This window comes from Pithys albifrons, chromosome 2 (assembly GCF_047495875.1).
Source record: "Pithys albifrons albifrons isolate INPA30051 chromosome 2, PitAlb_v1, whole genome shotgun sequence".
NCBI classification, from domain to species: domain Eukaryota; kingdom Metazoa; phylum Chordata; class Aves; order Passeriformes; family Thamnophilidae; genus Pithys; species Pithys albifrons.
In genome coordinates, this window is record NC_092459.1 from 79186698 (window position 1) to 79330876 (window position 144179).

Sequence of the window (144179 nt, forward strand, 5' to 3'; positions counted from 1 at the left end):
TCTCATGTTTGCTAGGACAGTAGGAGTAAAACCATATTTTAGCATATTTAATCCATTTTGCAGTCCTAACATTGTTGCTCATTCTAGCAACTGCCACTGAGAGGCAGTGACCTGGGAAATTTATAGTTAGCATTTTGTGACCTTTATTTTAACAGCTTTTAAAAATGAAGATTAAAAAATAATTAGACACTGAAATTAAATGTAACTTTCAAATGTTCTTGAATCCTAAAATAGCTGCTAAGGAAAGCAGTGTTGACGTTTTGGATTGCCAGTTATTTAATGAAAGACAATTACTTTTGCCATCAGAAAAATCTACCTCCTGTGGTTCTCTGAGCAAGAACTGCTTTCTTTTCCTTCCTTGTTAACAACAGTAAATATATCTTCTTGCCTGGTAAGCAGAGTGGTTCAAATTTTTGTTGGAGAGGTTGTCTTTTCAAGAGCAGGAGGGTTCACAGAGCACTAAGCTACAGAGAAACATTCCCTCTCCTGTCACAGACATTCCTGTGGGGCCTGTCTTCAGCTTGGTTACTTTTATGAGATACGGTACTGTCCTGCTGTAGGAAAATCTGAGGATAATTTGGGGCGATCAAGCAGTACAGTGATGGAGAAGCCAGGAGGAGATACTCACTGTTTCAGGATTCAAAGTAGATTAAACTAGAGAAGCTTTATGTTGGGAATCCCTTTTGCCTTGTATCTCATGCAGTTAGTCTTCCCAGAATTCTAAATGCATGCAAATCCCTGCAATCTTGATTTGGCAGGATTTTGCACCTCCTTTTCACTGCTTGCCAACAAACTGATAAAAAACAAGTTGAAAACTGTTTTACATTCAGAACACTACCACAAGTATGAAGGAACAAACAGAACTGGACTTGAAAGATAGTCAGGAACAATAAATTTGTCAATTAACAGTACTTTTCTCTTTGTGGGGAAATCAAAATTGTCTTTTTCCAGCTAATTAGATGTCCCTAAGGAAAGCTATTTCAGTTGGAACACGGTTTTCAGGAGTAATATTCTCAAGTTTCCCTCCATCTCTTCAGCTACTTTTATGCTAGCACTAACTACTCTCTGTTGAAGCCCATTGTAGGCTTTCATTGTAGTCAGTGAAAATCTAAATTTTCATACTTTTTCACACATGTAGGTACCTCTTGACACCAGAGATGCTCTAGGATATTCAAGACATCCACAGATATAATAAATTTTATACAGGACCTACATATCATACAAGTATGATAAATTTGATATAGGACCTACAGAGGACCTGCACCCTTGTGGAGCAGCAACTTGAGGTCATGCACTTGGGATGAGCATCACCATCAATAGTTTTCAGTCAATACAAGCAGAGCAATCCTCAGAATCTGGCATATAATCACACATATGTATTTGCTTCAAGGCAAGTTGAACAACTCTAGAGTTGTTTTTGTTTGGTTGGTTTTTGAAGAATGACATTGCAGCAACAAAGTGAGCCAATACTTCTGTTTAATAATCTTTCTACTTTACAAGAATACTGCATAGATGGTCAATAGCTTAGCCTCCATGTGGGAACTAAGTGACACCAGAGCTTTGCAGATTCTAGCTGCCAGCCCACTTGGGCAACAAAGGGTTGAGTAAAATCACTGCCTGTACCGCACAGGTTTGACTGAACAACAGTGTAACACCACTCAAAACAGGGTGGGCAACTGTTTCTATCTATCCAGCAGATCTCTCCGAAAAACATCCTTTTCAGGATTTCCAGACAAGCAGTGGAAAGGAGCATCATTATGAACTCATCTTGAAGACAAGAGATTTCGCTTGCATGGTCATATTTTTCCAAGGCCAGTTGCAGTAGCAATGAGATGACTGACCTATAAAGACATTTGTGGCCTGGGGAAAAAGTAAAGCCCAAACCTAAGTACTAGAACAGAGTTTTGCAGCAATGTGAAATTTCTGTGAAAGATTTCCATGTTTACACAGCAAATTGAAGTACAGTCCATGAAGCATGTGGGAAAAAAGTTTACTCTGCCTTTATGAATTTTTAATTATAACTGGGACAGAAAGTGACCCAGTGGAAAACAGGAACCAGGAGAGCCTGTGCTTCTCTGAGTGGGAAGAGAATAGGAAGAACAGTTTGCAGCAGTGATATTGCTTCCTGGCCTCCCCATCCGACTGGTATTTTTTTCCTTCCTCAGCATATTTTTTCAGATCTTTGATATAAATTCTTACATAAGAAAATATTAACAATCTGCATCCTTAACTTTAGCAAGTTAGATTTGGAAAAGTATCACTGGGAAAGATTTAAGTCAGTAAGTCTCATTATGACTTGATCAAAATTTAGCCACATTTCAGAACTCTGGACTGAAAAATACAACCTGCTAGGGAAAAACAATCAGGTTTCAAAATTAAAGTATGCTCCTCTCTTCTTTAGAAGGGAGACCATTTCAAAAAGGTTGCAAAGACAACTTTAGGAGGATTGGAAAAGAAAAAGAATAAGCCAGAAAATATAGGAAAACTATTTCAAGGCAATAAAAACTTACAGTTTATTAAAGGAAATGTTTGTGAAAGAATTGCAGCTCTCTTTGGACACTGACTGACTCCAAGAAAGACACTTCTGTCATAACACAGAAAGTCCTGCAGATCATGGATGCATCTTTGCTCGTAAGGGCTAAATGGCTCCAAAATCAAGGGAACAGTGTCACAAACAGTAGGAAATGAACTGACATGGGGAAAATTACTTGCTGTGTTCTTCAGACATGTACTGTTCTGAAATGGGTGAAGTTCCTAATTTGATAGCATATTTACTTACAAAGAAAGCAAAATAACTGCTTTAGGAGGAAAGACCTGACAGTAAGAAGTAGGATGTTAACTTACAAGTGGTATGATGCTATAGCATAAAACATCTTTTAAATTCAAAATCTCTTAGCTCTGTGTCTTCCAGTTGAGTCCACATATAATACAAATTGAAGTTTCCCCAGAGGAACTGTCACTCTGACATCATCATAATTCAATATGTGTCTACTGCCAACATCGGAGGCACTGCCAGACAGTCACCTTAGCAGACTGGCAAAGAACAACCAGGAGCGCAGCTTTCTGGTGTGGGGAAAAGACTAGCAATAGTGGGGTACAGTATAATTAAAACTAGAAACAGGAACAAATAACATTCTGATAATTAAAGACCATCCCTTCCCTGCACATGTTACATTAGACAGCTCCTGATGGTAAGTATTTTTTACCCTGAAAATAATTCTCCTTTGCCCAGTCACAGCAGAATTCTACTTCCATATGCACAAAGCACTCTAAACTCAGATATGACGTTTGGACAGTTTGTACCCTTGTGAGATCTGCTGCATTTCACACAAATTAAGCATTGTCCTTGGTACTCTGGAACAGGATGGACCTCTTTTCCTCTCTAGTTTCCTTTGCAGAGAAAGTATTAAGCATATAATTGTCACCTCTAGGAAGGGCAAATGAGATGAGTTCCTGCAAAATGTAGCAAAGCCTGAAGACAACTATATCTGCAAACATTCAGGAAAGCTCAATATAAAACAAACAAACAAATAATAATAAACCCCCCATAAAACTAATGACACAATAGGAACACATACAAAAAAAGTCTAATTCCAGCAATAAAAATAAAACAATCATGTTTGGCTTGATAACCCAATGGCTCCCTCTGCAGGGTGATGTACCTTATTTGGACATAACATGATTTTACTACGTAATTCATGTACATCTCAAGCTGTTTCCAATGGAAGCTGACATATTTTTAGGATAGTGAAATCCCTATGTCCACATACAAGTGTGTGTTATTTATGTGCAAAATATATGCACTGATGTATCAGATTTCAAGTAGTTGCTGCCTCACCTGATTATCATTGTCTCAAAAATTTCCGTATGTACTGATTCAGTCCCTTTCCCCACTGCGAAACTAATGATATCTTCACAAATCTTCCTGCAATTAGGTAGAGACCTTAAATATATTGTGTTTCCCTCTTTACTTATCACAGTCCACACATCTGGGAAGAAAAGAATACACATGTTAGAAAAGAACAGTTTTGATGAAAGAATGTTAAAACTAGTTTAAAAAATACCTAGAGAAAAGTAAGAACATGGAAAAGCCTTTACTCAGAGAAAGCAATGCCTTGTTAGTCTAAAAATTCTATTTCAAAGAACAATAAATGCTAAGATATAAAAATGAAAACATGATTACCAAACTTTCCAATATTTGACATTTTCAATATAATTTTTGTTGCTGTTCATTAAGTTTTAGAGAAAGACATGATCATTTATATGCCTCTTTATAGTGTTTCAAGGACCAGTTAATAGGAGTTGATGTTCAAAAGCAAAGGCTTGGGACACACTGTTCCTGGGAAACGTTCTGTGCACTTTAGGTAGCAACATGTCCATTTCTAATCACTAATTTCTAATTCACCTTGGAAACTGGCAGCATATGGTCTCCCATATTTCTTTTAAAAGCTGAGCATCTTTTACAACAATACCCTGATCTGGATGTATAAACTGTAGTTAGAGAAAATTCAAAGTAAATATGATTATTATTCTATCTCACATTATTAAAGCAATAGGTACCAATAAGCCATTTCAATACAGCTGTCGAAGCAAATGCTCTCCACTGTCAGTACATTTCACTGCAATTCTCTGGAAAACAAATACACTATTAACAGAAGTAGCTTTGGGGAAGGAGACATTCTTCTATCCGAAGCTTTTGCTTAAATATGTCTAATATTCATGAGTTGGACTATTTTGTGTAGCCACAAATGGCTATGTCACTTGAAGACATTTATGTACTGAACATCTCTAGATGCTGTTATGTGTTCTTAAACATCCTAAGCATGTACTAGTCATATGGCTACTATCATCTCACACCAGAAGAAACACCAGGCATTGTTCCACTGTTTTTGAAAAGAAAAGCATGTCTTCCTACACAGTTGATTTTTACCCCCTATCCTTCCTACTAATTCCTCATTTAGAAGCTTTCAGGCAACTGAGAAACTGAAACCATCTGTAGTTCTGTGATTTGTAAAGTTTCGTTGTTTTCTGATGGGTTCAAACAAACGCTTAGGTTACAACTATCCAAAAGCTGCAAGTCGTGAATAATAGGGGCAATCATATGACATTGAGGTGCAGATTGGATATTGTGTGATGTACATACATGCCGTACTATCCACCCAAAAGATCTTCTAAGCTCAATGCTGCAGGATTCAAAAGTGGAAAAAATCCCCTTCTGTATTTTACCTTCAGGGGATAACTGGAATTCATGTTCAACAGTCCACAAGCATAGTTTAAGCTCTCCTCAGACCCAATGTGCAGACATATTACTGAAAGGGTACTAAAATAAATGCATACTTGGTATAAGGAAAGAAACTGCAAGATTGTGTGTCTCTCTCTGCAGGCTTCAGCATGTCTTAGAAATGGGGAATTGCAGATGGAATTTGCACTGGCACTGTTGTAGATATCAGCCAAGGCCCATCCCATGTACTCAATACTCTCATGACCATGACACCAGCACAGCAAATCAAATCAAAGGCACAGTGTATCGAGGGCATATCATTTCAAGTCAGTTAGATAAACCGTAAAGACAATGCAATACGTGAAGAGTATTTTCTCAATAATGTCTCAAACAAAATCCCATTTTAGCTACACCTGGAAGCTCACTAAAATAATAGTAATTCAGTTAATATAAATAAATAAGAGGGTGGCAGCAAGTCTATTAAGTACATTTAATAATTCTACACTGAATCCTGGCCTCAGACTCAATTATTTATCTGTGAAAGACAGATTGGAGAAAACTAGCATGGCTAATCAATATACATACACTTTAGTCTCCCTCAGAGCAGACCTCAGGCTGCTTTGAGAAGTAACAGATGGAATTTTATCTTAACTTGGAGAAAATTTCAGCAAGGCAAAAAATTGATTTAGAAGCGCTTTAATATGTTGCTCCAGCACCATCCTACACAATCTATATAACCAGCCTATCTGGCTGGATGCTTCAGAATGTGCAAAGACAAAAGCTCCTCAAATTAACACTCTGACAGGCCAGATTTCCTATTATTTACAGATATCTATTTCCCATAACTTTTCAAAGACAGAAGTATACGCAATACAAAAAAATAGAACAAAAATGAAACAGTGAATCTTCCCATAAGCAAGGGAAATGTGCAATCAAAACACGTTTTTAGGAGGCCAGGTCCATTCATCTCTCAGCAGGCACCAGGCTGAGCAAGCCACAAGAGGGAGCGCAAACACTGTTGGAAAATGCAAGGAAAACTGGAGGAAAAAGGGCCAGGGCCAGATAGCGTTTGATGCCAAGACAATAACTAATAACAAGCATTATAATTTGTACTAAAAATCAATTTCTCTTCAGCTTTAATGCGTTACAAGCTTTTCTTCGATACTAATCCGGTAAGGAGAAAGGGAGGAAAAAGCATTCATAGTGTTCAGCTTGAGCAGGATAAATGGAATGCAGAGAGAGGTCAGAACAGCAGGCAAAGCAGTCTTGGGTGTCAGGCAAGTGGAACTAAATGGCTGCAGTGCTTGCCTGCGGCAGAAAGAACAGGAGATCAGCTGCGCACTTCGCCCTCCCACTTTTCATCCCGCTCTTGCTGCCACCAAGGGTGGGACTGGGGCATGTGCAAGTACTAGTCCAGCTCAAAAGGGGCACCTACTGCCAACCTTTAATAGCACCACGAACAGGCATATGCACCCTCTGTGACTGTTCCGGACTCACTCCCCTCCTCCTTTTTTTCCTTCAGGAGGACAAAAATAATGCTCCTTAACTGTGGTGAAATAGACTGACAAAAGAAATACCTGACAACAGGTATTTTCAAACTGAGATGTTTATATGTGGGCCAAATGAGGGTTCGTCAAATCTCCCAACCTCATAGTGAGATTTTTCTTATCTCTTACCTCTGGATATTAAACAGTCAAATTCTGTTCTTGAGCTGAAGGTTGTTTATGTAAGCCAAGGATAAATGTAGTCTTAAAGCCTGTTCTTTCTGGGTGGTTTAGCACAGTATAGTGGTTGAGTATCCATTTCATTCAGCTGTTGCAGTATTCCAGCAAGAAATAACAGCAGGAGACTGATGTTATGCAAGGGACAGGGGCAAAAAAGATATGCTTGTGACTACTGATCTCCTGACTGATGTAATAATTGTGATAAAAAGTAAGGTCTGATACTACTAAGACCCAAGTCTTCTGAATGAAGTTAGATACATTCTGCACAAATCTGGTTTCTTCTGGTAGCTGAAAAAGGAGGAAGGCCACAAGGCTGTGGAGTAATTTGTACCACGCAACCCCCAGTTTATTGCCTCCATGGGATCCAGGGCAGCAGCAGCAGAAGCCCTAGCACTGGAAGGTTGGTGGATGCAGCTTCACGATTCATAATTGCCTCAACACACAGGGTGACAGGAGGTCCCTTCCCCAGGGTGAAAGTGATGCTGAAATGCCTTCCAACAGAGTCCTGGCACACCAGCTGCTGGGAGGCAACAAGTCAACTGCATTTACAGGTTACAAACAGCATTCTAACTACATCATCATATGTATTTTTCCAGTAATGCATGAAATCATTAAGAGAAATTAGTTGGCTCTAAGGCTATCATGGTACTCACCACATCTGTCACTTCCCTTTGCATGACAGCATCATGATCATGAAAGTTCTTAACAACTAGTTTATTTAAAATCTTCATAAATTATGTACCCTGCTCGTCTCTTCTTATCCTTCTGCCCTTCGCACTTTCTCCTTTTCCTCCTTCTTAGTCTGCATTTCTGCTACTTTATGAACAGCTAATAGTCCAAATGTTAATGTAAACCATCTTCCATTCCCTGTAATGGCAGAGAAAGGTCCAGCATAAGTCTCCGCATCTGCACTGTAATAAACTATCCAGCTGCAACAACTCCAGAAGAGACCAAAGATAGACTTGAAACTTTTAAAAACCAAAATTGAATAACCTGGTGCTACTCAAAGACTGACTGTTACAATACTGAAATTCTGTAGCAGGGTGTGAATTTTGCATCAGTGCTGCAGTAAGCACATAAAACAGTCACACTTAAAAGATGAGCAAATAAGACTGCAGCATGCTAACTTCATACAGCCACACTTACAGAGCTAATGACAGCCTCTAAGAACAAGGTACCTCAGTTTACAAAAGTTATAATTACAGGCCACTAATTCACACCAAGTAGCCAAGAAAACAAATTTACAACAACTTTTAGTTTTTAGTTTTCATATATTGTTACATAACTGTTAGTGTGGTAAATATTGTAGTGGTAAACAAGTTGTACATCAATTATTAAAAAATCATACACTGTTTTTGATAATTACTCAAATTTTATCTTAATATATCTGAACAGAGGATAATTTCTCTTTACAAACCCTATACTTGTTCTTTTCATAGGCAACTGAAATACAGAAACACTTGTTTTCTCAGGACCTAGTGCTACCCTTCCTGCTGCATCCAACAAGAAACGATATCCATACCTTCTCCCACTTGATGGGGACAAAATATTTCACTGAGAACAAAATTATATAAATAAGGTATATTTAATCATTCACTGAAGGGTCAACATACAGACAACATTAAAATAACAAAGTTTTGTTACAAAGATGGAATAATTACATGGAATGCTGATGTACATATTTCTTCCTTCGTAGATATAAATGTGCATAGATGCAGTGATCACTGGCTGAAAACAGTTCTTGACCTTGCAATGAACATGTTTTACTGAGGGTGGATCTTTGACATACCAAACCCACTTGTCTATGCATTTGTAGCAAAATAAGAAATACAAATATGAAAAGAAACAAAGACAAACATTTATCACCTGTTTTCTCTCAGATTATATGATTTAATCTAGAAACCAGAATAGACTGCAGATGCACTTTTAAACATGACACAGAGCCAGTTTACCAGTGCCAAAGCTCTAGAGGGGTGGACATACACAGATTTACCCCTTCAAAAGTACAGGCAGAAGCATGACAAGTCAGTCACTTGTTCTGAGTTGTGGTCACTTCCAGCACTCAGGCACTAGCTGAATGCATCTAGATTTTGAAGTTTTATTCTTGACTCAGGACCAGTGGCTCCAGTGCCAATAGTTATTCAGCATGTTCCCTTTATAACTCTCAGAAGATTTGCTCTCAGAGGATGCAAGTAGTTTCTTAATTGCTTTTTTTTTGCGTTTTTCACAGAGATGGAAAAGCTGCATGGTGCAGATCCACGATGCCCATTTAGCCGGCCGAGGCAGAAATTACACCCTTTCAATGGATGTGGTAAAGAACTCGCTTCCATAATTCAAAATTAGTTCTCTAATTTATCCAACACTAACAGGAAACCGTGTTTGGGGCACAATCCCGTTGCCATTTTGTACCAGCAACACTTAAAAAGGCGAGGATAGAAAAAACAAAATTCTGTCCTTTTCACTAAGCTCCAAGCAAGACAACAATTACTCGCACTGTAACTTAGGCAAAAGTCACCCTGTTCTTCCCTACCATTTCTAGTGCCAGAGCAGGTTCAGGATCAATACCAGATGATGCTCATGGGTCCATGTACAAAACGAATGGACGCAAGATAAAAATGCATAAAGTGTATATTGTAACAACAACAAAAATAAATAAATAAATACAACTTTCCCTTTACACTAACTGTTTTCCATCAGTGCTTTAATTTGCATGATTTTCTTCACTATGTAACTCAGGGATCCTACCAGGTGGCACCATGAGAATGGCTTACTCTATAAAGATGGACCACTTTCTGGGAGCTTCTGGTTTACCCATAACACCAGTCATTGTCGACTTGACTTTCCCACTCCTCAACCTGCAAAGCACCAATTCAGACCAACTAAAGTGCAGTCAATTTCAAACATTCCTTATTCTTCCCGGATAACTCTATGCAATGGTAGTTCAGGGACCACAGGATAACTGAAGCTAAAAGGAACCTCAGGAGATTTCTAGTCTGATTTGTTCCACTCCTTGACTTTCCTTGGGGTGAAAAAGCTTTTCCTTACATCCCATCCAATTCTCTTGTCTCAGTTCATGCTTGTTGTCTGTGATATTTCCACTGTGAGTGACCTTGACCTGGCTCCATCTTGTTGAAAAACTCCCCATCTCTATTGGAAGACTGCTGTTGGGGTCCCCAGAAAATGTTTCACCTCCAGGCTGCTCAAGAGCATCTCCCTCAGCCTCCCCTTGGAGGTCAACTACTACAACCCCGGACAATCTTGGAGGATTCCACTGAACTCACCCCACTTTACAGATGCCTTTCTGATATTGGGGTCCCAAAACTGGATGCAGTATCTAGATGTGGTCTGATGAGGGCTGAGCCAAGGTCATAATCACTTCTGACTACTGGCCCCAGTCCTGTCGGTACAGCCTGGGATGCTGGTACCCTTCTTTGCTACCAGGGCACACTGCAAGCTCATGCCCTACTCATTATCAACAAGACTCCACATCCTTTTCCTACAGAGCTTCATCCCAGGTAGCCAGGGCCTGACCTTCTGTGCAAGAGCATTGTTCTTCCTTCCGAAGTGCAGGACTTTGCACTTGTCCTTGCTGAATTTTTAACATTTCTGTCAGAGCATTTCTCCACTGACCAGGTTCTGAAAGGCAATCCTACAACATGCTTTAAGAAAATTCAGAGTAAAGACATCCATCAACAATTTTGGCAGAGATTTCAGTACTGTGACCAAAAATGAACTGCTGGCAGAGCTTCAGATGCAGAATCCCTTCAGTATTTCATGGCTTAAGAATGTGGGGAAACCCACATTTGGCAGACCACAGACACTGCCACTGAAACCAGTCTCCAACCTAAATAGTCTACTGGCTGAAATCCACCTCTCTCATTTGTCTTCAGCTCATCCCTATAGTGGTTTTACTTGGATGACATTTACTTTTGTCTCATTGTGTTTATTGGTATCATCCATTTGCTGAGTGTCATCACTGGTGATAATAAAAATGATAGAGGAAGAGCTGAAAGTCACTTTCTTCTTTGGCCTGTCCCCTGTTTTCTGAGACATAACTATTGGTCGTATTGGTTTGTCGTTCCCTGTTGCTGGTGTCTCTTTCATGGTCCTCTGGAATCTCATCAGGCGAAAGCAGAGGAGTTGCAAAAGGCATCGTCGAAACTGCAAGAGAAAACAAACCTCATGAAGTTACAACTTCCTAAGTATTCGCTGTCATGTACAATCCAGTGAAGGGCACAATGACTCAAAATAACAGATTTCTGCATGTTAATTTTGGTGCTGTAACAAGCATGGTGGTTTTGTAGCAGCTACTTTTTTCTCTGCAGCAGAACCAAAGGATCACTGAGCCAGTAGAGGGCACTGAAATGCAATTTAATATTTTACCAGCCACAGAATCTACAATCCTCAATCTGCAAAGGACAAGAGGACTAGGCTCCAAAATGTGCTATAGGTACTGTTTCCATATTCAAAAATCACACATTTTATCTAGCAAGGAAAGAATATTCTCAGAAACACTTCCTAGGAGCATGCAGAGGAAAGGAACAAGGGGAGGAAGGGCATACAAAGGGATGTTTTCTTTCTTTTAAAATAAAAATATCATCATTTTGGTTCTAATTTGGAATTAGAGGTGAGTAAGAAATACTTCACAATGCATCTCCAATAACCATGTTCAGATGATTGATTCTTATTCTGGCTATATCTTTACTGGCATTGTGGCTGGCACTGGTTTAAGTCTGGGTATCACAACTTACAAATTGTTTTTCAGATAAACCACTCAGCCTGACATCTAGGTACAAAGTCAGTGCCAGTGTATTAAAGAAATCCACTCCACTGAAAAACAGTCTTTTTGAACATGACTGCTGTTAGCTCCTCGTGTCCAGGCCAGCTCTGGTATTGTGCAGCTGTATAACTGCGATCAGCCTGCTGTGAAATGAGCTGTGGGGGAAGAACTACAAGATGCCACACTGGGCACCTCCTGCCTTTGCTCAGGAAAGCATTTAAGCTCGCTCTTGCCCTTGGTCCTGGCCTGAGCTGCACTGCAGCTTCTGCTTGGCTGCCCACCCAGCTGATTGGGCCCACTGACTTCCCTGGCTCATCCCTACAGACTGCCTGGCAACTGCAAACTAGTGTAGGAAAACACAGAAAATTCCATCTCTGTGATGAGTTAAAAGGTAAGGAAAATCCTTTTCATGGGGTTTCCCTTTGCCAAGTGATTCTATTTAACTCCAGGTATCTTTAACTTTATGCAATCTTGGTTTCAGAAGTTTACTGTGTGCATGTTTCACTTAGTGCTAATAACACTAAGCTAGCTAGAATACTAACATCAAGTTAGTGTTCTTGGTTATGGTGAAGTACTTCAATGTCTGAATAAATTCACCAACACCACTTAGCTACAGTCAGTGGTTATCTTCACAGTTATGACGATTTACAGAAGGATGTATAGTTTTCTAGTTTCCATGTATCTGACCTGCCACTGATAACTCCAAATACTTCCATGCACTCTTTACTCTGTAAAGTACTGAAATGAGGTACTTATCACCATTAAATCAGCAGTCTACTTCTCATAATGAAGACTACAGAAGCACACAAAAATAAAAACTTGTTTCACATAGATAAGTATCTCTTCTTAATGGTACATAATTTGTCTCCAAAAAACATCCACATGAGATTCTGATTTGAATACCATGAAGCTCTGAGAAAGGTTACTGGTGTAATATTTGAAATACTATGCTGAGTTGTTCAGGCCTTGTGTTGCCATAACATGAAAGTCAGAGGGATGATTGAGACAAGGGCTTCTAGCTGTATTCCATTTCATGGATAAACTGTCAAAACAAGACACTTAAATTCTGACACTCTTTCCCATGCCTTCCATGTAGGTTAAATGTCTGAATTCATTGCTCATAAGTTTGCTCAACCTATGAGCAAATCCAATTTCTAATCAGATGGTACTTTGAGCACCATCAGGGATTTTAATTCAGCTAGATTGCCACCATTTATCCTAGCTGTTCAAATTTTTTAAAAGTTTAAGATTTTCAGATTAAAATACATCAGCTCCACAACTATGACACTGGCCATTTAGCATTCAAATAAGAAAATCTTTAATTTACCTACCTTTCTACTCATGAAGATATAGATGACTGGATTATAAGCAGTGCTTGACTTGGCAAAGAAAGATGGGATGATAGCTACTGTTGGTGTTACAAGATTGCTATATCCATATGTTATCAGGAGGGAGACCACTGCATAGGGCATCCAACAAATAAGGAAGGTGGATATCATCAAGAAACACATTTTAGCCACCTTCTTTTCGTATTTCAGAAGTTTGATCACTTGAACAGTCTGGAAATCTTCTACACTGCGAAGCTGTAGAAGAAAAAGATAAAATGGTAAAGTAAAATATCTGTTTTACTTGAAACTAAATAGTTCTACATTCACTAGCATAGTTATACATTCACTAGCATAGTTTTAGTCACAGACGCTATCTGAGACTATCACCTTATCTGGTGAACCACAATTCTTCTGGAAGTTTATGTTATGTATCACAAACTTATTGTCTATATTCAGCATAAAAATACAATCTGAGGAAAAACAGAATAACAAATCTACTAGAAAACAAATCCAGTCACATAACAAAACATGCTGCAGTTATGACTGTAAGTATTTTAGAAAAATAACTTTCCCTCATCCACTGGTATGAGCAAGTTCAGTTTACATTTAGTGGCCCTTTGTCTGACTAGTTAGACAATCCTGTAGATTTGTGTCATCAGAAGTCTTTGGAGAGAAGAAAATTTCATAAATAGATTTCTTTGTACTGCTCTGCCCCTTTGTTATACTAAAATTATGAAATTGCTAAAGCAGAATACTAGGCAGCAGGTTCCCAGCGTTATCTGAGTGAGTCATAAAATGAGGAAAAGATGGGACATGTATGCGAGCATTCTCCGTAAGTTGTGCCAATTCTGTTTACTTGAATGTCTTCAGACTAATTACCCACAGAATATGAATCAATAACCCTTTCTGATACTAAGGATCTGGACTGAATTAAAAGCAGTTACCTTAACGTGGGAAACAAAACTGTTTTAACAGGGCTCTATCTCCACTTAGAAAAGTTTCACAGAGTTATCTTCTCAAGAGTGATGAGGAGGAGAGAGAGTTCATGGATCAGGAGAACTGCAGAGTTTTCTTTTTTTCAAGTGAGGATCTGATGTAGATTACTGAGCATAAGCAGTTCCCTAACCTTCCTCCCAGGAAAACAACACAGCAAATAGACCTTGTTAGGTCTAGGTTAGCTCTCCTCCAACCATGCATCCCTTCTAGTGGTGCCTGACATAGGTGAACATGAAACATTCAAAAGTTTGAATAGCTAATTTGGCTCAGATCCAATCTTAACATACAGCTTCAATTTTTTTTCGCTGAAAGTATTACATTGAGAGAAGTCTTATTTGAATTAACTTACCATTCTCACTGCATATAGAATATGGCCATAGCAATATGCCATGATCCCAACAGGTGCTACTAGACAGCCAAGAAAAAAAAGGAGTACAAAGGAGGTATCATTGGGGTCTTTTGACTTCCAGTCCACTGAGCAACCTAGTCCATGAATTTCCAGTGTGTATCTGTTCCAGCCCAAAAGAGGTGCTCCAGTCCAGGCTAATGAGTACAACCAGATGTATGTGATAGCTCGCCAAGACCAAGAGAAGTCAATCACTTTTGCATGGACTACTCGAATGTAGCGTTCATAGGCAAGAACAGTGAGAGTCATAATTGAAACAATTCCTGTAAAAAAAATAACGAAAATCAATTACATGATTCACAAATACTGCAAATGAAGTCCTCTTGATCGATGTTTCCTTTGCTAGGAGGTTAACTCAAAATTAGCTACCTCATATTCTGAGTCTAGCACCAGTAAGACTTTGTGTGACACCTCATTGCTCACTAACTACCAGGTCAAATAGAATCACTAACTTCAAAACTACTCAGAGTAGAAAGATACATCTGATCCTGATGCATAGCAGGCAAGAAGTAGGACCAGAAAAAAACAGCTAATACTTCTTCCTAAACATTACTTGATCAAGTGAGGTTTCATGATCCAAGGTTTGGCATTTTTTCCTGCTTGCAGTTGTTGTAGGGTTTGTTGCTCTTGTGTGTTTCTTTTGGGTTTTTGGTTTCTTTATTTTTCTTTTTTTTTCTTGCTGTTCAGAGCTTTTTTTAAAAAAAAGTTACTATATAAAATTGAGATAATCAGCAATAACAAAATATGTTAGAAACAATGAATTCAGAGTTGTGACTTAAATTAAAGAAAACCTTCAACAACTGAAAGTATAGATGTGCACCTTTAATAAGAATTCAAACGTCTTTCAAGATATCCTGGAAGTCTTTGCATTTCAAAAAACAACCAGGAAAGCAAAGTGTTACACTGCTGAAGGTGTCCCATCTGAAAGACATTTGGTTATTTTGAGTATCCTTGTCTATCTTGCTGCTTTCATAAAAGTATCAGTCTTCATTTACTTATGCACTTTCTTTCTTTCCACTTCAAACCCACTACACAACTATTAATATGCTATGACAGAAATCACACGTAATTTTCAGCTCTCAGCATTACCCTCTCCCAATACTGTTATAATTTAATGAAGTCAAGGCAATGCTCTCTTGGTTAGGATATAAGGATTTGTTTCAAGGTTCTGTGACATCTGATGATCAAAAACCAAACTGCCCATCATGCACCTGTCAGACACCTGAAATCTGTTACAATGCAGTCATCAAGCTCATATACACAGCTTCTTCAACAACAAAAGGGTGTATTTCACAGCATTCTGTGAGGTTACAAATATCTATGTCTAAAACTGTATACATTTTATCTAATATGAAGCACAAGTATTTTGTCATGCATATTGACAGCATTTAACTTCTTCAAGTACATTCATATTTGCCATAACATGCATGTATACAGCTGTAAGTAGAGAAACTTCAGATTTCACTACCAAAAGGAGAATAACAATTTCTTACTGACTGAGAAGAAACCTTCAAAGGATATCACGGATACCTGATCTCACTTTGAAAAAGGATAAGCATTAATTGAGCACAATTTAACAATAGGACAGAAGGACCAGCAACGTGGATTTTGGAAGGCAACCAAGAGTAACAAAATCTAGAGAAACACATCACCTCTGTATCAAGGTATTCAACAGCAAAACCAGTGTATTATTAATCAGGTATATCACTTCACAGCAGGATATGCTTCAAAACCTCTAAAAAGGTTACTTAATCCTACACTATTAAAGGATTCCTTTTTAAAAGTAATGAGTTTGGAAAGCTTTCTCGATTAACACGAAGAATTTCTCACTTTGAAAGACAAAGTGCCACAGTCTTGTCATAAATCTCTTCAAAATGAAACTTTCTTTTTAATACGTACTTTTCTGCTAGTTATCTTTAAACCTTAATCACAAAAAGTAGATACTGTTGGGCATGCAGTAGCCTTTCACAGTTAGTTTTGTGTGTTTTTTCCTTGTACAAATCACGGCTGTAGAAAGAGAAATTGGACTAGTAATTGTGGTCTAAAAGGCTTCCAAAAGACATAAGGCTTGGTTGGTTTGTGTTTATACATGAAGTTGAAAAATAGTCCTTCATGACATTTTTTGGGACCCAACATGCTCAAAATACATGGAAGAATGTGGAACTAAGCAAAATATTTGCAGCCATTAGAAAACAACTACAGAATTTTATAGATACTATTCTACTCTTATAGTGGCTAAATAAATGCTTTATACAATCAAATGCAGTTTGCTTCCTGAAGACAAGGTAAGGCAAGGAGTTCCTCTCCTATTTCTCTCATCAAAGATCAGGAATTACAAAACTTTACCTGACAGTTATGAAAATCATCCACAGATATATTTTTGGGGAAAACCCCATGTCACTCAATTATAGGCTCAGTTTGCTTACACAGTGCACTGAGGCTTCATCTGTGATCAGTGGAGAGAAAGAACAGCTCCTCAGGATGGTGAGTCAGAATTCCAAAACGAACCTCTTGTTCTTTACCACCTTCCTTTTCCCTACAATGACATTCAATGACTAACGTCCCTGTGTACTTTTACTACTTCCCCATCCATTTTTATCTGAGTACTGAATTCTAGCCATGACAAAGTAATCAAAAGCACACACGCTTGGCTGAAAGTACAGGTGTTCAGAAACAATAAGTTACTCAGTCCTTGACATTCTCGAGGAAGGCACTAGATGCTCATTATCTCTAAAACTCAGTACGCGCACACAGATCTTCGAACAGTTTTATACCAAACCCCTTTCAGTCTGAAACCACTGCTCTTCAAAGACATACTTGAATTTGCCCCCCTGAGCTCTAAATGGGACCTTAGAAAGCCTGTTGGACAGTATGCACCAAAATGCAAATCCCTGTTCTGCTGGTATTCAAGAAGTGTCTGGTAGAATGCAGACATGAGGCAAGAAATGCAGGTCACGGAATATTACAGTAAATGCCTCTTGGATGCAGGTTCTCTGCTCTAACAAGGTCAAAACAGTAAGAGTAGAGGTTGAAGTAGTTAACCATAAAAACAGAAACTGCAAACAAAATCTTACAGAACAAGCAAAAAAGGTAGGGAATTTCATTCAGAAAGAAAGCTCCTTGTGTGCTGTGGAGCCATGGCTGCCCCTTTAATTGTGCTATATAACATGCAGAAATATCTGTAAGCACAAGAATACTGAAATCTGCCCTGAGGACATGAGCTTTAAAACATGAATTACAAAGACAAAGTCCACAACTAGGAGGAAAAACACATTAATTCTGGTGAGGAGTGCTGTAGATAATGAGGTTTAAGAGTTAGTTGGGTCTTCCTGTTCTTGTTACTGCTGCAGGGGCTATACAGCAGATGAATTCCTAAGAAAATACAATTTCAGTGCATTCAATAGACAGAATAGCTCTTATGAGTGTGCATCACACCTAAGCAAATATGGTTTTAAATGGATAGAAGATTTTTTTCTGGGGACCAAAAAAAATCCTGGTCAGATTCTGATCAAAGAGAAGAGAAGAATTTTCCACAATGAGAAGAATAAGCCACTGCAATAATCTCCCCAGGGAAATGGTACATTCTCCAGCACTGGACTTCTAAAATTCAGCTGGACAGGGTGCTGGGCCATCCTGTCTAGACCATGCTTTTGTCAGGAAATGTTGAACCAGACAATCCTTGAAGCCTCATCCAGCTGAGATTCTATGATTCTATTTATATCTTTATTAATGTACCATATGATTTGACACCTTTTTTTTCAAAAATAAAGCTTGCAAAACTCTGTACATGATAAAACTTATTTTGGTTTTACTGTATAAAGTCTGTGCAATTCAAAGGTTAAGCCTGTGATTTCAAGGTTTCAAATGTTACTATCACAAGTTATTTAAGCCCTCAAAGCACAAGCAGCTGTATTTTTTGATAGAAATAATTACTATAATTCTTGACAACAGCTTTCCAGTTTGTAAAAGTTTCAGCTGCTTCTTTACTTTCAATATCTAGAATCATCAAAAACTGTCAAAATTACTTAGGAGTTTATGTTCCACTAAAATTCAGTGGATAATAAGGTCCAGTTTTGCACGTGAGGGCAGGGGAGGTTCTTGGGTTTTAATAGGACTTTAATACAGGCAAAGGCAAGACTGGAACAGAAAACAATTTGAATTTTCCCCCATCATGCATCTTTCACACTATGCATCAATATGCAACCAAAGCCCATTTGATCTTTCTAACAAAAACTTTGAGAAAGAAGTGGCACAGCTTAGCTCATGTAACCAGAATAGCCTCATGTATAAACCACGCAAGCATTAACTGACTGTCATATATGTGAATGATCCACAGCAATGAGTGAATACCTTGTGTGATATTTGAGTTTCACAACTACTGGGAATTTGGGCTACTCTGTGTGTGCATTTCGTGGCAACGAAATCCAGTATGAAGCTGCAAAATGTCCAAGGGTGTTTTAGCACTATAAGCAGCAGGAGTTTGTCACCTCCACATGTAAATGATACGAACCAGTAACAGTCACAGTGGCAAAAATCTTGAAAAGGTCTATTCAAGCTCAGTGTGACACAGGCTGTGTGCAACATGCATGCTAAAAGTCTGCAGGGTTTTTTCTATATGCTAATAGCACTGTCAGGTTCCAACCAAATTTCTGCATAAGGAATAAATATAAATATATATATATTTGACCAGTTACTACATAATATGTTATTTGAGTAATCACCTGTACCTCTGCTGCACTTGATCTCAAAAATAGAAAATTTCTTCTCAAATGAGGAAGGATGAATTTATATATTTTGGTAGATGAATTTAATGCAATTGGAGATTAGCTCTGATGTTAAGGGATAGTTTATGATTTATTCAACATGCTAGATACTACTGCTAGAAGTTTGTAATTCTGATTAACAAATGAAAGAGTTTCAGTTCCTTTTGAGATTATTTTAACTTATTCATTTCCCCATAGTAATTTATGATTCTATTAAATCTGCTCTTTTAACCTATTAATGACAATAACAAAACAGCCAACAAACACAACAAGTAGAGATGCAGCTATAGAGTAATTGTTAAATCTGCAAATACAGTCACAGCTTTCATCAAGTAAGGCAGAGCTTCCCACAAGACCTACCCAGACGCATAGTTCAGTAAGACATTGTTCATTCTGAAGTCACCCACAAATGGATTTAGGAGCTTATTTCTTAAAGGTCTAGAATCAGTTTTTAATTGGACTTTTCATCTTTAAAGAAAAGTTTCTGAATCAGTAATAGCTATCAAATAAGCTTGCAATGTGCATGTTTATCAGTTTGCCCTTGAAGCCAAAGCTGTTCTATCAAAATAATTTCTATTTTTTCTAATTTTCTTTTAAAGCTAATCCTCTAGATTGATGTGTTCTGTTCTACCAGATAACTAATAGAAGTGTAAGGGTTGTTTCAGAGACACAGTTAAAGCTTGAAACAAATAGATAAAAATTCATCTTTGCATCATAATTTCATTAGATGTAGTGCATATTTTCTTGTTGTCCAGAATTCTCACAGTGAATATAAATGAATCTACAAAGAAGGCTGAAGTTTATTATAGTTCACTGCAAAGAGTGAATCCTGAAGCTTTCATTCAAGCAAAATTCATATTAAACATTAGTGGACCCTCTGTACCTAAGGACTTCATTCATTATTAGTTTTGGATTTTCCCCAATGCTTGTCAGAAAAGGTGGAGGGAATGGTTAAATGGTCACAGTTAAGGGGCTTAAACGCAGGATCATGTCCAAGGCAATCAAAAGCACTGGTCATCTGTGGTATGGATAAATCTATTAACCCACCATATCCATCAAATGCATCATATTTCAAATGTACATCTTATTGAGATGAAGTTATCCATGCTGGACATTAAAAGATTCTTTGCTTTTTCAATGGTCATTAAGCCTTCTTGGCATAACCTATATTTAAAAACACCTAGGGATATCATACACCTGTAGACACCTTGATCTTCAAACACTATGCAGGTCCCATAAATATGCTAACTTAGTTTGGATGACACTCATACTTTCATTAGAGGAAAAATGGTCTTATTTGCTATACTTTTGTCTACTCATTGAACTTTTAGGCAAATTTGAGCAGTATTGAGTAGTATGGTATTCATTTATCTACTTCCAGTCATAGCTGCATGTTCAGATGAAGAAATAGGAAAGAAATTTGAAAATTTACTTCCAGTGTAACAAAATTATACACTTCCAATGCTAATCTGAGTTAGCTAATTCAGGTTAAAACAGAAGTAAACACAAGGTTTGGATTTGTATTAGCAACTGGAATTCCACACCACAAACAAGTGCTAAAAACAACTCAACAAAAAGAGTGAAAAATATAACCTTCTTGTTATGGATTTCACGGAGGAAAATAAATACTTGTAATTTTTTTTTTCCCAGTATGGATTAATTCTTAACATTAATTTCTCCATGCCAACTCTAGCTGTGATGTCAAGCGTCAAAACAATCTCAGAACTTTAAAGAACATGTTCAAGTGTCCTTAAACTAGTCCTATGCTAAAGCAGAGAGGCTGGTAAGCATGTACCTGGCAATGCTATGGTAGCTATCCCTAACATTCATGCTATAAAAGGAAGGGATTTATGAGACTCCATATCCTATGGAGGATTGAGGGTTGAGGGTCTCTGATGCAGGGCAGGAAGGGGAAGCTGGTGGTTGTGTGCTATCCTCAACATTATCTCATGATGAATTGTTGCATGCATCTAGTATTTAGCTTTACGGTGGCTAACTCAGCAGACTTCAGGGTCTCTTTTACACGTGGCACTCTAGTGTGGATCAGCTCTTTGCAAGGCTTGGTCCTGGGTGTTTCACATGATAAGCAGATGGAATATTTTTCAAGTATGTAACACGTCTTGCCAGATGCCACAATTCCCCACAGCACTGATCTGACACTTTTCAAGTAAAGCAATAGGAGCTGACTCCCCAGTGTTTTATCTGATATGGCAGGAGCACTACACAATGTTACCTAGAACATACACACACTAAACAAATGTTGTGTAAGTACAGTATTTGTCACTCTCTCAAAGATTCTCTGAAGGTTTTTTTCCACAGCCATTCCCATCCTATCTCCCCACTTATAAAACTGTCTCTATATTCCCCCATCTTTGGTGCTGTGGGTTTTTTCCAATCCTGCTGCCTATGAACACACTCTTTCATATCAAACATTTTGGTGGGAAAGGATGGGAATATATGGCACTAGCAAGTATAAATACACGGCAGTAGCAAGTACAACTAATGGTTTTTGACTTTGCATGCTCAGAAATCAAATCAAAAGGCAAATCTCTGACCACAACAGTTTCAAGCTACCATAAAACAAATGAGAATACAGCCCGCTCATCCAAAAATAATGGAAGTGTCTAATACATCTATCTATTGAGATACCTGTTACTACTCCTACATGCATTTCTGACACCAGTCCTTTCAAAAATTGACCTATTACCCACCCCTGTGAAGCAGCCATCAATCTGTTTCAAGCCACTATAAGCCACTTCCATCCTCTCTATCCTCTACCCCATGCCCCCTTCAATACAGTGATTTTGAGTCAACTTGGGTTGGCTGGCAAATGGCAGGTAACAATGCCCATTGTAACCACACAACATAATGCATTACCTAAATCAGATTTGGCAGAGATTTCCCCAGGGCACACAGGTGCAAGGCTTCTGGTGCTGTCCCCACAGAAATGCAGTGCTTTGCATAATCCCATACACTTGGGTGGCAGTTCTCACCTGCAAGAACCTTGTCATTTTTAGCCCACTACATACTCACATTCATGCATGTTCTCATGCTGCTCCACCTACATCATATATGATTTATGAAAGTGTATGTTTCCATTTTCCATGTATGATTCAGCTTCTGTGATCTATTGTGGAGGAAAGCACTGACTTTTACTTCCCTCCCTGCCCCTGCCCACCCCCGGCCTTCCTTTAGCAGCTTTTTCAGAAATTATTTAGATTTCATTCTGAGTTGCATATTTTAATATGATGAAATATATGCTGATTAAAAAATTGTTACAGAAAGCCATTACAGTGATTGTTTGGATATTAGCCCCCCTCAGCAAAAACATGCATTTCAAACCAATTTTTAGCTTTTAGCTAAAAGAAATTTTGTTATGCTTAAAGCTTCTTGAGGTATTGGAGATCTATGTGTTTTGATTCAAGGCTGAGGCCCAAGATTCTGAGGGCTGATTTACTTTACTAGTAGATCAGTCTTCCTAACTCTTTCTCAAAGACTTGCCTGCTCAGTCTTTACAGATGGTGCTTGTCTGACATACCGCTTTTCATCTCAGAAAATACTTTTATCTGTTAAGTGTCAGTTATAAACATAAGCATTCTCTGGGTTTAGGAACTGATGTTAGTTTTAGCTCTGATTTAAGCCCAGGCAATTACCCTAGCACAAATGGAGTCACTCTCATTTAAATTGCAGTTAAATGTAGCAAAACTGAAGCGTGTCCTTGTTTAAACCACCAGGATGCAATTTCCACGTTGCAACTCTTCCACTTCTCCAGTAGCCAGCCACTCCAAATCAGGGAGGAGTGATAAGCTACTTTTTCTTGTTTGGATTTTTTTGAAAGAAAATTGTTGTTTTTGCCATTTTTATTGTTTTCCTATCAAAATTCTGCATTATATGTAGATTTGAATATTTATCATATGTGACAATTCTTTCTTCTGTATCCTAGGTTTCTTCAGGAGTGATATTAGTCTGGATACATCATTAAATACTTCAAGCTGGACAGTGTAGGTCATCATGGAGAAGACTGCATTGTTCCACACAATTTGTATATTCTGACTTTATAATCCTCAATGAGAACAAAATATATTGCAGTGCCTTCAGAACTGTTAGTTTCAGTGAGTTCTAAAAACCACAACAGTTTTTCCCCCCTCTCCATGCAATACACAACTTATTGTCATGGTTTGCCATACTGCCCCCTCCTGCCCTCAAATATGACTTATAATTTGAACAGAGGTGGTACTGGATACATACTCCTGAAGACTGAGCATGTCCACAGAACAACTGCAGCATAATGTAGCAAATAAAATCCAGTTCTAAAACAGATGACAACTTCTGTCAAAAGACATATTATTTTCTCTATCAATTAACCCTTGACCTACACCCAAGTGCTGAATTACTATTTTGCATAACTAATCCAAAAGCCACTCTTCTGCAGTGCATCCTCACCTTCTGCACATTTAAACAGCTAGACAGCAGCAACTTAGCAGAAGCAACTTTCAGTCTATGGCAAGACAAGTTGCTATTTCACTCTAATTCTGCACTACAAAATATATAACCAGTCCATCTGAATTCAGCAATTAGGTGTTTCAATATGTTTTAGGAGCCAGCTATGTATCACTTCTGATTCTTCTACCAATTTTAACATCTGCATTAAAATCTAAGTAGGGGAAAAATCATTTCTCCTAGACATAACAGACTTCAAGTATATTTTATATGCACCTGTCCAGTAAAACTACAACGAAATAAATCACCTCTTCCAGATTCAATCCCACAAGTGATTAACTCACTTTTAAAAAAAGAAAAAACCGCTAAAGCTGAAAGCCTGCTGATTGAATCTTCAGCTATCTGCAATACAAGATCCTAAAACCATCTGCTGAGTAACCATAGAAAATGCTTTTAGTGAGATTAAATCACTGCATATAACATACATTGGTAATGCACGAGGGTGGCACAGGACATCATTCTGTCACCGTGCAGAGAGAGACTTCGATGAAGTCCCTAACAACTATACACAGATAAACTTTTGTTTTGTTTTTAAAAAAGGCTGTAACTGAAGGCAGGTCCATGGGACACATTCTGGCGATTAATCCTTATTTCAGTACTTTTCCCCAGTGCAGGGGGGTGTGGAGGAAGGGGGAGTGGTAGTGTCATTTTTCTTAAACAAATAAAGAACCTCAGCTGTACACACGGCAGCTTTTCACAGGAAAGTACACTCTGTAAAACTGCTTACAATATTTTGCATCCTCCAGTGCACATTACTGGAATGGAGTAAACATTGCATAACAACATTTACTTGGTAGCTCATCAAGACCTACCTGCTGTATACCAATGATGACTTGTCCACAAGGGACATAATACTTCTCATTAATCTGACACTAAAAGCTGGCAGTGGTCTTTAACCCTTACAAGAACAGCTCACAGTTAGAAAAAACAGAAGTTTCTAACCACACTTCAGTCACACTAGCCTTTCAATCACAAACAAGGTTTCATAATATAAAGCCCACCCTAGAGCACACCCAGATAATGCAATCTGCTGTCAAGAAACTGCCTCACATAAACACGTTCTTTAAGACTATTCCTGTTATCAATCATTTTTTTCACTCTTTTCTTCCTTTGCTCAATTAAACTTACCAGAAGTGTTAGAACACAACTACCGGCAGATGGTTTCGTTACCATTACTGGTAGCTGCAGTGATTTATGCTGGAGAGGCATGTGTGTTGCTCCACGTGCCCAGACTAGCTCACCTCAAAACACTCAGGGCCTGTTTCTATGTACAGAAGGCATTAAAGCAGACATACACTGCCTGTGGGTGTGCAGGACACAAATTTCTCTTGTGCACATCAAATTCTGACCATCACTGTTGTTTAAAAAACCCCACTTGTCCATGAGAAGCCAGCAGATGCACATAAAGAGGTGTCCTCTCTAGAAATTATACCCAAACCCCTACGCTCTCTGTCATAGACAGCAAACCTCTCAGGTATGAGTTGTATTACTAAATCAGATAAAGAGATTACACAGCTCACCAGTACTTACAGCTTGGAAGGCTATGGGCTTTTCTCATAAGGAGAGGGTGGCAGGTTCAGTGGGACCAACACAGAGTTGACTGCACACCTCCACAGAAAGGTGACCCTCACGGCATAAATATATCACTTAATTGAAGCAGCTATCCTATTACATCAGGATACATCACCTCTTACAAAATAAGCACTGGAACTCTGTCTAACAAAATTAAGTGAGGATTACTGTCTAAAAGACAACTACGTCATCAAAGCTTACGCTAAGACTTGTCACTTAATCATTTATGTCATTTTCCCCACACTACTATATGAGGTGCTAATGATGGCTTTGTAATAGCAAAATAGAGCTCTTTTCATAGTCCCTGATGTGAAGAACTATGTATCTAAACTGTATCCTGACTTCAGACTCTAATGAGTAAAAGAAAACTGGGATTGTCACTTACGTGACAAGGACAGATGTTCATTCAGTAGTCAAAATTATCAGTTTTGCTTCTGCACCTTCTAAAGGCTCAGTGAAAAACTTTCAAGTCCCAGAAAAAGTAGCCAGTAGCACAAATGGCAAGTTCTGAGCTGTCCAATGCAACTCAAGAAGCAGGTGGGCTTCTCTCATGACAAAGGTAACACAGAAGCAGACTATTGTGAGGAACATAAACCCCAGCCATTGATTTTGTAGACAGACAACCTGCAGTTCTGCTGCCATCTTCTCAACTTAAGCTTCAGATCATCAACAGCTGCTTACTTTGTCTAAATTCTGCATCTCATGTGTCTCCAACTGGCTGGTAAAATGAAAAGCACTCTTACAAAAAAAAAAAAAATTCAGGGTCTCCAATACAAAATTGTTAGGAAAAGTGTAGAGAGGGCCCTTCTTGTTGCTGCGAGGGGGGGGGGAATGTTGTCAGCATTATGTAAGGAAGGTTTATGAAGGCATAGATGTTACCAGTTCATTCTAAGCTTACTGTACGCCACCTATATATTCAATCATACTGACACCCTTAAGAGGAAAATAGCAATACCTTGATCTTGGCTTTCAACAGTATGAGCAAAAACCTTATAACAATATATGTAGAAATTTAAAATAAAGCTCCGTGTTCATGATTTTCAAAGTGATTCCTGATCAACTAGATTAACTAGAAAGAACCTGATTTTTAAAATTTGTTGAGAATTAGCTCTGAATTTAACATTAAAATCATACTTTAAAAAAAAAAGAAAAAAGACTTAATAATTTGTCCCAAGCTTGTTTACTGTCAGGGTAATCTTTCATTTATAGGTAAATAAATGCAGGGGACAACATACACCAAGTATTGGGGCTTGGGGGGCTGTTCTTCCAAGAAAAAAAGGTGTATAAAGATTCTTTTATTTTAACTTAAGACGGAACAGTCTTTGGACCTGGAGGTGTGGCACTGAAAGGTCACATAGTAACATCCAAGCTCATACCCAAGAATAAAATTGCATAGCTGTAAATAAGCTCATTCTGGTCATCTCAAGTAAAGTGGGCAGGACAGGGTCCATCCACTCCCAGGACATATCCACAGCACTTAAGTAACCTGACATGATCCATTATGATTTAATAGACTCCATATCCATGGTATCAGAGGTGCCATCACGTTATTCTAGAAACATCTTTATTAGGTCATTCTGGCCATTCTTTACACTGGTCATTTTTCTGGTCATTCTTTACACTGCAAAGCTGTAAATATTCTGCTTAGCTAATGAGAACTTCACTTTTAAAAGCTGTCAGTTTTGTCTGTTTTCCAATCAATGACCATACTTTGTATTCCCCACAGTTCCTGTGAGGAGTGTTATGCTTTAAGAAGCCCCGCTAGGTAATACACATGCAAGACTTCCATTACATTATTCTTCCCACGACTATTACCTCAAGACAGGTGATTGGAGCTGTTACATACAGGAGGAGTAAATTTATAAATATAGTACCAAACTGAATAAAATCTTCAATCTGTATCTTCACCACCACCAGGCAAAAAACCAAAACAACAAAAAAACTCCCAAAAAACTAAACCCAAAAACAACCAAAAAACAACAAAACCCCCACACCTCAAATACATAAAACCAACACACACACAGAGGAAAAAACCCAAAAACACAGAGGGAAAAAAAACATAACACCCCACCCACAAACCCCAAACAACAACAAAAACCACTAAACACATGTAAACAAACAAAACCCCTTCCAATTTCTGCTCTTTTCATAGACACATTACAAAAAGAAAATAGAAGCTTTGGTGGCAATAGTCCAGATGGCCAACACAGTGTGATACTACCTGCAGGCCATCATTTATGCTTTTTTTTTTCTCAGCATTGACATGCCCCTGCACTCATATGCAGGTAGGGAACTACTTATCTTTAAAAACAGAAAAGAATAATCAATTTCCAGATGAGAATATGAAAACAACACTGCATACAAAAGCAAAGGTTAAGATTAGACATAAATTTATCAGATGAGCATCCAGTTATAATACCAGGTTGAGTATTTTCTATTCCTTTACATATCAGTTGAAAAAAGTAACGTTCAGGAATGATGCCTGAATTTAAGTTGTGCGTTTACTCTCCACTTCCATATGAGATACTACACATAAACACATACTTTTCTAATAATAATTTAAAAATAATTCTTCTCACTGAAATATATTAGAACATAACATGAGCAATAACAGAAGATATAATTTTGCAAACCACTGATGCTTCCTAGACTACTGTCTAGGTAAGATCCATGAATTTGGCTACATTTCTTTGGAAACAAAATTTATTAAATAAAGGGATGCAGGAAAGCATCAACATTGAATATATTTATAGTAACAGATTATGTAGCACACCCCAAAATAAACAGAAATTAAAAACCACGTGTGGTCAAACAAGTTGCTTGTCAAATTTACGTACTCCATTGTTTCTATTTCTTCTATTTTAGAAGATGGAATGAGATTATCATAGTCCAGTTTTTCACATTAACCCTACTATGTATCTTATTTTTTTGAACCCATATGGGAAATTACTTAATCAAAAACAGTAAGCACTATATATAAGAGATAAAGATAGGAACCAAACTGTGCTTTACATCTCCTGTGCAAGCTTACTGTTCCACTGCCTGCCACAGTTCTGGCTGGCACACACTTGAGTGTCTCCAGTATTTGAACAGGCTGAGTGATGCAGACAGACTTATGCTAGCAAGGTTCTCTACTACTTTCCCCAATAACAACAGCTACACAAATGTCTGAGAGCTGCACACCGCAGAAATCATGCAGTTCCGACCTTGCACAAAGGGTTAATTACATCCTGCATCCACCATAACTTCCAAGATGTAAGATTCTTCTGCACTGTGCAGCAGCAGGCAAATCAATCAGGAGCAATCACGTACCTTCCTCCCCGCAGCCCACCAAAGGCAGACTACAGTGTCATGTGAAACAAAGACTATGTATGCAGGAAAACTACAAAGCTTACTGAAGAATTTAATGTGCCTTATTAGAGGCAATTTTCAGTGCATACACATTGCATGGGTACACTGTGATCCACCTATAATTTATACACCTCTGCCAGAAAGAAAGTACCTGACATGAGCTTTAGATTTGGTTACTGATTAGCCAAACATTTACTTTCACCATTAGAAACACAACCCTATTCTTTTGCAGCATTCTTTACTGATAAAAACAAAGTCATATTCATTTTAGCAGACTGCATGTGCATAGCTGGACTGCAACATACTCTCCCACAGACTTCTCCAAAAGTGTATGTATGAATTTCGGGAAGGAAACCAGTGAAGAGCTTATAGGCTTTGAAAACGGAAATGGCCTAAGTACTCCTTCTGCAGTGCTAAAATCTCACAGGAATCCGTGCTTTCTCAAAGCCCGACGGTGACACCGTTATTACTGAAAGGCAGTAGCCGAATTTCACACATGGATAAAGGAATTCACACGCTGTCTGCTTTGCAGAGAGGCAAGTCGGGACGCTGGAAGGCTGCGGGAGCTCGGCCACCGGGCACAGCCAGGCTGGCACCTGTTCCACCGAGGTGGGACACGGCTGACCTACACCCAGAGCCGTAAGTTCTCCTTATCCTCAGACTGCAGCGCCTCCTCCTAAAACATACAATCGTGTATGCTCGTCAAGTCTGCGCAACCCTCGGGCAACTCGAAACCCCTTCTAACAACGCTGCTGTCCTTTCCCCTAAGGGTCCCCTCAAACCGGCAAGGGCGGGAGGCCGAGAAACTGATTCCCCAAGAATTCACTTTTTGCTCGGGATTCCTTTCCTCCGCATTGCCGAGCTTCTTACTATAGCCCTGACTGGCGGGAGGGGACCCCCAGCTCCGCTCCCCGCGCGCGGAACGCCCGGGACGGAGCCGCGAGGAGCCTGGAGAGGGAGCGGGCAGCCGGGAGAGGGAGCGGGCAGCCGGGAGAGGGAGCGGGGAGCCGGGAGAGGGAGCGGGCAGCCGGGAGAGGGAGCGGGCAGCCGGGAGAGGGAGCGGGGAGCCGGGAGCGGGGAGCCGGGAGAGGGAGCAGGGCGACGGTTTGGGCGGGTGGGGGCAGTTGGGCATCGGCGACGGGGCGCTGGACCCCCGGGACACGCAGGGAAGGGGGGACCCATAGGGACAGGGAGGAACGGGCGGCCACAGCGGCTCCGTCACCCACCGAAGAGGCTGCTGCTGAAGCCGTCCCAGACGCAGCCGGCGGCGTCCCACACCCAGCGGCTCCTCAGGCAGGACATGAAGGTAAGGCTCACGCCGAAGACCGACACCAGCAGGTCGCTGAGGCTGATGTTGACGAGGAAGAGGTTGGTGGGCGTGCGGAGCCGCTTGAACTTGTAGTAGAGCACCAGCACCAGCAAGTTGTTGCACAAGCCCAGCATGCCGATGGTGGCGACCAGCAGCGCCAGCAGCTCGTAGGTACCGGCGCTGAAGAGCGGCCGCTCGCCCGGCACCTCCTGCTCGGCCGCCGCGGGCTCCGGGCGGCTGGCGCTGCCCGTGCCGTTCCCCGAGGGCATGGCTGGCGGATCGCCGCTCACCGAGCGGGGATCAGCCTGCCCGCCCGCACCAGCCTCAGCGCCCGCCGCTGCCCGGAGCAGGAGGAGGAGCCCCCGCCGCCTCCCCGCCCACGGAGGGCGCGCCCTCGGGTGGCTTCGCTCTCGCCTGCCGGGAGGGACCGGGCATGGCTACTTCTGCACACATGCATAGTCTCGTCCTGTCAGCGTGCTGAGCAGTCCGATCGTGATAGGGATGTGTGTGGTTTCTCTTCTTCCTTAAAAATGCTCTGTGAGCTGTGGTTCAGTACGGCCGCTGCCCTCAGGGCAGCTGCGTTTGGGCAGACGCCAGCGCGCACAGCCCCGGGAAGAGGTAGAACCGGTGTTTAGGCTTCTTCTCCACGTCTTGCCAATGGAAATTCCTATTGTGGCAATAGTTCATCCGCAGGGGCTCCCCCGCCGTGCTCACAGGTGGCCATAGGAGTTGCAAGCTCACGAAGCGACCGGCAGGGCCATGGCCCTGGCAAACTTGAGGTGTGAGTGAATCCCTTTTTGTCAGCTATGGAGCAAGGAAGATGACAAAGTTCACACCTCGAAGTCACCTATTTTTGTACCTTTGTCCCTAGTGTGTGTTGTGTGAAAACAGTACAGGAATGCCCAAGCTGTGTGTGTGCAGTTCTAGCGAGTGTTGGTCAAGCTGGTGTCCTGAGCCCCAGATTGCTTCAAACCCAAGCCATCCCTAAATTCTTGTTTTACCATGGCTTGACACCTAAAACACCTTGCCACAGCAACTAGCAGTATTCCCCAGAGGAACACGTCCAGTTTGTTAGCTGACCAGCATAGCTGCTAATGTGTGACAGTCTTCACAAGGGTCCAAATAAAACTTTCAGTTAAGCCCTATCCTTAGTTTATCTGGGTAAAAAAAAAAAAAGTTAAATATATCAGCTCTGAAAGTAGCAGAATTTTCATGATTTTCATGGAAATTTGGGGAAAAATACCTATTAGGTAGTTTTTTCCTGTCTTATACACACAGTGGTATTAAATGGTCTAGACTGAGGGTCCTTGTGGACCAAGATGGAAAACGTGGGTAGTTGAGGTAGGTTTGATGTCTTTTTAAACAAATATCTATATACAAATTACATGACAAACTAGTGTTGTAATACAAGGGTTAGGAATAAAGAAAGTCATAGGTAGAAAAATAAAACACTGATTAAAGTAACTATTCTTACCAATGTTAACTTTATGTACAATCTATGTTTTTTAATCCCTCAAGTATGATTTACGCAGTATTTGAAACCTACTTTGAAAAGCTAGTTCAGTCTGTTTCTTTATCACTGGTCTTCAGGGGTTTTCTCATTACAAAGGCAGCATGAGCTGCCCTTCTCAAATCAATTTTATTTTTTCCCCCATAAAAGTTGTAGTTCTAGAACACATGACCTTCCAAAATTTCCAGTAACACAGTACTTGAGCATGGACTTTAGGGAAGGCATAATTTTATCTTTTCTTGTCCATAAAAGATTGACCTGTGCATGACAGACTGTGTGCAAAAATACTATGTCAACACACAGTTATATGTTTGTTTAGGACTAGTCATTGCATGCTGAAAGTCTTAACAATGGCATGGCTGGACCAAGTTAGTGCTACACCTCATTAAGAATGAGACATCTCTGTCTCTTGCCTTTAAAGATTGTCTATCTTATTATCCCTGCAAACTGAAAGGAGAGAAAAGGTGGCAAGACTAGCAGGGGAGAAATGTCATTTAGCGAGTAGTACATGCCAGACAACATACTGTCCAGATTCCATTATATACTTAGGGTTTCTAAGAGGCATTTCACTACAGCACCTGTCAAAAATACTCCCTCTAGGTGTCCTTGGATTTCTAGAAAATAGGAGAAAAAGAACTCATATGAAGATCAGATCTGAGAATTCCTGGTTAGGACTTTTTCATAGCAGAATTAAATATGTAGTCTTTAACATGCTTGATTTGCTAGTGGTCACATTACTAATACTGTCAAGCTGTTAATGTTATTCAAGTGGTATTCAATACTTCATGAGCTTTCATATGCTTCATGACAAATGAGTTCCATTTGTCTTCCATGCAGTGTCACTACTTGTGTAAGGCGCAAAAAAATTAAATGTTGTATTATTGTATCATCAGGTCAAAGGCAAAGCTGGAAACAAACAGAATCCTGACTTCTAATTCTAGTCCAGATTCCATTTTACCTAACTCAGTCTTGAACAAGTGCAGCTATAGTTTTAATAATCTACTTAATTCTTTAGTCAATCCTTTTCTAGCTTTTCATGCAATTGAAAATATGAAACATTTAAGAAATGCAGACATCTGCTTTGCAATCCTTCATGTTTTGCACTATTTTGTATTTGGACCAGACCCTGCTCATCAAACATGCATGAGTATTAATGGAATGCTGCACAAAGGATTTTACCTTTATTTTTACAGTTGCATAAAAGGATAAACCACAACCCTGTGTTTGCATTTCTGAAAGTGTCTGTGTGTGTGGTTTCCTGAATGTGCATCTCAACTCAAAGTACTAAATATGTCTGTACCTGAGTTCATGTGATTATAAAAGTACAAGAAGCATGAATACAAGGTCCCTAGTCCTGTACTACAAAAACAGTCTCTGAAACTCCAAAGGACTCCCTAGATCACTTCTGCAACAGTCATTTTAACATGTTGTCTGTTATGCACAATTTACATGGAATGGAAGAACGTATTGGCTGTAAATTTTCAGCTGGACGACATGTGCTTATATATGCATGAGACAGACCTCAAAAGTCAGAGCTGGAAGTAATAATTCACAACTGGAAAGTCTGAAGATGTCTGGGACTGTCTTCAAGTTCCCTGCCTTTGCTATATTTAGTAATTTGAAATGTTTCAGCACATCAGAGCATGGAGTGTCACTCACATGTTTAGAGTTGAAGAATCTGAGGCAGAGTAAATAAAGTGTCAAAGTTACTGCTGCTCTCTAAGCTTGCATAGAAATACAAACCACAAACCACAAGTTCCAGTTGTAACTGCACCATCAAAAATAACAGGGCTTTTGCAGTGAGAACACTGTGGGGTGGAAAAAGAATATTTTAAGGCATTCAAGAGATCTAATTTTTATGTTTGTTCATTGTCCTATAGCTTGCTTTCACTCCTTTTCTCTGTTATGTATCTTCTGCTATTGTGCCTTTCTAGTCACAAGCTCTTTCCCATCTTTCCTGACAAGCATAAAGCGAGCAGAAAATTCAAGCTTTTGTCCATACTAAATACATTTATTTTAGGAGTCAGATAATCGTGGGGGCTTGCTGCCTGTTTTGAACTTTGTAAAACTTATTATTGCAAAAGGCATGGTATTATAGTCAGATTGCAGGCCTCTGAAAACAAAACAAAACAAAACAAAACAAAACATCCCAAAAACTCTGGCTACCTGGCTTCAGCTTTTTAATTAGTATTTTTACAGTCTTATCCTGGCATTTCTTTTTTTACATTTTTTTTGCTATTCTTTAGTCTTAAAGGCAGATGAAAGCCAAGTGATTATTCACTGTGTAGCTGCAGTGTGTATCTACAGAGCAAGAGAGAGTTTGTGGACAGAAGAAGCCTTTCATCTGTTGTGAACCACTTGGCATTAGAGCAAGGCTTTTAATATATATCTTCACCTGTTGATAATGCAATATGTGAAGGTTTTTTCCAAGGAATAACCTTGCATAAGAATTCATATTTATGTTGCAGCTTCTTGTCAGTGAAACAAATATGAAATGAAAGTGGTTTAAAACTGACTGCTGCATTATCATTTTCCAGAGTCCAACATACAAATCAATAAATAATGAATAGCAAATACAGGTTTTAAAAGTAACACTTGGTCATTTCAGCTGTTGTTAGTGACTCAGAAGAGCAAATGTACTATATAGCAAAGTAATGCAAAACTGCTTGTGGGGTGATAATACCAAGAGCAAAATGAAAAATGAAAATGAAAAATCCATTTGTATAAAAGACTGAGCTAGTGTAAATGTGAACATGATAGCACCCCTTAAACACTTTTGTATGGGAGAAATTTAAATTTTACAATGCTAAAATTAATTACTTGCCCAACCCCATACTGGTCAGAGTGTTCAGCCAGTCTGAACTCAAGCAGCTCTATCCTGATTCAACTGCAAACACATCCGGGTTTAAGGGAATGTTTATGAGGAAGAAATAGCAAAGGATAGGTAACTTAGTTCAAAGGAATCCAAATACAAAAAGAAAACCGCTTCAGGGACTTATTTCCTTCTTTTTTTCCTTGTTAAGTGGCTGGACTTTTTCTGGACCAAAATCAGAGTCAGAAACAAAGTCATTTATGTGCCAGAGCCTCTTTAAGGGCAATTAAGGCCATTTTAGGTCTACTGTGTTTTCTTTGGGCTATTCTGCACCATGATTTTATTTCGGGACAATTTGCCCTTGAGACTACCATGAAGGGTGACTGGCAGCCTGGTACAGCCAGGAAAGAAGATCTATCAACTTTTGCTGTTTCTCTTCTGCAGTAGCTTTGGATTATTTGTTATGAGCTCTCCAATTACATGGTCATAATATTAAAACTTGTATAGAATTTCATAGACTTAGGATAGTTCTTGAGATAAAGATTGAAAATTACCAGTTTTTCAAATGAGCTACCATTCCTGCAATGAACTTGCTGTCGCTGTTCTTTGCACCCCTACAGACATAGATGTTATTAACTTTGTACAGGTCTGAGAATTTCCAGTAATTGAGACTAATATGATTATGTGGTTATGTGGTAAGGAGAGGATAGTTGGGAGAGTCAACCTCTGAGTAATAATCAATTCTGCCATAGTCTATATTCAGTGCTTTCCACACTATCAGAAAGGGAGGCAGGAAAGGAAATGCTTTTCATTCAGTTAGTGCTACTGTAGACTTACTATAATGCAAGGACTTCCTGTTACTCATCAGTTTAATACTGAATATTCCTTTTAGACTTCGCTTCTCTTCTAATACAATTCCTATCTTCTCCACTTTTGTATTTCAATCCACTCAGTCATCACATCTTATTTTAAAATTGTACTGTACATTTTTTTGAGTTTAAACATTGAAGACAACAGAGTCAGATGATACTGAAAGCAAGGGTTCCTCATTTGGGGTTTCTGTGTGTTTTCATTATGTAATAGTGGAATCATGGGTTGTTACAAGAGAACAAAACATGTTCTTAACCCTCCCATTCCAAGGATGGATGATACTACCTTTTATAAACCCCAAACCACTGTAACTAACTGGGAGATGAGACAATAGCCTGATGTCATACAAGCTTAGATGACACAGACTGGAAAAATGAATCAATAGGAAGCACTGCATAACAAAGATTCAGCTGGAAGTGATGTATGAAATGCACCATAACTCTCACCAAGACAGAGTATCTGACCAGCCCCTGGGTACCTTCACACAGAACAAAAATATTTTCCTAGAGATTACTGTTGGATTTAGCAAAAATGTATCCTCAAGCTATCCCTCAGTTTTCCAGGAATCATTTCTGCTTTTCTCTGCAAAACTCTTTTTCTTATTCTAGTCAAAAGCCATGCTTATTGCAGTTGAGCAGGAGTATCCAGAAACTGTTTTGCTCATTCCAGTGGAAATGATGGAACTTCAAGCAGTTGGATTGCTTGTCTTAGGTAGCATAAAATGAGACAACACTTGCCCTGAAGAACTAGCTATTTCATGCGGAGATATTTTGCATGCATTATTTTTAATAACTTTGTTTAATACCAATTAGTTGTCTTCCCTATATGTTTCAAAAATGTTGTTCAACTGATTTTCTGAGTGTACGTCAAATCTATGATCTTTATCTTTTTTGCTTTGGTGGGGTTTTGTTGGGGTTTTTTTCTTTCTTTTTTAAGAAATGACTTTGATAGTCTCAAAATGTGCCTTAATGATACCAATCTTTTACATTGTCACAAAAAATATAAAGTGTAATTTCTCCTTTCTTTTCAACTACAAAATCTCCACAGAACAAAGACTCCGTGCTCAGCAATTCAAGAAAGCCTTGACCTATAAACCTGGCATCAGCTTTGGGTGAAGTAATAGAAAAGTGAATCTGGAGATCCATAGCTATAGAACAGTACAGAAAAATTGATCAACGTGATCTACAGAAAAGTGAGTTTAAAAAATATTCTGAAATTCGTTATTTGACCGCAGTATCAATTTGCCTGTCTATGGTATAGCACAGCAACGTGGCATCAGCATTCTTTAAAGATACTGAAAAGATAAACAATGTGGAAAAGAATCACAAGTGTTATATTGAGGTCCGAATGCGGTAGGATGCAGAGAGTTCAGTTTGCTTTAATTAACAGGAAAAACAAAATGGAGAAGTAGTCCAGGTACAAAGGCTCCTACTACAAGAATATACCTACTATTACTCTCAGTTAGTGAAAACATTCCAAGAACTGCTAAATGGAAGCTGAAGCCACAAAAATTCATGTAAGAGGCTTAATTTTAACAATGTGAGCAATTAACCTTTGGAACTTGACACCTTACCATAAGTTATACATTAGAACAAAAATTGTTGGGCTCAGTATGGTGATAAATGGCTGGTATTTAATGATCTGTAACATAAATGAGGTGAAAGTAGATTTCAAGGTCTCTTCTGTCACCAATTACATGAGATAACTTGAAATAATCTCCCGTGCTAGGTTATTTAGTGATCCTGCTTCATAACCTAGGGCCACTCAGTCAGTAGGATTCTGTGATGTAATGGGAGGTTGTGACATCAACAGTTCACTACAGCATGAGATGCTAAGCCATTGCTATGTAGTTACATTATTGTGTAATATTTGGTACACCTGTTACAATCTCATATGAACTCATGTGGGAGTTCAGGATTTGAGGAGCAAAGGAAGGCTTGCACCTGGCTGCAAGAAGAGCTTTCCCTCTTACTTTGTCCCCTGTTAATAAAGGATGTCTGATCTTGAACTGCTGGATTTCGAGAATGCATTGGAGCAGTTCCAGAAACTGGTTGAAAAAATGATTATCCAGAAGACAAAGGAGAGATCAGGCTTGTATACTGAAGATGATGGTAAGAGATATTCTTTCTGATGGAAAAGTGCAATTTTCATATGGAGAGAATGTGTCATAGGAAGAAGACCATAAGCAAGAACTCAAATTAATGTTCTAACTGTAACTCTGATTTTTACAGGAAAGAGATTGCACTATCAGAGTGTTTTTCTTCTTCTGTTAGAACTTCTGGCCAAATTATAAGGCTATGGTGATCTCTCACAGAATGTAATTGGTGGAGGTGCCACATATGGCAGTTAGTTTCTGTAAAAGCACAAGCCCAATGAATATGTAAATCCAGTTGCTAAATGTAAATAATGGGGGCAAAATTTTCTTTTCTCACTGCAAATGACTATTGCTACATGAAAGGATAAATTTTATTCCACACACCATTCACGTTTAGAAAAACAAATTGGAATCATGATCTGAAAGTAAGGGAAGAAAGAAGCAGTGAGGAGTTTTTACCTATTCTTTTATCTGTTTCCTGTCTTGCATTGCAAATTAGGTAGTTTTGAAAAGACCAAACACTAAGACTGTTTTTTTTTTTTTTCTGGATGCTTTAATGAAAACAATGTGAGGAGCTAGAACTAGCATGCAATTGATATTGAAGGAGAAATAAAACCAGAGATAGCGTGGATAAGAAAGGAATCTGCAGCTTTCCAGTTTTAAACTGTGTGGTTATTGTTCCTTCCATGCAGATAAAATAGACTACAATAAGTTCTATAAAACCACACGAACACTTTTTGGTCCAGCAGTCAAGGGTCATAATATTCAGGCCTTTTTCAGGAAGACTATCAACAACCTTGAGAAGCCAGACTGGTTAGAGGTAAGGAGTTCTGAATTTTTATTAAATATTAAAAAACCTAATTAGAATCTTAAATGGTAACAAGTACTTATCTATTGATTATGTGTTGTTCATGAGCTCCATGGCATAATGAGGCACTCTCATATTGTTATTATCCTACCTGCCTGGTCCAGGTGTTCTAGCCTGTTTCAGTGATATGCACTGTGTTCAGGTTCCCTGGCAAAATACAAAATCCCTTATGACTACAGTAACTGATCTGTGCTCTAAGGATAAGTCTATCTTTAGATAAACCACCAGAAAGGCTTCCTCTCCTTCTTCTGTTTCTTACTTGAGTTTCTCTTGTGGTCAGACTACTTACCTGAGCTACATAATCACATGGGCAAGCACAGTATGCGGAAGGCAGTTAAATGCCACTCTGATACCCGATCTTGTCAGATCTCAGAAGCTGAGCGGGGTCAACCCCGGTTAGCACTTGGATGGGAGACCTCCTGGGAATAGCAGGGGGGACTGTGGGTTCTAGTCCTGAGGACTTCACTGTCACTGTCCAAGCTCGCTTGGCCATGGCAAATGAACCTCAGGAGTTAAAGGGTTGGGCCAGTTCTGCGCACGCTGTGCCTCATCTAAAAAATCCACTGCACAGGCTGGAAGGGCACACCCACGTGGGGAGAGCCCTGCCCAAATCTGGGTTCGCAAAGCCGAGCCACACATACAGACAGTATGGGGTGTAATAAAAGAGGTAAAGCTCCCTTAGTTTTCTTAAGAAATCTGTGGGGAAATTTCCTGGGATAAAATGACCCAGGACCCTTTCTTATGAGCATTCCTGAAATTTTAACCACGTGGGAGCTGATTGATGACAGCCTTTTATAACGGCTTGTGCATAATCTTTCTTGAAAAAAGTGGAGCATGATAAACAATTAATCTTCAGTGTCTCACAGCATGTATTTCATGTAGAAGATGGATACCAGTGAGACTATCAGTGCTTTAGGGAATAAAACAGAAATATTTGTTATTTCTCTATTCAAAAGAACTCTGATTAAAGTGTTAATGGGTTTTTTTCCCTTTATTTTATCTTGGAGGAGAAATATTGAACATAAAGTGACTGAAAATTCATCCATGACAGAAATGATAATTCAGTTATGAAAGACAAAGATTAGACTATTTGAATCAGACTCAGTGTTGCATTTATTTCCTTACTTTGACACAGCCTTATCCAGCACAATTTTAAATCTAATACTGCATTGAAAAGCTGCAGTGAGTTTTTCACATTTTGTTTTCTTTCTGTTTAGTGACACATCTGATGGTCTGTATGTATTACAAGCTATCTATACATTATGGAACATAAATCTAAGCTCCTATCAGGAAAAAAAAAAAGAAAGAATAAGATTTGTTTTGGAGATAGAGAAAAAGATGAAAACTTGATTAAGAAAACTGCTGACTCCTGAAATTCTCCAGATTTAGCCTACACGGAAAAACCGGAAAAAATAATTCTTGCATCGATCATTTGATTGTTGTCTAAGCCCAATTTACATTAACCATAACTTCAGCATCATCTTTTGATCTCCTGTAATTGTGGTAACACCCTATCTGTAAGGAATGTCTCAAAACAGATCCTTCCAGGATTATTTGAATGGGTTCTAATAAAATAAAATGGGATCCATTTGTATTCTACATATTATGTGGTGGAGGTCCTTTAAAATTTTGTTTCTCTAGCAAACTCTACAGCTTCAAAATGGTTCAGGTAATCCTGTAGAGTTATTAATGTCAGAAATGAAGCCAGTGTTCTAACTGCCTAGCTATGCCAGAGATGTTTAAGTGTGGCTGTAGTTCAGCCCTAAATTCTCACCACCACCTTTTTGTTTATTATTATTATTTTTATTATGACTCTAACACTTGATCAGCCTAAATACCATTTGTTTTTCTCATACTCCTTAGTCTTTTCATTCCTTTTAAGTGAAGCATTTTTTTCTGAAAAAGAAAAAACAAAACAAACCAAAAAAGGCAAACAGAAACACACATCGTACCAAAAACGAATAAAACCAAACCAAGCCAATTGCAAATCTGCTCCTTTACATGCTTGAAAACACTAGTGAAATTATTATTAACCTTTTAAGACTGAAAAATATTCTAGATATTTTAGTTGAAACCCGATGTTTGATGGTGAGAGATGGTGTAAGGGACAGAAAGGCCTCCCTTACCTGATATATTCATTCAGTGTTCATCAACCTACAAGTTATATTAGAGAAATCACATTTATAAACTTCAGCTTGGACATACCTTTAATTGCCCCTTGTGAACAATGTAAATAGCTTTGATCTTGCCTCAGCTTCCCTTTTATCACTTAATTTTCCAAATATATCATTAATAACAGTTATTTTCTGTAATATCCTAAATAGCCCTCATGGTTTTGGCTGTCTGTGCTCCAGTTTCCTAATAATTTTTTTCTAAAAGCACAGTATTTCAACCCTGTTCTTCTGAGTTCCCCTGCTGCTTTTGGCACTGCTGAGCACACCATCAGTCTTGAAAGTCAAGGAAGAGGGATACACCTCACATTGTTCCTTTGATATTTCTCTTTTATCATCTCTGTCACTCTCTCCCCCCCTATCCTCCTTTCTCAGAACTCTGTCCCTGACCCTTTGTTCCTCTCTTCCTACTCTCACAGATCTATTTTTTTCCAAAATTTACCTCTCCATATCTGGTCTCTCTTTAGCTTGAAAAAATCTTCCAAATATATTTCCATGACCTAAAAGATCATTTCCTTATGTGAGTGTACCTATTTCTTTAGCTCACTGATGTTTCACTTTTTCAAATATCTTCATGTTCAAGGGTTTCAAAAATTTTCAGTAATCTCCACAACGGTACACTCATGCTCAAAGGACAGGATTTTATTTAAAAAAATTAAACTATTTTGAGATCTGCTCTTTGGATAAATTAGGATCTACCCTTAGTTATTTGCTGGCTTCACAATTTAAAATACCTGTCTTGGACAGTCTAGCAGCTATCATTTATCAGTGGCTTGGGAAACTAACTTCTGCATCTCTTTCCCAAATGTAGCTGGCTCTTAGAAATCTCTTAAAAGAAGGAAAATGGGAATTCTATTGTATAACATGGAAAATACTGAAGTAAAATAAAGTACAGAGTTTTTTCTTGCATCCAAGGGGCCATTGCTTTTAGAACTCATGAAAGAAAATTAGTATATTATAATGTCCATATATGAGAAAAGAATTTAAAAATCTGTACAGCTGAATGGGGCTAAACTAATTTCCTAAGGAAATGACTAAACTTCTTTTGGGTACAGAGCTCAAGGTTTAGAGAGCATTTCAGCTGAAAATTTCACACCCTGAAACAGAAATGAGCTACTACCTCAATATCTGTGCAAGGATCTCCATCATGTTCTGAAGAAAGGGAAGATTGCCAGACTTAGGGAGATAACCGAGGAAAGAATTTGGAAAAATGGACTTTGTATTTGGAAAAATGGCCATTGTATTCTCATTTTTCCAGCAAATGAAAATTTAAATATCTCTATGGAAAAGCTCTTTTTTTTGTAAGCCAAACCCCTGTGGTACTTTGAATATTTCAGTTTATAAATACAGAGGACTCTCTTTTGTCTATGTTTTGCTCTTTATTTGGGGTTTTTTCCTAGTTGAGGGTATAGCTGAGGAAGCACAAGTGAGTAGAACTGGAAAAAGAAAATTGAAGATGATTATTTACAAACAATCCTTACAAGGCAAATCTGTATTAACAACTTTATCAAATAAATAGGCTTTATTCCTAAAAGCCCTGTGTATGCTTGTTTCTTTACAAACATTGAAGAAAGATTATGCCTGAGTAGCAGATCTCAGCAATCTCAAGCCATATTGACAGCTAATGGTTAAGGGAAATAACTCAAAGAATATTTGATGAAAATAGATTAGATAACTATTTTACTTTATACATACAAGAATATTATCCAGAAATGGTTTTGCAAGAAATTACTTGTTTTGTTCTATTCTTTGTTTAGATTTTTGGCTGTTTCGGAGCAGAAAGTGATGGCCTGCCTTCACAGTTGAAAGAAAGCATTGTTTTCCTTGTATCTGAAAAAAAGCAGATTACTGATTCAGGTGACTTGTACCAAAACCTACTTTTTTAACGCACTGTGTTGCACATTTTCTTGAAAGTACAGTGATAAGATCACATCTGTCTCTTTGCTTGTTCAAGCTTATTATTATTATGTGTTCCAAAATACCTGTTTTTTTTGGTAAACTCATTGTATATGAACACTCTCCTGCTGCATTTCCCAGTTCTCCATATTCCCAAATTATTTTGAAATTACGGATTTTTCTGAATCACATTATTATTTATACAGTTACTCTCTGTCTTTCTGTATTTTTGAAATAATGTAGGAAGAATGAGCACATCCATAATCCATTAAGGATATTTAAAAATTCAACGTTTTATTAAATCAATTAAACTAATCTGTGTTATAGTACACCACTGCTCTGAAGTTATGTGCTGGTTTTAAACTAAACCAGTGGGAGAAATGAACCCAATTCAAGAGAGGTTACAAGTCAGAGTTACAATTTACTGAAAACATTACAATAAATACAATGATACAGAGAAAAATTGGTTTTAACCCACAGAACCAGCTGTATAACCCTAGGACATGAACAGAATGGTGTTCATTAACCCCCGTGCTGAGCACTACATGGTCACCCTGAGTACAAAGTAAAAGGAAAGGAAACACCTGTTGGTGTGGCTTATGTTTGCAGTCTGGTCAAGAGTGGCAGTCACACTCCTGTTGAGATTCTGTCCTCCTCTGGATCCGATCAGTGGTACCAGAATTCCCCAGACCCCAAGATTATATATGCTCAGGTTCAGGTGGAAATGCCCAGTACTTACCCCCAAGGCAAGGATTTTCACAATGGGTCATCTAACTCTGTGAGTCATGGGATATTTTTGGAATCTTTGATGGTCTACGTCATTGTAACTGCCTATTGTGCCAGTCCCTAATGGCTCGTTAGCAGAGATGACCTCTCAGGCTGGGGTCATCCCCAGAAGGGTGTTACCACAGCTGAGTCACTGATATGAACACTCCCCTGCCTCACAGGGTTCTTTAACACCCAGCTTGTAGCCCAAGGTATCAGATGTGCCCTGGGCAGCTGCTGCAAACGATCCATTATTAACAGTCCATCAGAAATTACGTAGAAGGCATAGAATACACAGTGTTGGTTATACCCACAAACTGGTCCCAGCCCCTGTAACTCGGACAAGTTGGTACCAAAATTCACTTCAGGAAAAGACAATGCTTCTGCTATTATAGTTCTATTTGTTTAGATTTTCTGTGTCTGTAAGATTAAAAGAAATATTTTTTCATTGACAGTTGTCAAGAGAAAAGATATGATTAAGGGTATAGTGAAGATACCCCATCTGGATTTCACAATAACAGCCTCTCAGAGAGGAGTGATAACTATTTTTAATAACCAGGTAATTCTGATTCAAACTTTTATTATCCCACTAGGCAATACATATGGGAATTGAGTAGACTGTCATCTAGTATGCAAATTTACCCATAAAAAAATTAAATATCTTTTCTGTCCAAGTTATTTTTCTATATTTTTAAGTACAATAAGAAATAAACCTACTGAACAGTTCACATAAGTTGATAGAAGGTAGAGATGGCTAATAAAAAACATTATTCACAGAAATTAATTTAATAGAAAATAATCTGCATTTCTTTTCAGAAAAGGTTCCTTTAAAGAAAAATATGCTATTAGAATTAACTTTTCAATATAGAATGGAAATCAGAGAATTAACTGTTTTCTAGAGCTACTGACAATATCTAGAATGGACAGAAACATTCATCAGTTTGCAAATAAGATTTATCCAATACAGCAGCATCTAAGAGCCTGAAAGTCTAGAGTTTTATGGCAGTCTGAAGGATGATGATTCACAGTTAGTCCCCTCATCAGTAAACTGTATGGGAATCTGTACCATTTTAAGTGGAAATTCAGGTTCAAGATGCTGTTAAAGTAGAATTTGTAAGTTAATCTCCCAGATTATTATATTACTATTTAGAGGTATGCAGTTGTAGATGCTATGAGGTAGATCACATATCTATGATCATTGGTGGTTTATACTTGTAAAATTTTAATGCAAACACTTTATTAAAATTATTTCAGACAATGCAGTAAAGCTTTAAAACAGCAGTAATGCTTTCTAGGTGTTTTATCTAATTAGTGCATTATGCTTATGAGAGGAGTGTGTAAACCAAGAAAGGACTCCTGTGGATGATTAAATAACAAAGCAGTACTACAGTTTTAGTAAATACTGAAATAATTTATTTGAAAGCCTATTTCTCTGTCCTCCAGAGAATTATCCCTATTACGTACCTATGAAAAATAATTTCACAAAGTATAAGATTAAAAATAGCTCCCTTTCCCACCCTCTACCTCCCCCATTCTGTTTTCAAGTTGAATTGCTGCCTCCTAATAGGTTGGGCTGATGTCATCTGACATCAGTGACTGCAATGTAAATGATTTTACACAGCTGCTTAACACAGTGAAATAGGGACCTCAAATCCCACTTACAAAATTGCATGTTCTGAAAATGACTAAGACATTACAACAGCAGTCATTTATTCATGATATGATCTCTGGTCCAGGTGATCGAAGCAAATGATTTTTGATTTCATTAGAATTGCTCTGATATATATTATGACAAGCAAGAGGAAACTCTGTTTCTTTAGCATTGCAGTCATTTGAACCCTGTTCCTGGAATATGATTTTACATAACAAAGGCACATAACAGAGTTGGCAACTGTTGCATCACTCTTCTTCTCTCAAAGATCAAGGATTTAAAGGAACCTGGCAGTTACTGAGATTTTCATCCAGTTTGGCTTTGCAACATAATGATAAGGCAATATGAAGATGGTTGTCCTCAAGATGCAACTTGGTAGGACTCATGCTCTTGGTGAAGGGGCCAACATATGATTTAATGAGTAGTGCATCAACAAATAGAGAGAGAGAGCCTTATTTTCATATAATTGTTGCATTTTCAAGATTATTACCTTACAGTATTCTTGTATGCACATATATTCCATGGAAATCAGCATGTTCCATGTACATGAATGAATAATATTTGATTGGATATTAGTTAGTGAATCTAATATAACACAGATTTTTAGCTGTGCCACTACTAGGGCATTTAAATAGTAAGAAAAGTACATGTGGAGGAAGAGAAAAGGATATATTCTGTTCATTTATCCTGGTTTAAATTGATGTCCAGTGCAAAGAAACTTTCCTGAAAATCAACACTGTTTTTCACTTTGTTCTTTGGAAAGCAAATATAATTTGACAATTTCCTTAATGGTTATGTTATATTCTTGGAGTCAGTTAACAAATCTAGATGAGAAATTTTTATTTGATGCTGAGTAGAAACCGAGAATAGTTAAAAACTTTTGGAAAAAACCTTATTCACAAATAAGGTAAGAACAATAATGAGACTGCAAGCCATATCATTGCTTATCGATCCATTAAACTTCAGTTAAATAAGAATTAATCAGATTTTTTATCAGCAAATGATTAGTGTCAGCCATGTTAGATGGCATTAAGAATGCTTAATTTAGCCTGTGTACATCAAAATAGCTTTCAAGATCATCTCCTATTTCACCAGTGACAGGCTTCCATCATCCATTATATAAATTGCTAGTGAATCTCATTATTTCCTAAAAGAGGGCTTGGAGATTTTTGTTAATCCTGATTGCTGTAACAAGAAATCCCATGTTCTCTTACACATCTATCAGAAACTGAAGCAAAGACAAAGAAATACTCATTTGTAGACCAGCAAGTTCTCAGTTCTAGTGAGACTGCACCTTGACTACCATGTTCAGTTTTGCGCCCCTCACTGCAAGAAGGACATTGAGGTGCTAGAGTGTGTCCAGGGCAATGGAGCTGGTGAAAGCACTAGAGCATAAGTCTTACAAGGAGTATCTGAAGGAGCTGGAGTTGTTTATCCTGGAGAAAAGGAGGCTCAGGGGGGACATTATCACTCTCCACAACCACCTGAAAGGAGGTTGTTACATGGGGGTCAGTCTCTTCTCCCATATAACAAGCAACAGGACAAGAGAAAACAGCCAGGAGAGGATTACATTTAGATATTAGGAAAAAATTCTTTAACAAAAGGGTTGTCAAGCATTGGAACTGCCCAGGGAAGTGACTGAGTCACCAACTCTGGGCGTATTTAAAAGATGTGTAGAAGTGGCAATTGAGAACATGATTTAGTGGTGGACTTGGCAGTGTTAGGTTTATAGTTGGACTTGATCATCTTAAAGGTCTTTTCCAACCTTAATGATTCTATGATTCTATTTGAGGGCTAAGCATTTCTTTCTGTAACAAATGTGCACTTAATATGCTTCAATACCTGCATGCAGTTCTACACCATCACGCATTTCCTGTTTACTCTAGAATATGAGACATTCACCTTTCTCAGGTTCTCAGATATGGTTGCTGCCTTGAGCAGCGCACAATACCTGTAGGAGTAGGCAGCCTTAAGGACATGCTCTAGTAAATGTTACCGTAGTTAAAGCCAAGTCTGGTAACAGTGCATGGTATCCATCTCTTGATTAACAATACTTTTTAACTCTGCTCAGGCACTGTCCTTAATGACACTGGGCATCTCACTTCCACAGGAAGAAAGGCTTCGATCCTAGTTTCTTGGTTCTTTTGATCGCTCTAGCATCTCAATGTAAAAAAAACCAAACAAACAAACAAAAAAAACAAAAATCAAACAAACTAACAAAGAAACCATGAAAGAACTGTGAGAGAAAGAAGTTTTAAATTCTTCACTATATATAGGGGAACAGACAGCAGGCAGGTTAAAGATGTTTCTCAGATCTTAACTGTGTACACTTTCACTTAGCAACTATTGTTCTGATCTGCCTGTGAGGAGAAGAGCTGACTTTGTTTAGACTTTTGATTTAATTGCTGAGTTGTTACAATTTTTTTGTTTGTTTTTTATCAGATGAAGGTTGTGGCAACAATCAATATTGAAGTAAGTTCTTTTTTTTCTCCTTCCTGTTGAATAATTTTAATTAAAAATCGGCAGGTAATAAATTGAAATAATTAAAAACTCAGCATTACTGTGGTGCCATTTCTAACTTCAAGACTTCTGCTTGATTTATCATAGGGTGCTATAGGTCAAATAGGTTCAATTTAGTCCTTTCAGTTATAGAAACAGTTGAGGAACAGTTGATTTTCCTCTGATAAGTGACACCTCAGATGAATGCTGCTCCTTTTACCAAACTGTCCTTTACCCATTACCTTGCCAGAACATTTTCTTTTAAACTGCAACACTTCAATTGTCACTGTAAAATTGAAATAACTATAATTTTGGTATTGAAAAAAAGTACTACATCTTGCAGGTAGATGATTGGTTACACAGTATATACATTAAAACCTCGTTTTTACCCTGGGAGTATCACTGCAGATTTTAGGTAATAAACTTCCTTCAGATGACCTGCAGACAAGAGACATCAGTCTTAGCAAAGTGAAATGTTCTAAAAGTTCATGTAAGTATCTTGCACTAGGAGGCAGTGCATTTTGTTATCTCTTACATACAGTGGAAGCTCTAGAATGCAATATAAGTTCTCCAGGCCAGAGGCCCTACTATTGTGAGTTATGAAGTTTTCAGATGGCTTAGTTAAAAATTATCCTCTTCTGCTTTGTGCTCTGTCTTGTCTTAGGGATTGGGCATTTTTAGCTAATATTCTTACTGAAGTGTTTCCATTGAATAGTCGTGCCCTTGTTCAATTAAATATCTTCTCATCTTTCCTCTAACTACTGCACTGAAAATTGAATTGAAATGGTTTCTGTTGGGCTTCAGGTTCCTGAACTTTTTGATGGTTATTAAAAGATCTTGATGCTTACAGAACACAATATTCATGACAACTATGTTGTTCTTAAATTGAAATTTTGTATCTTTATCCCAGATTGATATGAAATAAATTTCTGAATTTCTTTGAGATAATAAATTCCACTTTCCAGACAGTTGAAATGTATGATGCAATTAAATTTATTACCTTGGGGATTCTTTGAAAGATTTATCTCTAGAATTTGGTCACAGTTTTCCTAATGTAAAGCATGCTTATTAAAACTGAAGCTTTGCATCTTAATATCTTTTATCTAAATGCTTATTAAAAATCAAAGGACAATATATTATGTGAGTGTAAATCATTCCCCACCATTTACTTATTAAAGACGTGGTGAACTATGCTAGTTGAAGACCAAATGGTCATAATGTACAATTATGAATAATAGCTTATGATTAATTCCTGAATAGCCAAGCAGAGAACGCTAACTTTTTCCTGCAGGTCTTAAATTTTTCTTCTTCTGATCTGCAGAAATAACTCCATTCTTTTCTCACTACAATTATTATGCCACTTTCAGCTGTTTTAACATCATCATCAATACTGGCATCAATAGCTAATTGATGAAGCTATTTATTTGTGTGCATCTTCATGCAAATAAAGTAAGGAACTGACTAAAGGACTTATTCAGAGATAAGTTATCAGACTCCAAGCTTTCCATCCATTGCTAGTCAATGATGTATGTAGAGGGTGGGTAACAGATTGCAGCAATCCTTATGTTCCTATGCTTTCTTCATTTCAGTGTTCTCATTCTTAAGGTGTTTCAGAATAAAGACTTATTCAGCAGAGTGACAGAAATCTTGGCCCTCAGGATATTGAGCCAGAAAGACTGTGCAGCATAGTAGTGCTAGAAATAAAATCCAGTGGACTGCAGCTATCAGAATTTTTGTAGCATCATTATTGTATAAATGGAACATGAACTTTGGGTACGGAACAGTTACTGTTTTGTTACAGGGATATTATGTAGAAAGATTGCTTCAAGAAAACCTCATTTCATTTCTTGATAAGATTATGTGACTGAGTGAAAAGAGTAGAGGCATAAATATAATATACTTAAAACTTTCTGTTTTCAAATATGACACTGAAAAAAGCTCCATTAGAGTGCATGGTTTAGCAATTGTCCAGATGACACCTAAAAATAGTACTCAGCATAGAATCATCACTGAATGATGATGATAATACTGGTTGTGAACAAATCACTTCTCTCAAAGAATGCAAATGAAATGTCTTTTAAATATGCCATAGAAAATCAAGAACAGATCCAATGGATGAGTCAAAGTGAAACAGAAACTGTATTGGAAATGAGGGAGTAAAGACTAAGCCTTTGAGTGACAGGCTGGAATAAGGAAATAGTGAAAAGGTTGATCTTGATCTGGTGCAGCTGCCTTGTTTGCCTGTTGAGTAAGGCAGCGCTAAGAAAAGAAATTCTGTGCTGGTTTAAAGGTAAACTGGCAGGAGAAACAAACCCACCACGAGAGAGATTATAAGTCAGAGTTACAATTTAATAAAAATATTACAATAGATGCAATAGCACAAAGAGAAAATGGTTTTAACCCACAAAATCCAGAAGTGTAACCCAGCACTCTGGGGCACAAACACAACAGTGGTTGTTAGCTCCTGTGCTGAGACCCACGTGGTTCCCTCTGAGTCCAAAGTAAAAGGAGGTGAAAAACCTGTTGGTACAGATGGTGGTTCCAGTCTGGTCGAGAATGATGGTCGCAGTCCTGTTGAGGTTCTGGTCCTCCTCTGGATCCAACAAGTGGTCCTCCAAGTCCCCAAACCCCCAAGATTATATGCCCTCAGGTCCAGGTGGGACCACCCAGTACCTCCCCCAGGGCAGGAAATTACGCAATGAGTAATCTCACTCTGTGAGTCATGGCATATTTGGAATCATTGATGGCCATTAGCAGACATGACACCTCAGGCTGGGTGTGAAGGTGCTAACAACTTCCTGAAAGGGAGTTATCACAGCTCCTATCTCACAGGTGTCTTTCACACCCAGCTCACACCCTGAGGGGTCGGGTGTGCCCTGGGCAGCTGCTGCAAATGGTCCATTGTTAACAGTTCATGGGAAATGGCATAGAAGGTTTAAAATACACAGCTTTGGTCACACCCACACAGTGATAAACTGGTCCCGGCTTGCTGAACTGGGACAAATTCTTATAGCCTAAAGCTGAAAGCTATTACTTTGATTGCATCACCACACACCAACACGACAAAATAGAGGCTTAATTACAAGTGTAAAATCACCTTTTTCACACTAGTTAGTCATTGTTATCTGATACGATTGTAAGGACCCCAAAAAGCCACAGTTAACAAACTCTTCTGTAAGAATTACCAACCAATCCATAAGGCCTCTCCTGGACTGACATTTTCCACATGTTTATTGTAGAAAATGGCACAAGAAGTCCTTGTATATGTATTACCACTTGTCCACAGACCACTAGGAAGGAGAAGCTTTTTACTGCAATAGAGTGTTGACACCTTCTGTCAGGATTTTGGACCCTTTACACTAACAGCAAAATCAATATTGTGTGCAACAATAGAAATAGAAGTAGAAGCATCAGCAGCTGTCTTCAGTTCTTTTGATTCTGAATTCACTTTGTGGATGTGAACTGTATCTTTAGCAAGTCAGGTCCCTGTCTAACCTGTTTATCAACTACTTCTACTGGAACTAAGCTTTCTAAAGGTTACAGATGGATATAGCTTACTTGAGAAACTGCAATAACAGCTGTTTAAGTTTCTTTGTAATTTTAGTCTGGAAAAAAAGATATATTTCAGTCAGTGTTTTTTTATAGATGTTCTAAATTATTTTAAAGTAGTAGAAAATTGTGTCATTGCAGACATAGCAAATAAGGTATATTAGGTTTCAATTGCACTCTCATTTAGAAAGGTACATTACATTTTGAGGGGAAAAAGTCAAACAGCTGTTAATATTTCAACACCACCACCTCCCCCCAAATTCTGGCTAGTATGGTAGTGAATTTGAGTCTAATCTTATATTTTGCAAAAGAAATTTTTTTACATTTATAGCTATATAATTTGAGGTATACTTGAAAAATGGTTAAAATATGGGCAGATGTATATATTTTTAAATATGTGAGTTACCTATTGGAGAATTAAAGTTACTTAGTACAAGTTACTTATTTAAATAAACATGCACTTTATTACAGATTTTGCTATTAAAGCTGACATTCGACTGCCTTTAATTTTCTTTTTTTTCAAACTAAACTGTATCCAGGTAAAAATTTAATCTGCTTTACTATGGATGTTTTAGCTTAAGTTTCCTGTGCTCTGAGTTCTTTTATAGAGTGTCATTACAGTTCAAGTAGCAGTCTATGTGTATTTTGTCCTCTCATATGCAGCATTCATGTCTCTGAGGTGAGTCACTGATAACTGAGGTTGAACCTGGTGCCTCTGCAACTTCATGTGTGAGCTATTTCCAGAGTTAGAACTCTCAGCAGGACTAGATCTAGCAGGTGCTAGTGCAGAGTATGTGGGATTTATGGCAAAGTGGTTTAAAATATGTACTTACATGATAGAAAATCCTTTTTTAGGTATTCTTTTTATTTTCATCAGGATACTTCTTGGATCACTGGATGTGATTTCCTGCCTCAGCTGAAATATGTGGTGGCTGTAACTGAAAGTACAATTATTGTCTGGGACTATAAATCAGATGAGAATAAGGTATTATGACAGATCAGACAAATGCTAAAATGACGCCTGAAAAGTTATCAGCCTTTTTTTTTTTTTTGGTATATATTCACATTCCTTTGGTCTAATAGGATGAAGGCTTTTAACTTGTGTCTTTGTAGGAACTCAGTGAAAAGTGGAATTTATACTAAAGAAGGAATACCCTTTTCACATCAAATGAGATTATTAAAGTGTCTTAAAAGTTTGGGAGAAAAAGGAAAAGTTTGTATTACATTGCAAATAAACCCCCAAAGAATTTATTTTCTATGTGTATCTAATGCATATGTGTGCACCAGTATATGTGATATGTGTGCATGGATATATAGATATATTGCTCAGAATCTATTAAGAATCAGGGGACAGGTTTTCCAAGGAGGTAACTTCCTGACTTAGAGAAAATATTTCTTCAAATCCGGTATTTTGTTCAGGGCTAAGAGCAAAAAAATTTTGATGTTGATAGCATATGTCCAAACTCTTAAAGTTTTCTTGAATGCCTTATTACAAAACAAAATTTTTGCTGACTCAAACCTTAGCTTTTTCTTCTCTCAGAAATTCTGAGTTAGCTGAGATGATGCAGAGAAGCAAAGTAAATATTTTTATGATAAGATCAAGTCTTAGGATTTAACTTTTTCATTTATTTTCAATATCAGAATGTTGCTACCCAAGCTCAGACAGGTCAATGTAAATATTTTTGTAAATTCAATGGGACTTCTGGGAGGAAGTCTCAAAAATGTATTCTCCACTCCATTATTCTCCATGTTCCCTCCAGTCATTACATCAGTGAGATCTGCAGGTGTCCTGTTGGTGAATAGGAGCAACTCTCTTTCAGGCCCACAGAAATAATATATAGACAGTTCTGTATCCATATTATGTCTCTTTAATGTTTCCATGCTACATGGACAGCATTGAAGCAGTTAATTCCTATGGCACGCGAACAGTTCCCAGTTTAGGTTGGCAAGGATGATTTAATCAAATAACAGATGGAGTCAGGCAGTAGAGCCACTAAAACAATATAATGCAGATGACCCAAAAATCACATTCCTGGGCCTTCTCAGTCTGGCAAAATATGACAGTGACTTGCAACTGTATTGATTCCCACTATCTCTGTGCTTCAAAAATTGAAATACCTGCCCATATAAGTGCACTTAGCACTCCCAAGCTGTATGGATAATTAGGACTCTCATATAATTTCTCCCTGTGTCTTACTGCTGTATTTTGTGGTCTGAATAATTCTTTAATTTGGCTATTTCCAATTTTCTTGTAGACAGCCTCTTATTTTTGAACAGGTCAACACATACAGTCTTAGCAAATGCACGATCCCACTTATGATGAGATCATAAAATTTTTAATAATTATTTCTTCACTGAAATAGAAAGAGCTACCTTTGAAATCAAACCTTGCTGAAACTCTTAGAGTTTGGTATTAACTCCGCTTGGTGATGATCTTCCATGGGTTTCTGATACCAGGAAACAGCTATCACAGGGGCAGCTTGAAAAAACAAAGTCAAGATTTGAATGCTGATGTAATTAGATAAGCATGATAGACTCAGTCAATTTATGGGCCGTGGTGTAATATCTAATAAATTGTTTACCATATTCCACAGAATAATTGCTTTGTCATCAAACCAATGAAAAACTGTCTGCTCTGTGTTTGCACGGTGACTATGTCAGATCAGCCAGCTAAGGACACTATCTTAATGGGAGATAATAAGGGTTATGTTTACCTGCTTACTATGACCAGCGATGACTTTATAATGAAACAATATAATACTGAAAACGAATCACAATTCCGGGTCTTGGACTCCGAAAATTTTAACATGTAAGTTGCTTATGATAATATATTATCAGTCTTTCATTAGTTTTTTTTAACCTGCGTTTTATCTGCCCTCAATAGAGGATTAGTTTGTGTTTATAAATGAATCTCATCTAACCAAAGAAAATAATTTTTCAAACTGCAGTAAGTATAATTGGCTTCTTTTCATGTGAAGGAAATGCCATCACTTTCAGTAGAAAATTTTACAAGAGATCTTACAGCAGTGAGGATGGAGAATAAAATTCCAGGGGAGAATCTACAGTTTCTGTTATGCAGTTTGATTAGAGAACAGCTCTATTGTGTCTGATTAGGTGGAAGCATAATTGTGACTAGAGAAGGGCATGATTCAACCCTAACTTTAGCTCTGCTTGCTTTTGAGCTGGAAGAGTGGTTCTGTATCTGCCCTGCATATGAAATGTTACCATTGTTTGTGTGTGTAGCCTGACTCACACAATGCCTGTCCACCCATGGGCATATTGCATTAGGTGCTACTACAGCCCTATAATGTTTCCATTTATATCCCTAGTGTCAAACGCAAGCTACATGATGACTGGGTTGGGAGAGTTAAGTATATTTCTGCCCTAAAATGTTTTGGATCGTGCTCTGCAGACAGCCTTCGTTCATTTATTTTGGATGACATAAAGCGTCTAGAGGACAACCTGTAAGTATATGACATCTTCTAGAAAACAACAGACCTTTTGCTTTGTAACTCTGCAAGAAATAAGTTCCCTGAAAGATGCCATCCTGTTGTATTGAATCTGTCTTTTCTATATGCATTGTTAGTAGAAACAAAAATATAGTTATTGAAATGCTTGAATATCTTTGTTAGCTTTTGATATCGGAGATGATATATATTCATTACTCATAACCCTTAAAAATGGTGTGTTGACAGTGTTGTCTACTCCAACTTCTCCTCAGCAGGCTGATTGTACTTAGAAAATAGTTTTGTTCCATGTATATAATGGATCCATTAATTTATCATTTATATCCAGACAAAAATATAGTCAACTGAGTTTCATTTACAGTTTCATTTGCACAAATTTGAGTTACTCAAGACTAAACCAATTTATTCTGAGAGCTGTGAGATGGTTTTACTCTGCATCAGGAGAGAGGTTATGGCCTCCTTATTTGTGCCAAGTCCATTGATACAGCCTATAAGCGCTACAGCTGATTCCAAGCCTTATTAGTCTGTGAATTTAGAAAAGTTTATAGCCCAGTTAAATAACACAAATGCATTTTGATGTAAAAAGGACCTGGAAATAACATAAAGACAGAACTTTTCATTCAAATATATAAAAACCTTGTAAATATTAGATCAGCTTCAAAATTCCTTTTTGAGGTATATCCAGAGATTAAAATATTTTTAAGGCTAGTAGCAACAGTTGTGATCATCTTTTTTATCTCTTGTATAACACAGGCCATAAATACTCGTGTAGTAATTCTTGAAACAATCCAGTAATGTCAGGTTTTATGAGTATTGCATGTCTATTGAGGATGGGGAAAGTGAAATATGAAACACTTAGAGCTTGTCCAAAGTCACATACTGTGTAGCTGAAAAGCTAAGAAATCCATTTTGATTTTATTGAGAGCTTTGGAAAAATATAATTAATTAGAGGAGAAAGAAAACTACGTCTGCAGAGCCAAAACTAGTTAAGAGTATATGCTACCACCATACACTGTTTGCAATACAGGTATTTAACTGCAGATGTCTTGGTAGGTCTATTTCATTTCACACCGGCTATAATTGTGTCTCTTACTGCAATAAATACATATCTCTAAGCAGTTTCACAGAGCAGGTAAATGAAATTAAATATTGAGGCAACTGAAAAATTAAATAGCTGTTAAAATGAAATTAATAGCACTAAAAAGTATCTGTGGATCAAATCACTTTGAAATATTCATTCCATTAAGTAATGATTGTTCATATAGATGACTTACTGATTCTAATGAAAGAAAATTTCCCGAATTAACTTTGCAACAAGGAACTGTTATTGTACTTGAAGAGGGATGCAATATATCTTCTCTCCTACGTGACTTATGTGACTTAAGTTTCTTTGTTGATAAAGGCTGATGAACAGCTACAATCTTTTCTTCTAAAGTATCTGAAAAAAGGGAGGTGTGGATATGATCACAGAGTGCTTCTGTTGCAAGGCTGTGGCTTGGGCAGGACTTCACAGTGCCAGAATCCCTTACTGCCACTGATCTTGGAAGAATATCAAGACGGTTGATTAAAGAGCTAATGAACAGTTATATGGAAGTATAAATGGTGACAAACCCCCAGGAGACATGTTAATCATAGATTTAAATCAATTAATTGCTATTTTATGACATAAAAAAATGACTCTGTTAGAGCTCTGGAGAAAAAAGCTTTTCTCCCTCTAAGTAACAGGGAGTAGATCGCCTTTTATTTACACCTGCCTAGAAAAAACAAACTCTTTCATTAATCCTTAAGGTTTCCAGAGTATTTTGTCAAATTTACTGTCACCCCAGTTTATGGTTTTAAAATTAATGGTTACTCTTTAGCCCAGAATAAATGCACTAATACTTGTCTGAATTTCAAAGAAAACATTAAATGTCTACTTATTTAGTTCTGTATAACTTATTTACTCAGGCAGTCATTGTTTCCTGGGGGTGACAGGTGCTAACTATGCTATCTCTGATTCCAAAAATCAGTAAAATAGTCACTCATTATTAGTAATGTAACATCAAGACCTCCATGTCTGAAACAGGCAAAGGCATTGTTTTGGTACTTTTCCTCAGTGATGAACTGCTTTAAGCACACAGACATGTGCAGGCTTACTTTGGCAGCAGCTACCATTTTAGAAGTCTGCTTGGAGTTTGCCTGTTAAAGGACTCAGGTGTAAAATTGGATATTTATTTCTTTAATGGAAAGTGCATCATGTTCCTGTGTTCCTCTTTCATTGATGCTGGTATCACTGTAAGTCTCTGTTATAAATCAATTTGCTTTTAACAGGAGATTGTATACATTATTCCTGCAGCTATTCTATATACTAGAAAAGTAAGGTGGGATGCCTGTAGATTGTATTTTCCTAATGCTTCTTACATCATTAATTGTTGTATTAATGATTGCAGACCACTGAGGGAATTTTCTGTCCATAAAGGAGTCAATGCCTTTGCTTACTGTAGAAAGGCAAAAGTCATTGTCACTGGAGGTAAGTATTGTAATTTTTTTCAAGACACTGTGCTGTTGTGAATTTTTTTTCCAATTAAATAAGATGAAATACACAGCTAAGTTAGTGTCTTAAGAATTTAAATAATGGATTCTGTCTTAAATTGTACAAAACAGATGTCTTGCTTTTAATTGCTGAAAGCCTTTCTCTGAAAAGACACACTTCCTGACAGGAATCTCTCAAGGGCTACATTTGAGTTTGATTCAGGTATCATTTATACAATAGAACAGGAGAAACTGTGTTAAACTACTCTAAGGTACCTTTCCAAGTCACACTGGTGACTGTTTTAGCCAGGTTATATACCTTATTCCTTGCACTATCAGCAGGGATTCCAATGCTGTTACTCTTTGGCCATCCTTTACTATCTTAAGCATTCACATTGGCCCATCTTAATACTTTCTGTTGGTCTTCTCTCCAGTCATGTTTCCCCAAAGTGTTACTGTTTGTTCTTTTTCCCAAAGCAGACTGTAGGAATAGGACTCTTAGATCCCTTTCCTCCCTGTCATATTTGATGCAGCAGAAATATATCTACAGTATGGAAGCATTTGTTTGCATATTCTGTTTTGACAGGGTGGTGCTCTGGAGAGACATTTATGCTGCCTTTCTGCAAGTCTTCAGTATGAGGGTTTTGCTTAAAACTGTGTCAAAAATAGCAGTAATAAGCATAGCAATTCTTATGTCTGTATTTAACAAGAACTAAAAAGTAGCAAAGGTTCTGCTGTCCAGCCGTGGTAATATACACAACAGGAAAATAAATTTGAAAAACAAAGAAAAGACTAGATGTGGGAAATAATGCAATTCATGTTGAACTGTAACGGCTTACCAAGGGGAAAACCATGACAGATATCAAAATAAATATCAGATGGTTCTATTGATTTTCTAGATGCAAGATTTAAAGGAAAAGGAATACAGTTATAGAAAAGTTATTAGTTAAAATTCTGAAGAATTTTCTGGAGAAATTTACTGATGACATAAAGTAACGAGGTCCTATAAAACAAAATGTGAATAGTATTTCCTACAAGTAGAATTGGAGGATTTTACTGTAGTAATATAACCAAGACAAAGTGTCTGAATGGGACTAAAGGTCAATTACACAGGAACTAGTAGAAGTTTAGGGCAGTTAAATGCCTCCCTGACATCCGATCCCGTCAGATCTCAGAAGCTAAGCACGGTCAGCCCCGGATTAGTACTTGGATGGGAGACCTCCTGGGAAATGCCGGGTGCTGTAGGTTCTAGTCCTGAGGACTTCACTGGCACCGTCCAAGCTCGCTCGGCCGTGGCAGATGAACCTCAGGACCTAAACGGTGGGGCCAGTTCTGTGCATGCTGAGCCTCACCTAAAATCCACTGCGCAGGCTGGAAGGGCACACCCACGTGGGGGGACAGCCCTTCCCAAATCTTCGTTCGCGAAGTTTGGCCATACAGTAGAAGTTTCTTTTACACACTGAAAATTGTTGTAACAGAAATAGCAAAAGATAAAAAGCTGGATAAACTTCCTAAGAAAATAAGAATAAATGAGGTTGGCCAGACCAAATGTCTGCCTAATCCACTGTCCTTTCTTTGTCAGTGGCCAGCAGTAAACGTTTGTGGCAGATAAAAGGAATAGGACAATTATGCAGCAATACTTGCTGTGTTTGTGGAAATATCTGTTCTGCAGGTAGCAAAGAATTAACTTCTATGAATGTGACACTAGTATAAACTTATGTTGTTGCAAGGACAGAAGACCCTTCCAGGTGGTTTATGGCAAGGAAATTAGAGCTGGTTTTGCTTATGAAGACTCTCCTGCCTAGAAGAGGCATCTTTCTCAAAGACAGTTTTAGATGTTTTCTCCTCCAGAGTTCTAAAGAAACTCTCCCTGGTATGAGAAAAAGATAAGTCCTTGCAGACTTGTTGAAGGCCCCCACAGAGTGGGGGCCAGGCATGATAAAAGCCGTGAGAATAGGGAAGGGGTATTTTGTCAGGCCCAGTGTTTGAAATGCTATTATGGTTAATGTTCTTTAAGTCTAGTGCTCTCAACTTTGGAAATAAATTTTCCTACAATCCTTTGACTGCCTGGCATTTTGGGAGTACCTGCTTATTATCTTGCTTCACAGTTGTATTGGAATCCACTGTATGGTTGATATGAACTACATTTGAGAAAGATTAGTTGCATATGGAAAAAGAGCAGGAGAAGCCTACCACATAGAGACTAAAACCATTGTGCAGAGATTAAAGTATATTTTCTCTAACCAAGCAAAGTGAAAATTAACGAGGAATATCATTCATGTCTCTTAGAGCAAAAATCAGAGCAGTAATCCTCTGGAAGAGTCTTCTGAGTGGTGGCAGTTGCAGAAAGAAATATTCTCCTCAGTTTAAAATGGAGCTTGAAATTTGTTAATAGAATGCATATTTGTCTATGATGTTTGGATGATAGGCTTGGAATGCAGAACATCCTATCCCATTTAAATAGCTACCTACTCAGAATATTTTAGGAGCAGATGAGTTTTCTCAACACTAAATTTTAATTTGTCTTTGCTTTCCCTGCACAAAAGTACAGAAAGCATGGGCAACATGCGAAAAATTTGATAATATTGTGTTCAAGGACTGTGTAATGATGCTTTTGAAAAAGTATAAGTATTTTTACTTACTTCAAACAATCTTCCCATCTATTTGTAATATTTACATACCCTTGAGTTGGAATCCTGTCTTCCTTGTTCACCCACCAGCCTTTGTCTTCCTGTTAAAAGGCATACCTCATACCCAGAGTTTATCTCTGTTGCTTCCCTTGAATATGAAAGGAAATGATTCCTGGCCTGGATTACTAAGAGTCACAGGAGCCAGTGGAAATGCATAGTGAAAAAGAAAGACAGGGCAGGATTGTCTTTTTCAATTTCACTGTGAAGTTAGACCAGCCTAGGCCTATGAAGCTGCACCCAGAATTTAGAGTAATGCTCCAGGTCTTGAGAGATCCATCTACTAAAGCCTTAAAAAGCTGAGCTTTAGAATTCTGTGCTCTGTTAGTAGAATAGGCTGCTCAAAATGGCACAGCACACTGTCAGGCTAGAGCACACTAGGTTTGCCTCTGTATCTTAAAAGTCATCTCTGTCTCTTGACTGGATGAGAAACACATATTGATGATCTGGTTAATGAGAGAATTAAACTTTTTTAAATGGACATAGTATTGTTAATTAGGAAGCCTGCAATTGTATCTGTAATATAGCCTAAAAATCAAAGACCAGAACTGGTAAATAATTCAGGAATCATAATATATAGATTTCTCTGTGAAAAGTGCAAGCATTTGTTAAAGCTATGTTTATATGTCACATTCAGCAATTAAAAGAAAAATCCAACCTTTGATTGCAGGCTAGCTTCTGAAGTATTCAGCAGGGATAAACCTGCTAACCATTTTACTAAGCCCCAGCTTAATGTTATTTAGCCAGATGTTTATAGCATACTGTGCATACTGTGATGTATTATTACAGTGGGAAGTGACTATTGAAAAAGTCATATTTTAACGTCCTTACTCTTCCATCATTTATTTAGTTGTCTTTTATTATGCTCATGAGTTTGTCAGTAATGTGACACAACCTCATTTTGTCTTCCAGATATTTGACATTTATAATTATGAATAAGATAAAATCAAACCTAGTTCTGAGTTCACTTTTTATGCTAAAAGCTAGATTTCAACCAGTAAAATGATAAAAAGCCTGATAGTGGCCTAAAATATAGAGCCCACAATAGTTTAAAATAACTTCTTTGTGTAGCATTTGGCATTAATATTTTGTTGAGTGGCAAAGCAACATGGTATTCTTCTTAGTCTGTAGTCATTTCAACTCCAGCTATGTCTCAATCATGACCTCAGGAAACAACTGCAGTTAATATCAAATTAGGTATGTACATAAAAGCAGGAGATGATCAGTTTTAAATGATTCATCAACTTCTAACCCTATCATTTCTTCAGATCTGGCTATTGTTCTCCTGTGAGCAAAGCAGAAGAAAAACTGGTGATTTCTAAATCTAGCAGTAACAGTTTAGGACTGACAGAAGGAATTCGTCTGTGCTTTTTCAGTATCCTTTGTGAATTCGTGGAACAAGCAAAGCACATTTTCAGGAATTCCTGGGAATCTAGTTGTAGAAATCACATCCCAGAACTCCTTTAATATTAGCTCTCAGAAGCATAGCAAACTTTTTTCTATGATGCAGTCTAAATTTAAGAAGAATATACAAAGACAAGAGAGCATAAAGTAAAAAACACCTAGACCTTTGTCAATATGACAAACATTTGAATTTGTGCTAGTTTATTGGATGTCTAACTGTTCTGAAGGGCTTTTTCAGATATTATAAGGCAAGATTATCTAAAGGACAGACTTGAAAGAATGACAAGTTATTTTAAAGGATGACTTCTTCTGCATGAGAGTAGCAGATTAGAATGCAACCAGGTGTTATATTTTTAATTTCATATCTATCAGAAGATGTCAAGCTAAGCCTAGTATTTCTCCATTCAAAAATGTTATTGTTCTTAAATGGGTTTCAACACTGCTGAAATGCAGACATCTCAGGAGACTTGTAATACCACGTAAAATACAAAACTGTGTAAGAAAGAGACAGTTTGACAAAGCATCACGTGTTCAAGGAAGGTATTGGAGTCCATAACATATAGCTAGAATAGAGCTGTGGTTGTAGAATCTGACTTTAAAAAAAAACCCTAAACATTTGCTTTTTATAATTATTCATCTTGGAAGGGACTGCACTGAACTAGGGCCATTTTGATTCAAATTACTAATTTAACAAAATCTTTAAAAATTGCCGTTGCATATGTAGACAGATCATCATTTTCAAGCTTTTCTTGAATGTGTTTAATACCCACGCTTTCTGTGTCAGGATTCTGAAACGTGGAGGCATATTTCAAGCACAGAGAGAATAAATGTTCCAGGAAATGTTCCAGTGAAGCAGTGAATGTTAGGGCCAATCTGGCATTAGTCCAGAAAGAGGAAAGAGAGCACATCTACTATAACAAAATCTACCATTATCTGCACATCAGCAAAAGGAACTAAAATAAATGCACTGTTTCACATGAAAAACAAACAGTACTTTTAATCTAGGAAAGGTTTTCTTTCCTAATGTCACTTGTTCTTCCTGATAATATCTGAAGTAAATAATATATATTAGTGAATCTACTCTTAAAAGAAACTCTCTGTGCCACAATTAAAGGGCACTATCCTCCCCTTCAATCATATGATGTCACTTCAGGAATGTAAACACAGCAATTAGGAAGACTAAGAGAGATTCTGTTCCTCAAAAATGCAGCAAGCAGGTACTCAGATTGATCAGATACCATCAGCAGCTTCTACCTAGTTCACCAGTATCTTAAGACATGTCAGTTTCCATGTGGGGCTGTGAATGGGAGTGTTGTTGAAGCAGTGTCTGTTTCCTCTGACATTACAATTGATCTTATCCATCTCACTGGCGACTTCTGTCTACTGTATTTTGTGTCCTCCCATTGACTTCGTGGAAGGTCTGCAAACTGAGTTTTACTCCCATGGACCTATTTCTCAATAATGTATACTGACCTGGTCACAAGGGTTCTGCTAATTTGCAGGACATATCTAGGACAGCCTAGCACAACATCTGAGGAGGTGAGCAGGGACCTACCTTGTTCTGCAGTTTGCCCATCCAAAAGGGCTTCATAAACCACTTGTGCAGTTATAACCCATTGAGCTACTTCCTGTTGCGCTTACAACATATACAGGTTATCTAGAGTAGGTATTACTGAAGATCCTTGAAAACGAATCTGGTTCCTCCTGAAGTTACAGCCAGCCAGCTGTATGACTTTCCCTTCCTCTGCAGAAGTTCTCCCTCCATCGTGTTGGTACAGCTGTTTGCATACTTGAATTCTCAGTCACACTTGTGAAATGAGCTGGCAAAAATAAAAATTAACTTCTGTTGTAGCATTTTTATGAGTAGATCATTCCTCCAATGACCCTCTCTCATTTAGAGAAAAGCCACATAAACAGTGGAATTAATTTAACTGAGGGAACAATATTGTTTAATGAAGAAAAAGGGAGACAGGGTATTGCTAAACAGCTCCTATGCAGTTTCTTAATCTTGCTGTATTAAGAAGGAAAAGCAATAGATTTCTGGAGAGAGAGATGGAGGGACTGACTAATGGCAGTGGGTTTAGCAAGCTTAAGGAATATTATTAACAAAACTGAGCTGAGCATTTTAGTCTTGAAGCTGGATGAATATTCTCTTGGGGCACATACTTCCTAGTCTGTGGGTTTTATTGCTTTTTGCTCTTCAATTTAAGCCAAGAGAAAACTGAAACTCAAACTGAAGTCTAGATAAAATGTGGCTGTTTTCTTTCATCGTGTGTTAAAATAGAGTGTTCAACTTAACTGCATACAATTCATACAATTGCAATATTTTCCAGGAATCGAAAGTTAAAATATAAATTAATTAATCTCAAATTTAAACTGGGTTCATGTTCTCTTGAAACTTCTGTTGAAAATATGGAATATTTCAGTGCACTAGGTACAGTTGTGTTTACAGTTGTGTTTGCAAACCGAGGAGTATACTAATACATTTGTAGCATCTTTCTGTTTAGAAATATTTATTGAAACTTTTAGCAAAATAATACTGAAAGATTTATCTATTACACGGTCAAGGATTATTGCTTAAATTGTAGGCAAATTCAGTGTTTGAACATACAAATAAATAACTATATATATAAATAAATACCTAATTCTCATTTACTTCAAGACGCAGACTCAGTCATCAGCAGTTACTGTTTCCTATCTGCCCTCAGTTTCCATGCCCATTCACCTTCCTTTCTGCATGTTCATCTGTTTCCATAGAGGTGGCTATCCCTTCATGATCTGGCTAAGTGGGTACAAAAATTGTTTTGACATTTTTCTAAATTACATTTTTAAAGGGAAAAAATCTGAGCTCCAGTTCTATTTCTACTAAAGTATTCTGTTCCTATAGGACTAGTCCATGTAGTTCTATTCAGTGTCCCTGCCAGGCCTGTAGAAAAATAAAAAGGCTTTGAAAGGCTAATCAATTACGTGTTTTTATTATATGTTTGGGGATAAGCAATGAAACATAAGCTGGAATGAAAAATTCTCATGTGGGAGTAGCCAACATGAATGAAAGCAGAGACTTATCAACAGTAAGCTCTCCATTACAAAGCTTATTCGTAATACCAGTGATTAACCAGTCTTTCTGCCCATATATATATTATTTTTTTCTTTCAGGTAATGACAGAATCCTTCGTTTGTGGAATCCTGTTGTTAATATTAGGCCTACAGGGAAGCTATTAGGACACCAACACAGTGTTGTGGAAGTTGTAACAAATGAAAAAGATCAACATGTCATCAGCCTTTCCTGTGCAAAGGTAAAATATTTTTCTGAACCTCATGGAAACAGGGCCAGAAGAAGGATCTGGGGAACCACAGATCTGTAAACCTTACCTCAGTGCCCAGCAAAGATATGGAACAGATCATCTTGAGGGTGATCACAGGGCGCATACAGGACAACCAAGGGATGAGGCCCAGCCAGCCAGCACATTTTTAGGAAAGGCAGGTCCTGCTTGAGCAACCTGATCTCGTTTTATGACTAGGTGACACACCTAGTGGATGAGGCTGTGGATATAGTCTGTCTGGACTTCAGGAAAGCCTTTAATACTGTCTTCCATGGCATTCTCCTGGAGAAAATGGCAGCCCACAGCTTGGACAGGTGCACTATCTGCTGGGTTAAGAGCTGGCTGGATGGCCAGGCCCAGAGGGTGGTGGTGAATGGTGCCACATCCAGTTGGCAGCTGGTCACCAGTGGTGTCCTGCAGGGATTAGTATTGGACCCAGCCCTGTTTAATATCTTTATTGATGATCTGGATCAGGGGATCAAGTGCCCCCTCAGTAAATTCACAGACAACACCAAGTTGGGTGGGAGAGTTGATCTGCTGGAGTGTAGGAGGACTCTGCAGAGGATCCGGACAGGCGAGATGAATGGGCTGAGGCCATCAGTATGAGGTTCAAGAAGACCAAGTGCCAGGTTCTACACTTTGGCCACAACAACCCCAGGCAGTGCTACAGGCTAGGGGCAGAATGGCTGGAAAGTGGCATGGGGTCAAAGGACCTGGGGGTACTGGTCAACAACTGGCTGAACATGAGGCAGCAGTGTGCGCAGGTGGGCAAGAAGGCCATTGGCATCCTGGCCTGTATCAGGAATTGAGTGGCCAGCAGGACCAGGGCAGTGATTGTCCCCCTGTACTTGGCACTTGTGAGGGCACACTTCGAGTACTGTGTCCAGTTTGGGGCCCCTCAATTCAGGAAGGACATTGAGGTGCTGGAGTGTGTCCAGAGAAGGGCAATGGAGGTGGTAAAGGGTCTGGAGGGTAAGTCCTGTGAGAGGTGGCTGAGGGAGCCTGGAGAAAAGGAGGCTCAGGGATGACCTTATCACTCTCTCCCACTACCTGAAGGTTGTAGCATGGTGGATATTGGGCTTTTCTCCCAGGCAACTAGTGAAAGGACAGGAGAAAATGGCCTCAAGCTGTGGCAGGGGAAGTTTATGTTGGACACCAGGAAGAGTTTCTTCACAAAAAGGGTTGTTAAACATCAGAATGGGCTGGCAAAGAGGTGGTGGAGTCACTATCCCTGGAGCTGTTCAGGAAATGACTGGCACTTAGTGCTATGATCTGGTTGACAAGGTGGTGTTTGGTCAAAGGTTGGGCTTGATGATCACGGAGGTTGTTTCCAACCTAAATAATTCTGTGATTCTATGAAAACAACGTTATAAACGTAAGTAGGAATCTATTTTTGAGTAACTACTTTTGATAGTAATTGCTTATCAGTTCATTTATTTTAATAAAAAGGCAGAGTTTTAGCTTAAAATTTCCAAATTAATTTATATTTAGAAGCAAGATTAGAATGGAACTATTTGACCTATTTTCTTTCTGAACATGACAAAAGATTAGTTACAACAGTAGATATTAACATTTCCCTATTATTTTGGCAACTGCCAGAATTAAAACATAACCTTTACCCAAATGCTTCATTCAATAGTGATCACCTGCAAAAACTGCCCACAGTTTCTTTTAGCCTTCTCTCTGCCTGCCAGCCTACTAAATCCATACGTGGAGTTTTTCTTACACTGATGTCTCTATACATCATGTTCAACTATTTATCTCTTTCTAAACAATGTCTTTCACAAGGCATACTTATCCAAACCATTGGCAATGAACAGGAATACTAATAAAATCAGTAATAATGCTTCTTCAACAGAATTTTGCAAGATACTGATGGAAATGGGTGGGTTTCTTTTAAGTTATTGGTAGAATCATGGCACTGGTGATTTATCTCATTTGTCAAAGTGAGACTGTTCAGGAGAGAATAAAAACTTCTAAAAATACATGCAAAAATAAAAGAGAAGTCCCTGAAGGATTAGCTGTGAATGGCTATGGAGCTCTCTCAAGAGTGGTCCAATGCAATATTTTCAATATTTAGCAGTACTCCATGTTTTCATTAATGTCCGCAATGATGGACTAGAGAGCATATATGCTAAATTCCCCAGTTGCCCCAGGGTGGTTAAAGCTGCAGGCCTTGAGCAGAAGTATTTAGTGTTCAGAATGGTCATTAAAATTCAAGGTATGATCAATGAAAAATACCTTGTATAAATCAATAAGGAGCTAATATAATTAGTCAGCTGAGATATCCATCTATTTCAAAGGTTCTCTGCATTTTTTTGGGTTATGTGAAAAATCATGGCTTGGCTTCGTGAAGGCAGATTTGGGAAGGGCTCTCCCCACATGGGTGTGTCCTTCAAGCCTGTGCAGTGGATTTTTTAGATGAGGCACAGCCTGCGCAGAACTGGCCCCATTGTTTAAATCCTCAGGTTCATCTGCCATGGCCACAGATTGGACGTGGCGCTGGGTGCCATGATCTAGTAAATGAACTAGAGTTGGACCAAGGGTTGGACTCGATGATCTTGGAGGTCTTTTCCAACCCAATCGATTCTATGATTCTATGATTCTATGACAGTGACAGTGAAGTCCTCAGGACTAGAACCCACAGCCCACAGGATTCCCAGGAGATCTCCCATCCAAGTACTAACCGGGGCTGACCCTGCTCAGCTTCCGAGATCTGACAGGATCAGGTGTCAGGGTGGCATTTAACTGCTTTATGTTTCGAAGGGATACACCTACATGGGTAGAGCCCTTTCCAGATCTTTGTTTGTGAAGCCTAGGCGTGATGATTCCTGTGTAAAAAATATTAGTGAGCTATTTATCCTGCTCATGCCGCTGCTCTGCTATAATTGCTTACCATTGCTCATTGTGGTGCCAGTAAATACCACATTTTCACATCTTTAATCCTATTCTTAAAGCGACCCACACCTTTCTAAAGTACCACTAGCAGAAAACCAGTCATCAAAATTTCCCATCTTCACATAATCCTGGAGGCATAACCTTTCCCACTTCCTCACTCCTGTATATCTATACCTGTCTGTTCTGTTGGTTAACTCTGTACTTTTACTACAGGTATACATTACTGCAGCATTAAGGAGGGTTTGGACAGATAGCCTGCAAGCTATACATGTAGGAAAACCAGAATAAGGCATAAGATATGACTTAAGGAGAATGAATGAACATCAATATATTTATAGAAAAGCAACTAAAAATTAAGCCCCTGGAGCAGTAAATGTGATCTCTTGAGGCCCTTCTTGGCCTTTCTGTGATTCAGTATGATGATTCAGTAGAAAGCAAAATCTATTTTAAAAGTCTCCCAAGTGTGTGGACACCTGATCTTAAATAAATGTAGTTGAGTTGTGCCAATGACATCAGTCAGATCACTGGAAAATATTAATTAAAAGCTATGTGTCCTTAAATAATGCAGTGAGTTATAAGGCAGATTACATTTCTCAAAAAATAAAAGAAATAGAGATAAATTACTAGACTTTTAAATGTCAGATAAATCTTGTAGTCATAGCGAAAACTATATCAAAAAAGAAGGAATCCCTCACAGAGAAATCTAAATATAGACTTTTCAAATAAAGTGATGATCACTCCATGCCTCAAAGAATTTGCAGTCTGTATAGATGATATATGGTATACCCAACAACAGAGGTGCTCAGCTGTAACAGGATTGCTTAAAACCCAGTTAAAGTCCCTTTATGTTTGGATAGACAAGAACCAGGTATTATACAAAAGTTTGCAACTTCCCAGGGAACTTTTGACATTGTTTTAAACACATAGGTTGTTTCCACCTAAGAAACAGGGACCAATTTGCTGTTCAATCTGCCTCGCATAAGAAAATTCAAATAGTTTTCTGTATTTTGTTTTCATCTTTAAGTAACTGTGATATAGGAGTCAACTCAAACAAAAGAAGGACAGCCTATATACATTCACTGAAAATAAGTTCAAGATATATCAATGATCTCATGGAAGCATTGTATCCAAAGGAAACAAAATCTCTGTATAAGTTTTACATTAAATGTTTGACGGAATAGCAGAACTAGGGAAAAGCATTAATGAATTAATTTGTACTTTTTCTGAACATTCTCTAAATTTAATCTATAGCATATCAAATACCCATATTAAAATAAAAGCTTTTTTATCATGCCATTTTCAGCTAAAATTACAGAACAAGTGAAAAGTAGGGAGTACTTTTTTAAATTAAGATTTCTAATTGTTATCTTTGTTACATAATTGTTACATTTGAAGGCTCAGACATATTTTATACTTTATGTCTATTTTTTGAATTATTGAAAAGTTTCTTGACTTATTGAAAAGGTAGTTTTATGCTATGTAAATTACAAAGCTTCAAAACAGCACCATAAAGGCAAACCAAAGTCTAATGCTCTAGGAAAAATTTTCCCCCTAATGATAGAACAGAAAAAAAGATTATAGTATTTCTTCTGGCACTTTCAGGTCAAACACTGTGTTCTTTGCATAGATGTGTATTTCCCAGACTGAGGTATTCTTTATACTGTCAGGGCCTCTATCAGAAATGCAGTAAATTTTTGTATATTTTGTGTATTGTTTGTTTCTGTTTCCATCAGGTGATATGTAAATGATAAAAGCATCATCTTCCCGGTCTAGTTTTTTAATTCTTACCAGGCATAAATATGCATAAATTTATGACACAAGCAACTGTAGTAAGAAAGTTATGGTTTCACAGGTGGATAACCAGAGCTTCTATCAGAACAGAGTTTGCTCCAATATTATAAGGATTTCTTAAAAGAACAAACCATCAGTAAACTGTTGTCAGGTAGCTATTAAAAATATTGAATTCTCCTATCATAAAAGTTAAACTTACTTTCTTGAGTTTCTAACATAAGAATAACTACAAATTAGGCAGAGCCATAGATTTGTAAATAATTTCTGTATAAATTAGTAATTCCATAGTAGTGACACTGAGGTAGAGAGGAGGGCCAAGGCAGGGATTGCCATAATTCTGTGCTACTGAACTGTCTTCAGAAAGTAATGTGGTTCCTAAGCTTCCAGATTGTGAAGACTTTAGGAGTAACAGCATGCATAGCTTCATTTACCACTGCGCTCCACAGCCATGTCTTTTTCTTCAATAGTTCAGTTAAGTGAATTTACTAGAAGATCTGAAATATTGATATGATCTATGTGTTCCTAATCATAAGGAACATGCTCCAAATCTTGTTCAGAGATTTCCAGCAAACACAATTATCTGTTAAATTATATGCCACAGATCAACAGGAACCACATTCATCACAACTACACTTGCCGTGTCTCTGTCCTGACTTATATTTTTCTTGAAAATATTTCCAAAAAAGAATTACTGTTACATTTGTCTGAAGGTATTAACTCATCCTTTATGTCATTGCACCAAAATATGGAATCAAGTTTTCATATGGACTCCTCGCTAAAGTGTCAGCACGTTGCAGTAATAGCTTGGGCTATTGGCATAGAAGTAAAAGCTCATGTATGTAACTGTAAATACAAACATATATAACTCTTTGATTGGAATTATTCTGCAGAAGTCACTAAACCAGTTTTCAGGAAACATTTTTTCCAAGATGGCTGCAACAGCCTATTCTCTTGATTTATGACTGTAATTTTATTGATACGTATCATTTGGGAGCTATAAAAAGAGGAATGAGTGATGTATTTTCCACTGTTGGAATGATCACACCTTTTCTGTTAGGTCTACAGAGTAAAATAATATGGCTTATTCAAGCACTGAAGTAACATCTTTTTTATTGATGAGAAATGCTGGTAGAATATGTAAGTCCTTTAAAGAGTGCCATATTTGGAGCTAAGAAGCATCCTCAGGATACACTAGATAGACAATGAACTATGACATGAGTTAGACATTTCAAGCCAGGCAAGGCAAGACTTATATAAAGGTACTTGATCTGCCTGGTTATTACATTGGCACTACAGCTTTTTTCTACAAATACCAGTACTCCATGTTCATAGAAATTGCTATACTTTTTCTTTTTAATGGGTCCAGTCAACTGAAGAATTACTTTTAGAGTGTATGGTAATATAAGAACAATCTGTGGGGTAGAGATATAATGAAAAACTGACCTGATGCTCCAGCTCAGATAAAGAAATGCTGCATGGGAAATCTCTGCTGCACTTATTTTTTCCTCTCCTTCATTTCACTCTGCCCTTTGTTACCCCTTTATACTTAGTTCACCCATTATTTTCGTCCTGCATCATGAAGCATTTATTACTCCATTTTTTCATATTACAGAACTGTTTGAATGCATTCAGGAAGCTTTGAAGGAAAAAAAAAACACTCTTAGGGGCAAGGGCTATTAAACCAGAAGATGTGGCAGGAAAAAGGCCATTATCTGAAAGATGATCTTACACTCTGTGGAAACAAGAAGGTTAAGACTAATGGCATAGACCAGACTGACTGCATAGCCCTTGTACTGAAGGGCTGTGAAGCAGCAACAACCACTCTCTGTCACGTAGTAGAGTGGGAATTCACAACTAGAGGAGTGGAAGCTACACCTTCATGTCTTGCTTACTGGAGTTGTCAATGGAAGTCAGAAAGACAAAACTTGCTACACCAATTGTTTCATTGATTTTACTAGAACATCTCCAGTGATGGGTTTGGTTGAATTAGACTACCTGAGTGAGTCAGGTGAGCAAGATTTGAGCCTACAAGCATTAATTCATAAAAACAAACCATTTTGTTTGATGATCAATAGGGCTAAAGTAAGGAGTATGTTCCTAGCCTTTATACCACTGTACAGTATCATTGGTAAAAAAACACAAATCCTTTGTTTTATATCAGTGAAGGGAATGTTCTTTGTCTTTTTTCTTTTTAGAATTTTGTTTTTGGCAGCTAAACCAAAAGAGCAATGCACACATTTACAGGAGGCAGGAAAGCAGTGCAGTAAACGGGGATTTCTCCCATGTCCATTCTGGGACACGTGAGAGTTTTGATTCCATTAATAATTTCTTCAAATTCTGATGCAGCCAACATGATGCAACCACATAAACACTTCCCTGCTAAAATTTGCTCATCCTAAATTAGCCCTGTTATACATATGTTAGCTTTACTGTTACAGAACCTAAGGGCAGATTTTTAGCATTTCAGGGAAGATACGGGGAGGTAAGATATGTTCTTAAATTTGTATTTCCTGACTTTTGCAAATTTATTCAATCCTTAATGTTATCAGTCTCCAGTCCTCTCTCTCTAGATCTGCTTATTGACAAACTGGCTGTGCAATCCCAGGGGGAAGTCATATGTGTCTTTTGTTTGTCTGGAACTGAGTAGGTGATTGTATTGACAGCAGTTAGTGTGGATGTTTGTCTAACCTGTTTTGAAAGCACATGACATTGTTTTAGGGATATATTTATAGTACAGTCATTTGTCTTCCTGAGAAATGAGAGCGGCGCAGCTGGAAGGACCATGCTTAATTTATGTCAAGTCATTGCTAATCATGGCGGTTACTGGAATGTACTGTATACCAACAGTATTAAATTTAATCTAGATAATTTGAAAAAGAGGCATTTTGGAAATATGCTCCAGTCATTCTCTCAAAAATTATATGGCCATATCTATATCAGATACATTTTTGTATAGTGCTTTGAAAGCCAAAGCTCCCTTGCTGCTGTGCTTTTATTCTCTTTGGTTTATTTGTTTCTCTCAGATATTAAGAATTTTATTCTGTTCTCATATTGCATAATCCTTCAAGAACATTGAATTTTCTTTGGATTTGTCATGTAGCTTATGAAATTTTCTGTTACTTTCTGTCCCATTTTTCCATAATTCAAATTACTTTGTGTCTTGGGTAGTCTTTAAAAAAATCCTGCAGAATTAGCCTACTGAAGTTTCAAGAGATATCTCATTATTGCATCGAAATATCAGAAAGGACAGTGTAAAGATGGGTACCAGGATCTTTTCAGTGGCTCCCTGTGACAGGACTGGAGGCAATGAAAACTGAAACACAGGAAGGTCTGTCTGAATATCAGGAAACATTTGTTGTGAGGGAGACCAAGCACTGGCACAGGGTGCCCAGAGAGGTTGTGGAGTCTCCATCCTTGGAGATATTTCAAATCTGCCTGGACATGGCCCTGCTCTATGTGACCTCACTTGAACAATGAAGTTAGACAAGGTGAATTCCAGAGGTCCCTTCCAACCTCAACTGTTCTGTTATTCATGAAAAAGTAAAATTACTTCCAAAACTATGTCTAAGGTGAGAGAATCGTTCTAAGATTGGTTGAAGATTGACAGGAGGAACCTGACTGGTTTGTAGCTTTTCTGATCCAAGTATTCATGGGCAGCAACCTCTGTCCTACACATCTACCTTCCTGTTTCTGACCCCCACACCATCTAAATGTCCACTGAAACTGTTCTCCAGAAGTGTTGAGTATTATGTTATCTTTGCATTAGGGGGTAGGTACAACTGTCAGCACACCCTGCACACAGTACAGAGACAGACATACAGAGCCTTTACACACTCGCAGTTGGAGCACCCAGTAAATATCCTTCAAGCTCATTACTATCTAATTAGACTATTGCAAATAACAGTTTGATCTTTTTCCAGCATCTGTTCATGTTTGGAAAAAGGAAAGTAATTTAACATATTACCAGGTTAATCATATCATCTGATGAAGTGATCTGAAATGCTCATAATTTTGACCTTTGCCAAGTTACTATATCGACGAGGCACTAGTTATAGTACCGTCTGCTGTGCCACGTTGCATTAATGTGCTTACAGCTAAATCCTCCTTGCCCTAACCTCCCAAGTAATCCCACTGACATTAATTTGCTTCCAAGTCTTCTTACTGTGACAGGGAGTTGTAGCACTTTGCAGGATCACCTTCAGGGATCACAAGACACACATCGGCACTCTTTGCAGATAACTTAGTTTATTAAATAACATGGCAAGCAGAACTGCAGTTTGACATTCATGCCTGGTGATTTTTGTCTTTGACGACTGAGATGTTCTGTATGAATTTGTAAATTTTTTCACTTAGACCATGGAGCCTTCAGTGATCTCCTCAAACAGTTGAACAATGTAGCAAACAGCGGCAGATAAAACAGTTCAACAGAAAATCAGCTTTAATTGTTGCTTACGCTTCCTGTACATGCCAACAGTGAATGCTGTGGCTAATGCAACTTCTTTCTGCCCTAAGAGTGTTTGGATTTTGGATTTTCCTGCATAAGTGCTTTTTTTCATAGGTTCTTTAAAAGACTTGCAGCGTCGCCATTCTGGTATTCAGGAAAGTTGACTTCTTCAGAAAACAAACATTCCTTAACTTGCAAAAAGTATCAGCATGATGAGAGAGTTTGGAAGCACTAAAAGAAAGTTACTGTTTTGACTAGAGAGTTGTTGAGATATTTTTTTGTAGAGCAGTCTTTTAAAGTCACTTTCTTATTCTTAACTGGCAAGTAATTGAAGGGATTATGTTTTGGTGGAAGAGGGAGGGGCAAAACCTGGACTTCTGTAGTCCTTCCCTATCTCAGTTAATTACAGATAGAAAGGGGAACAAGAGGATTTGCTTCTTCCAAAGTCAAAGCATATTTCCACAGTGGCATCCTCTTAGCAACCCAGCAGGAGATAAGCGTTCCTGAGCCTGAATTTTATTGTACTAAGAACATATAAAAGATTTACTTAACAATTTTTTTTCTGGCCCTATTTCCCATCTTTTTTTCTGCTTCCCTCTTCATGTTTCAGTTCTTAAGATGACTCTTTTGCTCTCTGTCTCTGTGAGTGTATTCAGAAAAATAGAAGAGCGGTGTGTTGCTGGTTTTACATGCTCATAAAATATAGGCCTTAGAGCTGATGGAAAAGATATTTCAGGCTTTTGTATATGTTCTGAGTTTTAGGGCTTGAAGGATGGTGGTGCTCAAGAGAAAAGGGTTTATGAATGCAAATATACACATTTAAATTTTTTACAGGATCTCAGAAGGCTTTGGCAAGAACCCCCACCGAATTCTAGAGGAATTCGGTTCTGGAGGAATTTGGTTCCCAATTTTTTATTAGTGTCTGTGGAAATTCCACCTGTTACTATGTGGTTTGGCTATTGGGTTGAAAAATGAACTACACAAGAACACCCCAGAACAGAGGGAACTGATCCAGACTGCAGTCCTGGAAAGGGTAACAGCATAGTTTGCTGAGGCTGTTGCAGCAGAGATAGGAAAGAGATGCAGTCTCTGAATGCCAGTTACCAACTGTGTGAAAAAGGCTGGCCACAATGTGGAAACACAGGCAAGAATCCCTGCTCTGCTAACTCTTAAAAAGGTCTATCTGTGGGTCAAGGCCAATTCTGCTAACAACTAAACCAAACAAACCTTTTCATTAATGTAAGCCACTGTTTTAGAGATAACGTTGCTGGAAATACAACTCAGATTTTCTTGTAAGGTGTAAACAGTGGATTTTTTCCAAGAGCACTTGAAGTTCCTTCTTTCCACACTCTTCCTTCTCCCTAATATATTTTGGTTGCTTGTACATAGTCTTTTTTTTTATTTCAGAAGACACAGTCTCAAAGTGTTTTCTGTAAAGAATATGTTTTCAGAGGTCTTCAGGGATTCCTGCTATTTCTCAGGCTGCTGTGGGGAAGTTCTTCAATAAATAAGTAGGATAGTAAAGTTACTATTAATGAAATGCTCCTAAGGCAACTCCCCCAGGTCACCTTCTAATTTCTACATAAGCATGCCTTTTGTTGCCTCTCTTCATACATGAATTCATGCACAGTCATGTGTGCTGATGCAGATGAACAGCAGTGACATTGTATCTCGCAGCCGCACTGGTGATGCCTTGTGTGGGAGTTACTCAGGTGGAACATTGGTTTATGTAATCTCCCCATCCCTGCTCACAGGCTGGGAAAAGAAGGATGCCATAAGGAAGGCAAGAGATTTATGAATGCTGTGATGTGTCTAGATTTTTGCTGTCACTCTAAGTGACTGCATTTTCTTAATGTGGTACTGAAGAAGCAGAAAAAGTAGTGCAAGAGGCTCTCACTTATATTCACTTGTGCTGTAAAAACATCTTCTTATTGCTTTGATAAAATGTCTAATCCATATTTCACTTTTTGACTATTTTAAGTTGAATAATCTATTAGAATCATCTGTTTTCACTTCTGTTTTGTGTAACTTCATTAACTACAACAGGTGTGGGTGAAGTTTATGGAAAGGTTATTATCTCTGGTCAGTGACTTATTATTTTCACCTGACTGTAATATCTCCATAGATATCCATTTCTGATTAATCTTCAGCTCTTACACCTGTGTTTACATGCTCTAATTGTGAGTGTACCAGAATTGAGCTTGGAGATCCACCTGCAATATTGCCCAAACTTTCTCAACTGTCATCATCAATTCTTTTTTTCTTTTTTCTAGTCTACTGACAGCTGGATGAAAACCTCCATATTTATTTTCTATTCAAATGGATTTCCTTTTTCAAGTCTTCTCAATGCCTGTTTCACTTTTTGGATGCTTTAGAAATCGCATATCTGAGTGAACTCCTGAAATGTAATCAGTAGTCAATCAGAGGAATGTGACGGACATGGTTCTTTTGACTCAGTACTGTCTCAGAGAAAATTTAGTCTCAGTAAAAAGTTTGTCAGGGTCCTTTCTTTTTGAATTTTCCTAAAAACAAACAAAATATTAAGGAGTGTTTTTCTTCTATTTAACATTCTGAAACACTCATGTATTAATTTCTCTCTGGTGCCAAAGTTGCTCTATTTAAGCACTTGTTGATGTATCTGTTTCTTCCTTGTTCAGAATTTTGTTGGATCCACTGTAACATCCTTTAAAATCACGTTATGACTTGTCAATTCCCACAACACTCAGAATATTGATAAGAGCATTGTTCCAATGTATGTATTTGTGTTAAAATCCCAATTGAAAGTGCAGCCTCACTGTAGTAGCATAATTGAATGAATACAAATAACTTGCGCAAATGCCTATATAAAACTCACAACAGTTTTGGCAGCTGAATAAGAATTGCAGACAGATGTGATGACAGAATATGCAGGAAAATACACCACACTAAAAGCCATGGGATCTGAGAAATTAAATCTTGAATTCTTGCAGTATTACAGAACCACAGAATCACAGAATATGCTGAGTTGGAAGGGACCCACAAAGATCACCAAGTCCAACCCTTAGCCTTGCACAGGACCATCCCCAAGAGTCACACCATGTGCCTGAGAGTATCATCCAAGTGCTTCTTGAACTCTGGCAGGCTTGGTTCTGTGACCACTGCCCTGGAGAGCCTGTTCCAGTGCCAATCACCCTCTGGGGGAAGAGTTGCTTTCTAAAATCCAACCTAAACTTCCCCTGAAACAACTTCAGGCCATTTCCTTGGGTCCTATGACTGGTCACCCCAGAGAAGAGATCAGTGCCTGCCCCTCCTCTTCCCCTCACAAGGAAGTGGCAGACTTCAGAGCAGGTTGCATGAGATAGCAGTAAGTTCACCACAGCTTGTGAACAGGCAGGATGATTAAGTGCTGCTAACATATAATTATTGATGAGCAATTCTAGAGTTTAAAGCAGATGCTGTGTTTTCTGTTGAAACTGAAAGTAAGAACAAATACATCTAATGCAGCTGGTGCTCTTCACGGGATGGTACCCCAACTGGGATCAGTAGCATTTCCTTATGGAGGGCACAAAAACTTTAGATGCATAAAAATAATACTTCCACAATGTGTCCTGATTCCAATTTTCTCCAACATCTGCTGACAGTCAAAAGTTTTAGGAATTTCTTTATCCAGAACCCTCTGAAATTTATCTGTGTACTGTTGCACACCATTTCATAGTCCGACTCAAATACAAGTTTTTAAACAACTGGTATTTATCTGTATGTGACTGAAAATTATAACAAAATGGAGACAGCTTGTCATTAAGTAGAACCAATTCTCCTGAGATCTGATTCTGCTGTGGATTTATCAGGTCAAGGTTACAAAATTCAGCCTTTTATCTTTAGTGAAATGGGGAAAGATATACCTCTGATATTTGTATTGCTTATTTTGGAATGTACAATGCTTAACAATGTGATTTTTATTGAAGGCTATAATATTAGTGTCATAGAAAAAAAAAGTAGTTGACAATCTAACCAGGATACAGTACTAGATTTTTTCCTGTCTCTCTCTTTCCCTCTAGATTTTTAGAGTGTGGGATATACAGACCCTTACACCTCTGCAGGTCTTCCATGATAATCAAGTGAGTCCTGAAGAGCTGGATGTCTTTCCCATGGTATTTGACAATGATCACGGCATACTTATCACTGGTATGTTATTGCAGTTGATGTATGAGACCATGCCCCTTCTCCTAGAATGCAATTCCCATAAAGGGAATTTCCTTTATGATGACATACAACTGAAGCTTAATACAGGAATAAAAGGAATATGAGAATATACAGAATACAAATATACAGAATACTGGGAGGCAAGGTTATTTGCACATTAAGACCATTTTAAAATGAGTTATATATGGTGCTAATTTAATATAGAAATATGCATGAAATTATGGAGCATAGGAATTCAATTCAGGAACCAAAGGAAAATGAGAAAAGCTTCTCTGAAGGCAAGGTGAGCCTTGCATACCAAAATTAAACTACAGATATCGCTCTATGGACTTGCCATTTCTTGAAAGCTGCTAAGCTGTTCATCTTCCCCTAACAATTCCTCTAGCATCCTCCTCCCATCTGGAGATCAAAACAGCAGGATATAGTCTCTGTGGAGCCCTCACAAGTATATTCATATAGCTACTGAGTTACTGTCTGTAGCTACTGAATTAAATATATATATATATATATATTTAACTCAGTAGCTACAGACAGCCCCACAAGCTGAGGTGTTAACAGACATACTGCTCGAGTGATCAGGAATAAAATATTGTGGAACTCAACCTGAGGTTTCTGGGCTCTGTTTCCTGCCTCTATAGCAGGGATTCTGGAACCCTCCGAGGGACCAGACCTTCACAGTTGTCACTAAGGATGTTAGTCTTCTGTATCCAAGACAGAGACTCTTGAAACCAGCAGGGTTTGTCTGCCCCAGAGATGTAGTTACTAGAAAAAACAGCTTTGAACTTCTGGGGCTATAGAGACCTGAGTCATACCAGGAAAATAAGGTAATTGTTTTTGGAGACAGATTTTTCTGTCCTTGGATTAGGAACAAGGCACAAACCTAGTAAAGCTTGTCAAATCTGAGAAGATGAATGTGAAATATTTTGTTTTGAGTGACCTAGTAGTTTCTTCTGAATATTTTGATTACTAAAGTATACAGATACTATCTTCAGTTCAAATTTAAGTTAGTGAGATTTTCAAGGCTTAGTAATATAGGGAATTTACACAGATCAATCCTTGACAAAATGCCCTTATAAAAAATTATTTTGCAAGTGCGTAACTATTTGTAAAAATCTGGCCCTGGACTCTGTTGATGATTCCATTAAAAGCCTAAGGGAATGTCTCCTTGTTCTGAAGAGGGTAAGAGTCTGAGGCTATAATTCTCACTGATACGATGCTTTGAGAGACAGCAGAAAATAGGACTCCAGCCAACTTAGTGTAGAATAAGATGAAAAGGTTCCTTTAAAGTCCAGGACTAGGGCCTTCAGGAATACATGATGACAGGCTGGATTCCTGGTTTTTATAATAATGTTCATCCAACCCCCTATTCATCCATCCCCTCGGTCCAGCCCCATCCCACCCCCATCCCACCTCATCAGGAATTGAGTCTGAGGGACAGTGGGACCCTCTCTTCATCATCTTCATCCTCCTCATAGCATGCAGGGATACTTGAAGACCTTTCAGTGTTCTGAGTGTTGAGGTCAGTGTGCCCATATTTATGTCTCATGGCACAGGCTTTGAGATACTATTCAGCCTTCTGCCTTGAAAAGAAGTCTGAACAGTTACAGGAATGCTGAGGAACTGATAAGGAACGAGGGTTAGCATGAACAGACATTGAACTTATGTTGCTAGAAATACTAAGTACACTAAAATCTACATTTTACTACAGTTACTATTACTTCTAAAATCTATAAAAATTAAAAAATCAAAAATCAAAAACCACTGAGGCATCAGTATGTACCTGGCTTTACAGAGGAGATTTTCACTTAGTCATTCACTAGCTTCCATAAATCACGTCTCACCTTCATGCTTAATTTGAATTTTGCCATAGCTTTCCTTCTGTGCCTTTTTCCAAGCTGCTGGATTTACCTCAAGGATTAGGCAATTTCATCTTTTGCTATGTACTCACTGCTGCTCCTCTGCTGGTAGATCAGCAGTGATGCTGGAGCTGCCATTGGAGACTTCATGAGCACTCTGGTTTGAGAGCATTGTACAGACCTTATCCTTCCTTTTGTCTTTTTGTTCTCATCTGCTTCTGTCTTTGCAACCCTTCTGATCCAAGAGCACTGGAAGGTGTCTGGAAAACACCATTTAGACCTGCAGTGTTGTGTAAAGGAAGGTACTGGAAAAACGTCATCATAACCTGAAGATAGAATTGCTTTATCTCTAAGAAAGCAGATACCAAAATTTATTTTAGCGATTTATGTCCCAATTACACTTTTATTTATTTGGGTTCATTCTATTCCATGTCAGTGAACTCTGGTACTAGGGGATTTATGGCTCCTAGTAATGTACAGTCAGGATATCAATCCCATCAAAGGTGGGCAGATGGTTGTTTAAGGCAGGTAAATACTTGGCCATTGTTTAACTGGTGCTTTATGGGGAACATGTGTGAATGTTTTCTGCTTCAGAGTACAGATATCCTCAAGAAATAGACAATATTCCTTATCCTCTTCAAAAGAACTCAAATGAACCCTTTGGTTTACATAAAATCTTTTTATGTCCAGGGAAAGTAACTAATACTATGAACAAAATGTATATATTCTCACTTCTCTCACCCTGTGCAGGCTCAGATGTTGTTGATATTTATCCCCTCACTCAAATGATAGAAGATACAAGACAGCGGCCACAGACACATGAGAAAAGCATCAATGCTGTGGTTTACAACAGGACTCTTCGCCAGATTCTCACCATTTGCACTGAGTCAATACTGAAGGTGATTGTAATCACTTATACTGAAAAGTAAAAGTCTCAGCTTTTTTATTTCTGTTTAACAGTGTGACAATGATAATCAGAGGTATTGAGAACCTGTAGTTTTCATCAGCTGTTGATTGGTTAGATGGCAAGATTTGTAGGGAGAGGTAGCATCTTTTATTGAGCCAGCTGGTGATGCATGCCATTCTTGTGGAGAAAGGCTGGTTTGTGTAAAGGCTTGTTCAGTTCATTCGCTTGGTAAAGATGTTATTTCTCACTGTAAACCCTGCCTTTCTTAGACCACAGTGGCTACACTATTGCAATTACAAGATAGTTTGGGGCATTTGGTGCTGCAGAAATTCAGATTCAGACAGTGCGCATGAAATTGGTGGCTACTTCATAAACCCGGTTTAATGACCAAACTTTGTACTAGTACCTCACTATAAGGCATTGCTTAAATTTCTAAAAAGATTAGATAATGATCAGAGATAGTTCTACATTTTTGGAACAAATGTTTATGTAAAGCCTGATTTTCATTTTCGGCACAGAAATTATAACTCAAACTGTCTATTCTAGTTAGATTTCTTTGCCTTTGCACTATAAAAACTCTTTATATCTAACATCAGGCTCTCTGAATTAACAAGGGTCTTTCTCACAGCATACACACCAAATACTCTCCCCTTGGCACAATGGCTTCTCTGGAGAGAGGGACATTTTCAGTATTTCACTAAAAGAACATGGTAGTGGGCTGTTGTAACAGAGATGTAACAGAGATGTGAAACGGAGATCACAGGATGTGAGAATTTCTAATTGACAGTAATTTCTCCAATTACATTAGAACACATTGTGTGGCAAGTTTTAGAGGATGTATTACAAATAATTATCATATTATTTTTTCAGGTCTGGGACCTAGAAACAGGATATCAAATATATCAAATTGAAGATGCACATGGAGTGAATACTGAAGTGACCTGTGCAGCCATTGAAATAAATGGGTTTTACCTTGCTACTGGGGCATGTGATGGTAAAGCAATTAAATAATTACTACATTGTTTTTACATGTTTTTAAATGCCATATTATATGTGCAGACAGAACTCTTTGCCTTGACTGTCTCAGTGATAGAATAATTAATTTTGAATGGACAGCTCTCAGTCTATGGAAAGGTTATGTGTGGGGTGTCTTGGTTGGATTTTATTTTATAGATGGTTCATAGAAAGGTGATTTTTGTCTGCTTGGGCTCTGGTACTTTGATAGCTTCTTACTCTCTGGAAGACTGTCTTCAAAGCTCCTGGTGTGAAAATTTGTTTCCTCATAAGACTTAGGACCTACATGTATAACTGAATGGCTGCAGATGAAGAATGGTAGTTTTTAAATTTTCTAGTATCTAAGCTCAATTTTATAGTGTCTATAATCAATGAACACTAAAAGATAAATACAGATATAGATATATATATATATATATGTTTTCTGAAGTATTCACATCTGTTGTTTAGGGTGTATGAGTTTTAGGTAATGTGACAACACCTCTACAATACACAAGTGCCCACTGAATTCTGCAGAAAGCTTTAATAATTTTCTAATCTGTTCACATGACTGAATAATTCTTCACACATTCAAATGTTCAAGAGTACACCCCTGAATTATTAAAATATATAAAATATATGAAAACTGCATCTCATGAAGAGGAGATGATGGCCTTTTCCACACAGCATACTGGCTAATATTTCTTCTTTCTGCCTGGGAGAAGAGACCACACCCTTTTTGGCTTTTAAGAGCACAACAGAAAGTGAATGTTGTCAAGTCTTACAAAAGGGAAGTCATGTATAATAATTTCTTCACTTAAGAAAATTCTGTAGCTTTGTGGGGTAAGTCCAGCAATCAGGTCCTTCTGCTCATTGCTGTAGCTCAGAATCTGAAGTCTTCTACCAATAGGCCACACTCTGCTTGCACTCTGATTGTTATCCACAAACAGAAGTAAAGTAAGGAGAAGTCTTTTATCCTGGGCTGCAGAACAAAACAGACATGGAAAAAAAGATGGAGCAATTGAGAGCATAGTGTTAAAGATGTTTTCTGGTAATTTTTTTTGTCCCTAAGGCTGCTTTGCTAAGAAGCACGCATGCTGCTACAGTCTTTGAAAGACCAGTGACCCAGCTCTCAAACTTAAGTTGGATTTTCCTGTTAGTTCTCTTTTCCCTGTTTGACCCTATTCAAGCTTCTGACTTTGAAGGACAGGTTATTGCTTAAAGTTCATTCTCTTTTCTACATTTTGTCATTCCTGTGTAGGAACAGTGAAAGTTTGGGAGTTTGAAAGTGGGCAAGAATTTAAAGCCTTGCCTTTGGCCCAGCACAGCGACGATGAGCATCGTATACTGAAGATAGTTTATCTGAAGGCTGATGAGAGTCAACATGCACTTCTTGTTTTGGAGCAGAGAGGGAAGATGAAAATGATTCAGGTTTTTCAAATATACTTCCCCCCCCTCCCCAATTTCATTTGGTAGCCTCTAATTTTTGAGGTAAAATAGGACTTTTTCATTAATTAGTAGATGAACTTGTAGAAAATATCAAGGAGCAATCTAGTTTCTCAATGTCATCAAATTAGCTGTCTGCCTTTCTGTCTAGTGTTAAAATATTCATTACTCCATTGCTGATTTTTCAGCACACTGATAATTTCTTTCCTTGCATTTGCTTTTTCATTTGTGATTGAGGTTTTAGTAGTTACAGATCCTTTAAAGCTTTAATACTGCTGTTATTGATGCCGTGAATGACCCTTCCCCCAAAAAACAGGACTTCGAGCCACGTTAGCGTAGGGTAAGATAAAAAGTAAAGGTCCTTTAATAACACAGGGCCTACAGCCCACAGGAATACATGATGACATGCATGTGTCTCAGTTCTTGTTTCCATGGCTTTTATAATAAGATCCTTCCAATCATTGCTTTACACATTTTTCAGTTCAGCCCCAGTCCCACCCCTGGTCCAACCCCCTGGAATTGGGTCTGGGGTCATCAAGACCCTCTGTCTTCATCAACTCTTCTTCCTCAGGCACACAAAGGTCTCTTGGAGCTCATCCAGTTTTGGCTTTTGGGTCACTCTGACCTGTGTTTATGTTTCATTCTGTAGGCCTTCTGATATCCTTCAGCTCTTTACCTTGGAAAGGAGTCTAAACAAGATTAATTAACTAAAGGAATTTGAGCTCCCTGTTCTGGGACAGGGGTAGTGATAGAAAGGCATTAAACTTAAACTGTTAGAAATATTAACCCTCTAAAAATCTACAACAACTGTGTTCTTAAAATCTACAAAATGTGAAAATCAGAACAAAAACCCTTTCGGCATCACTATAGATGGTGTTTACCTTATTTAAAGAGTTTCAAAAGAGAATATTTTGTTAAAAAGATAATTTTATTTTCTTTGTGTTTAAAATTACTAAATTAAGACAATGGCTTCTTAAAAACTGATACAGAGAAACACCACAGTAATAAATCAGATTGACTTGGTTGGCTTGATTTTGAGCATCTACTCTGAGTTCCCTTCAGCTAAAACTAACAGGATGCATTTTCAGCTTACAATAATTATAGATTCATTCCTCAGAAAAACCATGTTTCTGTGGAATTTTCTTCCTCAAATTGGAATGTTTTACTTGAGGCGAAATACTTCTGAAGCTTTAAATCCATTATGTGCAAGGGAGCAAAGGCTGTGAGGAGAAGTAATACATTTTAGACAGATGATACATTTGGGAAAAAACCAAAACCCATACAATCTCTCATCTCAACAAATAATTTATCTTTTTGAGCCTCTTGCTAATAAAAAGCTGTTATATACAGGGTTTGCTTTTGCTATTCAGACTTTTCTGAAACATTCCATCACACCAATTGCTCCCCGGTGTTATTACTGAAATTGTTAAACAGTTTGTTTGCTGTAAATGATGTAAATGTATCCCTTGACAAACAGGCTGGGGAGGAGTTGAATCTCTTTCAAGTCTTTATGAATCTAGGTACATTAATTTTTTTCACATACTTGCAGAACTACATTTTTCCACAAATGTTTCTGTGATAAGGAGAAATACAGGTTGTTACTAACTTTTTAAAAGGCTGTGAATATTGTAGTTAGCAAGGCAAACTTGTTCATCCAAAACACTTCATCCTTAGCAGGAATCTACTAAATATCTCTCAATTTTTAATCATTCCCCAAAGTATTTCTTGTTTGATACACTTAGAATTATAAGATTTATTTCAGAATTATTGCTTCATTCTGAAGATCAATACATCTGTGAAAACAGTAGGAAACCTAAGGGTCTTATTTCAGTAACACTTCTCAAAATGGACAGAAATATCAATGTTAGAGTGGGAACTAGGTATTGAAGTGATTTGGATTTGTTATAGTTGGAAAAACTCTCAAGGTCACTCCCAGTTGCCTCTAGGCACACTGGGGAAAAATCAATGACTCAGGGCTGTAGCTGAACTGTGGCTTCTTCTCTCACACAAATTGAACAGCCACCAGTTTTGCTGGATGTTTTGGTAGATATGAACTGGAGAGTAGCAATGTTAATGAAATAAGCAGGTATAAATAAGAGACAACTTACTTAAGGAGGTAGTTAACTTAGTAAAATCTATAGCTCTGAACTCCACAACTGTGTGTGCGTGTGGCCAAACTTCGCGAATGCAGATTTGGGAAGGGCTGTCCCCATGTGGGTGTGCCCTTCCAGCCTGCGCAGTGGATTTTGGGTGAGGCTCAGCATGCGCAGAACTGGCCCCACCGTTTAAGTCCTGAGGTTCATCTGCCATGGCCAAGCGAGCTTGGACGGTGCCAGTGAGGTCCTCATGACTAGAACCTACAGCACCCGGCATTTCCCAGGAGGTCTCCCATCCAAGTACTAATCCGGGGCTGACCGTGCTTAGCTTCCGAGATCTGACGGGATTGGATGTCACAGGCCACAACTGTACAGTTTCTAATATAACAGCAAGTAATCCAAGATGAGCTGGAATATCTCTGGATGAAACTGCAGTTTGCAGTGTATGGATATTCTAGTTCTGCAACACTTTTTGTAATTTGGCACAGAAAACAAGCTTTTGATATACACTTGTTATAATTCTTTTCTTTTATGAATAGAGAAATTCTTTCCTTCCTCTTTCTTTAAGTCAGTTTTTTTAACAGGGTAACTCAGCTCAAGCACATCTATATGCCACATGGATGCTTCCTGAGGCAGTGCCATTTCCACGAAGGAATCCAGTTGTGTATCTGTTACTAAATCCTGGCACCTCAGAAACAGAAGATTTTTTCCCAACGATTCGGCTGCTGTCTAATACCAGTACTCTGAGTGATAATACAGAGGTGAGAGACACTTCAAAGTTCCACATCATTCACAGAAGATTGGATTTCATGTTTTAGCAAAAAGATAAGGATCAAATAAGTATTCCCCATTGTGGTCCCTTCCAACCTTACTCATTGTAAGACTCTATGATTCCAGACTTTTCAGTACACTAAAATAAATACACAAAATAAATAATGTAAGAAAGTAACTGTTTCTAAGGTCTGTATCTCCCTAATAAACCATTGTATGGTTATCACCATGATAACTATAGGAGATACTCTGAACATACACTTCTTGTTCCTGTACAATATAGTAAGTTGAGGTTCTCAAATAAACTCTTTCAGAATGAAATGTCATTTACTATTGCTAGGCTAGCCTTAAGTGATAGTGGCACATGAAGTTGAGTATCAAAGTGATTCCATTTTCTCTTCTTGTTGCTTTGGGAAAATCAGATGTCAAATTTATGTTTTAATGGTTGACCCATTTAACTTGAATAGCCCAGAAGACTTAAGTCCTGTTTTGTAAAATTTCACTAACTCTGTAACAGATCTGGATGATGTTTATGGAAAGGTCATTATATCTCTATTCAGTGACTTATTCCTTTAACTTGATCAGCGTATCTCCACAGATACCTATTTCTGATTAATCTTCAGCTTTTACACCTGTTTTTACATGCTTGGATTGCAACCGTGCTGTAAATAGCAGGTGAGGTTGGAGGCCCTGTCCTCTGCAGCAGAGAGTCTCCCAATATTATCACTCCCTGCTTCGTTCTGGTGCTTCCATGTCATTCAAATACAGTAGTATTAGAACGGCATCCAAAATGCAGTTGTTGTAGACATTGTCTATTTAGGCATTTTGTTATTTTAACAGTTAAAACATTTCACTGTCTAGTGTCCACATTGCTCCTACTCACCCTTTTCTTTTAATGTTCTTTGTAGACTTTTATACCTTCTGTGGAAATTAACTGTTTTGCTGTTTTAAAAGTAGAAGGATGGAATTTGATAGCTACAGGAAGTGCAAATGGTGAAATAATTTTGTGGGATTTTGAATCTGCCTCTGTGAGATGCCTGTAAGTACTGCTTTCTTGGAGGCCTTTTGATCTCCAGAATTTCATACAAACTTTCCAAATGGCATACTGGAAATTCTAAGATGCCCAAATATAAAGGGTGATTGACAAGCAGGAGTTGGAGTAGCAATTTATGTGGGCCCACCTGCCCCCCACTTCAAATTACTTTGCTAGCTAGTCCTGAAATTGCAGGTAGGAGAAATGATCAAGACAAAGAGTCATTTGGGGAAGGGATTATGTAATTAAGAATAGTGTTTTAACATAACTCAGCGCTGCCACTGAAGGAAACTCTCATTATGTAAATCACTCTGTCATTGACTGAAGGGTGCTACTAAGCTGTAGAAATATCCTTATTTTGTAAGTTTTTGTGTTTGAGAGGACATCTGGAAGTAATGCTACTTCAGACGATAATGACATACATTTATCATTATCAGTATCATTGTCTATACCTAGAAGACTAGAAATCACATTCAATGAGGAGAAAACTGATTTTGGAGGTTTGAGACTAAAAATTTTTCACAGAGAGTACTCACTCTTTGGATGATTCCATATATTCTTATGCACATTAAGCTGCTATATCAGTAAGGTGAACAGTGACAGTATGTCTGGTTAGACTGAGTGAAGTAGCATGGAACTGTTCCTGTGCTGATGAAGGAACACATGCTTTTTAAGACAATCCAAACTCAATATTCAACTATGCTACCCAATAGCTTCACAACATCCTTAATGTGTAAAATTGGCATGTTTGTGAGAAAATAAGCTGAGTCCTCCTGTACCATGGGAAATTATAAAAACTTAACTGCACTTCTGACTCTGACTCTTGCTTTGTGTTTGCCTACCTGTATATGAGGCAAGCAATTCATACGGATACATGGAAGACAGAAAAGTCAGTGCTTTGTGAGTATTTACCCTGGGCTCACATGACTGAATGCTGTAAACAAGATACTATGCTAACATTAACACAGTTAGTTCACTTCAACATAAGATACTTTATTTGTTTCAATACTAATTCTCAGGAAAATACTTGGCTGAATGAAATTTTCATCATTCCTCCTGTTTTTCCTGGCACAGGCACATTCTGTACATGCTCTCCACTGACGTTAATCCTTCACAACTGATTAACTGATTTTGAAAAACTGTCTAAAACTTAGGAAACATGCATTCTGGGAGATTAAAAGTTTAATTTTTTAAACTACAAATTAAGTTTGAAACATTTTCTGGGAACAATATACAACCTATCATACATATCCTATACAAACATCTTTATTTTCAGGCATAAAACTAATGAAGACAGCCAGGATTCAGTTTTTCAAGAATCTGGAATCAATGCCATGTTATTCCTTGTACATAGTGCTTTTACTTCCAGGTAACTCCATGCATTTTATCTTCCTCAGGGACAGGCACAGTCACTTGGAATTTTGTTGTAGTAAACAGATGTAATGTTTTTCCAAGAGAGTTGATTTAAATTGAGATTTTATTTGTATTTAACCAATTTAAGTCCTGACAGTTAGTTAGCTTTCCCATCCTAAAACTTTTATAATGCTTATCAAACCGTATCACATATTCTTTTTTTTCCACTCAGCTATCATTTTTTTTCTCTAATTGACCTCATAAGTCTGAATTCTGTTGAAGTACTCAACAGAAGTTAGCTTTTGCCAGGTAACAGTTTTCCTATGTACCATAACTTCTTTTGCACTCAGCTCTGTGAGATACCTGTGTGGCATCAGGCTTTTTCTTTATAATAATTTTTTTCTTTAGATGTATATTTATATATATATTCTTTATATAGGTTTTTTTTTTTTAAGAGAGAGGCAAGCTTATCAAAGTGTGTAGCCTCAAGTTTCACCTTAAACAAACTAGAAGCTGTCATAGGTTGGTAGTGTTGGATGAAAAAGAGAATTTTAGCCAAATATGCTCATGTTGAGAGAAAGGCATTGCACCTGTACATAACTTCAGAAGTGCTTGTCCTCCAATGGATGTGTAAAGGCAATGGTAGCCAAAAGGACTCAGTGTGGTTTACATACTTATGCAGTTTTAACCTTTTAGCAATTAGGCAGTTTCTTTGCTCTCATTAATCATAGAGCTGGTTTATGGTCTTATATTGTTTTAAAGCCTTCAAACAGTCTATGCATTTACTACACCCTAAATGTACATAGCAGCACCACTTTACTGAACATAAAATTCTCTTTTGAGCATTATGAATTAATTATTATTTTATTAAATCCTAGATAAAATAAAAAATATGTGATTAAAATTCATAAATAGAATTTTTAATAGATCAAAAAAGTGCTTTCTATGTTTCAGCAGGAGGATTCTACAATGACTTTGAATCATATAGGCTTAGGATGCTTTGTATTTACTGGGAAGGCACCTGGATGAATTTGATCATACACATACAAAATGTTCAATTGTGCTAAGAAGTCTGTAAAATCAGACACTGAAAATTGCAAAGTCATGGTGACCTGCCCAAATTTAAGTAGACTACCCCACCTGCATATTTTCTAGATGGGTTTTACATTATCCCAGTTATTCAAATACTCCTCTCCAAAATAGAGCAGGTGTGACATTATGTGGCAAGAACCACTCATTAGTGCAGTCAGAACTTTTCTTGACTCAGAAACAAAAACATTCAAGATCGCATCCAATTTTTTTCTTGATTTTCTTCCACAATATCTAATTTCTGAGAATTTTTGTAACAGATTGGACATAAGCTTCTATAATTAATTGAAAACTATTTGCAGAGCAAAGCACTGTGTAAAATGAAAGAGAACAAGTCATTGGCATGCAGTGAAGTTTTCCCCTTCACGTCTTGAGGATGAATACCTGTGTTACTTTTGATTTACTATTGATTTAACTTGCTCAAAACTCCTGATGAGAGAGGTTGACTGTGTAATATGCAAATATTGCCTAGTTACTTTGCTAAATATACAAAACCAACAACTCTTAGTATGATCAGTCTAATCAATTCAGGTACTATGTTTTTATGCTTTACAATACTGGATGTTGGTTTCCAGAAGAGCCTCTTAAAGAATGTCAGTTATCTTCAGTAACTTCTGTCACACAGGAAAAGGAGTTCCCAGCCCTCTGCTGCTGTGAGGAGGGATGTCAGTGCCAGCCCAGAGCATGAGAGCAGTTCTTCGAACCTACATAAGGTAGGTATGGTGGCTTCATGGATTTGGTAGCATTCAAAACAAATTTCTGTTGCTATTTCAGTTTTGGTTATAAAATCCTGTAGCTTACTAAAATCCTTCTGTAACACCATGCACAAAGCTAAATATCAAAAATTACAGAGAAATGAACTTTCTTCACCTAAACTGACTGAGGCGGGGAATCAAGAATACATTGTCAGTGAGCTGGCTCTGTGATTCAGGGGACAGCTGAGTATCAAAGTGTTTGTCAGTGCTTATCACTAGCAATTCTAACGTTCAAATGGGATATAGTAGAATGCAAGGGGGAACGTAAAATAGACAAATAATGAAGTACTTTAATAAAAGCAGCCACATAGCAGCCACATTTCAGCCACAGCTGCTTGGATCTATTCTTTCAAATGACAGTATCTTTTATTTTTTTAATTTACCACCCATATGCCTGTGTCTCCATCTGTGTATTTTTGCTAAGGATAGCATTACTGGTTTTGTGACATTTTTTTGCCCTCCTATGCCAGAAGAACATGCCATATTTGTGAAGTAACCAAAAGTAAGTAGGCAAAATCCTGCTGTGTCTCAGATTCTTACCAGCATGTTGTTTCAGCAGAGCAGGCACTTTGATACATTCCCAAGTAGACACTGGCCTAACTGGCATCTGCAAACTAAAGTATCCAATGTACTCTGCTATGTAATCATTAGAATAACAAAATGGACAGTCTTTTGCAGCTCTTAAAAAGATCCCCATAAGCCCCACACATCAAGCCTTACATATCAATAAGTAGGATGAAGTTGAAGTGGCTTGTCCTTCTTCAAACATTCATGACTGCATAGTTTTTCCTGCCACATTTGACTTGACTATTTTGGAGGCTGATTATGTCAGCCTTGGGGATCCTCAGAAGCCTGTATAGTCAGGCACAAATGAATGACTGTGACAATTCCCCTGCATCCCCTGAAGATGTAGATGTGAGTTATTGGTATTTATGTACTTTGTTAATTTTTGCTCAAGGCAGTAACAAGATCATATCTGTTTTCCAAATGAAACTGTCTAAGTAGGAGATCTAGGTTACATTCACATGACTGGAAATGATTGCCTTTGCCTATCCTAAGTAATTAGTGCTATTCAGCCAAATTTACATTTAACATGTTCCTTAAATTCCTGTTAATTTAATTTGTGGGGGTTTTCCTTCTGTTATTTTGATTCTCTTCAATGCAAGTGCTTATTGTTTACACTCGGTGGAAACTGGGGGAATATTTGAATCCTCCAGCTCAAAAAAACAAGTTCTTAAAATAATTTCAACTAGATAATTGTTCTGTAGTTACACTAAAGTTCCATTTTTTAATTCTGTTATGTTTTATTCCTTGTTTTTAGGAAAATGAGGAAAGAGATGAAGTTAATACTGAAAAAACAACAGGCATGAAAATATGGTTTTGTTCTCTATGTTGTTGATCTGTGAGCCCTGCCCAGATTAATATAGAAACTGAGTTTGTCACTTTGGGAAACTGTGCGTAGAATAATTGGGATATCGTTGGTAGGTGGATGACATCTCGTCATCATCTGCTCCCTCCTGATTTTCAGTTATTTCCCAAAAGCCAGGGCAGGATGCAGGATATGCAAGGCCTTAATTGCTGTTTTTCCTAAGTGGACATGAAGACACATTTCAAAATTCATGAATGTCAACTATACAGACTTTTCTCCCACATAAATATTCTAGCAATGAATTATTGAAATAGTATAGCAAGAGCCAGCTTCAGTCAAGCATGAGTGAATGGCCTTATAGGCAAAATCCTCAAAAGTAGCTGAAATTTTAGAAGGATTCCTTATATGTCCTTAAAAATAATAACTAATAGAGAGTCAAGTGCTTAAGAGTTAAAGCTGTGCAAATGGAGCTGGTGAATTTGCAAAAAGTAAATGCTTTAGAATCCTTTAGACATCATCTGCTGCAAAGGAGAATTTACCAACAGCAAGAAATCTGATCATCTACAATATGAATTTAAGATAAATTCCTTTATCAAAGAAAGCATGCCCTGAAATCCGAACATTCCTAAGTCTTGTAGCTCTCCAATGAAATAGACACTCATATTAGGTCTTGCATCCACTGAATGAATGTCCGCTTGACTGAGGACCTTCATGGGACCTGCCAGCATCTCCAGCTCTGTAGAATTCACAGCAAAACCTCAAGAAAGGTTCTCTGTGACCACCACCTTGCATTTAGCAAAAGTTTTGAACTGAAGAAATAAGTATAGAAATCTATGCTTCCAGAATCTATAAATGTAATTTAGTTATTAAGCTTCATTTCGGAATTTATAGCTATCTCTAGAAGGCTTATGCAGAAGCTGCACATCGGCCTGTCAGCAATCCTGATGACCACTGTCTTGCACTCCTCCTCCACTGTCACTCATGCTTGCAGTTTCTGTAAAATCTATGGCTGTGCTCTTCAGAGGTTTCCTGCATTGCAGAGCAACAGTTCTGGTTGGTTTAGATAAGATCATGAAGATTGCTCTAATTTCTTTTTGCTTGTCTTTACACACACTTGTAGTGTCTTCAGAGTAATGCCATCTTGATGATGGAGTTTATTTTCAAATTTACTTTTTTTTTCCCTAGTGTTATACAATTTCTGTGCATTCAAAAGTAGTAATAAAAATTTTTGAGAAAATTTATGATCATTTGTGTTCCAAAGCAGAAGACACAGCTACATCTAAGAATAACCAACACCCAAAGATGAAGGTAAAGTTCTCCAAGGCTGAAGCAGGACACTCTCCAATACTGGCTTCTGCCCATGAAAGTGGCTGTGTCCGCCTGTGGAGTATTCAGGTAAGCTGAATGTGTTTGGGATGGGACTGGAGCATTGAGAAGATAATTCCACTAATCTTTGGAAAACTTCTTTTTAACTAGCAATTGCAGACATTTATTGCATTTTTCCTTATTAGTTTTTTCCATGGACACAAATTAGTTCTGTTTTAGTAACTGAGCAGGGAGTAATGGCAAGTGGAAAATGAAGAAAAATTATTTGAAATAACTGAAAAAACTGACTGTAAAGTTAAGTGAAAGTGTAGAATTTGATTTTTCACTCCAAACATTTCCCTTCTAAGAAAGGATGACAGAGAAGGCAGAATGTCCTACTCTCAGAGGAGGAGAAATATGTCAGGAACATTGCACAAGCCAGCTAGCACTAGTAGGGTTACAAACCAGAAGAAAATACTATCCTAACACATAGTGCCTACAACCATTAGCAGCTTCAAAAGCCAGTCCTGCAACAAAATGCCAAAGGCTTAGTTGTCATATTACCTCAGATTTATAGGACTTTATTCCAGACAACTTATTACTCTAAACAAGAGATGTAAAGTAAATACAGCAAAAAAGGCAAGTACCATGATATGATTGGTAATATTGGTCATTGTGGCAGACAGTGATCATAGTAAGTCAGCCATGTACAGCTTTATCAGGAATCCGAGCAAAGGCAAGTCATAGGAAGAATTTTTCAGAAAGAAAAGATAACTTTGCAGATGTTTTGTGCAAAACCAGAATATGATGGTAAATGTATCCAAGTATAGTAGGTGTGGGCTTTGCTGTGTCTTGTTTTCTTCATCATTAGTACATTAGTCTGCTTAGATTTCTATAGGAATCTCCAAGTTCAGATGCCAGTGATATCATGGCATGATTGTCATCATCATTACAGGGATGACAAAAATCAAGAATCTCCTTACCAGCAACATATTCTCCCTCATATCCTCCCAAACCTGAAGAGGCAATAAGGGAGAAAGTCTCCTGGTGCTTGAAAAATATAACAAGTTGGTGAAGGAGACATTGTAAGCCCGTTTGCAGCAAGAAATAACTTATCAATAGCATATGGGCTGCAGACTGATGATATTCCACAGTAAATGAGGGGCCAATGGTGAAGTAGGGAGAGGTACAACTAGACTCAGTTGCCTGAAGAATTAAATAGCTTGTTCTTTTGATGTATGAGAGACAGCAATCCAGAGGAATACACCACAGCTATCTTGGCCATCTGTAGATTTAGGAATTTTACCTTTTTATCAGTTTTCTGAATAGATGTGAGTTCAGTAATGCTGAATAGATAAAACCAATGGCACTCAACTTCTGAAGCATTAATATTTTTAATGTTGGTATTATAAGATAAATATGTGGTGTTTATTTATGTTTGTTTGTTTGTTTGTTTGTTTTAGGGAAGCTTAATGAAAGAACTTTTGCCATTTTCAGAATGTCCCTCAGGCCCTCTGAGAGTACTACATACAGACATCTCCACTAAAATCCTTTTGGCAGGCAGTAAAGGTGAGTAAACATGCTTGTCATTCTGTTCAGGGCAGACAGTAGGATCAGAAAATATCATGCTGTAAATGTGCTAGAAATGTGGAAACAAAGGTCCTAATGCTGCAGGATTTTCTCCATCAAAGCTGTAATTAAATAATTGAAAAAGGTGTTTTGTTGTATAAAAGAATGGTAGATTAAAGCTTAGCATTATAGCATTACCAGTAGAATTGTTTTCATAAAAGACATTACAATTTTCTTCACTCATGTGCCCTACATATACTTTCCATCTAAATCATGGTATCAATACCAAGGGCAAAGAGTACTGCTAAGAACAAGCAAAAATTTCAGATCCATGGTAATAATACTAAATAAAAAGCTGTAGCTGGGGCTGTACCAAAAGCCATGGATCCTACACTGATACGGAGTGCACAGTAATGGCTCCAGCAGTACACTGCTATTTAAGGAAAGCTCTTGTGTCTGTTCTAGCAGCTCACTGCTCTACTTCTAATTTCACACCAAATCTGGCTTTCATTTGGCAGAATGTTGAAGAGTTTATCTGCTGTCTGATTCTTCTCTGAACCTTTAGAATCACTCTGACAGTTTTCCATCTCTGGGTCTGTCGTAAGAGATTTTTGTGCTTTAATATGTCACTTTTTTCTCAAATACCTATTAGAACTGTTTTCTGCCAGCTTTCTGCTCTATGCTGTCAGAAATTGGATGGAACAAGGCAAGGGGTTTTCCCATTTGTTTCAAAACTTTGATACTGAAAATGAAGAGGAGTTTCCACTCCCTCTGGTTCAAATCAATAAATGAATTTAGGAGGGAAGCATGCACTGAACAGGATTTTAATTAGTTGGTGGAAACATATCCATCCACCCTGTTCATTTCGTACTCTCCTTTTGCTTTTTTGTATTTGTGTCACTGTATTTGCTTTGCATGCTTTTAACACCCTTCTTGTTTTACCTGCAGTACTGCTACCAATTTCTTGTTCCAATTACAGATTTTTCCTTGTTAGGAAAAGGTCAATCTCTCTGCCAGCCTCCTACCTTGTTTTCAAATGTACAGTCCTAGGAATCAGATGTGACTGGTATGAAAGTTGGATTTGCACTAAAGATTCCTCTGTCTAGTAGCAAAAATGAGAAATAAGAAGCAACTTCATCAGGAAAGTGGGAGCCTAGGCAGGAAATTTAGCAGTTGTGGGTCATAGGGAAAGTGGTTCTTTGATTCTTGTTTCATGAGTGCACTAAAAGGTTGTAAAACACTAAACTTTCATTATGTCTACAACTAATCAAACTTTGTCCATTTTACCAGCATTGAAAACCAGTTTAATCTGGAAGCTCTCGTACCTCATCTGTGCAACACACAACTTATTGGCAAGATGACTTGTATTTCACTCACGTAATTTAAAGAAAAAACTTTATGTTCTTTCTATTTCAAACCTATCCAGTTAATGACACATTGCTTACAATGAGTATATACATTACGTTGCATATTGGTTAATTAATAGTCTGTTATTTCTACTCTGTGCTTGACAATGAGATAGTGACATTCACTGTAAAATAACTGACCTGGATTCTCTACTTTATTTTGCTCAGTGTTTACTAAGAACAAATGGCGGCAACAAGTAAATGTATGGCACTAATGAAATTCATTGATGTTTTGCTTTCTCTTTTCTTAAATAGAGGGATATATTATTTGCTGGAACGTTGCCTCATTCTTAGAAGATTCACAAAATAAGAAAAATGTAAGGAAATATCTGTCAGATTTTCTTAACTTGAACATTATAGCAGGACAAGACAGAGAAAAGTGGATTCCACAGGAACTAAACATATTCCCTGTATATAAAGTTCATGTCTTGTGCTTGAAATAATAACTTGATGCTGTGAAAAGCAAGAAAAACCATAAGTAAAATGGTGTTAGCATTATTCCTTTGTGTTCAAAGAAGGTACATTTAAGAATTAATTTATTCATGTCCAGGGCAGTCCCATGGTGTAATGGAGAGCACTCTGGACTCTGAATCTCAGCGTCCTGAGTTCAAGTCTCAGTGGGGACCGTCCCCTGGCAGTTCAATGCCTCTCTGCCATCCCATCCCGTCACATCTCGGATGCTCAGCAGGGTCAGCCCCGGTTAGTACCGGGTGCTGTGACAGTCCCAAGGACTTCCCTGTCACTGTCCAAGCTCGCTCGGCCGTGGCAAATGGACCTCAGGACTGAAACGGTGGGGCCAGTTCTGTGCATGCTGAGCCTCACCTAAAGAATCCACTGTGCAGGCTGGAAGGGCACAGCCATGTGGGGAGAGCCCTTCCCAAATCTGCGTTCACAAAGTTGTGTTTCTACCATATGCCACTAGCAGGCTGTTTCATGGAGGGATTACTTTTTCACCTCTTCTAATTTTTAGAAAGACATAGTGATAAGTGCACTAAGCCAGCAAGCATGGTGGGATACAGAACTGCCTCAAATGTGGTTATATTGCTTTTTTCCCTCAGCAAGTAAAGGAGAAGCTCTGCTGGAGGGGACACACTGCTGAAGTGGTTGACTTATTTTATGAAGAGGAAAAAAATGTGATAGTGACAGCATCCACTGATGGTTCAGTCAGGTACAAAAATGACTAATACTTCTTACTCCTGTGGCAAATCAGTTGAACTGTCTTCAGAGTTCCTCTTCTTGCTGGACTTTTATAGAGGCTAGAACTTAAATAAAATAATATACAATGGGTGTATTTTCTGTTCTGCACTTGAAAGAGCTGTTTTTAATGTAACATTTCCAGTTTCCTCGGGAAGTTGGGCCTTTTTGCAGACTCGTTTTTTCACCACTTGTTTGACCTTGAATGCATAGGTAATGGCTCCATCATTATAGAAATTACCTCATGTTCTAATCCTATATTAGATTTCAATACTTACTAAATCAACATGGATCCTAAGCATTGCATCTAATCACTGTATATGCAATTAAACAATTAAACCATTGAAGTTTGGAGATGCTTTATAGACAACAATTATTTCTTCTTGGCTAACAAGGGGTATCTTTTGGTTTTTTGGGAGTGTCAGTGAAGAAATTCTGTGTAGACCCTGGTCTGTGGCAGCACCTTACTGTAGGAACAACTCAGGATATTGGTACCTTTACTCCTCAGTTTCATAAATGTAAAGATGTACTGTTTGTTCGTTTTCTGTTTTTTACAACAACCTTCTGAATATTTTTTTTACTCTTAAATTACTTATTTTATAAAAAATGTGACCTTCCATCTCTTTGATGTTTTTTTACGACTAGCATAACGAACTCTTGAACAGTGCTGTAGAACTTGATCATGTAGGCAGATATTTTCTCCCTTTTGCTCCACTAAAAGTACTGATTTTTTTCCTTTCTGTCCTTTGGCACTACTTCTACTATGTCTGTAGGATTTGGCATGCTGAGAGTGGATATTATTTTGGTTACTATGGACAATCCAGAGAGTTTGAATTATCAGACACGAGTCGGTTGATTTTGCCTCCTGATGTTACTAACTTTCCTGCTATAATTAGAGAGGAAAGCAAGCCTATGGAAAAGAAGATTGAATGTCCTCTCATGCTGGACAGAGACAGGTAAGATCTCATACATTTACATACATGTACGATTGGGGGAACAGTTTTGAAAACATACTTTAAAAGCATATTTCACCTGAAGGTCAGAAAAATATTAATACAATGAGTTATAAGAAAAATGCTTTTTAAAGATGTTTTTCACCCAGCGTGGATAAATCCTTTAATTGCTATGACTAGGTGATGATCAGGATTAAGTGATGTTCAAGATTTGAATTCAGTAACAGTGATGACTAGATAATTATCTCAGCTTTTAGCCTAATTATAGACTATATTATGTATGCTGTTCAGGTTAGCAGCCTGTTACCTTTCATTTTCCAGAAGTTGCTCTACTTCTGGGATCCCCAAAAATATCATAAATACTTCTAGAAGAATAAATCCAATTTAATCTTTCATTCTAAAAAAGTGGTCTTCTTAAATTTTCTGGGATGTTTATATACATGGATAGCGGATTCACAGATCATGACATTCTGAAACTGGCATAAATGTTGTGTGTTCAATAGCAGTGTTGGGCTTTTCTTCTAGGCAGAGTTCTCAAGGGATATGGGTTAGTTACAAGTCAAGTCAGAGAGCCTTGGTCCTCTAGTTTTAGTCATATTTCTAGTCCTGGATCTCCCTGGTTCATTAATTAGTGAGATGACCAAGTGAACATGAACACTGAAGAAGACATCTTCAGCAGCAACACCCACAACTGTCTTTAGTAACAAAGTAGTCCAAATCCAGGGAAAAATTACTTCAGGGCTTAAAAAGTGATGGATGCTTTCATAACACCATGTGCATTCCTAGGCTGCCTTTTAACCAAAGAACTCTGGGATAACAGAAAATCTCTAAGGTGCTTTATTGTTACCCCATTTAATTGAGTATCCTGCTAACACATTATTCTTCAGAGTTCTTACTAATATGAGTACTCTCACTGCAGTCAGAACAGTAGCTCATCAATAGAGAGAAGTGCTTGGCTGTGTTTGAAGGACTAACCCCTGTAGTCCTTCAGAACAGTGAGCAGCTAGTTTGAAATTTCCGGAATCAAAGAGACTATCATTAAATCAGCTAACCTTAAACTTTCCATAAATTACATGTCTGTGTAAAACTGTGACTACTTCTTGAGTATTCTTCAAATATTTCAGTAAAGGAGAATGGCTATCATACATTTAAACATATTAATTATACAGACAAAGAGCAAGCAAATGAAAAACTGTAACTGTAGAGAACTGGATAAAAAAGCAGCCATGTGCTGCTGTACCCTCCAGCAGATCAACACATCCAACTTGATGTTATCTGCAAACTAACTGAGGGTGCACTAAATCCCCTCATCCAGATCATTGATAAAGATAGTAAACAGGACTGGCCCCAGTACTAATCCCTGGACCACACCATTTTCACCAGCTGCCAGCTGGATTTAACTCCATTCATCACCACTCTCTGGGCCTGGCCATCCAGCCAATTTTTACCCAGTGAACAGTGCACCCATCCAGGCTGTAAGCAGCCAGTTTTTCCAGGAAAAAGCTGTGAGAAAATATTCTCCAAATGGAATGCACGAAAAGGCACAAACCCAGCTGAGTACATAGGTGCTTATAGTTTAAACAAGTGTCTCATGTAATCTACTGAAAAATGCCAACAGGTAGATAGACCCTTACAGAATAGTAGTCTCAATTTCTCTCTGTAGTTCATAGTTCCTTAGCTTATGTGCACTGACTTAATTTTTCTGATTATAAATGAAACTCTGTTAATCTGCATTAACAGACACTCATGACTAAATTTGAAAACAAGACATATGACAAGAGACGTCTTCTTTATTACAGAAGTTGCATTCAATAATTGTAATCAGAACTTATGGAAATGCTGAAAAGCCATTATAAGACAGTGAGTTAGCATACAGCTGTTATAAATAGTGTTTTTATTAACATTTTGTGCCTTTTACAGATAACAGCCAGTACTTAGACTGACAAAGTGTTAATGAAACACTTTGTGACACCTATGAACGTCCTAATATAAGTTATATTTTGGAGATACATGGAATAATTTGTATTTCCAAATAATTTCATTTTGGAGCTGGATAAGAATGTTGCATTCAAAATTGTCATTTTAATAGGAACATCACATTTTTTTCTGTCTGTGTGTACAGGTGGAAGTCACTGACCAGACTACCTATAGCTTTAGGAAAGTCTCAACATACAAATGTAATTCAGGACTTCAAGTTTTTCCAAGCTCTGGCTCGTGAAAAGGTAGCTAATATATATGACCAATTTGTTTCTGTTCTGTGCAACATATAGGAAATGAAATTGTGTTTCTCATTTAGAAATTATAAATAACCCTAAATATCCCTCTCATTTGATGGACAAACTGGAACAAAAATGCATAAATAGAGGGATCTAAGAAACCTCGCTGGTTTTCATTCTCATTTTTCACATTTTCCGATTCCAATTTAGAAGGTAGCACACACTGATTCACTGGTTTAACAGAATTTTAAAAACAAAGATAAAACAACCTAGAATTTTCCTGTACTTCAACAGAAAACCTAAATATCTTAAGTTTACTTGAAGGAAGTATGAAAATACTAGAACATGAGAGAGTGAATTCCTAGTTACACGCAATAGTTCTTTCAGGGTTCCTATGAAATCAGAAAACAGGAGAGTTCTGAATTAAATTTCCTTATGAATACTTTCTACAACTCTAATTGAATATTGGTGGAGCTCTTCCATCTACACCTGACTTAACCCTTAAAAGACATGGGATCAGATAAAACTTCTTCTCTTGCAGTCGTAGTAGAAAAGTAAAAGTACACAAATCCTATGGCCCCTGGCCAAAAAAAAGCTTCTATTCACACCTTTCTGACCATTCTCCCCCAAAAGTTAATGGTCAACAGCTAGTGAGGGGTATGAACTCTTTATATCCTCTCCTAAACTTCGTGGTATCGTTAATCTCCTACGTACCATAATCTCATATCCTAATGTAGCCAGCTGAGGTCCAAACAGTAGTCAGTGAAAAAAAAATGTGCACTACAGAGAGAGGGCACTTGTCATTGGTCCCCTGCTGTTCAACAGCTGTAGATGCAGCACTGTGTAGTAAGAGAACAGTGATAATGGGAAAGAAACATGTCCATGCTGGTATAAAACTTTAAATTTACTATAGCAAAGACAATGGTTTAGCACATTGTTGGACAAGTCAATAGAGATTGGCTTGGCTTTAGGTTTTACCAAGTAACTCGAAAAATGCAGTATAGAGATCTCATAGCAGAAGATACTTGCTATGCATTAGCACTGGAGTCCCCTTGTGCTTGAGCTTTTGATGAGAAAAAGGTTTGATTTCCTATAATTTTCGTTAGAGCAGAACAAAACAGTGGACTTTGTTTTGCACTTCAGACTAGAGATGTGCCACTCAGTGGCTGTGCAAATACCTGGAGTGTATGATTAGATTTCTGTAACTCAGTTGTCCTGTTTTTCTGAGATGGGTAATGCCTAGTAATCAATACACATCAGTAATGCTTAAAATTGATAGACACTGGAAGATACTCCTTTAGGAATACTTTACATTGTTGAGGGCATGTCACTACTGCAGTACACTCAGTGTTGTATTAGTAAGACCATGAAAAACTCTTAAGTAGAAAATGTCTCCATAATGGACCATTTCAAAATAAACTAGTTTTCAAATTTGAAGAAAACAAGAGTGTTTGCAGTATTTCAAATTGCAGGTGCTTTTTTCGTTTCCTTTTTGGAGGCTCAGAAATTTTCTTTTTAGTGTGAAATCACAGCTATATCATGTAAAGACAGTTTCATTTCCTGCCCTGTCCATAGGTATAATACCTAAGATAAGTCTCAGGATTCATGTGAGTGTGGATGAACTGTCAAGGTACTCAAGGTATTTGCACAGATTCAAAGCTTTCAGCAGTTAGCAGAAATGTTTTGTTCATCTGCATCTTTCCCAACTGGCTGCTCAAGGGTTTGTGATGTGCAAAGCCCAGCAGAAGAGTAGCCACACTGACAGCCTGTGATGAAACTATCATCTAGGGGCAAGTTCTTATTCCATCACCCCTTGGCTAGACTTCCACTGTCCTCTGCTAACATGCATCCACCAAAACAGACAAGTACCCTGAAAATTATTCCTTTTTTGAGCCTATCCAAAGTGTTAATAGGTGAGATAACTAAGTAAGTGTTCAAAACTAGATTTAACTTAGGTGACAAAAAGCATTTTGCTGTAAATTATCTTGATTTTGTTCCCCTTGTGAAGCTGGAATTTTGCTGGTTATGCATTTTCTATAGCAGAAAAAATGCTGAGGGAGTCTTTACATGGTACAAAGAAAATCTATGCATAAATCGTACTCTCTCTATGTAGTAATACTATAGATTTCTTCAGATAACATGAACATTAGTGTGCAATTCCAATAACAGAAGTAAAGTCTTCATTACCTTTTGACTTTGGCTTCCCTTGGTCAGATGGAGCCTTTGGAAACTTCCGAGCCTGGAAGCAAGGAGACTGGTGCAGTATATGGGTTTCTTCCTATATATGAGGTAAGCACAAGAGTGTTTTCTTCTTCTGCAGTGGCATTCGTACAGCAGAAGCCACTAGCACTAGTACATTACTAGAATGATGTACTCTGAGATTCTACTGTTAACTCTCTGCTTCTCATTTTCTAACATGATTTGCATTACTCCCTAACCAATTCTGTCTGATGGAAGCTTGAGACTCCAGTTGAAGTGAGCATGCCAAAAAGTGAGTATTCTAGACGTCTACTTCTCCTGCTCAACCTCGTATCATTCATTTTTTGCTCAGATTTGAATCTTTCAGCTGGGCCAAAAACTATTGAGTCTCGTCTGCACAGAGCTTTGGGTATTGTAAGGTGGTACTATTTTATGGGTGCTGTTGATTTGATCTATTGCAAGCTGCCTAGCAAAGCTTCCTAGGTTGTTCACTCTCTGGAGAAAGATCAGAATATTCCATAGTCTCGTCTATCTCACCCTTCATAGGATGAAAAGAATCACCCTTAGCAAAGGTGCTGATCTCTTTCTATAGAGGGGACCTAAAGAATTAGCTTGGGTAAGATTCCTAACTCCTATGTGGCTGGTTAGGTGGGATGAATATGGTACTCTGCAAAATATATATGACTTATGCTTGTACATGCTGCATTACAGAATGTCTCAGAAATGAGAAAACTTAGGAGCACAATGTTCAAGTAGTTGGCACATTTGCTATTTTTCTGGCCATTAATGTGCTTTGGAAATCTGTGTTATGTTTTCTTCTGCAAAAAGAAAATAAAATACAGCAGGTCTTGTGCCTTGGTAAATTAGGAGCAACTGCTCTGAAGCCAATGGCACTGCAATGGGTTTACAATGAAACCAAATAAAATGAAATCAGACTTTTCCTGTGAGCTACATGTACAAGAAATAATTTTTTGTCTGTGGTATTACAAAATGTTATCAATATGGTCTATTCATCTCAATATCTTAATTAGTTCTTGAAATTTTTTAAAGGTCTTCAGAGGATCAAAGGTATGAAGTCCACTGGACGGACAAAGGATATAGATTCCAGTGAAGACTTGGGTCAAGACAAATAAACATAGCATCCTTCATGAAAATGGAATAGCAGATTCCTTTTATAACTTTATATCCATTTCATTATTAAGCAGAACACATAGAAATCAAATCTTTACTTCTATTCCTGTCCTTCATGCAGAGAACATATTCTAATAAAGCCAGTGTCTGATTATAACTAGATACTCATAGAAAAGCCCCTTTGACTATACTTTTTGATGGTCAAGACAGAAAAGCACCTTACTGTGATTAACTGCTAAAAGATTCAGAGCCATAAATCTGAAAATATCCTTCTTATTCCAGCCATCCAGCCTTCTCTAAAGAACAAGAAATATTATTTCAGAGGTACTTCTCTAACCTTTCTCTCCTGTTTCAGGAGTTTTGGCATCCTTGAATATGCAAGGAACTGATGGAATGTTAAATAGGTAGCACACATATGCCACAGTATTCTAGTCAAATGTCTTCTTCCAGAAACACTTAGATTTTACTGTTAATCATGTGAAAATAAGACAGGAGGAAGACTGAGAACTAGGTACAGATAATGAGAAACAACCCTGTTTAAAGATAACTGGATTTAGGTCCCAGCCTCATAAAGCATGCCATCTTTAACTCTGCACTATTTTCAGTTGAACTAACTTTATATTAATTAAACATAATTACAAAAACAGAAAAAAAGAAAAACCAAGCAAAGCTTCTAGTGTTGAGCGCAGAGGGTAATAATGAATGGGGTAACATCAGACTGGTGATCTGTCACAAGTGGGGTTTCTCAGGGCTCCATCTTAGGCTCTTTAATATCTTCATAAATGACCTGGACACAGGACTAGAATTGATCCTAAGCAAGTTTGCAGATGAAACAAAACTGGGAGGAGCTGTTGGCTCCCTTGAAGGCAGGGAGGCCCTGCAGAGAGACCTTGACAAATCAGAGGGCTAGGCAATCACCAACCATATGAAGTTCAACAAGGAAAAGTGCTGGATTCTGCACCTGAGATGTGGATCCCTTCCAGCTCAGCAAATTCTGTGATTCCTTGCAATTGTTTTGTTAATGCTATACAGACAAGTCTTCAAAATTATTCTTGTAAAACTCTTTAGTGCTAATATTTGTTTGTTCTGAAGATGCCTTGACCAGAATTGTTAGCAGCTTGAAATGGCTATATTACACTATTCAGATAAGATTTTTTTTTAAATTAATTTTGATCTACTTACTGTCTGTCAGTTCAGGTTTATGGATGAAATCCTGCTCCCTTGTTGAACCAATTTAAATCTTAGCTATGTAGATTTAAAATAGTAAAAACCACTATAAATCAACTCAATTGACCCCAATTTTCATCATTTTTTATTATATAATACATACCAAGCCTAAGGCACGGTAGATATGTTTAAAGGAAGATCTGTATATTCAGTATATAATAAGGGTGAAAGTTTAATAACATTATTTTATCATTATTGTGATTTAATATGAACTGCTTATACCAAACTGTTGTAAGAAATTCCAAATTTTTTAAAAGTTGCTCAGCATATTTTATGCTGATCAGAAAACATACTCCTTTTTAGCAATTGCCAATGAGTGCTTATTAAATGAGAGACTAGTAACAATGCCATTCTGGTGGATTTTGCAGTCATTAAATGTGCTAAAACCTACTTAGTATCTTCCCTATTTTTATGATTGGATCCTGAACCCTTAATCCAAAACTGCCTTTGGATAGCACAAGAAGAGAAGTGGCAAATGCTGGAAACTGATATCCTCAACAATATTTAAGAAATCTATTGCTTTCTTAGTAGGTTTATCCCTTCTTCCATAGCACAGTAATGTCAGAAAGCTTTGCTCTTCTTTAGTCTCTATTTTAATCTAACCAGGGAGTCCAAATCTTTAACTAGCAGAGGTAATAGGAGTATCATATTGCAGCATCTTTCATCCTGGGCTGCCCAATAAGCAAGCATTCTGCTTGGGAAAGCACATGGCCAAAGGGGAAGGCATCTTGGGTTTATGTAAAAATCATTCCCATTGAAATCAGTGGATAGCCCATTTAACATTTAAGAATTCATTACAGCCCTGAAACAAAGATCTTAACCAGGACCAGTGTAGTACATATTATATACAAGAAAATACTCTTGCTTGAGATGTCAGACAAAACATTGGCTTCCTTAGGGAAGGTGTTGCAGGAACATTAATTATCAGGAATAAATAAAATTGGTTTTACACTCAGAGAAAGATGTGTGAATTTTAGTGCCAAGGATACTGTTTGTACACTCCAGTCTACCCTTTTGGGTGGCACAAGCAGAGAAACCATCAAGAATATCTTTTGTGGCCAAATGCCTGTTTGTGTTACTATTTTGGTTTCCAGTTGAAGGGAGCATCCTAAGGATCTTAACATACATTCCGTACCAGTTATTATCTGTGTCAAAACTGCTGGTTTCCTCTCTGCTTCAATTTGTCCCATTGGAACTTTTGTATATTGAATATCATACAGACATTTTTCTGCCAGATTCAATTTCATCAGCAATCAAAAATCCTTTCCAGAGACTATTCTTCGTAAGCAAGAAATCATAGAATGTTTGGGGTGGAGGGGACTTTAAAGACCATCTAGTTCCAACCGCCCCGCTATGGTCAGGGACACCTTCCACTAGATAAGGTTCCTTAGAGCCCCATTCATCCTGGTCCTGAACACTTCCAGAGAATTTAGTGTCTGGTCTCCATGATCCAGTCAACTTGTCTGAGCTGACAGTAAAGAGTGGACTGGGAATTCCGGTTAGGGACAGTGCAGTGCATATTCAGGAGCCAGCTTACACCTGGAAGCACTTTGTTATACTAATGTGCAACTCAATCTGAACTAACAAGCCCTGTCAGCTCCAAGAGGTTCTGCACAGTTCTGGCTCCAGTATCCCTGCAGATGTTCCACGGGCCTCTGGTTCTGTTGCCCCAAAACCACAACAAAACTGAAAACCAGGGGAGTGTGATACAGAGAAATCACACTTCACACTATGTGAGCTGTTTTAAAGGCAGAAGCAAAACACCCAGTGTTCTCCTTTACCCAGGTTCTATTAACTTCCCATTACTACAGGCAAAGTTACCTGTAGTTTGAGCTTCATGAGTCTCTCACTGTAAGAAAAATTTCTGTAGACTTTTTATCTCTTTTCATTACAGTAGTTATCTTTTTTTAAAAATTTTGCCTCAGAACTCCATTTTATGCTCATAACCTTACAAAGAATTATATACTCAAAAAAGACTTAATATGTCCTGCTGTTTCTGCCTGTTAGTTCCTTGCTTATGCTTTCAAAGAGCATGTTCATCCTCTAAGCCAGAAGAGTGCCTGCTGAGCTCATATTCAATTAATTATCCATCATGATTCCACAAATCCCTCCTGGCATTTCAGCATTCCAGGACAGCGTCATGACATGAATACACACATAATACATATTCTATCATCCTTTCCCTAAAAATACAAATCCTTACCTAGTATGTCATCTTAGTGACTAATTAAGATAACCCATATAAATAGAGACATTGTTACCTGCTATTTTGGGGAAAATAACAGGTTTTTCATGTCACTGACATTGAATGGCGTTTGATCTGCTGGATTTTTGTGAAAAGACATTCTTCTCATAAGCCAAATATACAACGATTTGCAATGTTTTACTTGTCTTCAACTTGTTATAGGGCTACGATAGATTTAGGGGTAACTGCATTTTTTCATTAGGAAAATATCATGTGGGAGTATATTTAAAATTATTATGATCAGCTGTACTAGGTCTGGCTGGAATGAATGTAATTTCTTCACAGCAGTCTGAATGGTGCTGTGTCCTGGATTTTGTGATTAAAACAGTGTTGATAACACTAGTGTTTTGGCTATTGCTGAGCAATGCCTGCACGACAACCAGATGATATTTTCCCACACCCAGTGAGAAGGCTGGGAGTGCAGAGAAGCTCGGAAAAGACACAGCTGGGACAGCTGACCTTAACTGACGAGAACTATTCCATACCATATAATATTCTGCTCAACAATAAGAGCTCACACACTAGAGGAGGAAACCAAGATCTTCATGGTAATAGTGTTCATCTTCCCATGTAACTATTCATTATATGTGCTGAAGTCCTACTTCCCAGGAAGTGGCTAAACTTGTGCCTGCTGATGGGAAGTAGTAGTTGAATTCCTTATTTTGCTTTCCTTGCATATGCAGCTTTGCTTCACCTATTAAAACTGTCTTCATCATGGTCCATGACTTTACTCACTTTCACCTTCCCAAATCTCTCCCCCATCCCATCGGGAGAAGTAAGGAAGCATGCAAGCAACTGAGGGCATTTGAGGTCTGCCAGGGTCAGCCCACCACATTAACTAACCTTGTGATTAAAACTAAAATCAGCCTTGTCTGACAAGCCAAGCAGCACCACATAAAGTGTAATCTTCCATTTACTATTTGTGTTTCCTTCATCTACCCCATCATTTAGCAGTGTATGAAAGGTAACATTCCTGCAATTCTGAGTCCTATTTCCCTTTGAAACACAGCAACATCAGCTTTCTTCCAGTTACCTGAAAACTGCCTGGTCTTCAAAGATTATTAAAAATGAACAGCTCAGGGTCAGAGTGTGTAATAGTTTCTCTTTAGTATTGTCCCTTTAATGGTTAGACCTAAAATATTTTACTGTGGTTGCAAGGTGCAGATATCCCACCTCTCTTCAGTTTAACTGACTATTTACTTATTCTTTCCTTTTTACCAAACTTTTATCATTGCTAGGATTTCATAGATTCTTCATTTTTGAATGTTACTCTTTTCAGTCTTGCTTTCTACTCCCTTTAGTTTTCCTTATCAACTGTCTGTGTCTTCCGAAAGCTGATTTGTACTCATAGCTATTCATGCCCCTATATTCTCCTCTGTGCAGAAGAACCCATCCATAAGGTAGTACTATTCCCAGTAACAATCAAGTGTTTAATCCTGTGCTGAATGAAATCAGCTCTCAAGAGGGAATCATGTTGGAAGGAAAACTGTCAACAATGCATGATAAGTATGTGCTATCTTTATCAGCCTTCCACCCAGTCACTACCTTGCTGTTAGGCTATTTTAACCGTAACAAATTTACAGTGCTGTAAGTGCTCTCAGACTTTTTTTATCTAATTCATTACATTAACAAAACCTGAAGTAGTTCAGACCACATCATTGCTCAGCATTACTGTTTACTTGAGTTCCAACTCCTAAGGCTTTATAAACATCAAATGGAAACCTGTCCTGGCCCTAGACATTTTACACAATGATGTTATCCAGCTGTCTTTCATAAGTTGTCAAATGAAAAGCAAAGGCATTTCATTTCTTTGAACAGATAATCCACTAAGGCATTGCACATAATTCAATAGAAGATTAGTTTTTTATTGTGTCCTAAGAATAGAAGATGATATTGGAAAGAAATTAAACACAAAAATACTTCCAAATATGGCCACCACTCATTTTATAGTGGTCTTTTCAGTGCTGGATCTAGTACAACACTGGGTGTTAATGGACTTGCTGGTATTAACTGTGGATTTTCTCTATATCGATGTCTCTGTATTTCTTTGCAGGTTAGTTTCTTTCCACTGGCATCCATAGTTATTGTGCTGGTTTAAAGGTAAACCAGTAGGAGAAATGAACCCAATAAAAAAGAGATTATAAGTCAGAGTTACAATTTAATAAAAATATTACAATAAATGCAATGATACAAAGAGAAATTAGTTTTGACCCAAAAAACTCAGAAGTGTAACCCAGCACCCTTGGGCACAAATAGAATGGTATTCACTAGCTCCTGTGCTGAGCCCCACATGGTCCCCCTGAGTCCAAAGTAAAAGGAAAGTGAAATCCTGTTGGTGCAGATGATGGTCACAGTCTGGTCGAGAGTGGTGGTTGCAGTCCTGTCGAGGTTCTGGTCCTCCTCTGGATTTGACAACTGGTACCAGAGGACTCCAAACCCCAAGATTATATATGCTCAGGTGCAGGTGGGAATGCCCAGTACATTCCCCAGGGTGGGGAGTTCTGCAATGAGTGATCTGACTTTCTGAGTCATGGGGCATTTTGGAATCATTGATGGCCCATTAGCAGACATGACACCTCAGGCTGGGTGTGAAGGTGCTAACAACTTCCTGGAGGGGAGTTATCACAGCTCTTATCTCACAGGTGTCTTTCACACCCAGCTCACACCCTGAGGGGTCAGATGTGCCCTGGGCAGCTGCTGCAAATGGTCCATTGTTAACAGTTCATGAGAAATTACGTAGAGGGTGGAGAATACACAGATTTGATCACACCCACACAGTGATAAATTGGTCCCACCTGCTGAACTAGGACAGTTATATTGCAGGCCTACATGTTGCAAGTGAATGAGTGGTTCTGTTGTTCCAGATCATTACTGTATTAAGGAAAAGTATCTTAACAAGATAGCCTCTTTCAGCATGGCAGAAACTCATACTTGTACTGGCTGCAGTAGTTAGTTTGCCAGAATTTCATTACAGCCCTTGCCAGTGCTTTACAAAATCTGGAACGCTCTTCAGCTGCCCTTACCCACTGGGGTAGTTCAAGCTGAATGGCATCAATGGTGCCAGAACTACGGGAACCAAAAGTCTTTGTTATGTATCCACCACTATAATAGCTCCCATTATTTGGGCTAGGATTGGATGGAGAAGGCACACAAACATAACTTTTACTTTGTTCTTCAATATATTTACCCAAACTTCTGTTCCCTGAAATCAAGGTCTCAGACGGCACATTAACTAGCTGACTGGCCAGATGGCTAATTGAGGAACATGACACATTAAAAACACCTGAGTTAAGGGAAGTTTTTGAGAGTGTGTAACCAAGTTCTATCCACTTTTCAGGATGTGCTTGTCCATGGATATCCAGAATCAGGCCCCCTGACATCTGTGATTTCGCAGTGGTCAAAAATCCCATATAGTCTTCCCAGGCCTGTTCTGCTTGAGGAATTCCAAAGGAGGCTTCTTCCTTTTCCCTATTAGCATCCATCTTGAACCTCTGTAGGTGGTTCATAATGATATGTGGGAAGAAGCCATTAGTAATATTGTTGATTTCTTCAGCAAGAGCTTGAGCCACCTCTATAGTATACCTGTCTTGGTTGGTAGACACTTTGCATTTCTTATAATTTTGAATACTTCCAGGAGGACAGTCATGAGAGAAAATACAAGAGGATGTCTTTGCATCCCAACAGGCAGCCTCTCGATCAGGGATGTCTTTAGGTTCCATTGACCCACCATGTGGGACAGAGAGAATGAGGTTCATGTTGCCCACTTGATATTCTGTGAAATTATTATGACCAAATATAGACTCTTTTGTGCCATTGACTTTCAAAAGCAAAGATAAAATGGAAAGGAGGAACAGATACATATTTTTCATTTGATGTTGGAAGACTTAGCAATGGAATATATCAGCACCTACAAAAACCAAAAAAACAGATTATAGATTACCTATAGATGGGAACACATGAAAGAGTGTTAAGCTGCTGCTGGAATAATTACTTACTCACTAAACTATTGTAATTTTATTACATATAGCACAAAAAAGAATATTTATATGAGAAATAGACATTAGGAGGGCACTTAGTATGGCTAGATGTAACTGATGAAAGGGGAAAGGTAGGTTACTAGGCCTTCCTCATTTTCCCAGAAAGCAAAAACAATATTTCATCATCCTATCTGATTCCAGAGAAACACTAAATCCCAGCAAAATATTTGAAATAATTCTTTCCCCACCAAGGCCTCCCTATATTCACCTTTGAAATGTAAGAAAATTCTAACAAAATTTGACAGAATATCTGCATTTCACTGACCCATGGGAAATATCTTTCCATTATCAATGTGGTTACATGAACTAGGGGCTATATCAGCATTGGGCTTCTGCATAATAAAGAGACTGATAAAAAATGAGGGCTAACAAGCCGTGGTTTTAACTACTCCAGACTGAGTTATTTTGAGATTTCTATAGAGATAGGTACCAGTGAGTGCATTAAGTAGTTACTCTTTTCTTTAGTTTGCAAGTCTCTGTCCTCTTCAAGGGACAGAAGATATTTTTAAGCTCTCGCTACCTTGTCCATTTTTTGGAAAGCTGGAATTCAGCAAGATGCTGATAGATCTTTCTGGTTTGATGGCATGACATCTCTAGAAATATTAGTATCTTGAGTGTAACTGTGTTGGGTGGATGTAATATGAATCAGTAAAGTCAGTAAAAAGCAGAATAAAAAATGATACTTTTCATTTCCACTATTAAAAAACACCCTCAGTACAGGCCAGATGAAGAGTATATAAACACACGTATGTGCGTCATGTGAGTCGGGAAGCCCTGTTTGCTGTCCTGCTCCTATCATTACATCACCTGCAGAAATGCAGAGGATAAGAGGAGCAGACAAAGGAGAAAGATCTGCAAGAATCTATCCACAGCATCCACCTGAGAGCATGTGCAAGACCAGCCAGTAATACTGGGAGGGCAGGGTGCAGTATGGAAGTACTGTCCCATCAGCCACCTACTATAAGAAAGGGGGCGGGAAATTTCACACAACTAATGCAGCAAAATATTCTTTTCCTGCTATGTGGGTGTGCTGCTGGCTTTTTAGAGATAACCTTTGCTGCCCATTGAGCTGGTCCATTCTAAGAAGCCTGTACCTGAAAAATAAACATATATCTTCCTCTCCTCATTTTGGGTTGGAAGTCCTGTAAAAGTTTGTGAGCTTGAATCAGATCCCCGAGAATCTAATCTACAGTTTTCTTGCAGGGAATAATCAAAAGATTTTTTGGTTTCATTTTAACATTTCAGTTAAAAGGTCCTTATAGTTGAGCTACTGGCTTAAAACAAGATTTTATCTAAGACCTTGTATAGTACTTGCTTCCCTAGACTTCCCTGAGATACAGACCTTCACTTGCTAGTTCACTGTTTGCATTACCAGAAACACTGAGGAAAGGAATAGTCAAACATTGTTCAAAACGCCTTTTCTCAGAAAAACAGACTGTACATGCAGAGTGTGTAAGTCTAGGAATAGCTTACCTCAGGTGCAGGAGGATCCAGCACCAAGTTAAATAAATCAACAGCAACAACTCCCAGGAGCTGCTCACCTGCCCCAGAAGGTCTCAGGTCTCCTTTGTCTCAGGGTCTCGCTTAAAATACAATGACACAGCTGTTCCTTTCCCACCATCTGCTAAGCTGGTTGTGGTTATCTGCATCAGTTTGTTTGTCTTTTTGCAATTTCTTGTTAATGATTGAATCAAGCTGTTAATGCCACTTGTTCATACCTTAAAAGATATATGGAGAGAGAGCTCTGTAAAATTCCCAAACTGGAAGAAAGTTGGCATAGCTCAACTCTGGACAGACTTGGAGAGTCTGGAGGAACTCAGTGACCCCAGACTGGTTTAAAGAGTTTTCTGGACAACATACAGGGGACACAGAGGTAAAATGCTAAGTTACAGTAATACGGGCTAGGAACTGCTATTCAGAACTTTATCACAGCAAAACACACACCTTTTCAAACAATTTGAACAGAAAGGAAGGGTGCTCAGAGAAGCACAAAAGCACCTGCAGCTAGGAGGAATATACTTGAAAATTTACCTGTTAATCTTCAGCACAAGGGTAAGATCCATATGCATGAGCAACAAATTAAGTGTAAGAGGCTCCAAGTTCTGTGTTGATCATAGCCAAACTTACATTATTGTGAGGTAAAAAAAAAACCCACAGTAATTTAAACTGGTAGTAATCACTGCAGGACTAGCTTGAAGATTCACCTGTAAAGAGAGTTTTTCCTGCCACTGCACCTTCAAAAGTGAAACTGAACTGCTCACTGCACTCGTCTGCAGCTGAGGCTCCCTCTGTCCCGGGAGTCTCTAGGGGCCAGGCTTAGCCCTGCAGCCACTTGGAACAGAGGCTTCATCTGCACCGGGATGTATTATTTCACAGAAGGAGTAAAAATGTATGCACTGGTACACTAGAGCTTACCATGCTTTTGTTCCCTACGTGGACATATGCTTCTAGAGATCAAAAAAACTTGCCACAAGCAGCACAGCCACATCAGCAGATAACCAAATCAAAATAGTGACTACACATCATGATGGCAGAGAGCAGGTTTCCACTGGCAGTCAGATGGGAGAGGATCACAAAAATTCCGCCTGCACTCCCTTCTACAGAGTCACTCATGAGCAGCTTGGTTTTGCACTGTCAACACATGGATTAGTGGTTCTTTGCCCTTACTGCGCTATTACCCAGGACACAAAGAGAATGTCAAATGATCTTGGCACCTCCAGTCAAGCATGCTAAGTTGAGCTCAGTGACCTTCACGACATAACAGAATTAGCTGGTAAGTGGGATGCTGCTCACAGAACTTGTGCTCTTGGCTTGGCATGACTGGTGCAGATGGCAATTGCAATGTCAACTAGATATACCAGGTTTTTAATAACTTTATTATCATTAATGATACAATATTTTCCTGCTAAATGAAGAGCTTTTAAAAACATTTTCTCTGCTACGAAACATTTTTAAAGATATCTTCCTCTAGACTTGTCTCAAGCGTGTACGAGCATATTCATGAGTTCACTCATGGTATTAAAGCCTGGTTTCTTAGCTAAGCTAAAAAAAGCCTTGAAAATATGTTGTCCATAAATAGAAATTTCAATTAAAAAACGATAAATGGTACAGCAAATGTAATACTGCTACCTATCAGAGAGAAATCAAATTTCCTTTCTAAGACATTGATTAAATAATCCAACTAACTTCCAAAACAATGTTATGATATAAAAGTGATCAAATTCATAACAAGTGAAACAGTATATTAGCAGTAATGAGGAGTTCACTGAAATTTTGGAAAAACTAGTATAAACCAGACACCTGATTTACTCACGTCACATAGCTGATGCTCTGATTGTGAGCTTCAGCAAAGTGCCAGTTTTCATTTTGAGTATTTTAATCTACCCCATGAGGTCAATTCCAACACCACCAGGCACTGTATGGAAGGAAGTTTAGTAAAAATCTGTAAGATGTCCTTGTCCCTTGCAGTGCATAGAGAAGACAAAATTAATTTTGCTTCACTTGGCTTGTGTAAAGATTAGTTGTTTACATCAGATATAGCAATCCCATTTCCTCTCTCTAGTCAGTGTTGAGAAAGGAGTTCTAGAGGTGCTTCAATGTACTTTTCTTGCGCACCTATCTCAAATTTTCATTAGGGGTCAGCTGGGCTATGCTCTCTATAGCTTTCCTGTTTTTATTACATGATACAAAAGAATTAAAGGAAGCAAAAAGTTTCTGCTATTCCTTCTATTTCCAGATCTATTTGAATTGCATTTTGCAAGTCACTATTACAAAACTGCCCAGGGAAAGAAAGGATTTTAGTATAAGTCTTGTAGCTAACCACAATGCAGTGCTACTTCCACATTTCATCTGGTACCTACGGCAAATAAAAGTGCAATACTACAGTATTTCTTAAAGGAGTAACTCACCATAGTATTACCATTTGACTACTTTCTTTGAGGAGACACTGTTGAACTTAAAAGACCAGTATCTTTAGCCAGTTTAAGTCAAGATAGCTCTACTGAAACCAACCAAGTTTTGTCTCATTGTATAAGGCTTCTGTTATTTCATAGAAGTTATGAGAAGTAATGAAGGTGAGTCATACTGGTTCATACATGACTGAAGGTATTTGTAATAAACTGAATGTTAAGGCATATTGTGCTAACTCTTCAGTTTCAAGGTATTCGTGCTTTCAGATGAAGGAATTGAAATGGAAAATCTGAGCTGGGCAAGAATTTTGTAGCTGTGGCTTCCCTCAATGCAAGTTACTTGGCTCTAGTGCTTCTGACTTTGAAGTTCACCATAGGACTGTTTTTAACATAATTTGCAGAAAATAGTCAAAAGTAGATTTAATTGAATTGCACACGAGACGTTGAGTGATATTGATATTTGACATTGTCTGCTCTGATTACTGTTCTTCCCATGTACATGGCAGTTTGAGGAAAAAAGAAATGTCAGAAATGATAGAACATACTCCTAAGAGAAGCATTCCTAATCCAAACAGAGTTTTAATTGCAATTGAATTTAAAACCTCTGGAGCATGTCATATATAGTCAGAATCATGGACTGAAAAAAGAATTGGTAAAAGTAGGATTCAATCAATATTTTCAACTTTAAAACATCTTATAGCATCACTGTGGCCAAATTACTTCTATGCATTTCTCAGGGCACACGTGATATTCTTAAGAAGCTGTAATTCAGATGTTCTCTTTTCAAAATGCATTGCTTTTAAGCTTTGCTGTCCATTGTCTGGAAACATTGCTTTTCTGCTGTGATGGCTGAGTCATCCATGTAGCTGAGTCCAAATACCAAAGAACTGTTCAGACTTCAAAATGCCAAGTAGAAAAACTACTACCTGGTAGATATCAGCCTACATACATTTCTCACCATGAATTTTGTTTTAATTTATGCAAGCATGTATGTATGTATGTATGTATGGCCAGACTTTGCGAAGGTTTGGGAAGGGCTCTCCCCACGTGCCCTTCCAGCCTGTACAGTGGATTTTTTAGGTGAGGCACAGCATGCGCAGGACTGGCCCCACCGTTTAAGTCCTGAGGTCCATCTGCCATGGCCGAGCGAGCTTGGACAGTGACAGTGAAGTCCTCGGGACTGTCACAGCACCCGGTACTAACCGGGGCTGACCCTGCTGAGCATCCGAGATGTGACGGGATGGGATGGCAGGGAGGCATTGAACTGCCAGGGGACGGTCCCACTGAGACTCAAACTCAGGACCTTGGGATTCAGAGTCCAGAGTGCTCTCCTTTACACCATGGGACATAAAGCTATGCAAGCAAACCTTTATGTTAACTAACAAGAAAAATAACCTTTATTGCATAATTATAACTTTGACCATCCGTTGTTACATTAACGGCAGAGTTTCACAGCTGTGACATCTGTCCCTCATCTGTTCCTTTGCAGTCAGTGACCTGCTTCTACTCTCTCCCTTACCTCTCACTGGGTTAGCTACAGGACTCTGTCCTTTGTCCTGTTAAAATTCTGGGATGACTTTTGATTTCCCTATATTTAATGTTTATAATAATTAATGTTTATAATCATGTTCATTGTTGCTATCCATGTGCTGTCCTCACTGCATGTCCTGGAGGATCTCTTATGAGGAGAGACTGTGGGAGCTGGGCCTGTTTATAGAGAAAACTGAGAGGGGATCTCAACAATGCATGTAAGTGTCTCAAAGGTGGGTGCCAAGAGGATGGTGCCAGATGCTTTCCAGTGGTGCCCAGCAACAGGGTGAGGAGCAATGGCCGTAAACTAAAAGAAGTTTCACCTCAACATGAAAACACTCAAAATCCCCCGGACGCGTTCCTGTCACCTGGTCTGGGTGACCTCTTGGCACGGGAGCTGGACTAAATCATCTCCAGAGGCCCCTTCCGAGCCTAACTGTGATTCTTTCAGTGTGCCGGCTGTATATCAGTATTTGCGCAAATGCTTGACCTGCCGGCACTTCCACTGCCAGGAGCCAGTGTCGTCACTGTTTACCCTTTAATACCACTCCCCCTCAGGGCGGGTCTCTCCCGCACTCGCAGCCGTCCCACCGCCACGCTGCCCTTGTTCCCGTATCTTTCATCCCCGATATCAAACGAAACAGAAGTGCCCAGAAAGCTGCCGATACCCAACACTGGGAGCGATCCCGACACGGCCTGGAGCCTCCCTCACATGTGCCTCAGAGCCCACATTCCCCCGCCAACCTCAGCCGCGCCATCATGGCGGCCTGGCCTCTCCCGCGCGGGGCACGCTGGGGCTCGTAGTCCCCGCGACGCCGGGGGGGCGGGGCCACGGCTCTGAGCGCGCGTTCCTTGAAAGCCACGAGCGGCAGCCGCGCGCAGCGGCCGGGCCGGGCCGGAGAGGCCGCCGCTCCCACGACACGGACGGACGGACGGACGGACGGACGGACGGACGGACGGACGGAGCGAGCGAGCGAGCGAGCCCCCGCCTCCCCTCTCTCATCCCCCTCCCCGGGCAGTGCCGGCCCGTGCCGAGGCAGAACCGCCGCGTGTGCGAGGCGACCCCGAGCCGAAGGCTGTGGGGCACCCACAGGAGCCTCCCGTGCTCCTGGCTCGGCCCAGCGACCCCTCTGCGACCCGACCCGGCCCGGCCCGACGTGCCTTGAGTAAGGATCCAGGCTCGGCCTTGTGCCTGCGCCTCTCCTTCCCCACCCTGCAGCTCAGGCGGCGTCATGGGGATCCAGGGCCTGCTGCAGTTCATCAAGGAAGCAGCCGAGCCTTCTCACGTGAAGAAGTACGAGGGACTGGCGGTCGCTGTGGACACGTACTGCTGGCTGCACAAAGGCGCCTATGCCTGTGCTGAAAAGCTGGCCCGGGGAGAGCCCACAGATCTGTAAGTCTGAGTTATGTTTCCATCTCGGCCCTCTTACAAATACAAGTTTTATTAGCTTGATGTTTTCTTGGAAGAAAATAGAATTATAGTATAGAATCATAGAATCGATTGGATTGGAAAAGACCTCCGAGATCATCAAGTCCAACCCTTGGTCCAACTCCAGTCCCTTTACCAGATCATGGCACTCAGTGCCACGTCCCATCTCAGTTTAAAAACCTGCAGGGATGGGGAATCCACCACCTCTCTGGGCAGGCCATTCCAATGCCTGATTACGCTCTCTGGAAAGAATTTTTTTCTGAAATCCAACTTAAATTTCCCCTGGCAGAGCTTGAGCCCGTGCCCCCTTGTCCTAGTAGTAGTAGTAGTTTCACTTCTTACTGTTGCTTCTGAATGCTCAGTCCCAGTTGTACTCTTAAAATGGAAATTTTGGCCATAAGTAAATAGCTTTCCAACTGTGCGAAATAAATATTAAAGTATACATTGGGGCAAATACTTTTAGAATTTTTTTAAAATACCAATGGCTGTGAGTTAGTCTTTTTCTAGCATGTCTCGCGCTATTTAATTCCTCTGATGAGATTCTGTACATGCAGTTCATATGTTTTAAATTTATTATTATTTTCAGGCACCTTTTTTATATGCAGCGATAGTTTGTAAATACTGCTGTGACAGGTTGTCATGAAATGGATGAATTATGAGAGACATGTTGTGCTCTGAATAAGATATATTTTGTTTAACATTCTATATTTTAGTAAGAGTAGCTTTTCTAATGTAATACGGATTTTTCTTTTACACGGTTATATTAATAAGGAAGGAAATGAACAAAAATTGTGGTCATATTTCAAGTTCAGCTCTGCACCTTAGATTAGGTTTGTGTTAAGTTCTTGCTCATCTCTGGAAAACTGGGTTGAACTCTTGTTTTAGATTGGATATAGTTTTAAATCACAGAATGAGTCAGGTTAGAAGGGACCACGGGATGTCATCTGGTCCAACCTCCTGCTCATGCGGAGTCCTCTTGAGCACTTCCTCAGAACTGTGTCCAGATGGCTTTTAAATATCTCCAGCGATGTAAGAGATTCTAAAACTTCTCTGGGCAACCTGTTCCAGTGCTCGGTCACTTGCACAGTAAAGAAATTCTTATATCCAAGTGGAATTCCTGTGCTTCAGTTTCTTCTTGCCCGTTACCTCTTGTCCTATTGCTTGGCACCACCGAGAAGACCTGGGCTCCATCAAATGTTTAACTTGAGGCAAAAGAGAGTTGATGATTTGCAATAGGTTTCAAATCTTTACTCTTGCTTCTGTTGATTTGAAGAACTGGGGAGTTTCATCCAACCCTAATGCCTGCCTTTGAGCTGAGAATGGGATACACTTCAGTTGAGGAAAAATTAAGTGTCAGGAGAAACATTTTTAGTCATAGGAAACTTTGGAATGGTGAATTTAAATACATAAATATTTTATGAGCAAATCTTGTTTCCATGCACATATCATCCAAGACTGGCACTTTCACTGCAACTTTAAAATTCATCAGGATTATATAACTAATGTGGTATTTGCTCCTGCCTTTTCAAAAATCATAGTTATTTTTCAGTAGCTCTAAACTCAGTTTCTTCAGTGCTTACATTCTAAATGCTTCTAAGTCCTAAGCTCCTTCCCTTTCCTCCCCCTGCTGGAAAGGTTACTCTTTCTGTTTTAAAATGTCCTTAAGATAAAAAAACTTGATTTTTTTTTCTCTTTGGGTATCATTGTAATGCACTTAGGGTTTACAGCAGCTGTTATGTTTTAGTTCTGTGCTGCCAATAAAATGATCTCATGCAGATCTGTAGAAATAGAAAGTAAGGAGATATGAGGGCTGAGAGAATAAATAAAGGAAATTAATAAAAAAATAAATTTCCAACATTCTACCAACGGATGGGCTTGGAAGGCAATGGAAGATTGCCTTCTGGTCCATACATCATCTTCACAGTTAGTACAGATTGTGTAACTTTTCAGTTTTTTTAAATACTTTCAGTGCTGTGCCTGTATTTTTAGTATGGGAAGATGAATTTCTATGTCTGTCCATAGCATATATCCCCTCTTTGGAGAGAAGAGTGGATAGTCCTACAAAGAGAGATTTAATAACCCCATGACTCCTTCCAGCTCTACAGCAGTGCATGAGTCAGCCTGATCTTTCCCTGGCCATTATGAATTGAGTTGCTCAAACTAAAAAGAGCAATCCATGTTTTAACTTTTCAAGTTTTTGTCAGTATTGAATCCTAATGCAAGAAAATCAGACTGAATTGTACTTGAGTTCTTACTTCATTTTGTGTAGGACAGAGGACCTGGCAGTCCAGTTGGAAAGAGGACCATTCCTCTTGGTAAATAATAAAACCCCAAAGCCAAACAAACAGTGTTCCAGTGTTGTTACTCTTTTTGTGATGCTGGGGAAATATGTGGCCTGTTAAGATTCTTGAACAATAGTTAGTCCTAAACTTACAGTTCTTCTTTCCTGCATACAGATAATATGCAATAGACTTGTGGTTAACAAAAGTTTGTTTCTTTTCTTATTTTTGTTACTGTCATACAGTTATGTAGCTTTCTGTATGAAACTTGTTGATATGCTCCTCTCATTTGGAATTAAACCAATTTTGGTATTTGATGGATGCACTCTGCCCTCCAAGAAGGAAGTGGAAAAGGCCCGACGAGAGTAAGTACTGAACTTCATTGATTTGCAAGCAAAGCAGAGTGTTTGTCACTACAGTTAATTTTCAAAGTTAAAAACTCTCAAACTTCAGCGAGGTAGTAAGGTCTGGTAAACTTCCCTGCAATGTAGCGTGATTTAAGTTAATTTACATCTAAAATCATACAAACTTCTTAGAGGTTTTATTCCAAAAATAGAAATGCACCTTAAAAGTAAAAGCCATTTGATTGAGGAAGGAAGTAAACCTCTGAGCATGAGTTCCTGTAATGTCTTAGAGGCTTTTAGTTTACCTGCCCTTGTGATCCCTGAACAAAAATATTTATTCCCAATATAATTTTATTTAAAAATAATACTATCTTCCTCTTCTTTCCCTACAACTAATAAGACAGACTTCTTTCAGGTTTGGATTCAGGTCCCTATAAACAGAATTTCTCACTGAAGCTGTGAGAATTTTCCACGTAGTGGTTGTTTTTTATAAATTCCCATGAGGCACATGCTCCCTTCAGCATGGAGTGAACAATTTCCAATATTTGAAATTAAGTAAATTATACCTTCTGTCTTCTAAATCAATAAGTATCTATTGTCAGATACTCCCAAATTTCACTAAATATATTTTACTGCAAACTGAACGTGGTTGCATTTCTTCTTTTGCACTGCTGATTTCAGTTTCTGATTTGTTGGTATTTTCTGAGGAAATAAAAATGTCAATGTGCCAACCTAGTTATCCTTGTCAATGCAGCGACTTAGTTGTTCTTTCATTTTAAAAAATTACACAATAGATCAGATTTTGAAAGATTTCCAATTTTTTCCCCCGTTTCCTACCTGTCTCTCCTAGTCCTCTCTGCTGTTCATCCTTTTAAGTGAAAAATAATCTGAGTTTGGTGGATGTTTTTGTCTGTTTTTAGGAAGCGTCAAGCCAATCTTCTGAAGGGGAAACAACTGTTGCAGGAAGGGAGACTGTCAGAGGCCAGAGAATGTTTTGGGCGCAGTATCAATGTTACCCATGCTATGGCTCGTGAAGTTATTAAAGTAAGTGGTTAATACTATTGATAATGCCAGTTTTAAAAAAAATGCAATAGGTAGCATGTCTTACTCTACATGTGTATGGCTACATCCCTACCTTCCCTATGTAGGCAAGAAAAATACTCCCTCTTTCTTAGTCTCTAATTGTCCTGCGTATTACTGGCTTGTGGTAGGCACAGCTAACAAACTTTGACTTCACTTCTAGTTTATTATACTCAGTTGTGTAAAGAATAATGATGTGTCAGTTGAAGTATGTCCTCTTACTGTTGTGAATTCAATTTGATAGCACCTCAGTTTTACTTTTGATGCATTAAAACTAATCACAATTACTATTCTTTTATATTTTTCTGCTCTACTAGTTTCAGCATAGACTACAGAAAAAAATTTGGCTGCTTAAAAACCACTCTAGTAGCTTTTGGCTTTACTTCCACTGCGGTCATAGGATCTTTATCAAAACTATTTTTTCTTGTACTGCTGTTTACCTCTGCTCAGATGCAGTGACCATAGTGTTACATGGGAAAAGCTGGTTTTGTAAACTAGTCTGTATGGATCTAAACTGCTTGAAACTTGAGTTTTTGAATATGAAATATTGGGCTCTAATGGGGGCAGGATGGAAGTGTCATTAAAAAGATCGTGGTTTTGGCTTTTTAACGTAGAGGTTCTTATGCTTTCAGATCTCTTAAGGTAATTACTGAAAATTGATGCAAAGTACTTGTATGCTTCTTGTTCACATACAGGCTGCACGAGCCCGAGGGGTTGATTGTGTTGTTGCTCCTTATGAAGCTGATGCTCAGTTGGCTTATCTTAATAAAATTGGCATGGTTCAAGCTATAATTACGGAAGACTCTGATCTTTTAGCTTTTGGATGTAAAAAGGTATGGAAGAAAATACTAACAGCCTTTACCTCTTCCTGATATCTTAAAAGCACAGTTTGAAGTTGCCAAATATGTTTGATGGGTGGATTTACTCTTCTACAGTAGATGTGGAAAACAGAAGAGATGAGAATAGCACTTTGCTTCTGTTATTTCCACCAAGTGCCATGAACTACCTTATATGGGTGAAAATTACTGTTTTCACTTCCTCTTAATTTTCAGGTGTTTCTGAAAATTGACAAGTTTGGCAATGGCCTAGAGATTGATCAAGCACGACTGGGAAACTGCAAACAGCTTGGAAATGTATTCACAGAAGAGAAATTCCGCTACATGTGTATTCTGTCTGGTTGTGACTACCTCTCATCAATTCATGGAATTGGGTTAGCTAAAGCCTGCAAGTTACTAAAATTAGCCAACAATCCAGACATTATAAAGGTAAACTGGGGTTTGCTTTTTTTTTTTAAGGCTCTGCATTTTTTCCCCCTTATTACTTGTATGAGAAAGAGACATGTTTTTAGAATTTTTTTTGGTTACATGATACTGATATGACATTTGTATATTAAAAAGAGTAGAGAAGAAAGTTTTGGTGTGCTGCAAAAGGTAAGGTCAGATTTTTTTCTTGTCCAATGCATGAAATGAAAACAAATCTAGTACTAGGAAATACGGAGACTAAGACTAGGAATCACTTCTGTGTAGGTAGTAAGGGAATAAACAAGTTTTTAAGAGCTAAGAAGAAGAATACCTTATGGGCCTGTCCTGGAGGCAGGAGATCTAATTCAGAAAAGCATTTAACTCTGCAGTGTAATTAACTTAGTGTGTTACCTTCTTTCCTAGGTTACTTGGGTGCTTTAGTGTATTTTGGTTTTTTTTCTCTCACAAGCTGTACATGACTATGATTTTTATTTTTAAAATTTTCTGTATCATGTATAAAAGGCATCAAAGCAACTGGTTTGGCTTTTGTGGAAGTAAAAAAGGAACTTTGAACTTTTCCCATACAAATCATTTCCTTTGAGCAAAATGTCAGAGTTTAATTTGATTAGTATTGTTTTTTTTCTGTTCCAGAAACACCCATGTATTGCTTATGTGTCCTGATACTATGAATAATAAAATCTGATATGCAATAGTTTAAACAAATATACATTAAGGAGATGTTCCGTGTTTCTAATCACATTTTGTACTTATCTATTGAAGAAGAAGCATTTATAAAGAGTTGAATTGTGTTATTTATGTGATTGTAAACTACTTGAGTGGAAAACTCATGTACAAAACATCCTTTTCTTTCCTTCCCCATCTAAGTTTAAACTGCTGTTGTAACAGGGCGTGCATTCTGTATTTAATTACAAGCAAAGATACTTAATAATTTACATGTACTTAGTGTTTGTGTGAACTGTTTAAATGAAGCAGCTGAGCAATTTGTTTTTTACAGGTTATTAAGAAAATGGGGCAGTACTTGAAGATGAATATAACAGTGTCAGAAGAATACATAGAGGGTTTTACACGAGCCAATAACACCTTCCTTTATCAGTTAGTTTTTGATCCTGTCAAGAGAAAATTAGTTCCTCTGAATGCATATGGGGATGACATTGATCCAGAAACACTGAGTTATGCAGGACGGTATCCTTTGTGTTGAAGTGGCAGAATGGGGAGATAAGGGTGAGCAGATGTGGTGTGTTATACTTTCCATTGCATCAGTGGTGTGCTTAGATTTTTCGTTGTATTTCTGATGTTGACTACAACTTGGCTTTTCTGCAGTCTTAAAATATTGGAGGCTTTTCTTCTTCTCCTTTGCTCTGACTTTAATCAGTTTTTAAAAAGTGCAGGGACTAACTCTGTGACCTATCACTGATACATCATTTTAGGCAGAAGTTATTAATCCCTTTTTTTCCCTTTAGAAAACACGTAGTTAAATGTAGGTTATATTTAAACTGTGTGAGTTACTTTATGACTGTCTTTAATTTCTGCTTATTTTAAGTGTGTTATAATCTCTGCCAGTTTAATCTTGCAATTTGTATTCAACTCATTCTCTAATCTAAGAATTTCCTGGTTTTACCAGATATCTCCTGTACAACAAGTAGCATTTTGCAACATAAATTTCAGCATGAAAGATTAGGAAAATGAAGAAAGAGGGAACTGTTAAAGTAGTTACTAGCTTTATGTGTTCAAGCCACTTAATCTCTGGCATTTCCAGAAACTAGGAACGAGAAAGTTGGTAACTTTTCTGCCCATAATTGAAGGATTTAATTCTGACTTACATCTGCAGTTCTTATCAAATCATGAATTACAATTATTGTTGCATCAGATTGAGCCAAAAATCGTAGTATTAATCCTTTTGGCTAATTAATCCATGCTTTTTAGCACAAAAATGGGAAACAGTTTTTCTAACTGTCATGCTACAATTCTTGAAATATAATGTAGTATTCGATATTTTCCTTTACTATGATGAAAACAGACATTTTGGTGATGGGACTGCTTTTCAAATTGCCCTTGGCAATATTGATATCGATACAATGGCACAAATTGATGATTATGACCCTGACACTGCACAGGTAACTTCTTTGTTCTGAACTTATATTTTAAGAATTTGAGGTGGGTTTGAACATTCATGAAAAAATACGACTGAATGTTACCTGCAAAGAAGTTGGCAGTGAAAGCTCTTCTGTTATTACAGAAGCTATATGTTCCCAGACACATATTTCTCACTCTTTTTACAGGTAACATTTTATTTTTTATGGCATCTGACTTTAATGTTTGTTTTATTTGTTAGAATTTTTTTGTAAGTCACAGAGAATCACAGACTCTTCTGAGTTGGAAGGGACCCACAAGGATCATCGAGTCCAACTCTTAAGTCAATGGCCCACATAGGGGATTGAACCCATGACCTTGGCATTGTCATTATTACAACCAAGTTTTAACCAACTGAGCTAATCTCAGGGTTCTTAATATTATTGACAGAAGGAAGTGATGTAAAAAGAAAATTATCAAAGGTATTTGGATTTCTTCCAAGTATCATCCAAAATTATATTTTCTAAATAGAAATAAAATTTAAACTTGTAATTTTGTCACAGATGAGCAGTTAATCACTTGCAACATATTGAAATGAAGAAGTCATGGCAGCACAAAAACCCAGAATTTGTATAAAAAACTTGAGAAATGTGGGAACAAAAATTAAAAAGTGTATGTACAGTATGTCACTAGTTGTACAAATGTTAAAATGTCCTTGTATGCTAAATCAGAAAATCATATGTAGAAGACAAGATTATAAACTTATGTCTTCAGTTTTATTTTTTTAGCCTGTGCAGCAGAGAAGTTGTGGCTGGAATGACAGACGTGATAATCATGTAAAAAGCATTTGGAGCAGAGAATACAAGTTTGGCCCTGCTGAAGATACTGTTCCTCCTAAAGTCCATTTACTAGAGAAACCAACAACCAAGGGCATGGAGAAAATAATTAGCATTAAAGGGCTAAAACTTCCCGGCAAAGAGCTCTTGGCAAAAAGGCCAAGGAGTGGTATGTTTTTATTAAATAATTATATGAATAACAGTAGGAAGCTGTTGGAAAAGAAAATATTTTATCTTGGACTTGATGGTATGAGATTTTTTAGAGGCTTAACTCTTACTGTCTGTATTGTGTTTTCGACAAGCTACAAAAGACTCAGAAGCCATAAAAGTAAAGCCTCTATAATGATTAAGGGTGATGGCAACCTTTCTGCAGCACTTGAGTTTAACTTTCTTGAATTTGCTATAAAACTTTGATGTTTTCAATTTTCAGTTATGTTTAATATTATCTGTTCTCTTTTCATATATTTTTGGTTTTAATTTTTATCTTACAATAGCTTGCAAAGAAATTAAAACAGCTTGTTTTTCCTAGCATTGATATTAGGCTGGACAGAAAACTTAAAGAATGGTTTCTGTACTCTTCTCACAGCTGTGCTGCCTGCATCTCCTGTATAGATAGATATGCTTTATGCCAACTTTTTCCATTCTCTTTTGTCAATCTGTGCTGTCTTGTCTTCTACACCATGTAAGTTGTATGTGCTGAAATAAACTGGAATTTTAATAGAAGGAGCACTTTTTTGTTCCCATTATGCTTTACCTAATATGTTATGTATTTTCTCTTCCTCTGCTTCCTTTCTTTCTGATTATTTTTTTGCCTTTGTTACTCTTGATATCTTCCTAATGTCTCATTTATCAAAATTTGTAGGTAGTTTAGCAACCTGCCTTTAAATCAAATTTTGTTTTGCTTTCAAAGCATTTTAAAACAAAAAACCCAAACTCACACCAAAATAAACATCCAAAACAAATATTGTGTTTCATTTTAGTTGTTCTGCCTTCACTCCCTCTACCACAAAGTTAATTTTAAGTCTATATAATAGAAAACAATGGTGTTAATAAAGACTTCTTAACTGTAAAGTCAATAATGTTTCTACCAGACCTTATTAATGTGTTTAGTATGTAAAGCTTAGTTATTTCATCACTGGTTAATTGTAATATGTGCTTCTACAATGATTAAATTGTCTAGATTCAGAAGAAATCTCAGATGGAGATCTGTTGAAGCAATATTCATTTACAAAATCAAAAAGAATCAAGAAGGAGGATGATCATGGTGGTCAAGCACAAAAGACTGTCTCAGCAATACAAATTGTTGATTCTTCAGGGAATTCTGTCACTCAAGAAAGCACTAACTCCCTGCCCAGAGTTAGAAATAAATTTGCTTCCTTTTTACAAAGGAAAAACAAAGACAAGGATGCTGTAATTGTTCCAGGAACAAGAAGCAGGTATGTTTATGTCACATGTTTTCATAAGTAGCAAAATACTATTTGCTCTCCTGGTTGCTGAAATGGCCTGAATACTGAAAATAAGAAAAATGCCACTTCAGAGTTTTCTATGTAATTGCAAGCAGCTGAGGTGAGCTGGGGGATCCTTTGTGCTAGGCAGGCTGTCTGTGAGACAGAGAATGTCAGTTTGTTACTGCAGAAGTGAAGGCTGAGGTTGTTCAGTCATAGAATCATAGAATGTTTTGCATGGGAGTGGACCTTAGAGGTCATCTAGTTCCACTCCCCTGCTGTGGGCAGGGACACCTTTCAGTAGACCAGAACACTTCCAGGGATGGGGACTTCACAACTTCTCTGGGAAACTTGTTCCAGTGCCTCACCACATTCATAGTAAATGATTTCTTCCTAATATCTAGTCTAAACCTGCCCTCTTTCAGTTTAAAGCCATTCCCCCTTGTCCTATCACTACATGTCCTTGTGAAAAGTCCCTCTCCAGCTCCTTGTTGGCTCTCATGCGGATACTGGAAGGTGCTCTAAGGTCTCTCTGAAGGCATCTCTTCTCCAGGCTGAACAACCCCAGCTCCCTCAGCCTGTCTTCACAGGAGAGGTGCTCCAGCCCTGTGATCAGCTTAGTGGCTCTCAATATAATAATCTGTACTTCTGAGTGTCAATTAGGAATTGGCCATTTTTTTTCAGGTAAAGGGCGTATGTCATATCTTTAAAAAACAAAATAAGGTAGCTGCTTTGTGACCAATATTTAAGCAGTTAGTCAATACATTGATTTAAGTTGACAGTTTTTATTTCAGTAATTCCAAACCTGATCATTCTGTATGACAAATACCTATTCTCATCCCATTCAGCTGATACTGCTGATCTCTGCACCAGCATTTTGAGAAGAGAGACTTAGGGTTTGTTAGGGGTTTGTGGTTTTCTTTCATTTAGTTCATTTGGCCACAGATACTTGAATTTGTTTTACAAAGTGTTATCACCATTAAGTCTATTATTGTATAATTTTTATCTTAAATAATTTGAATATTTTAGAGCATTTGAATATTTAGAGCTCTGTAATTTTACAGAGCAGTCTTAATACTGATATTCTTTAGTTTTAAAGCACACCTTCCTGAACTAAAAGTTGTTTTAAGTTTTGTTGTGTGGCATCAAAAATTAAGAGTTGTCAGTGATTGTAGGTTCTTCCCTAAATCTGTGCTCAGTACTCTTGGGAGCTGCTGCTGTAGCATGGAAAAGAAGTAGCAAGGCTCTAATTTTCTTGATAAGAGGTGCTGAAGTATTTTACTGCTGCTTAGCTTTATGATAATTAATTATTATATTAAATTTTGTAGGATTCCTAGATGTTTCTGGTGAGGGACCTTATTAGTATTTCACTCGATGACATGTTTACAGATGCTTCCCCCTCCCCCCCCCCTTTTTTACTGTTTTTTGTTAAATGGCTCCCATTGTTAAAATAATTTGTCTGCAAGTATACTTGAAAATAAAATTGATGGATAGAGACAGCTATTGAATTTTGGAGATGACATACAATTGCAGTAACTTTCTCCTGCCTTGGCTTTACCTTTTTTTTTTCTGTTTTAGGTTTTTCTGCAATGATGTAATTATGTTTGATAGTAGACCAAAGGAGGATGATGATCAAACTCAAGATGCTCAGCAGGATTGCCAGAAACAGGAAGTAAAACGTGAAGCAGAACAGGAAGTAAAACATGAAGCAGATGTTTCTCAGTTTTCAGAAACTGAAAAATCAACAAGGACTGTCTTTACACCTACCAGAGAAAAGCAGAAAAGTTGTTTCCAGTGGCTTAGCAGCCTTGTAAATAATTCAGGAAACCCTGGTCCATCTCAAACTGTATTTTCACAGCAGTTTCACCAAGAGAGAAACAACTGTGTTGTATCCCAGGAAGATCAGACTAATGGGGTCCAAACAGAGAATGGGGCAGTGTGTGATGAACTGGAGGAAGAATCTTCCCCCTTAATAGGACTGGAACAGTCATCACAGTCTGATGAATCTTGTAAGCCATCACATTGTGGTGTGGAGTCTTCAGAAATATTCAAGGCTGCAAAGGTAATAAGAAAATTAGACATTTGTTTCAGCTTTTTTTCACTTTAATTATAAAAGAATTAATGCAGTGAAGTCTTCTCTTCAGAGTGATGCCCTAGAGAGTATGTAGCTTGTGCTAACAAAACGTGCCTCTAAATAGACTCCGAATGGTTATATTTCATTCTTGTCAATACTTTACACAATTTTAACATAACGTGGATTGACATACTAGCTTAAATAATGTCTATTCTGTGGGTTTAGTTTGTCTTCAGTCTTTCTGCTGCTATTACTACAGTGGGTCATAAACAAACCTGGTAGGCAAGCTTTTGTTCTCTGCTTTCGTTAGTCCCTGAAGTCCTTTCAGAAAGCAGAAATGTGTCTTCGTAGTGTTGTTTGCTGAAAATAAATCCAGGTGTTTGTGTAAGTTCTTAAAACTGCTGAAAATGTTATGTCTTATAAAGTGTAGAACTGTAGATATGAAAATATGTATCTTCTGTTTGCAAAAAAAAAAACTCTGGCCTGTTTTAAAACCAATCAATTTTCTCCTGAAGGAATCTGACTCCAGTTCAAAAATGGCTGATGATGAATGTACTCCGTCTCTGGTGTTTTCTGCTGCTCAAACTGACAGAAAAAACGTAGTCATAAAGATCAAGGTAAAAATTCTTTTAACTTTATGGCTTTTCTAAAACCTGAAAATCAATTTTTGCTTTCTACTTGTAGAACTCTTAATAATAGATGTAAGCAATGCCAGTGTTGGCAAGACCAAACTAAATTCTAATTCATATACATTGGAGCTGAAATGAAATACAACCAGGTCACCTAGGATTGATAACGCAGTTGCAACTTGCTTGGGGATTTTAAACAGTTTAGTATAAAATAATAAGCCAAGCTAAGACAAAAAAACCCCACTTCTTAATTTTCCCCAGGCAGGTTAACCCACAGTTTTTATGATAGAAATTGCAGTTGTGTTCACAGCCCAGATACAGTCACAAGATACAACCTCACTTCATTGCTTGTCTTGATAAATCTGCTCATTTAGCAACCTCCTGCTTCTTTGAACAGAGAAAGCATGTTTAAATTTCAAAATCTGGAAAGGTTTTTGTCAACTGTTCTTGTTTAACTCTTTGTTTAAAGTCTTGTTAGACACTAACATATCAGTCAGTTTTCCTTCAGAGCCTGCATTTCAGTTATTTTTCCTATTGGTTGCTCACCTGTAACTTGACTTCTCTGTGGTTTCTTAGATGTCTATGAATAAACTGATGTTACTTGTCTTTGTGACATTTCTAAGAGCTTTATACATTTGTCTGGTTTATAAGACTTCTAAGATGTAACAGCTAAAAGTGCTCTGACTCCTTATATGTTATCATTAGAATTGGCCAAAAGATGAATAAGTCAGAGGAAGATGTTTTCATCCTTTTATGTGTAGCCCTACTGACTTTTTCTCCTAGACAGACTGAAAACCACAAGATTCTCTCTGCCAAACAAGAATATTGTGGTATTTTGTAAAATGGTGACATCTTGTGGTTATTGTTAGGAACTTACTCGTTAAGATGGAATTTACATTTTTATTCTGCAACATTAACAGTTTTCCTGCTTCTCCTCAACAAGACTGAGCAACAAAATCATCCTCGGATTCAGAATTTTATTACTTGTCTTTAAGGCAGTATTTAATGTTTCACTTTGTTTTGCTCACTTAAAAGGTGTATTGGGAGAATGAATATACTAAATATTGGGGAATACACATAATGGAAGTACTGAGGTGATACAAGCATCATGTGAAAACAAAATTTCAGTGTGCTTGGAGCCCTTCCGACAATAGAAAAACTGCTGAAAATCTGTGAGGACAGTAGGGTTTGTTTAAAGCAAGCAGGTAGTAGGAGGATTTCCCCCACTTATTTCCTTGGCCACACATTTTCTCTGCTTCCTTTATGTGGTGATAATAATGCTTATAATGGATTGCACCAGAAAACTGGTGTGGCTGAAAGCTCACTTGGCAGGAATTACCAGTCTGGTCGTATTAGCACTTGGGCCGACCCAAACTCTTGGTTTCCTGTGAATTGTAGCATCAATAAGACTATAGGAGAGGGAAGGGACAGGTAAGGAACACCACTTTTGGCTCAGTTTTCTTTTTGGTTTGCTTACTTCAAGTGTAAAACAAGGGAGGTGTTGGCTGGGGTTAAGTATAGTAGAAGATAGCAAAGGGAATAATTAGTTCCACATTTAAGAAAGAAGCAGTTAATCTCTCTGCCCAGAGAGGTGGTGGATTCACCATCCCTGGAGGTTTTTAAACTGAGATCGGACGTAGCACTGAGTGCCATGATCTAGTAAAGGGACTGGAGTTGGACCAAGGGTTGGACTTGATGATCTTGGAGGTTTTTTCCAACCCAATCAATTCTAGGATTCTATGAATTTATTCTGATTTTGGTAGGATGAATATCAGTTATGTAGGTGATCTGTACAGAAACTTAACTTGGGAAGGCAGGCTGAGAAATTTGTCAGCTCTTATTGTGGTTCCAGTCCAAAATGTGAAGTGCCTACCTATTCAATTCTAATATCAAAACTAATAGAAGCTTTTTACAAACAAATATAAGATACTGAAGTTCCTAAGACTTCATCTTTTTTTCTGTGATAGTATTTCAGAGGTCATTTTTATTCCTAATTATTTTTCACAGTTTCTCAGCAAAGAGGCTAATATTGACAATCAAAGAGAGCGTTCTGCTCTAGCTTTAAGTGTCTTAGAGCATGCAGCTTTGCCTAATTTTGGGTTAGCTAAACTAAGTTATAACTGATGTAATTCAGTACTGCAGAGATATGCAGGATTATGGGGGACTTCACCTATGTTGCAAAATGGCTGAGGTGATAGACAAACGACAAAATAATATAAAGCAGGGAGTTTTAGGATTTTATTTTTATTCTTCCTAGTATTGTTTTTCCAATTTTTAGCTTAAACACTTTTTTCCCTTGGGATACCAGGATCTGCTTGGTAGAAACAGGTAGAAACAATTTAATTTCAATAATAGAATCACAGGATTGTTAAGGTTGGAAAAAACCTCTAGGGTCAATTCTAGATGTCAACCCAGCACTACCATGTTCACCATTGAACCATATCCTGAAGTGCCAGACCTGCACAATTTCTGAACAATTCCAGGTATGATGATTCTACCATTTCCCTGGGCAGTCTGTTCCAATGCTTTAGAACCCTTTCTGTGAAGAAATTTTTCCTCATATCCAATCTAAACCTCCCTAGGTGCAATTTGAGGCCATTTCCATTTGTTCTGTCCCTTGTTACCTGGGAGAAGAGACTACTCACCACTTGGCTACAACCTCCTTCCTTTGATTTGTGAAGAGTAATAAGGTCTCCTCTGAGCCTCCTTTTTCCAAGCTAAACATCTCCAGCTCTCTCAGCTGCTTTTCCTAAGACTTGTGTTCCAGACCTTTCACCAGTTCTGTTGCTCTTCTCTGCACACCCTCCAGCACCTCAATGTCTTTCTCACAGTAAGGGGCCCAAAACTGAATATTCAAGGTGCAAAAAGTTATGCAGCAAGCATGTGAGGTGGAGGGATAAAAAAATGCAATGTTGTTTTGGAAAGAACTAAGTTACGAGTTCTCTTTGAAGAAAAGGCTGTTAACCTCGTTTATTTGAAAATACAAAAGTGTTAGGTGATCAATAGCAAATTCTTTGGATGAGGACAGTGCTATTTGCATTAATTACTGAAGCACCTGAAGTGGGCAGAGCTGTGCCATTTCCTAAAGATGAGCCAGCAAAACAGAAAAGATGATTCACTTTTAGCAAAACACTTTATTTTTAATATTGTCCAGATGGGAAACAATGGCAACCTGGGTGTTCTTAACTAATCTTATGTACCCAACTTTAAACTAGGAACTTCTTACAACTCCAGACGCTCATTGTCTCTTCTGCAGTTATTACAGCATTTTGATAATTATGCTTTGGTACTCATAAGGACAGACACAACCTAAACCAGGCTAGGAGTAAGTGATGATTTAGAAGCTGGGAATTGTGAGTAGTTCATATTTTACAATGAAGTGCTAGAATGGCTCAAACAGTGAAACATCCTAGTTCTTCCAAATGGCTGCTTCCCCTGCAAAAACGGGGAAAACAATATGGGTATGGAAGACAGAAAAAAATTATGGAAAATATGAATAAGCCATTTTTGACTTTTTGCCACTTGTGAACTTGTTTGGCAAAGGAAGTTTCAACTCTGTCTAAAAGTGCATTATGTCTGATTGATTATTGTGCTATGATTATGCATGTACAGTACAAATAGATAGTAATACGTGTAGTTTTGAATTGAAGAAATGTGGTAAGCTCTCGAGACAGAGTTAGGAAAATGCTCCTGAGATAATTCAGACACACACTGGAGTGGAGAACATTTTGAAAGCATTTATATCTGGTCGGGGTGTGGTTATAAGGGTCCTGATAGGGGTGGGGTTTGGAGGGGATTGGACAGCACATCTGGGGGGGGCAGGGTTAGGCTCCAAGGCTGGGGTGGGAGAGGCTCAGGTGCTGGGAGAAACCACTCGGGGACTTCCAGGGTGGAGAAGGAACCCCAGGGGATACAGAGCTTCAGAACCACCTGCTGCCCTGTGCCACCTCAGGAGTGGTGGGATTTGCTGCAGCAGGGCAGGGAAGGGGTGTAGACCCAGGGGAACTGTCAAGGTACCTTCACAGCATGGAAAAACCTCATGGAAAAAACACACAGAGAGAGGGAGGGTGTGAGGTTTGGGTGTGGACACCAACAGTAACCTATTCACAGAAAAAAATCCTGCTTTAGTGGACTGTAGTCTGTTTCTTCTGCTGTTAAAATAAACTCAGTAGTTTTTGGCAAGAAGACGAAAAAGACAGAAATGATCAACAATGTTGTTTCAGCATCAGCAAGCATGGTAGCAGCAGCCTGAGTAGCTGTCAGTGAGCCTGATACTGACCCCAGAAAAATGATGAGAATGTGAGTCACAGTGACTGACACAATTATAGGAATTAAGTTGTGTCAAAATGAGTTTCATGTACTTAAAAATACCAATAAACCCTCCCCAGTCGGATTCACTGCTTGGTAACTGTTGAGTGAATTGAAAATGAGGCACAAATTGTTTCAGTAATGGGATGGTGAACAGCTAGAATAAATTATATAGCAAAGCCGTGTACTTTAACTGATATATTCAAACTTAAAACTGGTTGCATTTAAGATAGAGATTTTCTGCCCAAGCACAGCTTTTCTGAGTTTCTAGAAAAGAAGGTCCAACTAGAGGTCTAATGATCCTTGGGGCAGTCATACTGTTACCTCTGTTTGGCTTATGACTCCCTTTTTCATGAAATCTGGGTATCGCAGGGAGTGATACCAGAGATTGCTTGTCTTAAAATTCTGAAAGCTGAGATTGCATGAGGGCACAATAAAAACTCTTCAAACAGGTAAAAAAAATATTTAATAAATATTTAAACCTGCATTCAAAAGAAACATGTATTTGCAGCCTTTTAGAATACAAAGACCTATGGAAACTGATTTGCCAGTTCTTACAGCTTGCATTATGTCTAATGTGTGTGAGTTGCCACTTTTTAGATTATAGAAACTATCTAAATATACCTTGTTGTTACAATTCAGATTGTGTTATCTAAACACAATGTAAAGCAATTTATTATAAGCTTTGCAGCATAATATTTGTTGCTTACAGGCTTTCATTTTAACCATGTGCTGCAATATTAAAATCTTACAGGTTCCTGGTTTGCATAAATCCAGTAGTACAAGGTCACGTATTGTAACAAAGGTCAAACCAGCGATACCAGCTAAAGTGAGTGGATTAAGCAGGAAAATGTCACCTGTGCAGAAGAGAAATGACTGTGATGCCGAAAATAAACTGGGACTGCAAGTCACCATTAGTGAACTCCGGAAAAGCTTCCAATTTAAAAGGTGAGTTGCTTTAACCCTTTACTTAGTACCCTGTATACTATTTTTCCAGAGAAACAATTTTCAAAGCAGATTCTACACGTATTCTCCATACAGTTCAATAAAGATGATAACTCAAGATGTATATCTTCTACATATAATTTATAATTTCCTAAGCTTGATATAAACATGAAGCATGGGTTTTGGTAAATGTCTTCTTAGAATTAGCTTTTTCTTTCTAACCAGGAAACCTCTCAGCTAAAATTAATTTATGAATTTTATTAATTAGGGCATTTAGTTTAACATAATTGATATGAAAATCATTGCCGTTGTTTGATTTTAAACCCCAAAAGTCACATCTTAATCTAAATGCAAGAGCTGCTAAATTTAATTGAATACAGGTTTGCTTCTGTTTAACTGTGCCCCTCACATGTTTAAATGGCTGATTGCCAGAAGTGTTCTGCTTCCAAGATGGCTGTGAACTGACGAAATATGCCTGTTAGCTGAAGTCTCTGGTTGCAACAGACATTTTTGCACATTATAAAATGCTATTGCTTTCCTTTGTGAAGTGGCTTGTCTGACTTGAAGTTTCTGCAAATGTCTTCAATGTTTGAACTGAATGGCAATGACTATTTAAAAAAGTAAACCAGACCTGAAGTGTAGGTATTCTAACTTACACTGTTTCCATGGGCTAAGGTAAAAACTCCTGGCAAAGTTTTCCTTGCTCAAAGTAGCAACCTCTTGAATAAAGTCTTATTTAAATAATTGATATTATTTTTGCTAATCTTGAAACCAAATGTGAGTAGGATAAAAGTATTGTTTTCACTGAGTAGTTAATTACGATACTGGTGAACATGTGTTAAGTCAGATGAATGAATTTTAGTAAGTTTGGGCCTAAGGGAGGTTATTATAAACACACAAGTGATTTGTTTAAAAAATATTAATTGTGGTATTTACATTTTTATAAATCTTACTTTTATTATCCTCTTGATGTGGAATAAGAATCACAGTTTAAAGGAGGAAGTGAATGTTGATGTATATATTGCTGGACCTCTAATTGTGAATGTCTGGCCAGGATTGTTCACAGGGAGAAAATTCAGAATACAGGCAGATAGAACAGAGTGAGCCTAGATGGCACTCTGTTCCTTTTGTCCACTGATGGTTGCAAGACTAGTCTCCTCAACATCCATGTTTTACCCATCCAGTTTTGGTTTGTAACTTCTGTGTGTTTATAATGGGGATATATATTTTTGTATTACTTAATTCTATGTAAGTAAAGGACTAGTTTATTGGCTTTTATGGGATTCATTTCACAATTCATTTCACGATTTTACGGGATACATTTAATAAAAAAGGGGGTCTTTTTACTGCCAAAACTTACTTAGCTCTAAGTATTTCCTTTATTTTTTCAGATTTTAAAACGTTTCCAAATTAGCCTTATGTTTTACCAATTATGTTACCTGATGGCAAATAAATCATGTGGGACACTAAATCTGTTCTGCCTTAATGTCAAGACTCAGGGGATGTGTATGAAACTACACTTACTCAGAAGACTTAAATGTTCAGACAGCATGTACAGCCCCAAGTAGGATGGAATATACACAGTCTTTCAGAAATAAGGCTAACAGCTATCATTCTATCACATTCAGTGAAGTGGTGTACTGAAATTGAAACTAAAACTTTCCATCACGAATTTTTGGTTTGTATTTATTCATAGATGAGTGGGTAGTTAGGGCTCTTGCTTTGTTTTAACTCGTATGCTCTTCCTGGCCTGTGGTTAGAAACAAAGCATCATAACATTCTTGGGTTTTGTTTTGTCTTTGTTGTTTTTTGTGCAGAGAGCATGAAAAACTTCCTTCTTGCAGGAAGTCAGATCCTTTGTCTCCAATCAAAGATAATATACAGCTCACTCCAGAAACAGAAGAGGAAATCTTTAATCACCTGGAACGCAGTCATGTTCAGAGAGCTATATTCCAATGAACTGTATGCTGCTCACAATGGGATGAAATTTTAATCATTGTCAAAATTTACCTACTGGGTATTTCATCAATATTAGAAGAGATGCTTTGAATTCCAGCTGTATCTTTTAGTCTGACTAGTGATTTATCATCCCTCTCATAAAAGCGTGAATTGAAAGGTGCAGTTCTGTATTGACTGGAATAAAATAATTTGGATTCCTGTGTTCTTTAGTTCAGAGTCCCTGTGTCAAATTTTTGTCCAGACATTTTCTCTGTTGCCTCTGAGCATTTTATGTAAGTCACATGTGCAATCCAAGTTTCTACAATAGCTATGAGTTTGCCTTTGCACAAGAGCAGCAGAACAAGTCTGTGTCTTAATTTTTTATAATGACTCATTTTTTGCCTCTTCTTTCCTCTTGAGCCTAATCTAGCTTCAAGACAGGTTAAAAACTGCTGCTCAGAGTCCATAAGAGTCTGCAATATACTTCTAGCACTCAGATAACTATTTTTTTCTCTGTAAGATAAGATTTTCTCTCTCAACAGTTAGCATTCTGTTTGATACAGTCATGTTGTTGGAGAGAATAACCTGGGGATTACAGAAAGGAATATCACCAATGTGTGGTCCCCAAATTCTCACATTAATAGAATGACATCCAAAAAAATATAGTATGTTCCTCTGTTTTACCTGCTTGTTCCACATTTGTATTCTTTTCCAATGACAGGAACACAAAATACCAGTTCTCAGAACAAGGGTTACAAGATAGTATTGTCATCACAAAATGCCAAGATTTAGTGTTCAACTAAAGGGAAAGAATCCAGGAGACTAGGGGCCTTGCTATGTTTGACTGAATTACCATGAAATAGGATGATGGGATTTCAGATTTCTACCTTTAAAATCAGGATTTGAGTCAGTGTAAAGGTATGTCTGATTTTTTTCTTTTTGTTAGGAATGGATAGTATTTCTTTCTGCAGCAGATAAAGGTACAAAAGGAATCTTAACCTGTGAAATGTATCCTTGCCATTCCTGAGATAATACTTTCCCTCTGCCTCTGAGTTTTTAGCAAGAATTTCAAGTTTGAAATTAACCTATGAGGGGCAGGGGGTTTTTAAGTTGCAGTGTACTTTTTTTTCTTTAAGAGAATTTGCATCTATGAAATTAAGCTGCATTAAATTACAAGGAGCTGCTTGAAAGAGCAGCTTTGAGACCAAGTCTCTTATTTCTACAGTTGTGTTGAAGGTATGGGATACAAGGAATTTGAAGCAATGATGCTCTAGTACAGGCTTTCTTATATGTGCATCACTAGAAACCACCTGAAAAGCAGGGCTTTTAATGTTGATCTTCAGTGATAATTAACTTAGATGAGACATTGCAAATACAGGCCAGGTATAAATCTTTCTGTGTTTCCAGTCACAGAACTTTGCTGAGAATGAATTTTTATGTGTTCCTAAAATATAATGAAAGGGACAGAATGAATCTTTGAAGGGAAAACATAAAAAATAATTTGGTTTCATCCATTGTTTGTTATCAGTGTGGGAATTGCAATGTTATTTTGTACAATGCATCCTTGCTTGTTTTCTTCCTTTTCAAAAGGGCCACTTGTTCCTGTTTTAGTGGATCATCATAAGAGACAAACTACTTAAGTCTTTTCAAGCACAGGTAATTTTAAGGAAATATCTTATATGCAAGCTACATTGTATGGTCTTAAAGTTGATTTCTTAAAAATACTTCTGTATGGTTTCTGATTTGTGCTATGGAGGTCTTGGGTACTAACTTAACATTGCAGAGGATTCTTTTCAGGAACAGAGGCCTCTAATTGTATATATGGCCAAACTTTGCAAACGCAGATTTGGGCAGGGCTCTCCCCACGTGGGTGTGCCCTTCCAGCCTGCGCAGTGGATTTTTTAGCTGAGGCACAGTGTGTGCAGAACTGGCCCCACCGTTTCAGTCCCGAGGTCCATCTGCCATGGCCAAGCAACCTTGGACAGTGACAGTGAAGTCCTCGGGACTGTCACAGCACCGGTACTAACCGGGGCTGACCCTGCTGAGCATCTGAGATGTGACGGGATGGGATGGCAGGGAGGCATTGAACTGCCAGGGGATGGTCCTACTGAGGAACTCAGGACCTTGGGATTCAGAGTCCAGAGTGCTCTCCTTCACACCACAGGACTGCCCAGAGGCCACTATTACATTTGTGTAAATACGTAATACATGTAAACATACGATAGCATGTAAGTTTTATATTTTTAATGTTGAGTTCTTGCATTGCTGTTTGTTCTAGGAAAGGAACAAGAATATGTGCAAAACTTTCTTCCTGAGTTAAATAGGCTAGGATAATATTCCATAGTAAAAACTATTCAGTATCATAATAGGAGTAATTACTACACATTATTATGGCCTGGGGAAGGTAAAATAAAACATACCACAATAAAAAGAAAAAAAACCACCTTGAAGCAGGGAGAGTTTGGTGCTTTAAAAGAGACATTTGAATGATGGGTAGTTGAAAATCAAAAAAATGAGTAGGAGGAAATAAAAACAGATGGCAACGTAAAGGCATATGTCTTGTTACCTCTTTAATTTAATATAAAATACTAAAAATAGTTTTTTACTTTCTATAACTAATATTTCTGAATTTTATCAGCAGGACTTCAAAGTATTCTTGCAAAATGGACAGCCTTGCTATTACCTATTAAAAGGGTGAATCTGGCACTGAAAAACTGAATTTACTACTGGTGGTGAAATCAAGCTTCACTTTTGAAAGTGCTGACTTGCCATTCCTTCCTCAGAATGGTCCTATGAACTATAAATAATCAGTATAACAGAGAATTAACTTGAGTCATGATCATTGAAATCATGTAGTGGTTTTGAAATTGTAGGTAAGACACTTCTCCAAATTCAGCCAAGTCTTTCTACTTATATCTTTTTGTTCTAATTACAACAGTTGGTGTTAAGCATATGTTCTGTCTCACACAAATCAATGCAGTAGTTAGTCACTTTTATAGATCTGCAGAATATTGAAAGAACATAGGGCTTTGCAAACAGACTGTAAAAATAGTCATTACATTTAAATAATAGTATTTTAAGAGAATTTGCAATACTGTAGCATTTTTCTTCTATTCATGAACTCTTTATGAAGAATTAGAAGCTCAGGGTATTCAGATTTTATGTACCAAATGGTGTCTGCTGATTCTGTTGGTAACAAAAATGTTAAAATTATGAGGTGATGAAGTCAAGAGGCAATTCTTTGGTCTAGGAATGATAAGGTACCAAATTAAAATTATCAACATAAGAGTGAAGAAAAAAGGTGGAATCCCTTTCTGAACAATAGAGGTAACTTTATGCTGATAACAGGCCTGAATCTGGATGGTAGCAACCCATGGTTTGGTTGTGACAGCCAAGAAATGAATATATTTGTTGGTTCTATGGCTGTCTCATGTTACATTCCTTTCAGTTTTGCTGTGAAATGACTGGTGCCTGAATATTTATGCCAGCTCTGTAGGTAACGCAGAAACCAGGCAATATATATTCAAGAGCAAAGTCAGGAAGAGTTTTAAGCTGGTAGTGAGAGGACTGATGGGAGAGTGGGAAGATGTGGGGAAGGAAGCCAAGACTAAAAACAGCCCCTGAATCCATTAGCTCCAAAGTTCTGTACACTTATAGGATAAACAACTGTTTAAATACTATTTCTCACTGTTTACAAAGAAGTTTTAAGTACCTTTGAACAACAGCCCTCACAAATACAGATCTCAAGACACTTTGTTGTAAAATATTGATGACACATCTTGGGAATTACATATGGCAAAACCACATCTTGCTGAGAATGTTAGAAAGGCACTGAGTCTAATAAGACCTTTATTTAGTAAGTTACACCAGCTTCCATATCCATAATATAGTAGTCCATATAGCATAGAGCCATCTAAATATAAAGCATAAAGCCAGCAGGGAGTACAAGACACTGAAGCTGTGTCTGCACTGTGACAGAAATAAAATGAATTATGTGCATACAAAAAAGTTGTACTGAATGATGAAACCTTAAAGGTGGCAGGGATGAGTTGAGGAGAATTTAGCATAAAAGGAAAAATAACCAGGGGAATCAATAAAAATAAACCTTTTTTAGGGAACAGAATTAGAGGGGGTGTTAGAAGAGGTCGAGAATACTTGCAACAGGAGGGAGCTATCCCATAGTAATGTCTACAGTGATATGTAAGTACATGTGCACATTTAAAATTTCTCTCCTTAAGCTCAGGTGGAAAAGTAACTGTTCAGAAATATTCAGTGGTTTAAGGTGATTCTTTTTGGCTGAGGTAATGAATATTTGTTTAGTATGAAAGGTAGATTTGATAAAGGATTTTGTCTCCTCATGTATTTGCACAGTGAAGTGTTAGTACCTCTATTGCTGGAGAGGTATTAAATGGGTATTAATGTTATAACTCCTAGATAGCACTCTTCCCAATTCAAGGATATGCTAGTAGAGACTGAGGAGTTTCATGCCTAAGGCATGTATTTAAAACTCTACTTTGTGTCTGCAGAATGCATATTCTAGGCATAGAGTGAATTTTGTCAGATTTTACAAGAACATAAATTATTTGAGGTGCAATTAATGACTTCTTAAGAAACAGATTAGGACACCTTTACTGTGCCCTGCATAGCTTATGCAATGCAATAAAATATACCAGTCTATCTGTTTAAAATCTGATACTTTGTGTATGTTGCATCCAAGTTACTTCCATTATGATAGTTTTATCATCTGTGATCACTTCTTAAAATTAAATTTTCAGCTTCACTTTAGACTGCAGAATAATGTTCTGCAATGAATAAGATCAGTCACTGGCCTGTTTGGAGTAGGATGTTCTTCTTTCTTTTCATTGCTGAGTTCAGCTTATGTATCCCAAAATGCACTATCTGAGAATACTGTTGAACTCACGTTCTTTTCTATGGAAAGTGAGACTACACATTTTTTTTACAATACCAGTATTATATTGGCACAAAGCCAATATACAGGAGAAATTCTCTGTTGTACTTGGAGTGACACTTAATTCTCCCGTTTAAGGAATTTGTAATGCTGCTACTAAGAAAGCCAAGAACTGGCATTAGGGAGGTTCAGCATCTTCTAGTATTGATTCCCTACAAGTCATTCAGTTGGAAACTGCACAACTATTTATTGTGTAATAACCATTTAATTAGTCATTGTGATTCTTCATAGTCAAGGAAAAAATATCAAGTTTAGAGCCATCAGAAAAAAGGGAACTCTTCAAGTCCTGGAGTGATAGGACAAAGAGTAATGGGTACAAATTGAAAGAAGGGAAATTCAGGCTGGATATTAGAAATTCTTAACTGTGTGGGTGGTGAGGCACTAGGACAGAATGCCCAGGAAGTTTATGGATACCCTAACCTTGCCCATGGCAGGGGAGATTGGGACTAAATGACCTCCTAGTCCCTTCCAACTCTTAACATTCTATGCTTTGTATAGGATAGTAGTGCTGTGATTTTGGAAGATTCTGAGAATCAAAAATGCAGTAACAAGGGCTTGAGTTGGTTAATTGGCATTGTTGTCACACCTGGAACTGCAGAAACAGTTGTTGCTATATAGGAGCTAGTAATACTGGGTAAAAGAATTATTAAGTCTTATTATAGAAAGTAATGCTACTGAAAATCCAGGCCACAGCTCTCTTGTTCTTTACTTTCTCATTCAGAATTTATGACCAAACTGGGAAAAATGCCTGTCACAAACCATTCATGTGACACAAATAGAAATAGCTTGGAGTAGAACAGTTGGCAAATACACTTTCAGCAGATAATTGTTAATTAAAGGCATTCAGCAAATGCGTGTGAACATGGATGTTTTGAGGTCAATTATCAGCCACATTTATATCATTAGCATGATTTTTTTAACAATTAGCTAATTGGTTAAACTAAATACAATTTCAGTTATTTCACCTCAATTTTTTTCTCCATCTCCAGTCAAAACCATTTAAACTTAATTAATGCTAAGTTTAGTATATTAAAACCATTTTCATTAGCAAACACAATGACCTTCAGTATTCACTTGAATTACAGTGGACATTTTAAAAACATTTTATCTAGAACTAAATAACATTGATTTATAAATAAGTTCTGAAGTAAACATAGAGAACATTGATTTTTGAGACCATGGTTCCTAAGTATAAAAAACCACTGAATATTTTTGGTTGGCTTTTGTTTGGGGGATTTGTTGTTATTTGGTTGTTTTTAATAAGATAATCAGTATAAAAAAAAACTGAAAAAAGCTCTCCTGAGCTTGAGTTGCTAAGCAGAGATTGGTTAATGGTCTGAAAAGCCGATCAAAAGTAGGCTGGATTGTCCTGTGTCTAATAATATATGAATGTTCAGAGACTTAAAAAAAGAAGCTAATATTCATATTGGCTTAAAAGTCTACTTTGAAGGTCAGTCACAGTGAAAGCATCCATCTTCTCACTAAACTATAAAAATGATACAATTTTGGAGGCTTCTGTGGTTTGTCTTGTTTTTCTTGGTTTTCTGTGTCTGGCAGGCACATTTTACCAATGCTTGAAGTGGTATCTGTTGGACAAATTTCTATCGGACAATAGAGAAAAAAGAAGAGATTTTGTCCATTTTCTTCATTGTTAAAGTGGATTTTACCCACTTTTGTTTCATGACATTATTAGCTTCAGGGGTGCAAGAACATTATGCTCCTCTGCTCTGGTCAGTATTTTTAAGTCAAATTTCAACTGGCTTTAAAGATGAATTAAAAAAAAATAAAAGCATACCCACTGGCAGTGCTTAGCTGAATAAATTCAAACCACATAAATATCACCATATTTGTACCAGTGCAACTTTTGCATTCCCTCAGGGGTTTTTTTGTTAAACAATTCTTTGAAACACGTAAAAGCTTTACATAACAGGTAAGTTATGGTGGTCAAAATATAGATTTTATGATTTGGCTGCCATTCTGATATTTCCTCGGCAAAAATAACATGGAAGGCTTCCCTTCTGTGCCCTAGCCCCCATTTTAATTTATTAATATATTAAAGCATTAAACTGTCCTTTGCTTACCTGCTTTTTAAACCAGCAGAGACAAGTGGAGAGAAGGAATTTTTTTAAATTTTCTGGAAAAGCTACAATAGTCTGCAGTAGCAATTTCCCCGAAATGAATGATTGTTTTGTATGTCTTCAGTACAGTCCACTGAAGATTTCTGTATTTTCCTAGATTATAGATTATTTTAATCTTATTTACCCAACCCTGGTTAGTTCACTGATGTCATTATTTGTCTTTGAGGCAATAAACACTGACTATTGAACTCTCTTATCTCTTCATTTCTGGGGTTTTTCCCCTCTTTCAAGTTTTAGACTTGTTTAGTAGTGCTGGCATGAAAGTGAAACAATAATTTAAACTACTCTACCTTTCCTCTGCTATAGCAAAGAACAACATTTGACTTGCAGCCCCTCTTCTATTTTCCCATGCAGAGTTACACTGCTACAATAAGCACTAAGATTGAGACTAGATGCCTGAGAAAGTTCAATTTTACTTGAGACTCACTGACTTCTGTGGATTGAAATAGGTGTTTAAAAACATCAGCTCAACTTGCTGAATTTGTTTCATGTTTGCCCAGTA

The 144179-nt window shown here is 38.0% G+C and overlaps 3 protein-coding genes across 4 annotated transcripts; 2 read left to right on the forward strand and 1 right to left on the reverse strand.

The window, feature by feature from the left end:
* Positions 1-7726: 7726 nt before the first annotated feature.
* OPN3 (opsin 3) lies at positions 7727-30251 on the reverse strand. Of its 2 annotated transcripts, XR_011697175.1 has the most exons (5): positions 29868-30251; positions 14399-14718; positions 13057-13308; positions 10227-11106; positions 7727-7812 (listed from the first exon to the last, which is right to left on the reverse strand). XR_011697175.1 is itself a non-coding variant. In XM_071549626.1 (4 exons), exons 1-4 carry the CDS (start codon positions 30217-30219, stop codon positions 10843-10845), a joined length of 1188 nt encoding a protein of 395 aa, XP_071405727.1. In that variant the 5' UTR covers positions 30220-30251; the 3' UTR covers positions 8260-10842. The 2 variants fall into 2 exon arrangements, 1 of the variants encoding a protein (XP_071405727.1); XM_071549626.1 differs by lacking the exon at positions 7727-7812 and having other exon boundaries at positions 8260-11106.
* A 6238-nt stretch (positions 30252-36489) lies between these two features.
* WDR64 (WD repeat domain 64) lies at positions 36490-102986 on the forward strand. Its single transcript, XM_071581089.1, has 29 exons — positions 36490-36494; positions 37135-37253; positions 37930-38057; positions 42034-42133; positions 43393-43496; positions 47031-47060; positions 51514-51621; positions 53231-53445; positions 53966-54100; positions 56533-56612; positions 63862-64001; positions 77199-77325; positions 79950-80098; positions 80977-81100; positions 82361-82530; positions 85226-85402; positions 86321-86451; positions 87722-87814; positions 89513-89600; positions 90964-91006; positions 92273-92406; positions 93780-93885; positions 95547-95608; positions 96350-96459; positions 97259-97441; positions 99561-99660; positions 101869-101943; positions 102112-102145; positions 102904-102986. The coding sequence occupies exons 1-29, from the start codon at positions 36490-36492 to the stop codon at positions 102984-102986; spliced, it is 3153 nt and encodes a 1050-aa protein (XP_071437190.1).
* A 13916-nt stretch (positions 102987-116902) lies between these two features.
* EXO1 (exonuclease 1) lies at positions 116903-136794 on the forward strand. The gene is made up of 13 exons (XM_071548000.1): positions 116903-117324; positions 119885-120004; positions 120904-121027; positions 121759-121896; positions 122116-122328; positions 123320-123507; positions 124343-124439; positions 125184-125400; positions 126412-126667; positions 128255-128738; positions 129266-129367; positions 134442-134635; positions 136450-136794. The coding sequence occupies exons 1-13, from the start codon at positions 117164-117166 to the stop codon at positions 136589-136591; spliced, it is 2436 nt and encodes an 811-aa protein (XP_071404101.1). The 5' UTR covers positions 116903-117163; the 3' UTR covers positions 136592-136794.
* Positions 136795-144179: the final 7385 nt, after the last annotated feature.

Coding starts and splice junctions, on each gene's coding strand:
- OPN3 (XM_071549626.1), bottom strand. CDS start 30,219: ATGCCCTCGGGGAACGGCACGGGCAGCGCCAGCCGCCCGGAGCCCGCG. Junction 14,719..29,867: donor CTTCAGCAGCAGCCTCTTCG/GTGGGTGACGGA, acceptor TTTTTTTTACAG/GAATTGTTTCAATTATGACT. Junction 13,309..14,398: donor TTCTATATGCAGTGAGAATG/GTAAGTTAATTC, acceptor TTTCTTCTACAG/CTTCGCAGTGTAGAAGATTT.
- WDR64 (XM_071581089.1), top strand. Junction 82,531..85,225: donor GGAAGATGAAAATGATTCAG/GTTTTTCAAATA, acceptor TTTTTTTAACAG/GGTAACTCAGCTCAAGCACA. Junction 97,442..99,560: donor CTCATGCTGGACAGAGACAG/GTAAGATCTCAT, acceptor CTGTGTGTACAG/GTGGAAGTCACTGACCAGAC.
- EXO1 (XM_071548000.1), top strand. CDS start 117,164: ATGGGGATCCAGGGCCTGCTGCAGTTCATCAAGGAAGCAGCCGAGCCT. Junction 117,325..119,884: donor CGGGGAGAGCCCACAGATCT/GTAAGTCTGAGT, acceptor ACTGTCATACAG/TTATGTAGCTTTCTGTATGA. Junction 125,401..126,411: donor GGCAAAAAGGCCAAGGAGTG/GTATGTTTTTAT, acceptor TAAATTGTCTAG/ATTCAGAAGAAATCTCAGAT.